This window comes from Sceloporus undulatus, chromosome 2, assembly GCF_019175285.1.
Source record: "Sceloporus undulatus isolate JIND9_A2432 ecotype Alabama chromosome 2, SceUnd_v1.1, whole genome shotgun sequence".
In the NCBI taxonomy this organism is placed as follows: domain Eukaryota; kingdom Metazoa; phylum Chordata; class Lepidosauria; order Squamata; family Phrynosomatidae; genus Sceloporus; species Sceloporus undulatus.
Window position 1 is genome coordinate 185040908 of NC_056523.1, and position 144179 is coordinate 185185086.

Below are 144179 nucleotides of genomic sequence, written 5' to 3' on the forward strand. Positions count from 1 at the left end.
TCCTTCATCTTGATTATAACTGAAAATCCTGGATTGAATCCCCCTCCTTCCCCATTAGATACTTAAAAACAAGGTGGGAATTGGGCAGCCCTACAGATGTTGGATTGCAAATCCCATCCTCCATCACAATTGGCAGTGCTGGCTAGGGCTGCTGGAAATTGAGCTCCAGCAATATGCAGAATGGCACACAATTAACACCTTGCTAGAGGAGGATGCCTAGGGGGCTGAAGCTGTACTTTCAGTCCTCCACACCTCTTGCACTCAGATTGTTGTTGTGTGCCTTCAGATTGTTTCCAACTTATGATAACTCTAATATGACCCTATGATGGAGTTTTCTTGGTGGGATTGGTTCAGAGGAGGTTTGCCATTACCTTTACCTGAGACTGAGACCATGTCACTTGCCCATGGTTACCCAGTGGGTTTCCATAGCCAAGCTGGGAATTGTAGTCGAATAGTCAAACCACTAAGCCACACTGGCTCACCATAACAAGGTTAGCACTATTACATTCTGCTTACATGTGGCTAGACTTTTTAGGAACTGTTCAGATATGCCCACATCAAAAGATGTAACTCTCAGAAGTGCTTTCTTTCTTTCCTTTAATGGAGAGCTGCATGGCACAGTGGTTTGAGCAATGGACTACAGCTCTGGAGACTATGGTTCGAATCCTTGCTCAACCATGGAAACCCACTGGGTGACCTTTGGCAGAGCACATTCTCTGAGCCTCAGGGGAAGGCAAAGGTAAACCCTCTATAAAGTACTCTTGCTAAAAAAAACCTGTGATAAGCTCACCTTAGGGTTGCCATAAGTCAATTTTTTTTTTGTTACTTGCTTTGTTGTATATGCATATGTATGCTGTAAACCGCTTTGATCATAGGAAAAGCGGTATACAAATAAAACATATTATTATTATTATTAAATGACTTGAAGGCACACAACAACACATAACTAACTCTCTCTTCCCACCTCAATCAAAATGTATTTAGGCCAGGCCTAGTGACTACTAACGTAAGCCAGAGCTCCCAGAGAGTCAAAGTGCCAGGAATTTGAAGTCACCTGCTACTCCTCCCCTTCCTTAGCCTTCTTTAGGTTTAGCTGAAATTGTCATAGTAGATAGGGGAAGTAGCAATGAATTTTCTACCAGCAACAAGGTAGAGCCATGAGCTATCCTTGTTGTAATTAGAGTTTCCATATCTTAGAGCTTGGGCACTCTTTCTCAGTCCTCCGAATGAGGGAGAGGGATCTCAGCCTTGAAAAGTGTGTCCATATATATTTTCCTCATTATTAGACCCAGTGACTGGTATTCTAGATGTGCTACGTAGTTGCCTAACTATCTTAGTTATGTAACTAAGAAGTGCCCAATCTACTGTGACTTAGCAGCAGCCGCCACTGTGAGCAATGGGCATCTGTTCTCTTGTTGACCATGAGGCAGCAGGCTGGCATTTCTACCACCATCCACCAGCAATTTCCAGTGAAACAATCCAAAGTAGGTTCCCTCTTGCAGTTTCTCATAGAGGAGATCATTAGTAGAAGAAAGATGGAAATGTCAGTCTGCTGTGTCCCAACCAACAGGAGAACCGTGTCATACTTAATGACATCATATGGGGCTGTCCTTTGTCACATCACCAGCATCCACCTACTGTGACATAACAAGGGGTCATTCCCTACGTCAGTGATGGCGAACCTTTTAGGGGCCAAGTGCCCAAACTGAAAGGCTTTCCGGCACTGGGTGTTACCTGGTGCTGTGGGCAAAATTTCTGGGGTGAGACTTCTTCCCCCCACCCTCCCAGACCTAAAGGCCCTGCGGGGGCAAGGAAAAATGAAAAGGAACAGGCACACAACTCTTCCTCCTCCTCCCCCCCCCCCATCAACCCTGGCCTTTAGTTGCCTCCAGAAAGGCAACTGGAAGCTGGGGAAGGTCAGGAAGGAGGAGGAACAAGCACATGCCCTCAGAGAGGCTCTCTGGCACACCAGCCATAAATTCATCATCACAGCCCTAGGTCATAGGTTTTGGCCCTCAAATCTCAAGGCCTGGGATAGTCCTGACCAGGCAACCCAGTTGTAATACAGTAATTATGAGGATATTGGTGATTTGGTTGTGAATGGGCGATTGAGACCCAAGTGCATGATAAAAGCCCTGTTGGCGGAGATGAAAACTTTTAGTTTTCAATACAGCTGCCTGCCTTTTTTACTTTCCATAGCAAACTGTCACTTGGGATGGTCATGATGAAAGCTGGCACATCAAAATGTATTATTGTTCCACTGTAGATGTCTTGAAGGTGGATTTTCCTCCTTTTGAACATAGGACTTCTAGAGAAGAGTACAATATCATGCTACACTTATACTAATCCTTGGTGATATCAAGCAGGGATGGGCAGCATGCAATACATAAACTGTGTGTGGGCTACTGGCTGTTTATTTCACATCCCCTTCCCCGTATCCCTACTGCTGCTGCCCAATTTACAGCTGTGATGATAGCCAAAGTGTCCAACATTTTCTACTACACCTCTGAGCACTGGCAGCATTGGTACAACTGTGACCAAAATCTCCTTTCAAACATGTTCCCATGCCTCATAACCAGGCATGTGCTTCTCCACAAGCAGCCTTGTGTACTATCTATGAACCAAGAATTCTCAGCACCTTTACTAGAGTCCAGTTCCCAGAATCTTTAGGGGAGGACAACCACAGCAGTTAAAGTGGCATGAAAAAGATTATAGATTTTTGGTGCAGCAGTATCTCTAAGACACCATTTCATCATAGGGTTGCAAGAGTGAAAATTGGAGAGGGATCCTGTACCATTAATGGTTATATAGAAGAAGGTATCACTTCTTGCCTACTGAAATTCCTTCTAATACACAACTATTAAAGGTATAGGGACTGTCTTGAGTCTTCAGTTTGACAATCTTATTTCATCAGATGACTTTATTCTTTGACATCTAATCTTTTTTCCACCTCTATGTTGATAATTCATGAAAAGGGAACTTCTAAGTTTTACCACTGTTAAAGGAAATTAATAAGGAAAAAACCAGATAGAGCGATGTCATGAAAAGCTGCACACGAGCCCCTGAAATCTTGCCCTTAGGAAAATCTAGAGCTCCCACCATCTTCTTCTGCCTATGAGTCAAGCTAGCCTTAATGCCCTACAGTTTAAACACAAAAACACACTTGTATAAGTATAGCTACACAATGAGAAATTGTCCATCAATTGAATGTTGGGTGAGGAGAAGAGAGAGGCAGTGTAGCCAGGTCCTCCAAGACTCTGTGGTCAATACCCAGGAGGTAGCACCCAAAAGCCTGTGAGACAGCCTCACATGCCTTATTGGCTTTGAAGGGTCCAGAGAGTTCTTCCAAACAGATAGATATTTAGGGTTTGCTCCTCTGTGCCATTTCCCCTTCTTCTAGCCCAGAGTGTGGCATATATCAGATGGGAGAGCCAAGAAATGTCCCCATGGTCAGGAGGTGAAATAGGAGCTCTGCATGGAGTAGAGCCGGTCAATGGGGTTTCCCACTCGGGTTTGCAGGAGGTTGGCTTCCGCCGCTGACAACAGGCAGTCGCCCAAGTGACCAATGGTCTCGCTGTCCATGTCGTGGAAGACACCTTCTGAATCTAAAGGAGGGAAAGAGGGAACGAAAGAGAATGACACACAAAGAGTGAAAGTTGCATTGAAGGACCAGAACATTTAAATCAAAAGAAGCCCCCCTCCCTCTAGGGATGAAGTGGAAATCCTGTGCACTCCAGATGTTCCTGGACTGCAACTCCCAGCATTCCTCACCATTGAGAATATTGACTTAAGCCGATGGGAGGTCCTGTCCACCAACATCAAGGGGTTTGAGGAAACATGATTTCCAACTGTTGCCAGCTCTTGGGCATTGCAATATCAGTGGGCCCTCTGACCGGGAAGCATTTATGAAGATTTATTCAGTAGCTACATTTTTTATCCTGCTTTTCAGATAAGGATTGTCTCCCAAAGCCATTCACACTAATAAAACAGAGCTTGACAGTTTTCACCCAGTTTCTGTAGACTGTCTGCAAAGAGGCAGTGTTTGTGGTAGAGGTGGAAGGAGAGCCTTGCTAATTTTCATGTTGCTTTTGGTAAGTACAGTTGCTCCTCTGTTTTTGAAGGGGATCTGTTCTAGACATACACACACCCCGGCACGAAAATGGAAATTTGCCTATATTCAAACTCCATTGGCTTGAATGATGGCCCACATCCTATTTTGTCCCTCTCTGTTTGCCACTCATGAACAGGCGAGAGATGCAGATCTGAAGTCCACGAAAACAGAGTGGCAACTGTATTGTCTTAAAGGCCTTCAAAACCATTTATCCTAGATGCTTCACTTTGTTTCAAGCACACATCATGGCAGATGTTTCTATATGACTTTTTGAAAGGGAGCAGCAGAGGTGCTGATGAAAGGTACAGGAGTAGCATACTCTACAGAATTTCACAGATGAAAAACAGGACGCATATTTGTAATCAAGATGTGAAAGTTATCAATGAGAAAGAACATACAAGCTACAAGAGCCTGCATCAGTTTGCTATTGCCTGAGAATAAAGGGAAGGACAAGACTCTGCCTCCTTCTCTCCTTCCCTACCCCCGAATTAATGCTTTGAAAACTATTTTACACTTTGAACTAAATTTTCTGCAACTGAAGTAAGGCAAGGACAAAAGGGTGTAGTAGGGGAGAGAAATCCAGATATTTCAAAAGCAGCTGAAAAATGGGATGATAGAGGATTAATTGGGACTGTACCTCCCAAATCAGGTCAGTATACAGAGGTTGAGTGGAGTAGTTTTGCTATTGCTCCACCACACAGTGGTATATTTAACAGGGGCATTCGCAGAAAAACAGGAGCAGGCCACATGCAGTGCACAGGTTATGGTATGTGCTCCACATTTTCATTGTTAACTGCCTTCGAGTCGATTATGACCCATGGTGACCCTGTGAATGAGATATTTCCAAGACTACCTCTCTTTCACTGCTCTGCTTGGTTCCTGCAGCATCATATCCCTGACTTCTTAATAGACCCCATCCATTTAGCATGCCACCTTCCTCTCTTTCTACTTCCCTCCACTTTCCCCAGCATTATTGCTTTTTCCAATGCGTCATGCCTTCTCATGATATATCTGAAGTATGACAGCTTTGGTTTTGTAATCTTGGCATCTAGGGAGATTTCTAGCTTGATCTGCTCTAGGACTCAATTGTTTGTCTTTTTGGCTGTCCACAGGATCCTCTGCACTCTTCTCTAGCACCATATCTCAAATAAATGGATTTTCTTCCTATCTTCTTTCTTCACTGTCAAGCTTTCGCATCCATACATGGTAATAGGGAATACAATGGCTTCTGTGGTTCTAACTTTTGTGCTCAGTTGTATATCTTTGCACTTTAGAATCTTTTCTGGTTCTTTCATAGCCACCTTTCCCATTCGTAATCTTCTTCTGATTTCCTGGCTGCAGTTCCCATTTCTATCAATGTTTGATCCCAGGTATGAGAAGTTTTTTACTACTTCTATTTATTCATTGTCTAGGTTGAATTTGTCTAGAATCTCCATCATCATTATTTTTGTTTTCTTTATGTTCAACAGTAATCCTGCCCTTTGCACTTTCTTCCTTGATCTCCCTTAGTAGTTGTTCCGTTTTCAGCTAATATTATGGTGTTGTTGATATTCCTTTCTCGTATTTTCACTCTTCCTTCTGAGTCCAAGCTTGCTTTCCTTACAGTATGTTCAGCACGTAAGTTGAACAGGTAGGGTAATAAGATGCAGCCTTGTCTGACCGCTTTGCCAATTGGAAACCATTCTATTTGTCTGTATTCTGTTCTGACAGTAGCCTCTTGCCCTAAGTACAGGTATCTCATCAGGACTATTATATGTGTTGGCACTCTCATGTCTTTAAGGGCATTCCATAGCCTTTCATGATCTATGCAGTCAAAGATTTTGCTACAATCTGCTGTTTTGCACATACTGTTTTGGAATTATCTGGTGCACTTCTTTAGCCCTTGTATGTTTGCAATGTGATCCCTAGTGCCTCTTCCTTTCTTTATAATAGATTATATAATATAATGAAATAAATTATATAATTGGAAGTAAAAGATGGTGAAGTTCCCTCCTAGTGGTCAAGACCACACCAGGCACCGACAGTGGCACAGGTCACAAATTACTCATATCAAAAATAAGAGTAAAACTCAAAAAGAAAACATAACCAAAATATGATCTAAACAACATACGTATCAATAGAATTCATAGACAACAGAAGGAACAGATTTGCACTACTAAGCATAATAGACCAAGAACCAGAAGAACTATGGACTGAAGCCAGGGACATAATAAAAAAAGAAAGAGAAAAAACCATGGATGACAAATAAAATGCTACAATACAGCAATACAGGAAAGAAGAAAAGAAAAGCAAAAGGGAGATTGGAACAAACTAAGAACTATGCTTTTTTAGGATAAACATTCCACATTTATCCTGCAAAAATATCACAATAGCGTATTTTAGTGCATATTTGGGAAGAGAAACAGAAGGGTAGAAGTGCTTATGTACAACAAGGTTTAGAGGATGCAAGCTCACCATAGGGATGAAGATGGTCTCCGGGCAACTGGGGTGGTGTGAGCCCTTGCCGGTACAAGTCTGTGCTATAGCTGTTTTGGTCCAGGGGAAGCAACTGCTGTTGAGCAATCCTGGAATATGGCACCATGAGCCCATCTATTCCGTGAACACTTGCACCATCTATTGAGCAATTGGTGAGGCAGAAACAAAGGAGAGTGTAAAACACACCTGAGATCAGTGTTTGAATCCCTGCTCATTCATGGAAACCCAGTGAGTGACCTTGGACAAGTCACAATCTCTTGGCCTCAGAGGAGGGCAAAGGCAAAACCCCTCTAAACAAATCTCTGCCAAGAAAACCCTGTGATAGGTTTGCTTTAGGGTTGCCTTATGTCAGAAATGACTTGAAGGCACACAGCCAGAGAAATGTATCTAACTATAGGTGTACTTTGGATTTAGACAATTTTTAAAAAGAGAAGAAAACTAGAGTCCAAGACAGACTGCCCAAAAATGGCGGTCTGCAGGCTCCCATTTTAACTCCAGAGGGATGCCACAGCCGCCAAACAGTGCAACATCCCTGAGGAGTAAAAAGAACCTGGCTCTTCCGGGTTCTTCTTGCAGCGCTTGGGTTACATCGCGAGTGCGCCACTGGAGCACTTGTGATGTAACTGACGTGCAGCAACGTGCATACACTGTGTGTCCCTTACATCAAGATGGTGGCGCCTGTGTGGACGGGATGCTGCCATCATACATATTAGGATTTGATTAAAATACATAGATCAAGTTGCATAAACCTGAGCAGAGGCTACAGTTTATAAAAACAGGGTGAACTTTCAATTTCTCTACCTGTTTAATGTGTACCATGTATATCCTCTTAAGAATGTGGATTATTGAGACCATCTGAAGTGGAGCTTCTGAAAGTTACTTTTTATTCAGAACTTGGAAAGATTAGCCTTTTTTAAAAAAATTAAAAAATAAAGTTTACAGGTATCCCAGCCAGCATGCCTAAATCTAGGTATAATAGTCCAAAATGCAAAAGGATTTTGAATAACAGAATCATAAACTCTGCAGCTGGAATGACTGCAAGGGCTAGTCCAACTCCCTGGCATGCAGGAATAACAACTAAAGGATCTGTGAGAGCTCCCCATCCATCCTCCGGTTAAAGACCTTCAAAGACAGCGTCCACTATCCTCTGAAGCAATCTATTCCACTATCTAACAATTCTTACAGTAAAAAACAGTTCCTAATGTTTACATGGATTTTTTTTGTTTGTTTGTTTTTGTAATTTGAATCCATTGGTTTGTGTTCTAGTATCTGGAGCAGCAGGAAACGAAATGGGTCTATCTTCTATATGAGAGCCCTTCAGATATTTAAAGGTGGCTATCATATGAACCCGCAGTCTTCTGTTCTCTAAGCCAAAGATATCCAGCTCCCTAGGTTGTTCCACTTAAGACTTGGTTTCCAGACCTTTGATCATCCTTCTCTGTAGACATTCCTGCTTGTCAATCTCCTCCTTGAACTGTGGTGCCCAAAACTGGACACAGTATTCCAGGTGAGGTCTGACCAAAGCAGGATAGAGTAGCACTAATATTTTCCTCAGTCAGGACACTATGATCCTATTGATACAGCCCAGAATTGCATTGTGTGTTGTTGTTGTTTTGTCTGTTGCATTATATCATTGACTGATATTTAGCTTGTAGCCCTCTAGAACCTTCAAACAGGTACTGTTTTAAAGCCAGGTGTTGCCCATCCTATGTTTGTGCACTTCATTTTTTTTTCCTGCTGAGATATAATATCTTACATTTATTTCTACTGAAATTAATTTTGTTAGTCTTGGCCCAGTTCTCCAATCAATCAAGTTCATATGGAATTCTGATCCTGTCCTCTGGATCATTAGCTGCCCATCCGAATTTAATATCATCTGCAAATTTAATAACTATGCCTTCTGTTTTATCATTAAATTAATCTATAAAGATATTAAACAACACCAGGCCCAGGACACAACCCAGGCCAAGAGGAGCATGCTCGCCCTTCTCCTTTGCCTCGTTGGCAACCTCCTCCTGAGAAAGAAGTTGCCACTGTTGCAAAGCTGGGCAGGGAACACTTGCCCCTTCTCACTCCATGGTGGGAGATCGGCCTAACCAGGTGTCACCCCTCTTCTGGGGTATCACCTAGTGTAGACCACACCTCTCTAGTTATGCCACTGGTATTTACACTGACCCATGGATATGCTGACCCAGATTTCTGGGTCGATTTTCTGACTAAACTTTCTAGACTTATATGTGAGTATGAGTAATATACCCCAGGAATATCATGTGCTGTGACAAACAGATATTTTTCACCTCTTGAGATGAAAGTGTCTAAAAGTGAACTGATTGCACTACCTTGACCCTCAGATACTCTTCAGTTGTTCCCAGTCCTACTTACCTTCGCTGTCCTCGTTGCTTTGCCTGCTACTGCGGCCGTTCCCCCTTCCTGTGCCTAGACGGGGGTTTCCTAGCTGTTCCTGCTCCTGCTGTTGCTGCTGCTGCTGTTGCTGCTGCCTGCGGGCAATCTTCTTCATCTGTAAGGAGGAGTATGGATGCTCCTGGGCAGGGGTGCAACAAAAGGGGGAAGGGAGGACAGAATCCTCCTCCTAAATTGGGGTGAGGAGAATTCCAATTCCCAAGGCAGGTGCCACTTGACTCTGCCTTGTAGACCCCAACCTTCCCCTACATAATCTTTCAATGTGCTCTACTGCTGCACTGACCAGGGTTGTTAACTGACCAGAAAAAAGACTGCAATAATGATAGTAAAGGAATTGAACATTGTCCCCCTGTTGTTTAAAGTAACAGCTCTAGGGCTAGTTTTAAAGTTGGACCCCTTCCCCTTATTCTCCTATTGAATCTATTTAAGACCTGTTTTGAAATGATAGGATGAATCTACATTGTGGAAATAATGCAGGTTGACACCAGCCATGCCTCCATCCTACAGGATCCTGGGATTCGTAGTTAGGTGAGGCACCAGCACTCTTTGGCAGAGAAGGCCAAAGACCTTGTAAAACCTCAGACCCCAGGATTCCATAGGATGGAGCTACATCATTTAAAATGTTATCAAGCTGCATTATTTCTACAGTATTGATGCATCCTGAGATTCTAAGCAAGGAATATCAGTTGTATTTGTGGACAGCTTCTGTGTCTTTAAAGCAGGGGATGGGCAAACCTAAGGGGGTTTGGGGCCCATTCCCTGTAAGTCATTGCAAGCTGCACCACTCCCATCTGATGAAACTTGGAAGAGTTGGGAGTTCATCTCTAGTAAAAAGAAATAAATTCCTTTTCGCTTTAAAAAGGCACTGCAGAGGGCATAATTGAAAGGTAAATCTCATATCCTGGAGGCTTCCAGGAGTGCATAGCTTGGTGTATTCCTGGACTGATCCTGAATGCCCAGGTTTCAGTTTTGGCCAGGAGTGCACTTGCACATTTAAAATTAGTGCTATTGCATCAGCTGCACTCATTCCTTGAAAAGTCATCTCTACATGGGGCTGTTTTTGGAAACTGTTTGGAAACTTGAGTAAGTGCAAAATGCTTGAGCTGGGCTGTTCATTGGGGCTGGTTACAGGGATCATATGTCTATTCTATTGAAAAAGCTTCTCTGGATACTGGACTGTTTCCAGGCAGAACTACTGTGCTGATTTTAGCACTTAAAGCCTGAAACAGCTTGGGTCCACTCCAGACTATCTGAGAGCCTGCCACCTGTTTTTGCTGCAGAAGGAGGCCATGGCAATCATATGGCGTGGTCTCCGGCGGCAGGAAAAGAACCCACCTCTGGGAGATCAAAATTCTGGCACCCAAAGATGGATCCAACTCTCAGCCCTGTTCACCAGAGGTGGGTTTTCATGCATAATATGCAAGAGCTCTGAGGTACTCACTCACCTTGGCCCTTTGGTTCTGGAACCAAACTTGTACAACCCGAACAGTCAAGCCAGTCTCAGCCGCTAACGTCTCCCTCACCTGCCCATTGTGGAGAAAAGGACAGGTTAATCTGAAGAAACTAACTTCAGCATAGGTGTTGCAGAGCCCTCATATCACACTACAACAATGTGCTCTGGAGGATCTAACAAATCCTTCCCCTTGATCCAGTCACACACATACATGCATAAATACACTACTGGTGGATTCAGATGAACCCCTGTACCAAATCTGGCAGACTCAGACAGAAGTGACAGACATGTAGATCATGGCAGGACTGCTCTGTACAGGACTGATCCAAATCTAAACACACCTAAATGTTTGTTGGGTTTGGAAGAAACCAGAAAAATAGACAATATGTCTGTAAACACTTGTATATTTCTTCTTGTGGCTCTGTATGTAAAGGTTATTGTCATAAAAGTGGGCAAGAGTAGGCTCTGTATGTAAGGAAAACAGAAAGGTTGGGAGAGAAAAAGAGTATGGTTTTGTGATGGACACCTTAAGATTCTCATCACAGTGAATAGTCCCCTGCTTTGGGGGAACGGATGTTGAAATAGTGCATCATTATGTTAGTGATCCAATGCACCGTCTTCTTTTCTAGTTCTTTCTCCCAGGAGCAAGGATGTGAAAAGGGAGTTTGAATATAGCAGTGGATGGCTGCTTGGAAAATGCTGCTCATTCTAGTCTCTTTGCTTCTGTCATTGTATGTTCTGTATTAATCATCCACCCAAGCCTGTCCTATTGCACTTTCTATGGCTATGCCAGTTACTCACCTGAAATTGTGCAGTTCCCCCCATCCCATAGGATTATTTAATGGCATATGCCATTTTTCATCCAAACATAAATAAACCATTATGGAGGAGGGTTAAGAAAAAGACTAATCACTTCCTATTTCCCAAATCTGAACACTGACTTTATACCAGGAACAGTGCATGGCTCCTTCTGAATTTTTGTTAGTTTAACAAGGGCTGGATCTGCACTGCAGCCATGACTCAATGCTATGGATTTCTGGGATTTGTAGTTTTGTGAGATATTTAGCCTTCTCTGTCAGAGAATTCTGGTGCGTCACCAAACTAAAAATCCCAGAATTCCATAGCATCAAGCCTTTGCAGTTAAAACAGCGTTACACTGCATTCATTCTGCAGTGTAGATGAAGCCTGAGTGTAGCTTACTCCCATGTTAGAGCACACAGGTCAGCCTGAAGGCAGGTTCTAATACTTCTGGGATAACTCCAATGACGTTGACAACAGCTGTTTTAATATTTTTTTAAAGCTCAGTCATTTAGTAAACTTCTGTTTGTTAATGACGGAGGAAACTCAACTACATAGGACACTTGGTGGTCCAATTTTGCCAGATCATTTCAGGAGGGGGTTTACACCTCCAGCTTAGTTGGAGGGATAACCTTCCCTGACCTCCACTCCATGTGCTTTAGGCCACAGAGCCAGCATACACATTTACTCCAAGCCTACATGGTAGCATGAAAACTGCACACGCAATTAATGAACGTAAATCATGTCAGGGATGATGGGAGTTGTAGCTCTTCACCTCTGGCTTGAACTCAACACCTGGTTGTGCACCGCGCTGACCAGTTTTGGCCAGTGGTTATAGCTTAGCAAGAGTTACAGAGAACAGGCTGAAGACCCCGACAAACTCTCCAAGCCTTCTCACTCTTGCTTCCACAGAAGTCTTCACCCTTCTTCAGGATCCAGCTGGCTCTTGTAGCTTCACCCAAGACACCAGACAACTCAGTAGTCTTATATAAAAGATCTACTTTATTCTACTATATACAGCTCCAAAACTATCCAACACAACAATACTCAACTACCCACTCTACAACCCACACAATACATTGGGATGCATAGTCATTATTATAGTCAATGCAAGGTACCACCCACTGTTGTCTGTTTCCACCCAGTAGGCGTATACATCATTCTCATTGGTTCTCTTGGTTCATCCTACAATTAATGATTTTATCATCTCAGCCTTGACCACTTAACAATTGTCCGGTGTGTTCAATTATCCACTTTACATTTCTTGTCCTTGGCATTGAGGACTTGTTAATTGTATTACCATTTACACCTGTGTGGTTCTCAATTGGCTTCTGCTGAGTCACCCTGACTCTCACATACATGTTTTATTTCATTTACTGTATAACCCATGTTGCTTTTTCCTTAACAAATCAAAGACCTTCCTTGCTATTTGACCACCTTCCTTGCTTATAAACTTTACTGTAAGCAGCTCCTCTGACTGACCACCACCATGGGTAGTTTACCACCTTCTCTTCCCCACTTTTCTGACAACAAGCTTTATTGGAAATGGCTTTCCTGGTGGTGATTGCTTTCCTCGGGAGTCTGGCTATCCTCAAGGCTGGAGGTTTTCCCGCAAACTTTCTATGGCTTTGTATTGTAAGGCTGAGTGTCACATAATCTTTACCCTTTTTTTCCCTCCCCAATGCTTAGTTTTTGTCTTAAATTTAAATTGTAAGCCTGATGGCAGAGACTGTTATCTTGTACGCTGCTCTGGGTGCCTCTTTTCTTTTATTTTGTAAGGGGCATAATAGATGTTCCAACTAACTACATAAGTAAATAAATAGCAGTGTTAGGTTGGGTTGGGTGTTCCCTATGAGAATGAGAGAGAGTAGCAAGTGATACTCAACCTTCCGGCAGGGCTTGGAAGAGACTTCAAAGGAGGCCTTGAAAGCTCGCCGCTGTTGTGTGGTAAGGATGGTTCGTGGGCGCTTGGAGCGCTTGTGGTCCTTTCCTTCCTCACCTCCCTTGCTGTGTGGGTGGCTCCCATCCTCATCTTCACTCTTCACTATGAAAGAAAACCATGTTACTAAAGAAGCTGGTACCCAACAGGAGATGATACCAAGAGAGATGGACTTTCCAGAGGTATTTGCCCTTTTTCAAAATTTCAGGTTCACTTCCTCAGTGAATGTTCAAAATCAAAATTTCTTGTGTCAGGAGCAGAAATCATGCAAATGTCCAGGAGCTGCTAGACTTCAGCTCTCAGCAGTCCTAGCCAACATACCCAAAGCTGAAGAAAGATGGGAGTTGATGTCCAACAACACCTAGAGGGCCACATCATTCTTACTGTATCTTGCATGACAGATCCTGTTACAACAGGGAAGATCAACTGTGACCATTCTAAAGGTTTTGGATTACCAATTGTTAGCATCCTTTAACCGTGGTTATGATGACTAGGGCTGATAAAAGCTGTAGTCCCACAACATCTGGAGAGCCACATTTGCCCAACTGCTGCTACAAGATTGTATAAATTTCCTTTATTATAACCAACTGTTAATTTTAATCAACAGTTTTATGCTCAGGAATTAAAGTGATGCCTGTCTTCCTGCACAAAGATTAGTGACAGGGGCAGAAGAACAGGGTAAGGAAAGCTTCACCAATTGCATTGCTTTACAGGCTGGCATCAAGTACCCACCTGCCGAAACCAAAACTCTTGCAAAGTATTGGTTTGGTGTGTAAAGCTAGCAGCTTGGAATCAGCATCAAAGACCTTTCTCAGAAAAGAGAAAGTATCTATTTAAAAAGCAACATACCTGCTAGAGAAGGATGGGATCAACTGGTTTCTGCTATATGACTCATGCTGCACCTACACTGTAGAATTAATGCAGTTTCATATTGCTTTAACTGGCATGGCTGAATGCTATGGAATTCAGGAATTTGTAGTTTTGTGAGATATTTAGCCTTTTCTGTCATAGAGCTCAGGTGCCACAACACACTACAAATAAAATGGAGCCATGGCAGTTAAAGTGGTGTCAAACTGCATTAATTCTACAGTGTGGCAGGAGTCTAAGACAAAGACAGCAGAAGAGGAGGAGTGATAGAAAGTGAAGTTAGATATGAGAATATCACTTCAAAGGCAAGGAGGAAATAGATCAAGCAAAACAAAGAGGGGGACACCAGAGAATACTAATCATTTGCCCCTACCTCTACTGTCCCCTGTAAGAGCACAGCTGTTTGTGTAAGTGTAGTTGAATATTTTCTCTACTTCCACAACAGCAAATGGGACAGTGACCAATGGCTGGACCCCCTGCCCCTTCTTCCTCTCTCGCTGTCACTGTCTGTGTTCATGGACAAGCAGTGACAATATCCAGGGGATTGGGTAACACCCTTCACTAGCCATGGGTCTTTTTTGTTCTGTTCACCTGCATGGATTGTAGTTGTAGTTTTTTTATCAGAACTTCAAAGCAGGCATTCAAAGTGCTGAATCTTGTGCATGTGTGTGCTGGGTTATGGGCCAACAGCTTGGCCATCTCCTTTAAAGGTCAAGAAATGCATCCAGCCACTGTTAAAATCAGTGAAGGGCAAGTCATATTGTGCAAAAGTTTGTTTTCTACTGTCTAATGTTAAGAAATATGTATTTTTAGAATATCTACATTTCTTGTCAATGCTTTTCAGTTGCACAATGCAAAGATTCTGTGCAAAACCACTCGATATCTGATGGTCCATGGGAAATGTTTTGAATGCTATAATGCTACAATGAATTATTTGTCCTGTTTTAATAATGTGTAATAACAAATTATGGGAGCCAGTGCGATGTTGTGGTGTGAGTGCTGGACTAGGAAGGACTCTGGCAACCAGGGTTCAAATCCCGACACAGCCATGAAACCCACTGGGTGACCTTGGACAAGTCACACTCTTGGCCTCAAAGGATTGCAATGGCAAAACTCCTGTGAAGAAACTTTCCCAAGAAAACCCCATTATAGGTTTGTTTTGGGGGTCACCGTAAGTTGGAAATGACTTAGAGGCACACAGCAAATTGCTAAAATACAATAAACTTACTTGTTGTTGTGGGTGGACTATTCCATGATTGCAACTGTCTAAGAGGGGGTCTCCATGCAGCACTTTTTCTCTCACCTGACTCAGTGGGAGCTGGGCTGATAGCACTCAGCATCTCCCTCTCCTTCTCATAGTCACTGCGACATAGCAGCTGCCCTTCCTTCAGCACAAACTCATCACCACGCTGCAGCCGTCGTTCGCATTCGCAGCAGGAGAAGCAGTGGACGTGGTAGACGTTCTCCAGCACTCGCATGATGAACTCAGAAGGAGCCACTGCCTTGAGGCAACCGCTGCATTTGGTCTGGAAGAGCCTGAAGAAATAAAAGGGGGTGGATGGTGAAACTTATGTAACATAACTTAAGTTTGAATTAATTTTCTACTGACTTACCTATCAACAAACCCCGTTGGAATGTTGTGGAAGTTATTTGCAAGCAAAGTATTATTCTTATACAACAATTATGGGAAATTTTCCTAAGATTTCATTACTTGGAAAGGCATTGCTGTTATATCATCATGTCATAAGGATTGGAAACATGATTGTTTTCCCTGCCGCAAAACAGAAAAGCAAGTGGAGACTCTCAAGAGTGGTACAGGTTGAGTCTGCCTTATCGGAAATGCTTGAGACCAGAAGTATTTGGGATTTTGGATTTTTTCAGGATTTTGGAATATTTGCATATACATAATGAGATATTTTGGAGATGGGACACAAGTCTAAACATTAAATTTGTTTATGTAGCACATATACTTTATACATATAGCCTGAAGGTTACACACAATATTTTATAAAATTTTGTACATGAAACAAAGTTTGTGTAAACTGAACCACCAGAGAACAAAGGTGTCAGAAATTTGGACTGGGAATATTCAGATTTTGGAATTCCAGATAAGGGAGACTCAAACTGTATATGAGAGAAAATATGCCTCAGAAGGGAAGGCCAGTGAGTACAAAAACATCTAAACTCTTATTAAAATATGGCCTAAATTCCTTTAGTGCTTACTAGGGTATGTACATTTATTCCCTTAGATTTATCTATGTGTTGACTCACCATTCAACAATTGATTGAATGGGTCTAGTTTAGCTGCAGTTAACCATGAGGATGCCAGACCTATATATCCTAACAGAAATAAATGACTTTTCCAGTGAGACTGTTCCTCTCACTGTTTTGACAGCATACTTGCTATTGCTCCTTTTCCATGGTTCCTTACATCGGCCTCCTCCTCCTCCTTAAATTAAAGGTCTACTGTTAAATTTTCCCATCTTCATTTTATTGCTCCCTTTCTTCTCCTCTTCTCCTCTCACCTTGTACCCTCCCCTCCTTGCCTTGCTCATTACTCTGGTTCTGAAGATTGCATCTTCTGTAACCCATTTGCTCATCTTTCTCTCTGCTGCTCCTTACTGGGGGATTGTTTTGCCTTCTGATACCCATCAAGCATCTTCTATTGGCAAATGTCAGAGGAAACATAGCCTTGCCATGTGCTTTCTCTGTGTGATCGTCTCTTTCTTGCCCTCTTTGTCTTTCGTGTGTCTCACTTCAGGAACAGAGTGACACCCTTTAGTGCATTGGACTGCATAAGACTTCATGGGTAGAACAGAGGGAGAATTGGTTTTATAAAATCAACAAAAAGAAACTGTCAAGGAAAATGAAGAAGACTCTGTCAGTGAAGAAGCACCCTGGAGGACAGTCACTGTCAGGAGCAAACCATACACAAGGGATATCCAGAACCCCTCCAACTACATCTTTCTAAACATAACGGACATCAGACAGGACATCAGCAATAAAAGACATTGCAAACCAAAGAAGGAGTTTACTTAAACCCTAACTAAGAGCCCTGGTGGCACAGTGGTTAAACGCCAGTACTTCAGCCACTCACTCACATACCACAAAGTTGTGAATTCAATCCCAGCCAGGGGCTCAGGGTCGACTCAGCCTTGCATCCTTCCAAGTTCGCTAAAATGTGTACCCAGCGTGTTGGGGGCAATTAGCTTACAGTTAGAGACTGCTTAGGGTGGTATGGAGCAGTATATAAATGAAGCTGCTATTGCTACTGCTATTGCTATCTGCAGCAAGAGAATAAAGGTTCTGGTGGTTTGGGTACTCATGCATGTAGAGGCACCTATGTGCCAGCCTGACAAGATGAATTGGGAAGTGTGCTGTCTCACAGGTGCACCCTTTCAGGATGTCACTAAGAACTTGCAGAAGCTAATCAAGAACACAGATCAGTATCCCTATCTCCTTATTTATGTGGGTACCAAGGACACTGAGAAGAATACCTTTGGCCCCATTACCTCAGACTATGAAGCCCTTGGAAGGAGGTGAATGGTTTGGGGGCACAGGTGGTATTCTTGTCAGTTCTACAAGTGAAAGATAGTGGTGCACATAGAAGCAGGAAGATACTGGAAGTGAACACCTGGCTACGCAGACGGTTTGGTTCTGGGACCATGGGTTTTACTTTTAGATGAAGGACTACTGGCTACAGATGGGCTGTACCTCACAAAGATGTGAAGGAATGGTTTTGGCAAACTTTTTTATTTTATTTTAATTTATTTTATTCTTTTGTATCTCACCTTTTCCCAAGTAATGGGACTCAAGGCAACTAACAACATTTAAACAATATAGGCTAAAAACACTACAAAAAGGTATATGAAAGTATAATATACGTAATTAAACAATCATATATTTTAAAACAAAAATACTAAAATATCTTAAAACAATAGAAATAGAAACTACATACAGATCCTTAAAAAGCTTTAAAACCACACCACACAGCATAAAGAGCCCATAAAGAACATGGTGAAACTGATCAAGAGGGCTTTAAACTAAATCCTTGAACGTTTGGAGATGGTAGCTCAATCATCAGTCCAAAATCTAGCTCTAAATACAAGAACATGGATTTCTAGAGGAGAAGCTGAGGGAGAGGATGACAGCCACGTAAAACTCACAGTAAAATAAAAGATGTGAGCAAACAAGGCTTTAGATGTCCATACACCAATGCACAGAGTTTGGGAAACAAACAAGATGAGCTTGAAGCCTAGTGCAGAAAGGTAAATATGACTTTATAGGCATAACGGAGACTTTATAGGTAGGATGTTTATAGGATGAGTCCCATGATTGGAATATAATAATTGAAGGATATAATCAGTTCAGTAAGAATAGATATGGTAGTAAAGGAAGGGGAGCAACATTATATCTCAAAGACAAATTAACTTGTACAGAAATCCACAGAAGTGATCTCACTGCACCAGTTGAGAGCATTTGAGTAAAGGTAAATGGAGAAATAAATAAAAACAACACTGTGGTGGGAGTTTACTTCAGGCAACCAAATCAAGAGGAGGTGGTGGATGACACTTTTCAGAAACATATCTCAGAAATCTCTAATAAGCAAAGACTGGTAGTTATAGGAACTTTAGTAATCCTGATCTCTGCTGGAAGACTACTTTTGCTAAGCTTAGGCTCTACCACAAATTTCTGATGGGCCTTGTTGCAAGTAATTTCTTCTTTCAAAAAGTAGAGGATCAAACAAGGCAAACAGCAATCTTGAACCTGATCCTAATCAATAGGGAAGAGTTGATCACTGAAGTCAAAGTAATGTTTGATTTTAATCATGGAGATTATCAGATGGGGGAAATAGGGGAAGAAAAAGGCATACTCCTGGAATAATTGTGCAATCATGCTGAAAACTACGTCACACTTATCCATGGCTTATCTTGGGAAGAACTGGGAATGCTCCAGCAACAAACCATTTCTGGGACTTCCCTGTGAATGGTTTGTTGCTGGAGCATTCCTGGATCTTCATGGGGGAAGTCCTGGATAAGTGCAATGTGTCTGATAATCTTAAGTGCAATCACGCAACTTTGCCAGGAGTACTGTATGCTTTTTACTCCCGGCTTTTTTCCAGGTCTGAAAATTTCCTTAGATAACAGGGTGAAGGGAATCCTTATCAGCTTTGGAGATCATACAAAACTGCAGGAAGAGATTCAACAGCTGAATGGGCTGTCCCAATTTAAAAGAGCATTAAAGACCAGTCTCTTTGTCAGGTTTATCCAGATGATTTTTAAACTGTGGATTTTAACTGCAGAATTTTAAATATGGGCCTATGTAAACTAGTAAACTGGGCAGAAAGATTTCATGGTAAGTCTCCCGTCGTTGTGTTGTTCTTTATTTATTTGTATCCCATCTTTCTCCCAGATTGGGACTCAAAGCAGTTAACAACAATTGAAAACACTGTTAAAAATCCACAAAATACAAACATTAAAAAAACAATTAAACCATCAGTGCACATTTGTACAAAAATGGAATTTCTGTGCAGGAGAAAACACTTATGTGCGGAAAATGCTGTTTTTTTACACACAAAAAACTATGTGCATTTTCTACGCAGAATCAGTTGTGAAGATTCACATCTGTCAAGGAGTCTTCTGCTTGCGGTTTCCCGACACTTGAGAAATCTGCTTTGCTACCATTTTCCAATTTTTTTTTAAATTTTTTCACCCCTAGTTATATATTGTGCTCGCTTATAACTTACCCTTCATGTACCCACACTTTGTCTGGGGCTTCATCTGCACTGCAGAAATAACCCAGTTTGATACCACCTTAACTGCCATGGCCCAATGCTATCGAATTCTGGGAATTGTAGCTTGTTATGGCGCTAGAGCTCTCTGACAGAGAAGGCTAAATGCCTGACAAAACCACAGTTCTCCACATTCCTCAGCACTGAGTCATGGCACTTAAAGTGGTGTCATACTGGTTTATTTCTGAGTGTGGATGAAATTCAGATGGGCCAGATAGAGACCCTGTATCTAGCACAGATGCCCTACCTGTCCAAGTCCTGTGTTGCCTTACAATACAAAGCCTCTGATGAATCCTACTATAGTGCTAGATATGGCTCCTGGGAGCTGAGCCATGCCTGTATGTTGGTTTACATCAGCTTCTTGCTTACATAGCTCTGGAACCACTGTTCATCACTTCACTAAATTATTTATTAAAAGTATTTCCTCATCACTTTTCTTCTCAGCAGGGCTCCTAAAAAGCAATGCTGAATAGCAAGAACAAAAAGTTAAACAAAACTTTTAAACAGATAATCAAAAGCAATTTCAAAAGCCAGCAAAACTAGGGGCATCACTAGAGGAGTGCAGGGAGTTTAGGCCACACCAGGTGAAACCCTAAGAGGGATGACACCATTGATCCCCAAACATCTGCCTCTGGCCAGAAATGGACTGTGACAATTGCCTATGTCTCTTTAAAACGGTGGAGCTCAGCAGAAGAGATGGTGTGAGTGGCGCAAGGCTCAGTGGGAGGAAAAAGGAGAGACCTTAGGGGTTTTTTAAAATTAAAAATTGTACATTTTACATTTTTAAGTTTACATTTAAAAAATAAATAAAATCTTTACTTTAAAATTTTCCTTACACTTTACCAAATTTTCACTTTAATCACATGAAACTGTGTACATGCAGATCCATTTAGGCTGTGCATATATGCTATGCTTTAAAGTCACAATTTTAATTTTGCTATTATTATATTTATTTATATCACACTTTTTTTTCTCCAAAGGGGGAACTCAAAGAGGCTTACAATTTAAAAAAAACAACAATTAAAAACATACAAAAGTGAACATTAAAATAGAATTCAACTGATATAATGTTAAAACACATTATTCATTAAAAGAATAAAATGTAGTTAAAAAGATAAAAGGGCTTAAAAACAATACAAGTAGAACAGTATAAAATCCCCAGCCAGTTCTTTAAAGACTTTCTGTTTTAAAAGCCTATCTGAATAAAAGTGTCTTAGGCCCCCATACAGACAGGCCAAAATAAAGCTGCTTTGGGTCACTTTGGAGGTATGATGTTTAAATGATGCATGCATCCTAAGAGTCCACAAGCCACACTCCAGTTGTCATTACATTCAGTAAAATGAAGGAATTACAATTTATGAGTAACGTTAGTACAAAAAACATTACTAAAGATTCTGAATGGTGTAGTAGGGGAGGGGGTGACACCATGAGTTACTGCACCTGGTGACACCAACCCCAATGACACCACTGTTTAAAACCAAGTTCAGTGACCAAAGACCAAACAAAGTATAGTTCTGGACATCCATGGGAAGCTCAGTAGGGATGGGGCCAGACTGATTTCCCTTGAGAGGGAGTTCCAAAACTGAGGTGCCACCTCAAACAAAGTCCTCTCCCATCTGCTCACTATCCTAGGAGCTCAGGGCAGCTGATTATGCAACAGGTCTTCTACTGAGGCTCTCGAATTGCAGGAAGGCTCATGTGAGAGAAGGTGGACTTTCGGATTTGACCCCAAACTAAGGAAAGATTGGCTTTGCCTGACAAGCTTGCAAAAAGCACTTTCTTAATTTCCCCAAATATGTATTGGAACTATAATGAGATGCTTGCACAGAAACGGGAATGAAAAGGTAAATATGTAAATTTCCAGATACCTTTTAGTTTACCATTCATGTGGCACCTTAATAATCAGTTTGAAAAGTGACACAATTATAGACCTCACCAACTGTGTTTTTGTGTGAAATGTGTATCCTGCTTTTCTACAAAGGTGCTCAAGGTGTGTACGTGGTTCAGCTTGTCGTTTTTATTTGTAAGACAGGTTGTGATACCAGATCTCTCTGTCAGAGAAGGCTAAATGTCTCACAAAATTACAATTCCCAGAATTCCGCAGCATTGAACCATGGCAGTTAAAGTGGTGTCAAAGTGAATTACTTCCAAAATGTGGATGCAGACTGAGAGACAGTGGCTGTTCCAATATCAGTTCTAGACTAAATGCAAGTTCCTGCTGGCAGAATGTTTCAGCTTTTCTTCCCATTCTTCACCTTCTGGTTGATTTTCAAATCCCCCACAACCAATTTTGGAGATAGGGGGAAGCTGCAAGAGAAGCACAGATTGTCTCCTTCTGGTTCCTCTGGATTCCACACTGGACGTTTATTGTCCAGTATATATTACTGGATCTTACCTCTTGTAAACTTTGTGGCTGAGGTACTGAATTGAACCCAGGACTCCTCAGTCTAACAACTACATACCAAATTTCAACGTATTAGTTCAATAGGTGTATTTATGTAAGTGATACAATGGAAGCCTTTCCCCCCCTGTATGACTTGTTTAACTAATGGTTGCTCTGAGGACTATTTATTTATTTATTTATTTATTTATTAAATAAAACTTCCAAACACTGAGAAATAGAAGAAGATGGGGAAAGTGTATAATCCGTAAACTAACTTTGCTAAGGAAGAGTGATTATGGCTTTCCACAAAGAGAATTTAATGTGGTTTTGGTTTTAATTTGGGTTTATAAGCAGTAATATTTATCTTCTTTGTTGCTTTTTAATCTTGGTTTTATATTCTGCTGTCTCTACTCATTGGTTTATTGCTCTATTTTATATTTTCCATATACTATGTACCACAGAAAAAATTTGCTTGGTGAGAATTTTAGAAGTGCAGTAAATACATTTGTTTTTTCACTACATTTTAAAGAGTCCTTTCTTTGTGGAGATGGGAGAAATGAACCAAAAAAAGCTTTCTCCATAGATTGCTATAGAACTTTAGCAGAAATAGGCTATGCAAACAGATAATCCCTTTTATACAGTAGATAGGAAGGATGAGCAAAGAATCAAATGAACAGTGCAGAAATCAAGCAGATGGGTTACATTTCCTGCTGCAGAAATAAAGTGACTTTCTGTTTATTGATAATGTGTAACCAACTCCTGTTTAAAAAACAAAACAGCTCACAGATTTAAAGCAGCAAAATTATGGGTGTAAGTAAATGGCTCCTCAAAAATGTCAACTGTATTTATGGCGAAGAATGAAGGGGTTGGAGGCAATTTCACCAAATTTCCCCGCAGGAGAGGAAATTCTTCAAAAATCTCTTCAAGGTAAGACTCACCACTAACAATGGCTGGCTGTAGGGCTCCTGTACCTTTAATGGTTGCACAGGAAAGGGAATTTCAGCAGGTGTTATCACATAACCAGGTAACAAGCATTACCTGTTAAAATGTCCTTTTCTGCCCAACTGTTAAAGATCAGGAGTCGTCTCCAGTTTTCACTTTGGAAAACCTAGTTTTCATTCTTGTGCTGCCATCATTAAGAATCATACCTTTTTTAAAAAGTGGCTTATCTTTCATTTCTTTTTTTCTTTTGCAAAACTGAGAAGCAGTGGCACGTTGCCTTGAGAAGAAACAAAACGGAGCAGGAGCTATCATTTCAAACAACTTCCCAGATAAAGTAGGCATCACCCACTGTGGGCCTAAGCGTTTGTTTTTCCCCATCCTCAAAACCTGAGACTTTGTGTTTTGCTTCCTGAGTTGGATCATCAAGGAAATCCTTTTATTTTGGCAAGATCCAAGTCCAGCTAGAGGCTGTATCTGCATGGCAGAAATAATCCAATTCGACACCACTTTAATTTCCATGGCTCCGTGTTATAGAATTCTGGGGACAGTAGTTTTGTGAGACATTTAGCCTTCTGTGTCAGAGAGCTCTGGTGTCCTAACAAACAACAAATCCATGCATTCCATAGCAGTGAGCCATGGCAGTTAAAGTGGTGTCAAACTGGATTATTTCTGCAGTGTGGATGCAGTCAGACGTCTCTCCAAACTCTTGGCTGGCTGGCTTCACCTGTAGCTGCATCGCCAACCAATCTGAGAAGCATTCTTTCCACTGCCACTGAATAATAATGCTTAAACACACACACACACCAACAATTCTTGGATCCATGACCCTAAAGCTGCCTTTTAGAGTCTTCTGCCCCTTGTCTCCCCAGCAGACAGACAAGAGAAGAGTCTGAATAGAGAAATAAAGGGCCTCGGCCAAGAAGCTTGCAGCAGATGGTTCTGATGAAGTAATTTGGGAGCTAAACAAACGTGAGTGGGGTGGCTCACCGGGCTGACAGCTTCTCTTTAGCCACTTGACAAGAGAAAGTAATAAAATGAGGATTAATTAGGCTGTTGTTTAAACACATAGGATCCTCCCAGCCAGCGGGGAAACTCATAAACTGGGATTGAGAACAAGACGTGGGTTAATCCTCCTAGCAAACTCTTGCCGAGCAAGGAATGGAGGGGGATTTTACTGGGGAAGGGCTGGCACATCCTTTCCCTAATACCACCCTGCCTAGATTTTGCACTTTGGCTTGAATAGGCTGGGACTGTTTTGATTGGGTGGGCTGGGCCAGATTCCTGCCCATTTCTCCTTTTCTTTCTTGGATTTATTGCATATGAGAAAGAGAAGCATGTAAAGGTAGGGCAGATGAAGAGAGAGAATATAAAGAATGAGGCCTAGAAAGCCAGCGTGAGAGTTTAGGATCAAAGACAGTCACACGTATGGTTTTTTTTTTTTTTTTTTTTTTTTTTTTTGCATGGAGAGATTCACATCTGTGAATCGATTCAAAATTGATTCACCATTCTCACTAAGTTTTAAGGCAGTGAATCTCTCCATGGCGTTTAAATCCAGTCTAAAGTTCCCATTCACCACCATTCTGGATAAAAACGGAGGCACCTCCATTTACTGAATAGTGGCTGTATGATCCAAATTGATCTGATAGCTTACTCACACTATCGGAGATGCAGATTGTTGCAGTTCTAAAAAATAAAAAAGAACCACTAAGGGATCCAGTGCCAAATGCACCGGATTAAATGGTCTTAGAATTGGCGCAAGTCTGAATTACAAGGAAATAACCCAGTTTCCAAACCAGGTTATTTCGTAGTATGAATGGGGCCTTCAACTATAATTTCTAGAATTGCCCTTAGCATGAACATTGAGCATGCTGGTTGGGGGATTCTGTGTTTCTCAAACTCTGATTTGAGGAGTAAGATGAAGGAATTCTGCTGTCAAATCTCCACTCATTAAATGGTTTAAGAACAGTAATCATATTTCAGCCAGCCTTATCTTGAAAGGCTCCTGTTGGGGAACACACAATTTTCTTTCATTTAAAGTATTTCTGTATTGCCTCCCAGCCTATGAAGAGCCAGCATGGTTTTGAGTTTTGAGTGTTGGACTACAACTCTGGAGACCATGAAACCAAATGGGTGCCCTTGGACAAGTCACATGCTCTCAGCCTCAGGGGAAGGCAATGGCAAACCTCCTCTGAACCAATCCCACCAAGAAAACTCCACTCTAGGATTTCCATAAGTTCAAAATGCCTTGAAGGCACACAACACTCCCAGCCTACAAAGGTTCCATAGGCGATGAACAAATAAAAACCAATGGAAACAAGGCAAGAGATAAAAACATTTTAAAAACACATCAAAATACTCTTTCAAAAACCTCCCAAGTGGTCTAAAAATTCCTAGAATCCAGCTTTAAAACAGTTAAAGCAGCAATTTCAAACATTGAATGCTATGTGGAAGAGCACCATTTGGGCTGCCTGCTGGAAGCTTTGAAAAGATGGGGCTAGCCTAACTTCCTTTCTGGCAGTGGATAGAGAACTTTGTGCATTGCCTTGACCTCTTTGGGGGAAAGATGGGATGTGAATAAATATGGAGAAATAGGCACACACCATTCCTATAATTGCATACATGTAAATGGAAAGCAAGAATATAAAGATGGCAAGGTATTCTTAGCAAAATAAAAAGCAGGAGGAAAAGTGGAAGACCACATTCCAGATAGATGGACTCAATCAATGAAGCTACTGCCTTGAGTCTGCAAGACATTCTCAAGATGGCTGATGAGAGGGGACTTGGAGGTCTCTCATTCATAAGGTTTCCATAAGTTAAAGTCAACTTCACAGCAGTTAACAACAACAACAATGCACTCAGTTCAGGTACTGATCTCATCATTGGCTTTCAAAATGTGATATTTGGCATGCCACTGATATTCCATTGTTTGGCTGGGTTCAAAGAAGCTGAATGTAAAAGTTTGCCAGTGCTACGGCACATATTGCCCAATGTTGACTGCTGCATCTTCAGAACTGGTTGACACCTTATAGAAATTAGATACTGACTTCCTACATGTCCAAACCATGACTTGCTACATTTCAGATGCTGACAAACACTGTTTGCTACTGCATGTCAAATTTGATGCTGTCAGAGAATGATATGGTGGTGCTTTGATATGCTGCCGAATACCATATGCTATTGCATGTCATCTCTCAGATGTTATCAAATGTTGACTGCACATTCTGAATTCTTGAGTGAATGTTTACCAACAATATGCGCAAATGAAAATTGTGTGTGTGTGTGTGTGAAATTAATTTTAGCTCTGAAAAAGAGAGAATACTGTACAGGGTGAATGGAGTGTCATACTCCAAGGCAAGCTGGATCATAGAGGCACTAACTTGGTAGTGAATTTGATTGCTTATTTATTTTATTTATATGCCACCTTTATCCTAAATCCTGCGAGATTATTGCACAGCCAAAAAGGCTGTGCTGAGCCCAGGATGAGTGCAGGCTAAAATTTTGGAAAATTTCCTTAGATCAGGTGTTAATGCACACCTCCGTCCTCAGACAGGAGGCATTGTGACTCAGTCTTAGCCAGATCCGTCCTTTCCCCGTCCTTCGCAAAGAATGGGAGTTACGATAATCTTTCTGGTCTTACAAGTAGCTTAAAAAGAGGCAGAAATAAAAAACACAAAGTTATAATGTTAAAATACAACTTTGACTATTATTGTTAGCTGGCTTGAAGTCAACCTCAACCCATGGCAACCCTATGGATGAGGCACCTCCAAGTCACCCTGTCCTCAACAGCCTTGCTGAGGTCTTGCTGTGGCTTCCTTGATTGAGTCTATTCATCTGTAGTGTGTTCTTCCTTCCTTCCTTTCTGCTTTTTACCTTACCAAGCATTATTTTAATTTCTAATGAATCATGCCCTCTAATTACTGAAATCAAAAAGCACTTTTAAATATATAGCTAAATAAAAAGACATAGCATCACACATTCAAATCTCTTTAAATTGCCCAAAGCCTACTGGAGTAAAGAGGTTTTTCCTTGCTGGCACAAGGTCAACAAGGATCCAAAACACACTGCAGAAATAATCCAATTTGAGACTGCTTTAACTGTCCTGGCTCAGTGCTAGGGAATCCTGGGAATTGTAATTTATTGTGGCATCAGAGGTCTCTGACATAGAAGGCTAACTGTCTCATAAAACCACAGTTCCCAGATTTCCCTAGCATTGAGCCAGGGCAGTTAAAGCAGTCTCAAACTGGATTATTTCTGCAGTGTGTTTTGGACCAAGAAGGGGAGCAGTAATACCTTCCCTTAGAACTGAAGGGAGTTCCTTGACCTGGGAGCAGCAACCAAGAAGTTCCTTTTTGGAGTGAAATTTTGAGTGAATAACGCCTCAATGTATAGTAGGCTCTCCATATCCATGGATTCTTTATCTACAGATTCAAACATCCATGGTTTAAAAATACTGGAAAAATATATAAATTCCAAAAAAATAAAAATAAAATAAAAACAAACCGTGATTACAATGCCATTGCATTTAAGGGGACTTGAGCATCCATGGATTTTGGTATCCATGTGGGATCCTAGAACCAGTGAATACTAAAGGTCCACTGTATTTTTCATAATCACTTACATAGCAAAGGAGTGCTATCTAACTCCAGAATCAACATCAGTTATTTCTTTCTGTGCCTGAAAATGCATCTACACTGTAGAAATAATGCAGTTTGACACCACTTTAAGTGTGTAGCTCCATCCTATGGAATCCTGGGATTTGTAGTTTCACAAGGTCTTTAGCCTTCTCTGCCAAAGGGTGCTGGTGTCTCACAAAACTACAAATCCCAGGATTCTGTAGGATGGAGCCATGGCATTTAAAGTGGTGTCAAACTGCATTATTTCTACAGCACAGTACAGGGACCTTCCTTTTTGGTTCACAACTGCAGTCCAGTATCACTTGCCTTTTATGTCCTCTTCTCTTAGCAGCAGTAGCCAACAGTTGGATGTGAATTACTTCCGTTAGGCAGTAAGCATGAAGCCAAACCTGATAAGTACCAGGCTGCCAAGGCTGCTGCCTTATGAAACCTCTGCCAGCTTTCTAATATGAAAACTTTTAAAGAAGATTTCAACTTATGACATGATTTTTGATGCATGATTTGCACTCCAGCCACAGCCCACATAGCTTTTCCAAGCTGGGTGGCATATAAAGTGGAAAGCTCTGTGAATCCCTTTCCTGAATGGGGTGGTGACTGACAGGTCATCCTTTGGAAGTGGAGGATTACTGCAAAGATTATTTATTTATGGCCTGGAAGGGAACAACAGACACTCAGGGACTATGGTAATCCATAGGCAGAAGCACTGCATGCTTGAAGTCCAGTCAGTTAAGACTACAAGGCAGACTACTTTTGTCAGGCTATTGCTTTCCTTATTCAAGACACCATGTCCAAAATATGTTTCCAGGGGCCATCTCCCTCTTCTGCAATCTCGTATTTTGTGCAACGGTGGTGTTAGCCATGTAGCCTTCCGGATGTTGTTGGATTGCAAGTCCCAGCAGCTCTAGTTAGCATAGTCAATGGCAAGGAATGTTGGGAGCTGCAACCCAGTGACATCTGGAATGCTGCATTTCTCCTCCCATTTAGGCAAGGCAAGGAAAGGCAAAACAAAAAACAACCTGCCACTAGGCCAAACATACAGAACAAGATGACAGAATGGACCAGGCCACTTCAAGCTGAAATGGAGGAATATGGATTGATGTAACTCCCTGCAAAAGGTATTTGCCTGCTGTCAAAAGGTAAGGAGGAAGGGGGCAGCCTCGCTTCTGGTTTACATGGAGAAGTATTTCAAAGTAGATTCTGTCAGCACCTGCAACGGAGAGTGGTGTAAATTCTTACCGCCACCTTTTTATCTCATCTCCTTGACTAGTCTTAGGATGTGATAGTAGTCCCTCTGTAACAATAAATCTAGATCTGCTTCAGTCATGTAAAACAATGCTTAGACTACCCCTGCCCCCAGCACTGTTTCATGCTTCTCTTATATACATCCCCATACAATGTGTATGTAATGTCCTACTGGGCAACTCACAGCCCTTCAGATGTTCTTGGACTGCAGCTCCCATCAGCTTCAAACAGAAACAACAATGACTGCAACCCAACAACAAGAACTGCAGCCCAAGAACATTGGAATGGCTGTATTTTTTCCACCCTACACCTTTCTGGGCCCTTGTTTCCTGGGAAGGACTCTTTACACAGCCTTAAGCACTTCCCTATGGGCAAAGCCTGCATCCTTTCAAATCTGGCTTTTTGAAGCACTCCCTGCTTATTGGTGAGTCTAGCCATGCTATCTGGAAGATTCTAGTTGTAGTCCCAAAAAGTAACATTTCACTAGAGGATATCACACGACTGAAATTGGAAGTATAATCCAGTGTCATCCTGAACGCAATCATACGTATTCACATTATTGCGCGAAAGGTTAACACATGTGATCGCTGGCAGTCCAAACGCACTCCGAACACAATCACGCGTCAATCCACAGTTAAGTAAATTCAGTGAACTAGCAAAGTCACAAACCCTATTCCTAGGCAACTTCACACTCAGTGCGCTGTTGTTTGGTGTGATGTGCATGTTTCCTTTGGTCCTGCCCCCCCAATTTGTAAGGGGGGTTTCCCATGAAGCCACGCTGCAATTCTGCTTCAATTTTGCTTCCGCTTGTCCTTCAGCATTGCTGGGGGGGGGGGCTTCTGCCTGCTAATTAAGAGGTATGGACTGGGAGCTATTGGATAACCATTATATTCACATTTTAACGTGACAAGAGTGAATATATGCTCATTTTAACGTAAATAGAGCATGTTCTTTCAACCATTCTTCCTGCCCCCCCCCCAACCTCTTTTGTAAATTGTGGGGTTCCTTGGTTCCTCTCTCTCACTTGTCTAAATATGCTATGCACCAGTCATCTGGAGTCTCACTGAGCATGCGCAAGGGTGCCAATTTGCAATTAAGAACCCACCAATGTGATGGCTTACTTTGCACTGAATCTGGGTTGAGTTCGGGGAGGCCATTACAGTGAATTTAAGGTGTGATAAGTAATCACTTAATTGCATGAATTTTTGAACTGACCTTGCTATCTTCTCTTTAGAAATCGAGAGACTCCCGTCCCGTTTAATAAACTGTCTGTCTGTCTGTTACACAAAACCTATGGGGCTGCTTTCCACCACCCCCCACCCCCCACCCCCATGCCACTTCCACTAGATGGACTAAGTTCACTAGGGCCATTTTCCTCTGTGAGAGACAGTCCTGGGCAGTGGTGTACTAGGGGTTGGTGTCACCTGTTGTGTGTGTGGGAAAGCAGTCCGCTTCAGCCCTCTGGGGGTCCATTTGGGCTTTGGGCATGGGTGCAACCATGGCAAGGCCCAAACGGAATTGACTAATGTGGCTGCTGGCCAAGCGAGAAAGGGATGCCTAAGAGGGGGTGATACCACTGCTCCTCAAACATCTGCCTTCTGGCAGAAACAGGCTGTGACATTCACCTGTGTCCCATTAAAATACTGAAGAATGGTGTGAGTGGGGTGAGACGTAGTGGGAGGAGAAAAGAAAGGCCCCAGGTTTGTTTGTTTTAAAAAATCAAATTTCAAAAATATATTTTTTTAATTTAAAAATAGTTTTAATATATATATTTTAAAAAAATTAAAAAGCACATGAGACTATGTATATGTAAATACATTTATGCTGGACATATGATATTGTAATTGAAAAGTACAATTTTAATTGTGTTATTGTTTATGTCACAACGATTGCCATTATTATCCAGTGATATAGGGGAATTATGATTTATGAGTAACATTAGTCCAAAATACATGACTAAGAATTCTGTATGGTGTGGTACAAAAGGACATCAGTGGGGTGTGTGTGTGTGTGTGTGTGATGACACCATGAGTAACCGCACCAGGTGACACCAATCCTAGTGACACCACTGCACCCAGCAGCTGTGCAGGGTGTCACCCCCCTCCGGGATGTCACTTGGTGTGGTCCACACCCCTTACACCCCCTAGTGACACCACTGCCTCTGGGTCCAATTGGCCTAAGTCCCTGGTGCAGACAGAGACTACTAACTGGGAGAGGTTTGGGAGAAATGTGCAGTTTGTATCCTTGAGAATCAATCTACAGTGAGAGGGACAAAGGAAAATTTTCTTGTTGTTTTTCGTCGGTTGTGTGTATTGCCTCTCCACAAGAGAGTTGGTAGTACCCAGCTATGAATTTTGCCCCCTCCCCTTTACATCTCATTCGATGAGCATGGCTATCTTTGATATTTTTTCCGCTCCTATTGTTGTTGCCTTATCTTTTATGAGGTTACATCAAGTCTCTGTAGATGTTTACACAGAACTGCCAGCCTATTGCTTATCCACCCTTATTGGGATGAGGTAGTTAGCTCCATGGGTCTTTAAAAAACCACGGTATTTACCAGAAATCTCCCCTGAATTTACATCTTGTGGGATTGATGGTGGTGGCAGAGTGACCTGTTCTTCTCCTTATTCCGTAACTCAATAACTCAATAACGCCTCCCCCCTTAAGCCTCGAAAACAAATCTACACCTCTTTGCACTAATTGAAGAAAACAGGCAGCGAGTGCCTCATAAACACGGTGTCAGCTCGCATTACGCAAAATTAAAATTCTCAGCACCAGGAATTCCTAAAGAGGCTGCTTTTTTAATATCGTCCGAATCCGTTTAAGCCTGGGTAATATTGTTTAGGTTACCATGGGAACTGAAGGCAGCTCTGTTAGCCACTGGTGGATTGAAAACTGGTTTATTATTGGTGCCAGATTGACAGACAAGGTAACTGGGGGGAGTCTGTGCATTACCTGGAAGATGGGACAACCGCCATTTTGGGTAGCGCAGCAGAGGTTGCTTTCAAGCTAGAACTCTGCAGTGCTACCAAGACATTGTTTTCTGTGATCAGCTGAAAGTGGAATTAAGACAGAAGTTCCAGACATGTGTTTAATATAGTACTGAATTATCTGGCAATTCCCTTTTTCCATGGCCAAGATCCTTTGGCAAGATTTCCATGGCCAAGATGCTTACTAACAAATGAGTTCCATTCACTAAAGATCCCCAGCAATGTTACTCAAAAGGTTCCTTCTTATATGTGAAGATCATTTTAGTGCTGTCTGATCAGTATCGGCATGAGACTAAATAGCCTATTAATTGACCTTTGAATTCCCCCACTGTCAGTTTACATTCCAACAAGGGAAGAGGCTTTTATTACTGATTTCCTATGATTTTCTCTTGAGTAGTGAGACAGTGCTATTTTACTATAAAAATTAAAATCAGAAAGGATGGTTAGAAAAAAAACAGTAGCTGAAACCATCTCTCCTTCTAGGAACAGAAACTGACATGAGGCAGTTAAGAAGGGCTATTCTGGGAGTCATTAATTCCCATTTTGGGAGATTACCACACAAGGCTCTGGAAACGGCATTGAAGTGGAATTACAACTTCTCCCACCTCTTGCTGCACAACGTTGTTGCTGATCTGTTGTTAACCAGATGCTCTATCATTATTACAGTGCAACTTCGCATTCATGAGAGAAACCCGTGAATGACCACCAATCTTGCTTTACTCATGCAATTATGCATGTGCAGATCTCTTTAGCACTACAGTGTTGAGACTGTGTTTCTCACATTATGTGACAGTAGGCATGACTTCAACTGTTCTCCCCACTTCAGTTACGTCATGCCATTTCCCTTCTTTGCTCTCTGTCTTGGAGGAAGAGTGCGTATCCTGCAATTGGTGAGATTTTGATTTTCCCTCTATAATTAATATGTTATTTTACATTTGTATTTTGAAAATTTGAGGGAGCTTTATGTTTTCTTTCCCTAGAGGATTGGTGGAGTGCAGAGCATGCAAGAAACAGATCACAAACATATTCATCAAAAAACCAAGATAATCCCAGAATTAACAGGTAATCCAGAAAGAACTGTTTCTATAATGTTACTGAAAATATCATAATCACGTGAAAAGATTTGCGTGAATGCAATGCAAAACCGTGTTTGTGTGGTACTCTCCTTGGACTCATCAGGAAAAAAGCAACAAACTTGGAAACAGGACAAGTCTAATTAAATGTACAGGATCCTTGAAAGCCTTAGATACATTTTTGCTGCCTGCTAGCTGGGACAGCAATTGCTTTTCATTGGAAAAACAGTACTATGGTTCAATTTTGAAAAGAAAAGAGAGCACAATGGGTTACACTGGACCCAGATAGCTCTGATAAGATTGTCATCTAAGTGCTCCATAAAAAGTAAGCAAAGACGAAATGGCAGTACCAGGGAATGAAGCAAATAAAACAACCAAAGACTGAATTAGGTTTCACCTGACTTTTACTTCTTCTTTAAAGGTGGGTGGTCTGTGTTTAAGTCAGAGTGTTTACAAACTAAGATGAGAAACGAGGAAAGCATGTTTTGGGGCTTATTTATTAATTAAAATATTTATATTCCACCCTACATCAAAAGACAGCTTACAAAGAGCATTGAAACAAGTGACACAGTTTAAAACAATAATATAGTTCAGCAAACTAAAAACATATTAAACTGCAGTAATACATTAAAAGAGAGCCAGTGTGGTGTAGTGATTTGACCACAGAGCCAGGACTCTGGCCCTGCTCAGCCATGGAAACTTGCGGGGCTGACCTTAGGTGATGCACACACTCTTAGCCCTAGAAAACCCTATGATAGGTTGCCTTATGGTCGCCATAAGTTGGAAATGACTTGAAGGCACACAAGAAGAAGAAGATAAAAACATATTCAAAAATTTTAAATTAAAACACAACTATGTACATTGTATTTGGAGTGAGTTAATGAGATCCAAAGACTTGATAAGCAGCAGTCAGGCTTCCAGGGAGAGGGCATTCCACAATTGGGGTGCCATGGCTGAGACAGTTAAGAATAAGGATTACAGTCCCCCAGAAGCCTCAGCCAGTGGCCATTATGGCTGAAAGGACTCTAGTATCTGTCCAAAATAACATATTGAAGATCTCAGATCAGTGATGGTCTGTGGCTTCCATGTCAGAAGGGCAGTGAATGCATTCCAGGTTTTGACTAGCTTTAGAAGTGCTATCCAAGGCGCTAATTGGGAGTATGGTTCAGCATCTTGGAGAGTTCCTTTAATACTTGGGCTCACTGTTCCACTGACATGGGAGCCACCTGTCATCACTGCATCAGGTGTAAGCATTCTCGAGTCCCATATCTTTTGTAAATCCACTAGAATGCAAAACACAGAAGCCTGAATCTTGTTTGTAGACCTAAGGTGGCTAGACACATTGGCTCACTGGGATTTGCATAAATGACATGATAGTTATGCTTAAATATTTGATGGGATATCATATTCAGGATGGAGCAAGCTGCTGCTCCTGAGACTGGGACATGGATTTCCAATGGATTCAATGGATTCAAGCTACAGGAAAAGAGACTCCACCTAAACATCAAGAAGAATTTCCTGAAGAGTAATTGTTGTTTGACAGTGACACACGTTGCCTCAGAGGGCGGTGGAGTTTCCTTCTTTGGAGATTTTTAAACACAGGCTGGATGGCCATCTATTGAGAGTGCTTTGATTGTGAGTTCCTGCATGGCAGGGGGTTGGACTGGATGGCCTTTGTTGTCTCTTCCAAATCTGTGATTTTATGATTCTGTGAAATGTTGAATTGCTATTAAATATTTGATTCAGCGGGTTCCTTCTTGCTGAAACCAACAGTAGGATTCATATCATAATGATCTTTGGCAGAGTTCAACATTTCTACTAAGTTTAAGGACTTTCACATGGATTCTCTGTATGATTCAGGTTACAATGTGACTTCAATACCAAATCCCTTCTTCCTTGCACTCTTGCTCACCAGTTGCTTTACCCGCCACCTCATCCCTCTGACTCAGCCACTTGACAAAGAATTCTGGAGAATAGGAGAGCTTATTCACTCTTTTTGGTTGACTGTAACAGAAACACCATCTGGTTGTGCATTTCCCCTTTTTTCTTTTGGACCAACATGACTTCCTTATTGGACTGCGAGAGTGAAAAGTGGAAAGGGTGCAGTAGAAGACAAGGGAGTCTTGGAGATATCTAATCCAGAGGGTCACCATATGGTTGATTCAAGGGCAGCTAACAACAAGAAATAGAAGAGGGAATTTCAGCAGGAGTTGTTTCTTACCTGGTTGTGTGACAAGCAACATTTACTGAAATTCCCTTTTCTGTACAATAGAAACCCTCTCCTATTTTGCCTTTTAAGACACTTGCTATATAATCAGGGAGAACAAATGAGGTATCATATTAAATCTCAGAACATGAGAAGGGGAAAAAAGTAGTTGTGCCACTTGAACTTACACAACAATGAAATACAAAACAGGGGGAATTGAGATCAACCAGGCTTTGAACCTTGGAGCCATTGGCTCAAACTGAAATTACGACTTTCCATCAGACCAGCTGTTTGCTCAACTGCTGAAGTGTTGGGGAATGTTCAAGAACATTCCAGCTATTCAGAACTAATTTTTTAAAAATTAGTCTAAAAATTAGTGAGGCCGTATGATTTTGATGGAAAGTTTGCAAAAAAGAAAGCAATTGGCAGTAAATGGTGGGACCTACTGTGAAGCTGAGTGAGGCAGCTACTTCAGGTGATAGAGCAAGTAGGTGGAGAGTAGTATCAAGGTGTTGAAGCACAGAGCTGTATGTGTACTGTAGAGTCTCTGCCCCTGAAGCCTCCAGGTGTGGTAGAGGCATCTAGCATGGACGTAAATTCAACTACCAGTATGGAATGGGTGTACATGCCATCTTGTCTTTCACTTCAGACACTGATTAACTTGGGCTTGCTCTGAAGCAGTTCTACTGTGATGATTCTTAGTGTCCCCTTCCCTTTCTGAATGCTGTGATCATACACGATTATACTACTTTATACAATTAGTATAAATGGCTGCCAAATGAATGTCAGTGTTTCAAAACAGGGCAGTGTGTGAGAAAGGAAAAGGAGAATGGATGCAAATGAAATATACACCATATATACAATGCTGCAAATTTATGTAAGTCCCCATTTGTAAAAAGAAGTTTTTCACAATTATACCACACAACTGCAACAGAGGTGGACATCTTCATACAACAGCAACCATATCCATGCCAGTAAGTTGAATAAAGTATGCTGATAAAGAAGATGGATGGAAAGCTTGTGATGAGACAGTGAAGCAGCAGGTTTTCAGTTTGGCTAGTATGCAAATATGTTTAGGTGAATGGATGCAGTGATGTAAATCCACCTGAGTATAGTTTTTGATTTGGCTAGTATCATAAGAAGGCATGATTCATTAGAAAAGATAATAATGCTTTGTAAGATGGAAGGCAGTTTGAAAAGAGGAAGACTGCATTACAGGGGGAAAGGTTCACTCAAGGGAGCAACAGCCCTGAGTTTGAACAGAGTGACTTGGAGGTCTCCCATTTATAAGATCACTATAAGTTGGCTCTCAGTAATTAACAAGATCAGACATTGAAGTCAACGCCACAGCAAATAACAGCAGCAACAACAACATAGGCAAAGTCACTTAAGTGACAAAAATGAGCATCTAGAATGAATGCAATTATGTAGATCTGCCTAATAGCACAAGAAGAGTATCATGGCAATGACTGATAGCTGCACCCGAAAAGCTACACCAAAGTGGGGTCAGTGTGTACTTTGAGGCAGATTTCTGAAACATTAATAACAGTATCTTTGGATTTAACTGTCTCATCCTAAATATATTTTCTCTGAAAGTAGGCAATTCTGATTTTTACCTTCAAGTAAATATATTTAAGGACTACTGCAACCTTTAAAAAAATTCCACCTGAGGGACTAGAAAAGCTACTTAAGGGGACTACAACCTCAAGAAATTCTTAGCTATGATGAGGATTTCTGGGTGTTCAGAAAAGAGTAACATCCCCAAGCTCTATCCTTAGTGTTCTGAATGAAAACTTGGTCCAAAGCAGCAGAGACTAAACGGAGAAACTCCACTTCTCAAGTGGCTGGAAGGAACAGCGGGAGCTATTGTGAAGTCCTTTGTCCCCGTTGTTGTAACAGCATGGAGGGCCCTGACCTGAGCCTGGGAAGGGTAATTTAGAGAATATAAAATTGTACCAGTGGGATTAAAAGGTGTTAATGAAGCAGGACTTGAAGTCACCTCAAAGCCTACTTGGGTCCCTGCTTCATGAAGGCACCTTGTTTATTTAGGATTTAGTCAAAATGAAGCAGTCCCCAGCTTAAGAGAGGGTCTGTTTATTCAGCACTGAGCTCCAAAATCCACCCTTCGCTGCCTGAAATATTGAAGTGGGAAGGTTGAAAGCTGCTCACCAGATTGCTGGCTGGGACCAGGGGGAACAAGGGATGCTGGGAGCCTGGAAATACAACAATATGCTTTTCTTTCTTTCCAGGAGTTTTGACTGGAGTACCTCTTGACCATGATACAGTACAATGATGTGAGGTTTCAAATAATTAACTCTCCTCTCTCTCTCTCTCATATCATCCCTGGCCTTGGCCTGATACAGACAGGCCAAAATAAAGCTGCTTCGAGTCACTTTGGAAGTATGGTGTTTCAATGATACATGTGTCCTAAGAGTCCAGAACCCACACCAAAGCCATGCTCCAGTCTTAAGGACTGGAGTGCAGCTTTGGTGCGGCTTCCGGACTCTTAGAACGCATGCATCATTAAAACACCATACCTCCAAAGTGACCTGAAGCAGCTTTATTTTGGCCTGTCTGTATAGGGCCCTTATTTCTTTAGTTCCACAGTGGAGCAACACAGATAAAGGCTGTGTCTGTCTAACCAGTGGTTCCCAAACTTTGTGGTCCTCCAGGTGTTTTGGACTTCAACTCCCAGAAGCCCCAGCCAGCTTGGCCAATGGCCAGGAATACTGAGAGATGAAGTCCAAAATAATAATAATAATAATAATAATAATAATAATAATAATAATAATAGGATTTATTTATATGCCGCCCAATCACTGGGAATCTGGGCAGCTTACAACAGAGGGGATAATAGATGGTTCCCTGCCCTCAGGCTTACAATCTAAAAAGACACGACACAAAAGGAGAAGGTAATGGTGGTGGGGAGGGGATCAGGTCCAGCATTCTTCTCTCCCTGTGAGGCCTGGACCAAGGCAGATGGACTGGAGGGAGGGCTCTTTGTCTTCAGGCTTTGAGATTTATGTTCCACCAGCACACTTTTGGATCTGTGCCCATGTGTGATACCCCCTTGGTGGTCAGAGACTTGCCCTCACTAGGATGTGGCTCAGCAAACCTTGGTTCGTACGTCAGAGAAGTTTTGGCCAACTGACCAGCATCAAACATCTAATAGGGACTGTACTTCAACTAAGCCTTTCTTCACTTTTCCTTTCTGGGTACCTCTAACTCTCATTAGACCCTAGACCAGTGTTCTCAAATGTTAGTCCTCCAGATATTTTGGACCACAGCCTCCCAGAATCCATCATCACTGACCATGGTAGCTGAAGGCCCAAACATCTGGAGGACTAATGGCTGGAGACCATTGTCACAGACCGTTCTTCTGACTATCTGCACTACATAGAGATATATATTCTGGATTAGACTAAAATTTTGGGTGAGTCTGGCAAGCCAGTCAGGTTTACTACAATGCATACTTTCCTGAACTGTAGTCCTAGACTAATTATCCTCTTCCCTTGCCCACTCCTTCCCCTGTTTCTCATGTGACAAAGCCCCAGGAATGGGCTAAACAATTTCCAAGTAGGAACAGAGATTATGTATCAGTAAGCAATGAGACTGGGATATCAAGGTGATCCTCTCAAATAACAATAGCTTTTAGCTGGCTATAGAATGCTGGTTAGATTCAGAAACTTGCAGGACCAGGGACAGCTCCTAAGCAGACCCAAAACTGTCCAATAGGAACTCAGGAGGCCACCAACTATTCAGTTGGACCCTTGATCCAGTGTTGCCAGTTCTGACTGGCAAGTTGCTCTCTGTGGTTTCAGGCAGAATTCTTCCCAGCCCTACTTTGAGATCTTGTGGAATCCCATCCATGTAATCACTAGAGCTAGCTGTACTAGGCTTCAGAAATCAGATGAGGTTGGGTGAGTATAGTGCGTTATGATGCTACAAATGTAGTTCAATGCTAGGCTGAGCTCTTACATTCCACCAAGTAAGGCTTGATTTCTATTCTTCAAGAAATTTGAAGGTTCTGCTCACAGGGAAACTGTGATTTTGGATTGCACCCAGGGATTATTCACCAATGACTTTTAAGGAAACTATTCTTTAGGCAGGTGGCTGAAATGATCCTCTTTCCCTATGGTGTGAGTGATCAGTGCCATGCTCTGATTTTAGACAGTTCTCCTGTTTTATTGTATGCCTTTTGACTTTATTTTTTAAATGTATTTTGGAACTTTATCTGTTTATGATTTTCCCTCCCCCCTTTTTTTGAGGGGGGTAGATAACCTCAATAATAATAATAATAATAATTTTATTTGTATACCGCCCTCTGGCAAACCAATCCGGGCGGTTAACAACAATAAAATATAATATGACAATTAAAAACACTTTATCCCTCCCCTCCTTAAGACAGTATTAAACAGTATAACATATTAAAACAATATCAATACATAAAACAACAATTAAAAACTAAAAACCCTGATATCCCTCTGTTGATCCTCAACCATCACTAAGATGGGGCCACGGGAGGAATGAGGGAATCAGGGAACCTGGGAACCTGGGCCGGGATGGTTAATCTGGAAAGGCCTGCCGGAAGAGATCCGTCTTGACCGCTTTTTTAAAACTGTCTAATGATGTTATCTGACGGATCTCATCCGGCAGGTCGTTCCAGAGTTTGGGGGCGACAGCAGAGAATGCCCTCTGGGAGGTTGCCGCAAGCCTAGATTTTAGAGGCTGTAGTAAATTCCTCCCGGAGGACCGGAGAGCACAGGGAGGATTGTACAGGAGGAGACGGTCTCTAAGATAGCTTGGACCCAAGCCATTTAGGGCTTTAAAGGTGATAACCAACACCTTGTACTGGGCCCAGAAGCTGATGATAGGCAGCCAGTGGAGGGACCTCAAAACCGGAGTAATGTGGTCCCTCCTAGATGTACCTGACACAAGCCTGGCTGCCATGTTTTGAACCAGCTGTAATTTCCGAGTCAAGCACAGGGGTAGCCCCATGTAGAGTGCATTACAGAATTCAAGGCGTGAGGTTACCAGTGCGTGCACAACCGTCTCGAGATCCCTTACTTCCAGAAAAGGGCGCAGCTGGCGTATCAGCCGAAGCTGATAACAGGCACTCCTGACCGTCGCATTTACCTGATTTGTCATCAGGAGCGATGAGTCAAGGAGCACCCCCAGACTGCGAACACAGTCGCTGGAGGAGAGTGTGACCCCATCCAGGACTGGAGGTTGCAACCCAATTCTTGGTTTCGGGGCCGCTACCATGAGCACCTCCGTCTTGTCTGGATTCAGTTTCAATCTGTTTTTCCTCATCCAGACCATTACCGCCTGAAGACATTCATTGAGAGAAGAGATGCCATCGGAATTCGAGGCCGACAAACGAGATACGGAGAAATAGATTTGGGTGTCATCAGCGTACTGATAACACCCAGCACCATAACTCCGTATTATCTCACCCAGCGGCTTCATATAGATGTTAAATAACATCGGGGACAAAATAGCCCCCTGAGGAACCCCACAAGTGAGGTACCTCTTACTGGAGCTACAGTCCCCGAGTAGCACCCTCTGAGACCTGCCCGAGAGAAAAGACCGGAACCACTGCAAAGCAGTGCCTCAAGCAGTCATGATTGGACAGATGAGTCAAAAGTATGTTGAACAAGCTAACTAAGACATAAATTATTGTTAATATGTTATATTCTGCATTTTTCTCAAAGAGAACCAAGGGTCTTATGGCAAAGGACCAGGCAATCATCCATCAGAGAAGGCTTTGCAAAACTAAAAGTCCCAGGACTCCATAGGATAGAGCTACAGCACTTAATGTGGCGTCAAACTGCATTATTTCTACACTGTAGATGCACCTTGAGAGGGAGCAGCACAAAGTCCAGTCAAATCCACAGAAATTATCCCTGAACTCCAATATGTCAAAACCGGTCATGTGACACATCATAACCTGGATAAAAGCTTCTGGGTGAAGACACTTAGTAGATCTGGAGCTATGCATTATCCCTATTTTTTCTCCAGCCTCTCTCTTTAGATTGAGCCACCAATAAAAGAAGAAACCAGCTTTGTTAAGAGCCTGATAAAGAATTATGAGGCTAAATTTTCAGCCAGTGGTCTGCTCAACCTATTACAGTCTGCTCAACCTCTTGTTAGGTTGCATAGAACCAGAGAGTTGCAAGAGGCCTCATGGGCAGTGTGACCCGATGTCCTTCTTTTCCAAGACATATTCTACATTTCAGCCTTCTGTGCAGGAGGAATTATGACATGTCCTCCATTCTGAGCATGCTTAAGAAGCATGAATTTATATTTATACTCATGTTTTAAGCTTTTATTTTGCAATGTCCTACATTTTTCTTGAATGTCCTATATTTTGCGGTGCCTTGTCCTCTTTTGTGGTTATGACATCCGCTTAGCCTGCTCATGGGCCATTGAATCCAATCCCCAGCTCAATGCAGAATCTCCAGCTAAAGCATCCCCAGCAAGTAGCTGTGCAGCCTCCAGAGAAGAAGACCTTGCAACCTCGCTAAGCAATTGGTTCTATTGCCAAACCACTATTGCTGTAAAATAAGCTCCTTCTGTTGTTCAATTGAAATCTATTCTTCTGCAACTTCAAACCATTAGACTTGGCCCTACTCTTGGGGACATCATAAAACAAGATTCCCCCTTCCTCTCTGGGACAGCCTGAGGAATTTAAAGAGTTTCCAAAGGATCTGTTTTGTATTTTGGATGCTGGTAGAAAATAATCACTGATGGCTGTTGTGGGTAGGTGACCGCAGAGTCACTGAATACAAGTTAGAACTTAGAGCTTTGGGAATTCTTCACATGATCCATGTGAGGAAAGCAACCAAGAGTCTGTGTTTTCAAGTTGATATCCTTGAATAGTGCCTCTGAACATCTGTAAAGTGCTATTCACTCCCCAGCAAAGTGACTGTAACCAGCCGCCTAGGGAGGTGGTAAATATGGTGGAAGAAGTCCCCATGTCAGGAGGGGGACTTTCTTTCAGCCTGATTTTTATCCTACCTTTCTTAATCCCTCACAAAATCAGGGGGGAGTTCATTTAAATTCCACTAGTGAGCACCTGGGATGTGAGTCCTTCCACCATCTCAGACATAAAATTGGCACTTCTTGAAATTGGGTGTGGGGGGACACATAGACACCCCAGCACACAAACAAACTGCCGGTCTTGTGTTCCCAAAGCTGCAGAGATTCATAAATATTAAAGCTCCACAAGCTTGACGCCGGCAAAAGATTTAATACGGTGCCGCCGTGCTACCCCTCAAGGGGTTAAAGCCCCCCTGCTGCGTGGATATTATTGCCGGTGCGGTGGCACGAAGCCATTGCTGTATAATCTGATGAACTCTTTTATTAAATTTCACAGGCCTGTCTTCTTTATTAAAATCTCCCAGAATGCATAGGGTTCCTGTCATATCAAACACAGAAAGTACTGGGGTGGGGAATGGTGTGAGTATTTCCTCCTATCTCTCTCAGCAACACGATCCATCTGAGGAGAAGCTGCCCAGAATGTGGGACAAGCAAGGCAGCCAAATACCAAAATTGCAGTGAGTGGGTGCGTCATCATTCAAATTTTGGGGGGGTTGGGGTTTTTTGAAAAACAAACAAAAAAAGAGGATAGTGTCACCACATTCCAAGACAGCTTCCTCATCATTGCATGATGCTATTCTCTCATTTTACTCTACATTCCGAATATCACCCCACTGAAGCTATTCCATCCAATGTGCTGGTAAAGTTCAGTTTTCTTTGAACTCTTCCGATTTGGCAAGCACAGTCCCAATTAATCCTCTATTGTTCCACATTTTCAGCTGCTTTTAAAATGTCCCAGTTTCTGTCTCCTCCACACCAATTTTCTTCTCACTCCTCAGCTGCTGCAAACTCAAGTCAAAGTGCAAAAGTAGTTTGCACCTAGTTAACTCAGAAGGGGGAAAAGAAGAGGAGAGGGCAGAATCTTGCACTTCCCAATGGGCTCAGGTGAAAATAAACTGATGCAGCTTCTTATCTGTTCTTTTCATTAATGACTTTTGCCACTTGACCACATTCTGTTTTTGTTTGGTCACACATGTTCCAGTTTTTATTTGTGAAGCACTGGAGAATATGACAGAGTTGTCTCTATGCTATCCCAGACTTGGAACAAAAAAAACCTTGAATTCTGGAGAAATCATACTAGCCTGAGATGTTTTCACTCTTCAAGTCAAGGTGGGCAAAGTACAACCATGGGGTGACATGTGGTCCCCTAGGACTGGTTACTATCTCACCAGAGACACCTGGACCACCCTTTTTCTGGAAAAAGAGAGAGTATGAATTGCCTCTCATGGAAGCCTTTAAGAGTAGGCTCTCGCCCACTGTGCACTGTTCAACATTTTTAAAATTCCTAATCAAACTGGTAGTGGACTTCTAACTTTCATTTTTTCCTGGCTTTTTTTTTTTTTTGGGACAATCTGTGCAGCCTCAAGAAGGTCATAGGGAGCCCAGACATGCCAATACGGCTCACCCATCCTTTCAATAAAAGGTCAGAATGATGCTCCAATATTTTCGACTGGGTTGATTACTCTCCCTCTCCTCTCTGTCTTTTTAATATAAGAAGAATATAAGAAGAAACGAGCCTTGTTTTATATATTTTTTAAAAAATGTGGCACTTTCAAGACTAACAGATTTATTTTAGCATGAAGTTTTATAGATTACTAACCACTTCCTCCATGTCGTCCTAAAGTAAACCTACTGGTATTAAATTGTCAAATGGTGTCTCCTCCCCAGATTGCTGAAACAATCTGACATGGATGTCTCCTTGCCCTTAAAATACAATTTTTAATGATTTTTTTCTTGGATTTCATTGGGTCTCTGTGTTCAGGAAACTTTGAATATCAAAGACATAACACTGTGCTTTAATTCACCTGTTATTATAGATTATGCAGCGTGCCCGCTCCATACACGGGCATGCCATATGCGGCTTCCACTTTATGTGGAAGTCGTGCTGTTGTTCATTGACTGGCCGTGCACATGCCACGCCGCCACAAGCACAAGCCCCATTCTATTGAATGGGGCTTGAGCTTACGCGGTATTTGCCTTACATGGGGGGGGGGATACAAAACAGATCCCTGTGTAAGGCAAGGCTCCATTGTACAGTATAGATATTATTGTTAGTATAGCAAATTAGGTATCTTGGCCTAAATCAAGCTTTTAGTATCAGTTAGAATAGACCGACTGAATCAACAGGAATTTGGTAAGAGCCCTAGTGCTGCAGAGGTTAAATGCCTGTACTGCCGCCACTCACCCACAAACCATATGTTGGTGAGTTCAATACCAGTCAGGGGCTCCAGGTCGACTCAGGCTTGCATCCTTCTGAGGTTGCTAAAATGAGTACCCAGCTTGTTGGGGGAAATTAGTTTACAGTTATAAATGGCTTAGAGACTGCTTAGGTGATATGAAGCAGTATATAAATGAAGCTGCTATTGCTATTGCCAACTGCTGGTAAATCAATCCATATGTAAGTTCAGTTGATTCAGTGGGTCTACTCTAGTTGGAAGAAACCATTGAATTTAGGCCCTTCTCTGTGACATTCAGATAGACTCATTATGCTGCTTCTCTCTAGTTCTTAGAAAGCCCAATACTGGCAAGTGTATTTTAAAGGTCAGTATGAGAAACAAGAAAGAATGCAGAGAAATGGTGAAAAAAGTATATGTCATCGCTCATCTGACCTCCTCTTTGGCAGGACGAGCCCAAAATATTTAGCTGCCCAAGAACAAGATGATGAGCCTTCCTTTTCCACACACAAGAGCTGACTGGACAGGCAGTTGGAGCCTTCTGCACTCAATTGATCGAACAGTGTTTTCAGCTCCACCTGAATTCAGCAGCCTGCCTTAGTGGGTTCAGGGTAGGGTATGTGTGACACCCACCTCTCATCCATGCTGCCACCTACCAGCATCTGCTACCTGAATGCCTACTTCAGTGCTTTATTCTACCTAATGACAGGGCTGGTCCTGCTCTTCAGAATAGTCAGTACGATGGCTGATGGGGTGACAAAAACCCATCTTGTTGAGAATAGGGTTGATGCAAAGACACTGAAATCATGCTAATATTGAACTCTATGGCTTAATTATGATGACTGTGTGTAGATGGGTGAGCCAGTGTAGTGTAGTGGTTTGAGTGTTGGACTATGACTCTGGAGATCAGTCAGCTCTTCGAATCCCTGCTCAGCCATGAAAACCCACTGGTGATCTTTGGCAAGTCAGACTCCCTCAGCCTCAGAGGATGGCAATGGCAAATCCCTTCTGAAAAAAACTTGTAAAGAAAACCCCAACAGGTTTGCCTTAGAGTTGCCATAGGTTGGAAACAACTTGAAATCACACAACAAGTGTAGCCTAAACAACAGGCCTACTGATAAACAAAAGGGAGGTATCAGTAGTTCAAGGGAATTCTGAGATTTGCAGGAGAGAAACAAAATAAAAAAAAGATCCCACCCTCTGCTGAATGAGGACTGAACATGTTCAGTAGAAGAATGGAATGGAATGGAGTGCCACTGATGAGGGCACAGCTGCTAGCTGGGCAGAAACACTCCATTCTGCAACATTTTGCAGGACTTTTGATGATGACAGCTTGGTGCAAAATTATTCAAATAATGTAAGGTTACCAAGAATGATGACAACAATGATAGTAACAATAATAACAACAACAACATTGTCAGATTTGTATACAAGTTAAATAAGTTAGGACAGTGGTTCCCAAACTGGGGCAAGACCCCCAGCGGGTGGCACAAGACTTGCCAAACCTAATCCCTCCTCTGCTTCCCAAACATTTTTCCCTCCTGAATAGGAAGAAAAAGAAAAAGAGGATGCTTGGAGTCTCTTCCTGCAGAAGTAGTAGTAGGAGGAGGAGGAGGAAAACTATTTCCTTATAAAATGTTAAAATATGAATATACATGAATGTGTGAACCAAAATATGCACAAAACAAACAAACAAAATGCTACACTGAATAGGGGTTTGTGATGTCACAAGATAAAAAGTCTGAGAACCCCTGGCTTAGGATCTTAAATTATGATCCTAAATTTAATTCAAACCCAAAGAATTATCCTCACCATACCTTTAGAATAATATGATGCCAGCTGGTGGCTTCCGTGACCATGGGATGGTGAATTCACTTTGGGTTGTAATCTGAATCCTAAGGAAGCCATACAAGTTACTGAATCCTATCCTTAAAACAGGACTAGCACTCTGAATAGTTCTTTAAAGATTATATTAAACCCTGGGGAAGATTATCTGCCCCATGGACACTGGCCTTCACTGTAGTAAGGAAAGACTGGATTATGGAATACCAAGTGCAGGGACCCAGCCCATTGTGATGTCTTGTCTCCACTGGTAACAGGCTTCTTGGCTGTTTCTGAACACAAAGTGCTGACACTCACTCAGAATCCAGTGATTTTGCCTGAGGGAGGATACTGGTCTCCTGGAAAGCAACTGACTGCCAAGGAGAAGGGACAGGGAAAAAGCAGACCACCTGAGCATATCATGGAAAAAGCAGTATGGAGGCTGGACTGGCGGTCAGGGATGCAAAGCTTTCCTTATCCTCCTGTCCCCCACCATCCAACACCAAGTGTCCCTCTGGGCCATTCTGACCTGACCTTTCAGATACCGACACTGCGTAGGAGAATGACACAGCTGGTGAGTGAAAAGGCGGAAATAGCCTCTAGCTAGAGAAGAATGCAGGAAGATTCTTCCAGTCAAGGTAGTTTGAAGGCAAATTCACTCACAGCATTTCTGAGAAGTGGGCTGCCAGTCTGTTTACATAAAATGGAACCTTGTAATGCAAGAAGCATGGTATTGGACCTCTTTTTAAATATGTGGCTTTTGTAAGCCAACTTGAGTTATGGTGGCTTTTGGGGGGGAGGGAGAAGGGTAGTGGTATAAATAAGGATTGCTATGGCAGCAAGAACCCCAGAAAAAGCTTGGAACCAGGTGCCTTGAGAGTTTGGATGTGTATATTGAACTCAGGTACATGAACATCTGATTGTCACCGCTCCCTCCTCTACTGGCAAGGAAGGCCACCATTGTTCCCATTTAACAGATGAAGTGGGAAGATAGTTACTTGCTCAAAGCCACAGACATCAGTCCTTTTTGGACATATTCCATCAAACTCCACACAGGGCAAACCCATCATGTCATCTGACCCTAACACCTATTTGGTAGACATAGATTTGTTAGCTTGCAAATGTCACAGTCCCTCTTTACATTTTTAGATGTACCCCAATAATGGAATATTAGTGGGGGAGCATGTAAACTCAGGTCAGTCTCCACTCTTGTCAAAATCTCAGACCAAACTAGAGACTTTGAACAGCTCTTGCCTTCCACCAACATGTCTGTCTATGCAAATATGGGCAAGAGAGCTCTGTGAACAGTTGTGGGTCCATAATGCTGATGCCACCAAAGTTACAGAGCCACTTTCTTCCTACCCAAAGAGAGCACAGTTTTGCTTTAGGACATGGTGCGGGGAGGGACAAAGTGTAACCCTGGGGCCACTTTTTAGCCTCGAAACTGTTATTTCTACTCCTGCTCTACTTCTATTAGAAGCCTCTAAATGTGGCCATTTATCTTTTTAAGGGGTTGCAACTTGCAGGAGCCAACATGGTATAATTGTTTGAGTGCTGGACTAGGGAGTTTATCACACGGGAGGAATTTCTCTTAATTTTGAATGAAAAGAAAGTGGGGCCAGAACACATTCACATGAATTCGCTAGTTCAGCAAATTTACATGAATTCGAATTGCATTCAATCTGACTTCTCATTGCGTGAAAATAGCTTGCCATTGCCCGACATTGTGTGTGGTCGTCTATCACGCAATAATTTGAAACCCCATGATTGAGTTCGGACTGACTTCCCATTGCCCAAAATTGCGTGTGGTAGTCTATCACACAATAACGTTAAACACCATGATTGTGTTTGGATTGCCACTGGATTATACTTCCAGTTTCCCTTGTCTGATAAACTCACTCCTAGGACTTTGGAGACCAAGGTTTGAATCCTAGCTCGGCCATGGAAACCCACAAAGTGACCTTGGGCAAGTCACACAACCTCAGCTTCAGAGGATGGCAATGACAAACCGTCTCTGAAGAATTTTGCCAAGAAAATCCCATTATAGGGTCACCATAAGTCAGAAAACGACTTGAAGTCACACAACACATACACACAGAGAGAGAGAGACAAAGGGTTGCAGTACTGCCCTGCAAAATAAACATTTTTTCAAAATCAAAAGAGGACTTCTGGCCATTTCTCAAATTTTTGTTTTTGTTGTTGTTGTTGTTGGTTCATATTATGGGAGAAAACTGGCCCAAAGACCCACCACAATTGCCCTGTCCTGGTTTAAGAGCAACCCATTCTTGCAAACATTTGTTCAGAAGCCAAAGCTGTCCTGAAGATTCCCTTCTCCACTCAATGGATGGTGGAAAAATTGATCTCACAACCAAGCAAGATCATTCTGAGGCCCGCTTTCCAGCCATTCCCCTGACCCCCCAAACACAGGCCTCACAACAAACTCTTAGCTATGGGGTCACCAGGAAGCCAGGCTAGGATCGGCCTCCAAGATATGAGAATTTCTGTGCGAGCTAATCAATTCCTATTGATTTCTTTGCCGCTTCGTGCCAAGCCGTGGTGGGCTATATTAATATTCTCGGCATGGGGAAAGGCTCCCTCTCCACCCACCTCCTAGTAGCTAGGGGTGATATTACTGATCCAGATAGTATTCAAACTCAATATCCTGTTTCTCCCTTTCTCATTTCCTGTTTGCGGGCCTGAATGCCAGCCGTTGTCAAAGAGAGAAGAGAGAGGGAGAGAGGGAGAAAGAAAGAGGGGACAAGAGAGAGGGGGAGATTATAGAAAGAAAGGGGTGGCGAGACACTGTCTGTGGCTGCTGCTGCTGCTGCTCCTTTTTTATATTACAGATTTAATAATGACAAAAGAACATCATTAAACATTCATTAGAATTATTTAATTAAATTTTGCTTGGGAAGGGGAAAAAAGCAAGGAGGGGTGAAAATGAGAGAGAGAGAGATTAGATATGATGCATGCCATATTGATTGAGAAAAGAACAAGCAGGAGAGCGCAGGGTTTAAATTAAACTGGGTGCTCCTTTCTGTCTTAATTTTTGATGGTAGTGGTGTGATGATGATGATGATGATGATGATGATGATGATGATGATGATGATTTTTTATATATATAAAGAAAGAGTAAATACACATGCTGAAACTGTCACAAGGTAGCCACAGAAAGGATGGCTTCCTGTAAAGGAGTATGTTCAGGCTTGCTGCTGATATTAGAAATGTGTTTTTGTGTGTATGTGGGAGGGGGAGATCAAAGGAATAGATATTCTGCTTGGTCTACAGACAAGGTGGTGAAGCCATAGTTGTGGTTCAGTGTTCCCATGAGAACATTTCAAAAAGGTACCCATTCTTATGCGTTTCAATAAAAAGAAAGAAATAGAGGAAAGAAACAAATATAACCAAGAAGTCCTGTGTGTTGTGTGCCTTCAAGCCATTTCTGCCTAATGGCAACCCTAAGGCTCAGGATTTTCTAGACAAGATTCTTCAGAGGGGAGATTTGCCATTGCCATCCTCTGAGGCTGAGAGACTGTGACTTGTCCAAGGTCACCCAGTGAGTTTTCATGGCTGAGCGGGGATTTGAGCTCTGGTCTTCAGAGTCATAGTCCAAGACTCAAACCACAACATCACACTGGCTCCTGAGAAGTCCTACAGCACCATTAAAATGAACCGATTTATAACCAATGTGACAATGGTCTTTTTCTGTAGCCCCTTTCACTCCAATCAAATTCAGGAAAAACTATACAAGGTACCAAATATAATATTAAAAATAAACAACAACAAAAAACCAATGTATAGTTTTGGGTACAGTTTTCTTTCCTTAGGTACAGTTTCCTTGGTGCAGAATCACTTGTGTTTCTTTTGTGATTGTATGTATATGTACACACCAGCGGCTTGAAAACTGTATTCCACTGATGCAATGAAGGGTAACCTCAATGATCAAAATTCTGGAAACCATGCCTTGTGAGGAACAACAAAAGGGCTGGGTATGTTCAATTTGGAGAAGGCTGGGGCATCATCTGCACTGCAGAAGTAATGCAGTTTGACACCACTTTAACTGCCATGGCTCAATGCTATGAAATTCTGGAATTTGTAGTCTGTAGTAGCACCACAGCTCTCTGATAGAGAGCTCTAAATAGCTCATAAAACCACAGGTCCCAGCATTCCTAGCATTAAGCCTTGGAAATTAAAGTCAAAACTCCCATTATTTCTGCAGTGCAAATGCAGCCTGACAGATGACATGATACATATAAATATCTGAAGGGATGCCATATAGAAGATGGAGCAAGCTTCTTTTCTGCTGCTCCAGAGACTAGGACATAGAGCAATGGATTCAAACTACAGTACATAAAAAGATATTCTACCTAAATATTAGGAAGAACTTCCGGATGGTAAGAACTGTTCAATAGTAGAATGAACTGCCTCAGATGATGGTGGACCCCTTTCTTTGAAGATCTTCAAATGGAGATTGGTTGTGCCTTAGGTTCTTTCGGGAGTGTCTTAGGTTCAAAACACACTACAGAAACAATCCAGTTTGAGACTTGGCTCAGTGCTAGAGAATCCTGGAAATTGTGTTTATTGTGGCACCAGAGCTATCTGACAGAGAAGGTTAAATGTCTCACAAAACTAGCGTTTCCAGAATTCCCTAGCATTGAGCCAGGGCAGTTAAAATGGTCTCAAACTGGATTATTTCTACAGTGTGGATTATGTATCCCTGCATGGCAAGGGTTTGGCCCTTGTAGTCCCTCCCAATTTAAAGATCCTGTGATGCTATGAAGTGTACTGAAATTAATAAAAACTCCTTCTAAGTCATATTTTTTCAGTTGCCAGCAGGTAAAAACAAAGGCATGATTCCAAATTTTAGTCCTTACTAGAATAGACTCACAGAAGCAATGGAACTAACGTTGGTGTTGTCTTGAACAAGTTGTTATTGGTCCAATAGGTCTGCACTTAAACCCCTACATGCTGGCTCTCTAAGATATAGATTATATGGATAGTTAAATGTATTGGAAAAACATGCACCAAAAATGCATAGGAATTTTCATGAGATTTTAAAAATGGGTTCTTGAAGTCTGAGACAGGCTTCACATAAAATGGAAAAATGGGAAATAGAGAGGAACAAAGTTGTCAGAGTTGTCCATCACTAGTGAGAGCACATCCTTGCCTTGCACAAAGCCCCAGACTGATTCCTTCAGTGGTATGCCTTCCCACTACAATAACTTGCATGGCACTCAGAGACTTATCACCATGCTGGTAGTGGGATATCTGGAACTACACAAGGGACATGCAAGACAGTTATTTGGCTGCCACACAAGTTATAGGCTGGTGGCAAAATGGATGTTGGTAGCCTATAACTTCTCTAAGACAAAATATATCCCTTAAAATGAAATATTCTGAAAACCTTAATGTCAGAAAAGGCAAGATGAATGTGAACATTTCACAGGGGCTGCTTCAGCCTGCACATGGCAACTAGTTTTGATTTTTACCTTGGCATTCATTTCACAGAAAACCTCCCCTGAGAGCCCCATATAGCAGCTACCAGAGCAGTGGCTCTGAGATCTATTGGAGCAATCCTTAGATTTTATGACACTGCAGCAGGTCATCTGGTTGTTCCAGCCCTGAAAACATCCCAGAGTAAAGTCGTTGCCCAGATTCTCTATGGTGCTGCTGTTTGGGGATGGGATGACTCTCAGATGTCTAAACTGGAGTCCCTCCACATTATGTTTCTTAAGAAATTGTTAATACTTTCTCTGGGTATCTCTGCAGCTCCAGTTTTGGCCATCACAAGGCTGTCTTTGGCCACCAAAGGGCTGGGTTTCGAAAACTCAGGCAAGCTTTTACAGCCCTTCCCTTTCAAACCATGCCTAAGTTGTGACTGATGGCAGATATTCGCACACCCCTTTGGTCCTCCACCTGTGTATTTGTGGGCCCCCAGAAATTGAGGATGTACCTCATTATTTGTTTTCCTGTTCATTATATTCTGAACCTAGAGCCAAATTTCTGGGATCTATTCTGCCTTATTTAGATTCTAATATTGTTTCATACTGTCTGATACTGATTCTATGGTAACTCTCAAGGTTTCTCTGTTTGCCCAGGCAGCACTGAGAATTCGAGTAAGATATATTGCTGATATTGCTGTTGATTGCTTTGGGGACGCCTTCATTTAATTACAGTATTATTGTTTGTATTTTATGTGTTTAATTGAATTGAATGTTAAATTCTTTAGATGCAAGATTGTTATGCTATGTATTTTAACTCTTGGTATGTGAATGGCCTTTTCACATGGCCTAAGCATTAATAAATACATGAGTTGGGATTTGGATTTTGTAATGCTGGTATTTCCTTGGGTATGTGCACATTTGAGAGCCAGCATGGTGCAGTGGTTTGAGTGCTGAACTATGACTCTGGAGACCAGGGTTCAAATTCCGGCTTGGCTATGGAAACCCACTGGGTGACCTTGGATAAGTAAGTATGTAGAGAGCTCTTGCGGCACCTTTGAGACTAACTGAAATAAAGAAGTTGGCAGCATGAGGTTTCGCAGAATTTAGTCTATTCCTCAGATGCATATAGAAGTAACAGCCCCAGAGGATGGCAATGGCAACCCCCCTTTGAAGAAACATGCCAAGAAAATTCCATGATAGGGTCATCATAAATTGGAAATGACATGAACAACAACAACAACAACAATAACAACAATGTGCACTTATAAAACAACTCCTGCACTTGTTGCTGCTATTCCCTTTAATTATACTCCACCTTAAGGCAGCTTATGTGTTAACGCAAGTACAATATAGTTACAAAATAGAATATATCATCATTAAAATGGAATTAAACTATGGGCAGCACTAAAAACAATTTAAAATATATAATTAAAAAGTTTTTTAAAAAGCAGTTTGTAAAACAGTACAATTAATTATGGGTTGTGTATATATCTGTGTTGGTATGAATACTGTTCCTTTTTGTTTGTTGTAACAAGAATGAAAAAAAAACCCTTTTATTAGATTCTCTGGATTTTGAGGCAGAACTCATTCACGTTTCCCTGATGCTTTCTCAGCTCATTCATCTTTTCTTCCTGCAGCAGCATCTCTGGAAGGTTGTTTTGATCATGCTGGCCGTCTTTACTGAATGGCAATTTGAATCTATCCATAGACCTAATGGCCAATGGATATAAGCAAAGAAGAGAAATTTATTTTTGTAGGAGTTGTGTGTTTGCCTTCATAGTGTCTGGGTGCTGGAAGCTGGACCATTTTGGAGTGCAACTCACACTTCAACATTTAATAGCACCATCAATACCAGAAATAAAAATAAAATAACAACAACAAGAGCAATGGCAACAACTGTTCTATCACCTAAACCTTGATGTGCCATTATAGGGAAATTCAGGTTGAATGTCACACATATCTGGGGAAAGTGCTAAGCAAAGTGATCAATGCTCTTAAATTTCCCAAGAGACGTCTGAATGATGAAAAATCCTATTAGTTTCTCCTGAGCATCACCACAACTTTGGACACATTTCCTGTTTGTGCTGGGAGATGCCAGCTTAAATCTTTATTTCTCATGAAGTTGATATGGAGCTGCTTTTAATGCTGTGCTGAGCTGTTTTATTGGGTTTTACGTAGTCTTTTAGAAAATATTAATGATATTAACTTTACAGAATATTTTATTCTTTTCAAAATAATTTTTATATTTATTACTGGTGATTTTCTATATATATTAGGCTCTTCTTATCCATGGCCTTGCCATCCGCAAATCTGAGGATCCCTTGCGGATAAGAAGGAATGACTGTAGTTTTAAATCAATACAGTGGTCCCTTGGTACCAGGATCCCTTGTGGATACCAAAATCTGTGGATACTCAATATCTTATTATATACAATGGCATAGTAAAATGGTGTCCCTAATATAAAATGGCAAAATTAAGGTTTGCTTTTTGGGGGAGAGGGGGCAATATTTTCAAGCTGTGAATGACTGAATCTTTGGGTACAGAATCCGTGGATACAGAGGCCAACTATACTGTTTTTAATAAGTTGCACACCATATTGAGTCCCATTTCCTGTATTGCTATGTATTTTATATGTATTATCCTATTATTTCTTAGATTGTACGCCATAGGCAGGTTTACTCTTTTATATTTATTGTTTTTATGTACAGCACTGTGCAAACCTACAGCGCTATATAAATAATAATAATAATAATAATAATAATAAGTGGGATGTGAATGAATAACATAAATAATTAACTAGTATAATCTCTAGTTTCAATCCAACATTTTACATTAATTTTCACAAAGTTTAAGCAAGCTAACAAACCCTATCAAACAGCTGCCATGTTCCAGTAGGTCAGAATAATGACAGTGGTAGAGAAGTTCTAAAGAAGTTGGACATGCTTTGAGGAGGAGACAGTCACAAGTACTTAACCCCAAGTAACTTGTAGTGATCCCTGAAAGCTGTCCTGATCAGTCAGTATATTACTGTGCAAGGTTCCTGGGAAGATAGGCCTTAAACAGCAGGGCTGAGCAGGGACACACAAGCAAGACAGCTGTAGACCTTTTAGGACCTAGGAGAGCTCCCAGGGAAGGCAGATTATCAAATTTCCTCCTCTAGATCAGAATGGAGACTGTAGTCAAGAAATAAGAAGACTAGGAATGGAAATGCAGCTATGAAAGCACTAGACAAGATCCTAAAGTGTAAAGATTTATAACTGAGCACTAAAGTTAGAATCATCCTGTTGAGGACAGGGCATCTTGGAGATGTTTCATCCACAGGGTCACCAAGAGTCGAGGCTGACTTGAGAGCAATTAACACTGACAACCACAACAACAACAACAAGTGATGTATAAATCCTCATGTCATTGTAAATGCATTTATAGAAAGAGGTCAGTGAGAAGATAGAGCACTTAACAACAAGAAGACTGGTCCTTCTCATTCTTGATGTTTTGGGTGGGACATGGATTTTGATAGACTTTGAATGTTCACGGTCTTCGTCTTTGCTGTTACTCTTTGATTTTTTTTTAACTGAATGCTTTCCTTCCTTTGTTTAATATATATGCATCTGTACTTAGCATTATTGTACAGTAGCCTTGTTTGATATCACCCCAATAATTGATAGACAGAAGGTGTGTTTCATAAATGTTAAACAATATATAATTAAATAAAGTTGGCTTAAAACTCGACTATGCTTAGCATAGATGCAACGGCAATCAATGGGACAAGTTAGCCATGATGACTTGATGTGTTATGAAGTCCTGATCCTTAGGACAGAGAGTGAGAGAAAGAGGAAGAGCTCTGACGTAGACTGATTCATGCGTATCACAGTCACTCGGCTGTCTCCTGATATATCCTCTCATCCAGGAACCTACAGATGAATGATAAACTTTGGCCAGTTAGTGAGAGTTCAGGGCAGCAGATTCAGAGTTCTTCACAGAAGGAGTCTGATGTATGGGACCAAAAAAATCTACATGAAGCATCAAGCCCTCTTCTTCAGGGTCATTTTCCCTTGGACTGGGGCTTTGTACAGATTTTGGCATAGTAAAATCATCAAAGCAAACTACCACTGTCCTAGCATGTCTAGTTGTGACTCCTTCCCCTTTGAGTCACTACTCCAGGGGTCCCTAAGGACATCAAGATACTCAGACACTAAGAGTTTGTACATCTCACCTTTTTCATAGAAGCCCCCAGACCTTTCATCCAGTACAATTTAATTCAAACAAAGAAATCTGCATTTTTTGTCCAAGGGACGTTACTTTTCTGTTGCTAACAGAGTTGAAATTACATTACCTGTCTTTTATTTCCATTTGTCCCTAGCCCCCACATTATCAAAAGGAGAGTGGCCTCTGCCCACACTGAAAGCCCTATAGGCCTTAACTGACAACAGAAGATCATCTGAGACAAAAAGTTGGCCTGTGACTCTGCCATCATCACTTTTCTTCTCCTGTTTGATTTTTAGCATCTTTGCTTGATGAAGAACCAGTGAAGCTTCAAAATGATGTATTTTGTGTATTTTGGTTGGCCAATGAAGATATCGCTCCCTTGTGTATTTTTGTACTTAGTGCATGATGACACAGGATACTTTGGTGTGTGATAATGAGACACATCTCTTATGTTTCTTCATAATTATTTTGCAGCTACCCTTGCCTCCATTTGGTGAAAGCATAACTTCCCCTGCCCCAGTTTCCTTGATCTGCCTACCAAACACCTTTCCAACTCCTAAATTTAATTCCAGCCTCCCATTCTCCTTTGCAAAAAGTTTGTATTAAAGTCTTGATCTGCTGAGTGGGAGCCCCAAGACAACCCACAGTCTAGGGAAAGGGCTAATGAAAAGTGACGGCTGCACAGCAAAGAGCAGAATGAGCAAATGAGATCAAGAACAGCTCCAACAAGGCAATGATGTATAGGAAGTGCTCTCAACCTTGTTCAAAGCAGAACAGGAGTACAAGCAGCATGGCAGAAGGTGGCAGCAGAAAAATAAGCACTACATTTGAGGGAAAACACTTGACTCTTGAGCCCCACAGGAAATATAGGTCCTGTCTCTGAGGAGCAACTATTTGGGTGGTGGAAATGAAAATCCTTGCTAGACTCTATACTAGTGCTGGTTACGTTTATGATGGATGCCTTGTGATTGAGAGTTTAGCAACAGAACCCTATGCATGTGTGGTAAAGTGGTTAGAGCATCATCTCTCAACCTTTTTATCCTAGAGGAACCCTTGCAATCATTTTCATATCTCAGGGACATCATGAAATTGTTGGCCAGTATTCTACATCTGGAATACATCCAGAATACCTTTTGCTGAGGAGCCAGAGTAAATGTGCCAAACATCTACTGGTCAGCAGCAGTAGTGGAGGGTAACATTAATGGAGGCTCTCTCAGAGACAACAGCAGTGCCACCATAGCTAACACTTGTTAGTTACACAGAGAGGCCCCATGAACCTCCTTTGGAGAGATTTTGTCACAAAACTCCCATGATGAAACAATTTAAAAAAATGAAACAAGAGATAGAGCCAGAAGATGAGACTCCCAGATTGGATGGCACTCAATGAGCTACTGTAGTAGAGCAGAGAACAACTGTGAGTAGCACTGTGGCAACTGGGCTCAAACCAAAAGGCTGTTCTGCTGTTCATATGCTCAGAGACAAAAACGAGATAAATCAGGGGGAACTAGTCTTTGTAAAACAAGAAATGGAGCAAATAAGCATTGCAATACTTGGGATGAGTGAGCTAAAGTGGACAAGCATGAGACATTTTGAGTCAGATAATTACACAGTGCTTTACCCAGGAAATGAAAATCTAAGAAAAAATAGGATGGCATTTATAGTGAGGAACTACTAATATCTAAATTTAGAGTAAAGCTAAAGAAGAACATTAAACTAATCATTGTGATGAAATACCACTTGAAGAACATCCCCGTAGAATTTAAAGACAATGTGCCTAATTGACCATCAGCCAGAAGAACTTTAAATTGAAGCCAGGGACATTGTCAGGGAGGAATGCAAAAAGACTCTATTGTAGCTAAAAATAAAAAAGATGCCTGAGTGGATGACAGATGAGACTCTTCCAGCAGTTAAGGACAGGCAAGAAGGAAAAGTAAAATACACAGAAACAGAGTCAGAATACTATAATAATCAAGACAGAGAAATAGAAGATGACAACAAAAAAAGAAGAACAATAGGTCTGTTCTAGAAGAGTTTCTTCCTGACGTTTCGCCAGCATCTGTCAGGAAGAAACTCTTCTAGTACATGGCCACATAGCCCAAAAAACACAGAAAAAACTATGGATGCCGGCCATGAAAGCCTTCGATTTAACAATAGATCTCTTCCAGAAGATCCAAGAAATCAAAGGGAAATTTAAACCAAGAGTGGGGATGCTGTATGGCCATCAGGGGAAAACATTCCATGGGTGTGTCTGTGCCTTCAAATCACATGTTGACTTATGGCTGTACTTCTCAAATAGTGGGGGGCGCCCCCCGGGGGGGGCGAGGCTCTGTAAAGGGGGGCTCGTTTGACCAATTTTATAGACAAATGATACTATTTACAGTCGCGCTGGGGGCGCGAAATGTTTTCTTCTTCCGGGGGAGGGGGCATGACAGAAAATAATTGAGAAGCACTGACTTATGGTGACCCAATGAATTTCTTAGGGTTTTCTTAGGCAAGGATGACTCAGGTGGTTTGCCAATTTCTTCCTCTGAAATATAGACTACCATTAAAATACTAACCAGGGCTGACTTTGCTTAGCTTCCAAGATCAGACAGGATATTTAGGATATTTAAGCCACATATTACATGACTAAGAAGAAATAAAAAGACAATGGAAACAATGCACAGAAGAACTATATAAAAGAGATGAAAGGGTGTCAGTTTCATTTGAAAAGAATCATTGGTGGAAGCCTTGCTGTAGTGCACTTGCTCTATGGGGCATGCTGACTGTGCAGATTTCAGATCAAGACTAAACAGACTGAGCTGGTGTGTATGTGTGTATGTGTAGTTGGCTGCTCTGTGAATCTGTCACTGATATGAGCCAGGTCCAGGTATACCTGCTAAGCAGTGGACTCGGGTGTGTGTATGATATTATACTGAAAAGGATGTATATGTGACTTTGAAGCAGGAACAGAGAGCCTCTGAGCCATTGGATGGATGCAGCCTGCAGTGTTCCTTCAACCAGGTCCCATATTTCTTCTGTCCTTGAGTGCATCTAAAAGGAGCCCTGGTGGCACAGTGGTCAAATGCCTGTACTGCAGCCACTTGCTCACAAAAATCATAAGGTTGTGAGTTCAATACATCCAGGGACTCAGGGTTGACTCAGCCTAGCATTCTTTCAAGGTTGCTAAAATGAGTACCCAGCTTGGGGGCAATTAGTTTACACATTGAAACCGCTTAGGGAGTGCTTAAGTGCACTGAAAAGCAGTATAGAAATGTATTTGCTATTGCTATCTACACTGTAGAAATAATGCAATTTGATACCACTTTGGATGCTGTAGCTCCATCCTATGGAATCCTGGGATTTGTAATTTTACAAGATCTTTAGCCTTCTTCAAGATTCTGTAGGATGGAGCCACGGCAGTTAAAGTGGTGTCAAATTGCATTATTTCTACAGTGCAGATGCACCCCCAGTCTCTGATGATTGATCAAAGCCGAGTTTATTTAAACTCATGAAACTTAGAAATGAACCTACATTGCAGCCTGAGTAGGTTTTGTATGACACTGAGCTCCTTGAGTTGCATGGAATGGCACTCTGATTTGCAGTCTGGGAAAAATTTTGCACGGAACTGAATGGCCGTTTGCAGAGATTGAGTCTTAAATGCTGCCATTTCTGTTGCTGCTTTTAACTTTAACAAGGGACCCATTGAGCAAGCAAATTTGCTTTTCTTGCCAACTCCTGTATCAGATAGTAATAATAATAATCCAGATTCTTCCCTCATGCTTCAGATTATCTTCCTTCCACTTAGACACAAGAGGACGGAAAGACATCTCACCCCCTACATTATCAAGCTTATGATTAATGATGTTAATTACATGCAATTTTATCCTTCTCTTTGTTCACACCATTCCCAAACTGACAGAGCCCAGAACATAAACGCACAAACTTCATAATCATGGCAGCTCTATAAATAAAACACACATTCAGATGAACCAGAGATAGATTCATAATCATGTTGTTGCTGTGAAATGCCTTCCCTATCTACAGTATCTGGGCTGAGCAAAATAGTGAGCTTTTACACTTTTACCCTTAAGATAAAATGTCCATGCTCCCTGTCCCCCTCTTCCACCTAGCAGAAGGAAGGTCGAAGGCTAGGTTTTTTTCCAAGGGTCAAATGATGTGTTGGTAATGGAGGTGTATAGATCGCAGTTCACCAACACAAAGTTAAGCACACTTTAAGTACATTGATTTTTAAAGGGCTTAAGTGTGTTTAACTTTGTATTGGACTGTGCATGAGGCATGGTATTTTGTTTTGTTTTTTGGTCGTTGCTGTTTGTTTACAAATACACAGGTTGAGTAGGTGGTAAGCAAAGAGCTTACCCAAAGAGAGAGTAACAGTGTAGAAATTGTGTCAGTCTCCAAAAGCAACAGGAGCAGCCTATCTCTGCTTTCGTCACCACCCCAAGTCAGGCTTCATTTTTCTTCCTCTGGAAGTCAAACTGACCCTTTTCTTATCCTGCTCCCATCAGGCACCAGAGCTTACTAAAATGGTCTTTTTACCCCTGTATGCCTTTCAAGCCCTGGTACACTGAGGCCAAACTAAATGTGATGTACTGACATTTGTGTTTTGAAGCAGGAAGAGAAAAGTGAGGTTGATCTGATGCAAAACGTTTTGCACTGTAGAGGCTTAGGGCACATCTACACTGAAAGGAAAATCCAGTTCACCTTCAGGTTACCCCAATCTGCAGTGACCATGGGCTTGTCTACACATGCCAAAGTGAGTTTCATAGCACTCTCCAGACATCGTTCTCCTTTTCAAACTCCCTCTAGTCTGATAAATCATAGTATGTGCAGCCATACAGCTGTGGCTCCATGCATGCACATGTATGTATTTCTGAACTCCTCTCCCAAGCCTCTCACCAATGCCTCTATGGACCACAGTCCACCAGCATACATGAATATTCAGATTTTCTGCTCAAAACTGGTATAAATTCCCATCCACCCCTTGATTAAGGCCCTGAGGGGATGGAAAGGCTTGGATTCAGCCCTAGTCATCCCATACATTGTTTAGACTGCTGGAGTGAACACTAGATGAGACTGTTTTATTTGGCTTGTGTAGACACATCCTTAGAAATAAGAGATGATACTGCTGAGTCTGCATAGTGTCTTATTTTTGAAAAAGAAGAAGTTCTTTACAAAACTAGAAGCCTCCTGAATATGTGTGCATGTCATGTGCCTTCAAGATACTTCCGACTTATGACAACCCCAAGATGAACCTGTCGTGGGGTTTTTGGGGCAAGATTTGTTCAGAAGAAATTTGCCATTGCCTTTTTGAGGCTGAGAAATGCAGCCTTGCCAAATGTCACCGAGTGGGTTTCATGACCAAGCTGGGAATTGAACCCTGGTCTCCAGAGTTGTAGTCCAACCCTCAAACCACTATGCCATGCTGGTTCCTCAGTATAAGGTGCCACTAATATGATTTAAATGAAGGATGGGAATTGTCTGGTCCCCTCATGTTGGACTGCAGTTCCCAGCAGACAGCCGAGTTAATGGGGAGCAAACCAGGGAATTGCTGTCCTGCATTATTTGGAGGGTCGCACGAGCAATGCTCCTGATTTAAAGGGCTGCATTTGTATAAACCAATGGATCTGAATTCTTTAGTGCTTTTCCTTCTTAGGAGTCCTCAGTGCTGTACTCCTCCTCCCCACCAGCTTCCTTGCACTGCTCCAGTATCAGCCAGGATGAACCAGGTTCGAGTCAAGTTCACCCTGGATGAGGAAATCATCTCCACATGGGACAGCCCTGGGGGAGGGAGGGGAAGGGGAAGGGGAGGCCTCTGGCACTGGAGGGCTGCCCATTCAGGTCCTTCCTGACGGCTCCTCGCCATCCCCCGCCTTCGCCTGCCATTCTATAAAAACAGACTTCAAAGCCAAGGAAGGGTGTCGAGGATGGAGGAGCTGCATCCACTTTATCATGGGGCCAGGCAGGCATGTTTCCTCCCCTGATGAATCAGGATTTATAAGGCAGGTGCCCAGAGGTAGTGGCCAGGATTGCTGTGCAGTGGGGGTGCAGTGGAGAGCAAACAGGGGGACTGAAAGGCAGGATGGGCTGGAACAGAGGGAGGGAGGAGAGAGCAGGTTGCACCCCAAGCCTTGGAAGCTGCCAGACTGGAGCACAACATCCATCTTCCTTTTGAACATCTCATCTCTCTGCAGCCAAGGGATTCTCCTCCTTCCCCCGCAACCAGCTGCAGCTGTCTGCTTATCTTTCCCCACTTTAAACATTTCCTTTCCCGTTCAAAGAGCGCACTTTAGAAAGAGAAGGTATGGTTTATGGAAATACACTGGTTTTATATGGAAAAGGGGTAGTTAGGGAAGGAGCAGAGTTTTAAAGAGTCACTTTTGGGGTTCTGGGAATTGTAAGCCACAAAACCCCAAAACACTTTCCAAGCTCTGTAACAGGGGCCTCCTCCCACTACCTTTTAAACCGGATTGCAAATTGGTTTGAACTAGTTCAAATGACCCTGGTGCCCACTTAATCCAAATTGCTAAAGCAATTCTGGGAGGGGTATCGTGCTCCAGACCCATTTAACCCACATCTTTTTGATGCAGATTTTTTCCATTTCTTTTTCAATAAATCAATTCCGCGTAAGTGTGAGCCACAAGCGGATTGGAATCGATTCAAATTTCCCCTTCGGCTGGCTGGAACCAAATCATTTTGAATCGATTCATTCATGAATGGGAATCACAAGTAGGTTATTTTGATGCCAGAAAATGACAGAAAATGAGATTGGGGCAAGTGTAGTGTAAACCACGATCCTGTGTAGAAATGATCCATCGATTTGGATCGCACACTGAGTTATCTGTAAGTGGAAATGAAGCCAGGAATGCTACTCAGTATCAGAGCACAGGTTTTTGAATGCAAAAGTCTGTCCTAGGCCTTCCTAGGTTGAACCAGGTTTGAAATCCTGGAAAACCACAGCTTGTGAGTATGAACCAGCCTTCCCCAATCAGTATAGACCAGCCTTCCCCATCCATTTCTCAGGAGGATGGGAGTTACAGTCTAATGTGTCTGAAGTACCAGTTAAAGAAGGCTGAGGCAGACAACCCTAGGCTAAATGAACCAGGCACCTGACACAGAATAAGGCAGTATACTTTAGAGACACAGAAGGATAAAGTGCCCATGCACTTAAGTTCAAGCACTCACAAATTTATTTTTACTTTAACACAGCAAATTGTCATCTGTGAAACATCCCCTCTGCCATGCAGTTAAGGAAGTCTAGTACTGTAGTATCTTAAATGCAGACACACTTATTAAGGCTCTCTCCAGCTTCCTGTATCAGAGCAATTTCAAAGGGAGCCTCCACTAGGAAATAGTTGAATTAGGACTGACAAAGTGTGATTCTATTGATCTGGACTCAAATAAAAGCAGTGGTTTTCTGTTGTACACTAAAGGCATTAATTTACTTAGCAGAGCTAAGGGGATTGTATTTTATCACTGGATACTGCTGTTATGTATTGTCACTCTCTGCCTGCTTTACATACTTTTAAGCTTTAGCTGAACTGTCACTGGCTGTGCTCTTCTTCTTCTTTCTTTTCTTTCTTGCCATTTTTTAATCTCACTATATTTCTGCCTTCTCTCCATACATCTCTCCATGCATCTGATAAACTGGAGTCTAGTTAATAAATCTTTACACCTAAAGTTTGTTAAACTGTAGTATCCTGCAAACCTGTTTGTTGTGGTTTGGAGGGGTTTTTTGCTGCACAATTTGTGGCCTTTTGACTGTAAGCTAATTAGGGCAGGGAAACTGTCCTCATACTCAAGATGCATCTACACTGATGATGCTGCAGTAAGAAGCAACAGCAGTGAGGCCAGATCAAACAGAATGTCTCTCATACCAAAGCAATGCAATAATAACATGGTTAAATAAGGCCTAAATTCCTAAAGGCACGAGATCCTGTCTGATCTTGGAAGCTAAGCAGGGTTATGCCTGGTTGGCACTGGAATGGGAGACTGCCAAGGAATTCCAGGTGCCGTAAGCTATTTTTCAGAGGAAGGAACTTGCAAAACTAGTTCTGAATATTCCTCGCCTAAGAAAACCCTGTGAAATTCATGGGGTCACCATAAGTCGACCAGTGACTTGAAGGCACATACAATTTGCAAAATGGCAAGGCAGTAGGATTTTCCCCATGGTTACGTTTTTGTGTTTTTCCTGGGAGCATTAAACATCTCTCGCCATTCAGTTAGCAACATGTAAGCCATTTACAATGGAAACAATCCCAAATATCTTCTAAAACATCCTACCCATCAGGATGATATAGGGATGTAGCTACAGGGAGGTGGGCAAAATAAGGACATTGCTCCCCCATAAAAATTCTTTGTCCTTCCCTATGAAATTTTTCTTTTGGTCCCTAATTTTTTTTTAATTTATTTATTTGCATTGCAGTACCTTAAAGCTTCAGTAAGTGTTTAGAAATACAGCTTAGGTATCTAAAGAATATGGGCATGCAAAGTGACCAAGGGAATGTGAACGCAGTGAGTAGATTAGTCCTTGCTTTAAACGGTTTCCAATATATCAGTTCCCTGATCAGAATTTGGGGACTGAAGGAAAATTTCACTGAAGGGGCAGAGTTCTTATAGGGGGGGACCATGTGCTCATTTTGTCCTCCCCATCCCAGCTATAACCACGGTAGGGTATCTAAACACAGATTGCATTAACAGGGAGTAGATTTCGGCCGATGATAGAAATGATTCCCCCCTCCACAGAATCCAAGCACATGGCTGACACTCCCAGGGACTCCCCAGCAGTATAACCCTAGTCAGATAATTGGCATCAATACCAAGAATCTGCTCCAGAGGCAGAAAGAGACAGCAGGTGGCCCAAATCCCCCCTCCATTCCCTCTAAACCAATGATCAGCATAAGATTTTAGAAAAATAGGAAAGTAATGGGTTGCATCTACACTCCAGAATGAATGTAGTTTGACATCATTTTAACTGCCATGGCTCAATGCTATGGAATTCTGGGATTTGTAGTTTTGTGAGATATTTAACCTTCCCTGCCACAACAAACTGCAAATCCCAGGGGCTTGAATATAGGCGAAACTCCATTTTCGCCAGGGAATCCGGAACGGATCCCCTGTGAAAAAGGAGAGGCGACTATATTTGTAAATGCATTGTGGTAAGATACTATTATTTAAAGGTATAATTTTAATTTTGCTAGTTGTTTATGTCACAACTATTACCATTAGATTCAGTGATATATAGGAATGATGCTTTATGAGTAACATTACTACAGAAAATCTTCACTGTGAAGTATAGCTACAGTCAGGGAGACATGTTCTCTCTATAATCTCTGTATCTCTCTCATATATCAGTGTGTTTATATGTATGACCAGCACTTGAAGAAGTTACCTTTTTGGATTATAGTTCCTGCATTCCTTCAGTTACTGTGAAATGGCAAGGTAGCACTTAAAAATAGAATCTTCACCTATTATGTTACTATTTTCTATAAGAGATCATGGTGGCTGTATTCATTTTCTCACTCCCCCCTTTTTTCCTTTCTTTTTCCCTTTTTTTCTTTTTTGCAATGTTATCACAAAATCTGCAGCCCTCTACCCATTTACCCATTTACGCTGGGAGTAAAACCTTCTGAACTCAGTGGGTCAGTGTAACTCTCTTTTTTTTTTAAGGGGAGAAGTAGATTTTCCTATTTTATTTAACAGCATATTTAAACACTATGATCCTTTTTTAGGCAGCATTAAGAAGCATATTTGCTGAGGAAAAGATCATGAGGGCATTACATTGATGATGATGATGTGAAGTCGAAGGCTTCATGGCCGGCATCTATAGTTTTTTGTGGGTTTTTTTGGCTATGAGGCTGTGTTCTGGAAGAGTTTATTCCTGATGTTTCACCAGCATAGGAATAAACTCCTCCAGAACATGGCCACTTAGCCTGAAAAAAACACAAAAAGCTAATAAATACCCTCTTTACATACAGAGTCTACTCTTAATGCACACACCATCACAACAAATTTGCAAGAATAATGGACACTGCATGTGACCAGAAAGGACTCCCTCCCCATCTGTTCTGAATTTTTAAAGCAGGGGTGGGAAGCTGTTCCCCTTACAGATGTTTTGGACAGCAGTTCCCATTATCCCTTACCACTGGCCACACTGGCCGGGCTTCTAGGAGTTCATGTCCAAAACATCTGAAGAGCCAATTTTCCCCCACTCCTGTTTAAACATAAAATGCATCACATGGAAGGTCATCATGGGAAAAGGCCCAATGGCATCCTCTGCTCCCATTTTGTAACATTTTCATTGGCTTCAGCATTATTGTGTCCACAGGTCTAATAGATTTACGCTAGGGAATGCAGGGGAAACCTGTCAGTATCCAAACCAAATGAATGAACCAAATGTAGCAAGCCAAATGTGGTAACCTAAGGAGCACAGCAAACTACAGTCCAAAAATAACCTTAAAGTTGATTCAAAAACCATGGCCAAGATCCTGTAGTTAAGTCTGATGATGCTATCCCCACAAAATTTATTTTCTGTAGCCTGGCAGCACCTTAACTGAAAGGTTACTGAAGTGCTGGAAATGGGGTGCTTGTGGATGACATCTGCAATGTTCTCTCAGTTGTGTGGTGCATCCAGAATAGACATTTAAAGAGACCTCTGAGAGTCCTGCCACAGGAGAGTTTTGAGACCAGGAGAGTTTTGTAAATGCCATTTCTAAGCACCCTGCACCCCAGACTTCAGCGCTTCAGAAACACTTCTGTTGGTGCATTGTCAGGCTGCAAAGGTAGGTTTTTTGGGGGTCGGGGTCATATTCCACAGCTCACAACCATAAACCTGAATGCCCTGCAGTTATGAGACAGTAAATCTAGTTTACCATCTTGTAACTACTGAACAGAATGCCAGCCCAATTTTTTACAATGGAGCATTCAACACAGTTGGGCTTTTACTGTTTTTCAGAGTAAGTAACTTTGGTTTAACTAACACAACAAACTGTATATAAACTACATCATTGTTTAATGCATCTTTCAAAGTTGTTTATTAAAAGAATTCAATGAGCTAGATAACAGTGAGGATCTCGTATCCCTCCAGATGTTGCTGGACTGCAGTTCCCAGCACTTCTTGCCACTGGCTGTGCTGGTTAAGATTTCTGCAAAATCATGGGACTTCCACCCCTATGCCCTTGTGGCACAGTGGTTAAATGCCTGCCCTGCAGCCACTCACTCATAAACCACAAGATTATGAGTTCAATACCAGCCAGTGGCTCAGGGTCAACCGAGCCTGGCATCCTTCCGAGGTCACTAAAATGAGTACCCAGCTTGTTGGAGGCAGTTGGCTTACACATGGTTAACTGCTTAGGGAGTGCTTAAGTGCACTGATAAGCAGTATAGAAATGTATTTGATATTGATATTGCTATATCACTAAGTGCAGCTTTAACAAAGCCACTAAGTGCAGCTTTAACAAAGACCCCTCGAGAAAGCTATCACTGCTTTATTTTCATGCAGTTAGAAAGGTTTCTTGTATGTATTACTCTGTGTGCACGCACATGGCAGAGAGTTAATTTCTAGGTGGGTGGGTGGAAATTACATATCATGGTAAATTACAATATTTCAGAGGAAGAAACAGGCAAAACCACCTCTGAATATTCCCTGCCTGAGAAAATCCCATGAAATTCTTATGGTCACCAAATGTTGTCTTGAAGGCACTTACACACACCTACTATAGGTATCTATGAAATCAAGAGGGATCAACAGTGTCAGTTCAGTGTTGTAAGACTTGTGTAAAAGTAGGCCTTAGTTTCCTTCAAAATTCTGTCTCTAGAAGCCTCAACCTTGTTATCACCTTCACTGAAGATGTCCAGGGAAGAAGGCCCCATCACCTTTCGAGACCATTGGTTCTATTGCCAAACTGCTTTTACCACTGAGAAGTTCCTTCTATTGTTCAACTGAAATCTATGTTTAAAAAAGGTCTGTAGTGGGCAGTGCTTGTCTCCATTACTAAGCTGAAGAGCCAGCATTTCAAAGACAACCATGATCATGGGGTCAGCATGTCTGCACAGAATGCTGTTACCTTCCCACCTATTTATCTACTTGCACTTTCACAGGTTTTCAAACTGATAGGTTGGCAGAAGTCAGGACTAGTGCTGGGAGCTCAGTCCGTCAGGTAGCACTTGGGCCTCTAACTGCCAACCTGCTCATCTTGCGATCGTCAAGGCCAACATCTTACCCAGTGAGCCACCAGGGTCAATTGAAATCTACCCTCCTGTAAACTAACCATTAGATCTAGTTCTACTCTCTGAGACAGCAAAGAATAAACCTGCATGCTTCTTTTTGTGGAAGCCCTTAAAGTACTAAAAGAGTGCATGTCAGCCCTCAGTCTTCTCCTCATCAAGCTGAACATGCCATTTCTTTCAATCTTTCCTCGTATGTTTTGTTCCTCATATGTCTTATCATCCTTGTTGCCCTTTTCTGAACCTGCTCCAACTTGTTTTAAAAAGATGCACAGAACTAAACACAGAACTGGACACAGTACTCCAGACGCTTCTATTAATGGAGGCCAAGATAGCATTTTTGCCTCCTCAGTGTATGTACATCTTTCTTCAAGTACTGAGACCAGGACACCAGTTCAGATTTTGAATGAAACAGTTCCACAACATCCCCTGCATGTTCTTTCATCAGCATTGCAGACTTGCCTTGAATTTATGACCCATTTACGACTCCCAACTCCTTTTCTGCAAAAGCTACTTTAAAGTGAAGCAGCCAAGGCCCTGTGTGTTTCTTGCTTGTGTATCTCTCCCTTTCTTTCTTATGACCTCTGGCTATGCATCACTAAGAAATGGGCAAATGCTGGTATTTTTATTACCCCCGTCCAGTTCTGCTGCCAAAGCTTTGCGTCAGTGACTGAGCATAGTGTAGTGGAGGAGGCTGCGCTCTCTCTTCTGAAGAGAGAGATAAGGCAGGACAGTTAAAAGAAAACTTTCAAGGAGACTGCCAAGATTCAGAGAGCTCTCCTGAGTAATGCACAAACTCTTCCCGAAATCTTCTCAAAAGTCTTGTCTGCTGTCTCTGCATTTCCTTTCCTGTCAGGGCTGTCTGCCAAAGGAGGACTGCAGCTCTCCCTTTTCAAAACAACACGGTTGTCATCCCTCCGCCTCACAACACAAAGGCTGCTTAATAAGTTACAGCAGCGTTTCTCGACTCAGTACATCCCAGATGTGCTGAACCACAAATACTATCATCCCCAAACAGCACACACATTACCACCACCAATTAGGGTACCATTAAAATGAGTTTGGACTACAATGCCCATCATTCCAAAACAACATAACCACTACCAATCAAAACATCCAGATGTGTTGAGTTACAATTTCCATCATGTTTACAGTTGCTTTCAAGTGAACGCTGATTTTAAGGTGGCCCTATCACTAGTTTTTATTGGCAAGATTGATTCAGAGGAGGTTTGCAATAACTTTCCTTTGAGGCTGAGAGAGAGTGATTTACCCAAGGTCACCCACTGGTTTCCATGGCTGTTTGGGGATTTAAATCCTGGTCTCCCAGAGTTCTGGTCCAGCATTCAACCACACTGGCTCTCTTTTGACACTAAGGGAGACAAAAGTAGCAGAAGAATATCCTGTAATCCAGCTGCATGTACATAAACTCTATTACTGTATCCTGGGATTTGTAGTTTTGTGAGGCACCAACACTCTTTGGAAGAGAAAGCCAAAGACCCTGTAAAACTATCAATCCCATTATTCCATATGATTCCATAGGAGCTGCTGCAGTTAGAGTGGTGTTAAACTGCATTATTTCTACAGTGTAGATGCACAGTATAGACCCATACTTCTGCCAGGAGGGAGGGAGGGAAGACAGCAAAAATTGTGAGCTGTCATTCCTAGATGGCACCCGCTGCATTTTGTTGTTGTTGTGTGCCTTCAAGTTATTTCCGACTTATGGGAACCTAAGGTGAGCCTATTGCTTTCTTGGCAAGAATTGTTGAGAAGGGGGGTTCCCTTTTCTTCTAAGGATGAGAGTGGGTGATTTGCCCAAGGTTACCCACTGGGTTTTAATAGCCAAGCAGGGATTCAAACCCTGATCTCCAGAGTCATAGTCCATTGCTCAGACCACTACACCATGCTGGCTCTGCACTGTTTTACACTGCTGACACCCTTTAAAACCAAAAGTGGATGTCTGCTCACCCTTTCCCCTCCTTCCCTCTCTCCATTACTCACTTCCTTTTCATTTTGGAGGCATGGGGGGGGTAGTCTACGCATGTCTGCAGAGCAACCTAGGGGTAGATGTTTAGCCCCATTAGACCTGATCAAGTTTCCCATCCCTGGTTGAAAACAACAACCTAGAATACATTTCACAAGAATGGGGATGGCAGACTGTCACCAGCTGAGCTGTGTGCCTCCCTCTTCAGTTTCCTGTCCAAGTACTAGCTCTTGATGGCCAACTTCAGGGGCCTTTCCTGTCCTCCATGCTTATGATTATTGGGCTGTACACTGGCCTTAGATTATCACTGCCTTCAAACAGGCCAGGGGTGAGGAAACTTTGGCCTCCCTCCAGATTTTTTTGACCTCATTTCCCAGAAGCCTCAGTCACCAGGGCCATAAAAAGGATTGTGGCAGTGGTTGTCCACAAACACCTTCAGAACCCAAATGCCTCCACCCCTGGGGTGTCTTCAGATAGAGGACTGCTCTCTGTTAAATAGGACACAGGTTCACCCTCCCAAAAGGCTTATTCTGGTGAGAGTTCCCAGTAGGCCTCCCTGAGCAAGCTTTAGTGGTGTTGCTGAGGCCTTGAAGCATAAAACCCAAAGTATGTAACCTTCTTTTGCAGGTGACGGGAGTGTGAAACTTAGTGGAACAAGGAGACACATTCCCCCTTGGTTTCTGCTGCCACGATCAAAGCTCTGGGTGTCAGGAGACGTAGAAACCTCCCACCTCTTCTCCTGCAGTTTTGTACATTCAGGTCCCATACTTGGCCTGGCAGCAGAATGGAATGGGTTTGGAGTGCTGGTTAATCATTCTAAGACATGTTAAGGGTGAGCAATCCTTACAGCCTTTCTTGCAGCTTATCACTACGCCTCCAAGTTTTGAAGGAAACACGGTCAAGGCAGTGGATTATCTTGGCTTCCCTTACTATCTGAAAGCCCTTCTATTAGGAATCCATAATAACTTAACCCAGGCAGCTGGAAGAAGGATTGCAAGGCCACCTGGGACAGACTTCAACCTGGTGCCCTCTGGATGCAAAGGACTACAAACTGAGCAAACCCCAGACAGTGCAGTTGAGAGGGTTTCGGCTGCATCTGCACTGCAGAAATAATGCAGTTTGGCACCGCTTTAACTGCCATGGCTGCATGCTATGGAATCCTGGGATTTGTAGTTTTTGTGGTGCCAGAGCGCTCTGACAGAGAAAGCTAAATATCTCACAAAACTACAGATCCTAGAATTCTATTGCATGGGGCCATGAGAGTTAATGGCATCAAACTGTATTTTTTCTGCATTGCAGATGTAGCCAAAGTCTAGCACATGCACATCTGGAGAGTGATAAGTTGGTGAGGGCTGAAATTTTCTTGAAGGGAATAAGAAGAGGGAAGAATTAATAGTTATCAAGGTAATAGAGTGTTTTATGGATCATGTAAGCAAAAGAGGTGGGTTAGGGGAGGTCCTTGCCCCAAGGAACATCCAGTCTAAACTGAATCTGGACAGTGATGATAATGGGAAATAGCCGAAGGAAGAGGGAGGCAGGTGTTTAAAAGGGATGGAAGTGGATAAGTGAAATTGCACATATTTTTGGAGTTAATGTGGTTGCTGGGTGCCATCACAGGAGAGCTTTGGGCCAGATGCCCAGGATTCCTCTCAGCAGAATACAAGAGGGCCTCCAGCTGTGGATAGCTTGGCTTACTACATTTTGGGCACAACCTCTCCCAAATCAGCCAGAAAATGCTGTTTCCAAAATTCCCGAAGTCTGCTATGTTTGCTCCTTAGTTTGATTTAAGTACACTGCACACATCCGGGAGCAGTGTTTCTCAACACCATGGCAACAAATACCTTCTAGTCAAGGGCTAATTTTTTAACCCTTTCAAATTAAACCACTTCATTTGGATGCAATCCTCCACTTGAGGTCTGTAGTCTGAGAAGCTCTGACAGTCTTTCCTAACCTGGCTCCCTCCAGATGGCTGGACTGCAATGCTCATTGCTCACAACCTCCATAAGGATGTTGGGAGTTGTAGTCTACTACATCAGGAGGACCCCCTGTTTTGATGTGGCTGGGATTCATACGCTTCCACCATGGTAGATAATATGTGAGATGAAATAGCCTTGATACATTGGTGCAACTTGTTATTGGCAGAGCCACTGTACCTTGAAGGAAAGCTTGGGGGAATGGATAAAACAGGGCAGAGTCATGGGCAGGGCATGGATGGATTAGGAAATAAACACAGTGACATCATAACCTGTAACCTGTCAATCCATATTTGTTTGTTTATTTACTACATATTTATTAAAATATTTATATACCAATCAATATCCAAAGATCTCCAGGCAGCTTACAATATACAGTGGTCCTTTAATATTCTCTAGTGTTTGGTTCTAGAACTCACTGTGGATACCAAAATCTGTGGATGTTCAAGTCCCACTAAATACAATGGCATAGTAAAATGGTGTCCCATATATAAAAAGGTAATTTCAAGGTATCCATGGATACAGAAGCCTGACTGTAATCAATTTCACATATGATCACAATAATTTCAAAAAATATTTAAAATATATTGAACAGCTCGTCAATTAAAAACCAGACAATTTAAAACAGTTTTAAAGGATACAACCATAAGATATGTGCAGCCTGGATAAAATCAGTTAGAGCCATAGGCTTTAATAAGAAGCACATGTTTTGATTTGGCTCTAGAATGATGCCAACATCAGCACCAATGAGGCCTACAGGAAGAGGGAATTCCACAACTAGGATGCCACCACAGAGAAGGACCTCTCCCACATCCTTCCATAGTATATTTCCACTAGTGGCAGAACGCAGAAGAAGGACCCTCCAACAGATCTCAATTCTCAGTCAGTGCTCACATTGCTGTGCTGTTGCCGCTTTACATCCCCCTCAGTCTTGATGCCAAAAATTTCCCTCACGCTGATGTCAGTGGAAGGGTGGAATGTAAAAAATGGCCATCCCTGTGTCAGTGAAAACCATGGGTATTTCACTATGACATAAGATGCTAGTATCATGTTTCTATTGTCTTGAGTCCACTGGCTGCCTCTGTGTATTTAGGCAGAGCTGGTAAATCATTGCCAGTGAAGTACCCAGTTTGTGGGTGCTGATGGCATTTCCAGGGCACTGAGGGAGTGTCTGTCATTGCCACACCATTTTTTGTATTTCTTAGGACAGGTGTAGGCAACCTTTTTGAGCCGGGGGCCGGGTTGCTGTCCCTCAGACAACTGGGGGGCCGAAGCCAAAAAATAAAAAATTAAATATTTTTTTTAAAAATTAAATATATAAATAAACCAGGACAAATGTAGGACAAAATTTTCAAATGGAAGACACTTTTTTTAAAAAAAATGGAGGACACGCGAAAACATTTGCTCATTTTTTTAAAAATGTTAATATAAATGCATGTTTCTGAGGCTTCTATAGACAATTGCCCCCCAAAGGCCCCGGCGGCAATCGGCAGCAGGACCGGGCTGGGGCCGGTCCCAAGGCCTCGCCGGGCCGCATCCGGCCCGTGGGCCATAGGTTGCCTACCCCTGTCTTAGGACATTACTACACAAGGCTTTTAAACCATGATTACACCAGGAAAGAAGCGGCTTTGGCGATACATATCACACAATGACGCATCGGACCCATAGCTGCTCTCTCCCTGACCTGTCCCTTTTCATTGATAGGCAAAACTCATCAATGACCTGGCAAGAGTACACGTCCGTGGGTGCAAAATGACACTTTCAGGCAAGTTGCACAATTTCCAGTTATGTGATGTCAGTGTCCCTTCGTCCCCCTGTTGCACCACCTTCTTGCTATTCCCAGTCACCCTGATTTTCTTTCTTTCTTTCTTTCTTTCTTTTTTACTTCAGTCATGGTAGCAGAGTGCTGGAATTGCACAAAAAAGTGTAAATAAATAAATACAAGCATACTGTGGAGGGTGCAAGGTAGGGACAGGTTTAAGGGATAGCCAAGAAGAGAGTGCAATAAGGGAAGCAGTCCTGGCCCTGCAATTGAGAGGAGGCACAGTGATGGATTCTCTACAGGTGGTATGTTCCCATTTTATTTTTACTAGTGTGCCTGCTACAAGAATGGGGTATGTATAGTAAAGTACTTAGTTGGGTATTTTTGCTTCCCTAACAGCTAAAACATACACTGGATATAGCGACTGTTCTACTGGTCTAGCAGTGGCATCTCTGGTGAGAAGCTGGGCAAACACAAACCTGATTATTTGTGTGTTGCTTGCCTACAAGTCATTTCTGACTTCTGGTGACTGTCACAAGGTTTCCATGGCAAGTTTCTTCAGAGGGAGGTTGCCATTGCCTTCCCCTGAGGCTGAGAGAGTGTCACTTGCCCAAGGTTACCCAATGGGTTTCCATGGCCAAGTGGGGATTCGAACCCTGGTCTCCAGAATCTCAGCTCAACACTCAAACCACCACTACACCATGCTGCATCCTACAGTGCCAGCCAGTTACAACCTTCAAAATGCTGAGAGGGGAGGGTTGTCTTATGGGGCAAAAAATATAAAATAGTCTGAAAAAAGAGTGCATTAGGGCAGTCAGAGACAGAGTTAAGGGCAGTTAGGGAGAGGGGACTTAATAAAAGCTGAACAGGTTCTTGGGAGCTGGGAATGTAGAAAGAGTTCAGAGAGTTCACATTTAACTTTTTTTTTGCCATACAATAAATCTTTACCAGTTTTATTTCCTACACCTGTGTTTTGACTGTTTTCATCTAAGAACTGAGAGGGAGAACTGGTCATGCTTTCCCACACTGAATCCACTAAACAGCAACAGCCACAGTATAGTGGTCACCTTGAAGCCCAAGTACCAGACTCAGGGAGGAATCCTAAGGGTAAAAGGGCAAGGTGAGTGATAGGCACGCAAGGATTGGAACTATGGGGTCAACCTAGATGGTGTTTCCATTACAAACTTTCTCAAACTGTGGAATAGTGTGAATATAAGACTGCTCTGCCCAGCTCTTTCAGTTCTATGATGCTATCTCATGGTGTTACTTCTGAAGATCAATTCAGCGTGTCTAGATTAGTTCCATTCTAAGTCAGAACAGAAGTCTACAAAAGCCATGCAGCGATGTGACTTGAGCAAAACCATGTACACATTTTAAAAAATACCAGTACATTAACATTTTCAAATGCTCAACACAATATGAATGAAATTGTGGGTCTTGTGCAATCATATTGGGGGACCTATATTAAAGTGAAGTACTGAAAAATCAGTAAGCAATAGGAATGCACATAAAAGAAGATGAATATCAAATAATCTTTCCCCTACCTCTCAATGGAAATTGGTTGCTTTGGGTGTGTGTGTGTGTGTGTGATGCCATGGAGATTGCTTATCTCATGTGCTGGGAGATGGGGCAAGTGAAACTGTTGCATGAGCAACATCTGCCTTCATACCAGCTGCAGTGACATCACTCTTCTGACCTTTGTTGTTGTTTCTGGCTTATGGAGACCCTAAGGCAAACCTATCATGAGGTTTTCTGGGGCTGAGAGTGTGTTACTTGCCCAAGTTCCCCCAGTGGGTTTCTAAGGCTGAGCAAAGATTCAAACCTTGGGCTCCAAGCATAGCATAACAGTCAAACCATTACACCACACTGTCTCTTGTGCCCTGCATTATGTCCTGTCAATATCTCATGCTCTCTAGACAGTGATGCTGATTAGCTGATCAATATCACTCATGATGTACACATTTGTTGAACCCATGCTTTTGCTGTACAAACATAAGAGTCTGCTGTCTGACATGGAATTCTGCTTATTTTATTATTTTAATTTTTATTAATAAAAAGGATGTCTTTAGGCCTTTTAGGAATGAAATAAAACTAGCTAGGGGATGTCTCCATGCTTCCCCTTACCCCATTCCTGTTATTCTCTGGTTTGCCAAATAGTTCTTTGAAAACCAAACTCAAGGCAGGAAATTAAATTATGCCAGAAGCATGCCGACAGCATTCTGCAGTATTATTTCCTGTTCATAATCTTTTGTCTCAAATTAAAATTGTTTTTGCTGTTTGAAGAATATTTATATTTATTGTGCTGCTAAATACACACACTGTTCATTAACCCACCTCAAAATTGAATTCAACAGCCTGTTAATGATCTATCCACATGCCAGTAAATTCATACTCTGGGATTCTCCTTCTCTTTGTGGATTACTTTTCTTACACAAGCAACGATTCTGCTCTCCTTTCCACCAGCAAGCCCACATGTGATAAAATCTGCAACCACACCAAAAATAAAATCTTCCCCCAAACACTCCAAAACCTGGTTAATGGAATTTAACAAAATATCGGCACTAACAATGAACCATTCTATGGGATGTCTATAATTGAGCAAAAAGATGCTACTTGACTGGAGGAGCAAATGCTAAGCTCTCCAGTTCCCAATTAGTTGCTTAGCCCTAAAAAATTACACCCAAATTTTCATATCACAGCAGTTAAGCACATGGCAACCACAACCCTACCAAGTTTTGCAGTGACTTCAGATAACATCAGACACTTGCTCACAGATACCACTTACAAACTGCAGGCTGTGGGCATAACCAACTGGGTGAAAAATAAAAGCACCACACCATGGGTAATAAGATTCTTCAAATCAGCCTCTACCTATGTTGATAATTCTCCAGCCATAGACTTCACACCAGACTCAGCTCATGCAACTCCAAACCAAGACAAATCCCTTGGCCAAACAGGAGGAAATCCAAAAGCAGATGCAACTTACTTTTCATAGTCATGCTTGCAGTATAGCTGCCTGTTGCGACAGTAGCATGTGCCTGAGAGAGGCTGGAGGCACGCGGTACACTTCACACAGCCTTCATGCCAGGAACGTTCATTCACCCGCAGTAGGAAGCGGTCAGAGATCGGGGTGTTGCACCCGGCACAGACCTCTCGCATTTTGGACTCTGAGCCTAGGTGGCAGGGAGGAAGGACAAAAGACAAAAATAAATAAGTAAAATGCATTGCATACTTACAAAGGAGCAAGGAAGCCAGCTGGGGTAGAGCTTGGGAATTATACCTTTTTTGACTACAACTTCCAGAATCCCCAACCAGCATGCCCACTCACCAAGCTGACAGGGGAATTATGGGATTAGTAGTCCCCAAAAACAATTTCTCAGTTCTCTGATTAGGATGAAGGCCTGGAACACAATTTGTCAGAATGTTCTGCATGTGCAATTTTTTTATTTGTCTATTCAGAAGTAAGTTCCATTGCATCCAAAGGGGCTTATTCCTGGGTAAATGTGTGTGTATCTATAAGAAACTGTTGCAGCAGAACTTCCTGGTGGATCCTGCCCCAGAAATTGTTAGAAGTAGTATATTCTCTTTGTGTTATTGTACAAAACCTACAGTTGTATTTTTATTTGCACACTATGTTTGGAATCCTTTTGAGGCTTCCAAGTTTATCAGAAAAGGGGAATTGGAAGTATAATCTGATGGCAATCTGAACGCAATCATGGGGTTTAACGTTATTGCGTGATAGACTGCCACACGCAAATTCGGGCAATGGGAAGTCAGTCCGAACGCAATCATGTGGTTTCACGTTATTGCGTGATATAATGCCACACGCAAATTCAGGCAATGCATGCTATTTTCGGGCAATGGGAAGACAGTTCGAATGCAATGTGTATTCACGTAATTGTGCTAAACTAGCAACTTTAAGTGAATGCGTTGTGGCCCCACTTTCTTTTCATTCGAATTTAAGAGAAATTCCTCCCGTTTGATAAACTCCCCAATGATAGCATAACTGAGGGTGATGCTTCTCATGACCTTGGATAAGTATCTCCTCAGATAAATATCTCCTTGGATACAAAAGGTTTGCTTGGCAGTCCAATGGGGCTTATTGGGGCAGCACTTAGAGAGAGGTTCACCCCATGATTCATGGCAATATTCTGGAAAAGTTTCTTTATGCCATTCCCTGGACCTGTCATCTCTCTTCTCCTTCTCTGTCTACCTAGACTCCACCTGACTATGCTCAAGGAACTTTACACATCATTGTCTTCCATTTTTAACTGTTTTTCCTCACTACTACTTCCTTCTTTTTCTTTTTCCCCACAATAATAACATTGAAATAGTAGTAATTAAAAAAAATTAAGAAAGAAAAGCTGAAATAGTTTCACAGTGGCTTTTGGCTCCTAGCATTGGGATCCCTTCACCTGGAATCACCCATAGTTTCATCTTCTTACTAGTGGCTCCAATGTTGGTAGGATGTTTGGGGTTTTAAGCCAAATGGTAAAGATGTTACTGAAGGTGCTGGATCTATTTGAGGAGTCAGCACCTTGGTTAAATCCCTTAATGGTCCAATTAGAACCTGGAGTGGAATTACTGCCCTGCTGACCTCAGAGCCACAGGATGCCACTGTTGCCCCATGCATTTCCATTTCCAGTCCTTAGTGGGTGAGTTGAGCCAGTGGGGCGTAGTGCTTTGATTGTTGGACTTGAAACCCATTGGGTGACCTTGGGAAAGTCACACACTCTCGGCCTCAGGGGGAGGCAGTGGCAAATCCCCTCTGAAAAAATCTTGCCAAGAAAAACCCATGATATCAGGTTTGACCATGATAGGGGCGCCACATGTCAGAAATTACTTGAAGGCACACAGAACAACATGGATCTAGCACTGATAACACATCTATTCCTCATTTCAGGGCTGGCCCTCCCAATAGGCAGAACGAGGCAACTGTCCCAGGAAGCAGTCGCTGGCGGGACACAGCAGCAGAGGCAGCCTCCTGTCTCTTTCTCTTGATTCCCCACCCAGCCTTTACCTTTTGTGAGAGTGACATGTGTCACTTGGCCTGTTTTGCACTTGAATCCAGATCTATGATTTCTTTTTCCTTAACAATGCTGTGTGTAGCTGGTGAGGCAGGCTTAACTGCTCTTCCATTTCTTCTGTTTTGCTGTTCATGCACCCTCAGTAAAGAATCTTGGGGCGGGTGGAGGGGTATTTTCAAGTCATCTGCAGATTTATGGCAATCACATGAATGTAATGGGGTTTTCTTAGGCAAGGAATACTCAGGAGGTGCTTTTGCCAGTTCTTTCCTCTGAAATATAGCCCGCAGTAGTCTCTCACCCAAGTACTAACCAGGACTGGCCCCACTTAGCTTCCAGAATCAAATGGGATCTGGCACCTCTGACCTAAACTAGCTTCTTGTTAAATCAAATTCAGCTTCCAGTGCGATTGGTTCCTTTAAGTCAGTGGCACCATCCACTTGTTTGCTTTGGGCAGCAGAACCCCTCAGGGCAGCCCCTGACTGGTTAACTTTTACTCAGTCAAGAGATAGCAGTTTCCAAACTCTGTGTGTGTGTGTGTGTGTGTGTGTGTGAGAGAGAGAGAGAGAGAGAGAGAGAGAGAGAGAGAGAGAGAGAGATGAAACCAGTCAGGATTATCAGTACATCCATCTATGGCAGCTCTTCAAAGGCCCCTGTAGCAGAGAATGTGAAAGATAAGAGCAGGTGGGTAATAAAGAACATCCCAGCCGGTGTGGAAAGTTTCCCTTAGAACCAAAGTGAATATTAGGGAGTGTTGGCATCTGCCTAGTGGCTTCCATTCCTCCTTCCACCACAGGACCCTTCTCTGCTAAGGCTGCTGGGTTTCCTTAGGCACTCTTCATTTCCTTTTGGAAATGTTTTTGTTTTTAATTGGGGCTCAATGTATTATGATCCCCTCCAACCCAGGGCTAAGACAAATGTTGTATCACTTCAGTGTTGTTATCCTTGTCATCAACAAAGAGGACAGAACAGAGCAGAAAGTCAAGGCAGATGCATGAACGTATGAGTGCATCACTACACTCACTTCATGCTGCCTCCGTTAACATATAACAAAGGAAGATGGTGGTACTTCCTTCTAAGGGAATGTGTGCTTTCTGGTTACATGTGGTGCTTTGAGGAAAACACCTGAAAATTAATTGCATCTTAATTAATAGCATAACTTTAAGTAAATTAATTGATTAAACTGTTGGTCAGATTTGCATACATTTCCATACAGATAAAAAAAACCATGTTATTTGCATCCTCTCCTTTGCTTCCCCAACACAAATAATTTTAATTGAATGCATTTAGAGGACAGAAAAGCAAAATGAACTGAAAAGAAAACAATGGAGCTATATAAACTAAAGCAATCACCTCCAGTTTCGGGTCACTTTGGAGGTATGCTGTTTAAGTGGTGCATGCGTCTTAAGAGTCTGGAAGTTGCACCAAAACCATGCTTCAGTCCTAAGGACTGGATCATGGCTTTGGAGTGGCTTCTGGCCTCTTAGGACGCATGCATCATTTAAACAGCATACCTCCAAAGTGACCCGAAGCAGCTTTATTTTGGCCTGTATGTATGGGCCCTAAGAATAGGTTCAGCACCTTGGACAATGCCTTTCAAGATGGGCTAAATCCTGGAGAGGATTTGTCACCCCACTGACATGGCTATCACTGGTTTTGAAGCAAGAAGCATGTGTCCTTGGTTCTTTGATGCATGCTTTATAACAAGTGTTATTTTAAAAAGGAACATTTATTTCACTTTAACAGGGTGGGGTGGGTTATAAGAACCTCTATTTGATTTTTTTTAAAAAACTGAATCATGAAAAACTTTCTTGAAGGTGCCTCTGCTTGATTTTTAGTGATTTCATCCCTTCCTTTTCAAACTTCAGTCTACTTCATTCTTCAGGATCCTTGAATCTCTCATAAAGCATTTGTGGTGATGCCGTACAGTATGGGGAAAGCATTGAAGGAGCTGCTATCAAGTGAATGGGATGGAGAAACCAATTTCAGCCATCCTGGGTGAATTTGCTTAAATCTGAATGCAACCCTTAAGCTAAAACTGTGTTGGCTGTTCTTAAAATAGGCCACCTGATTAAATAAATCAAGGGCACCTTATTCATTCCTTCATTAAATAAACCATCTTTTGACTGCATAAATGTCTTCCAAGGTAATATCAAGCACTACAATTTATTTAAACCATATCTAAAATTAGCATCGGCGTGCCAGTCCCACTCAGCTACAAAATGCACTGGACGGTCTTGGGCTAGTCTCTCAAGAGGTGTGTCTACACTGCAGAAATAATGCAGTTTGATACCCCTTCAACTACCATGCCTCAGTGCTATGGAATGGTGAGATTTGTAGTTTGTGAGATATTTAGCCTTCCCTTTCAGAGAACTCTGGTGCAACAACAAACTATAAATCCCAGGATGCCACAGGATGGAGTCAAGACAGTTAAAGTGGTGTCAAACTGCATTAATTTGGCAGTGTAGATGCACCTTCCCCCATCTCTCAGCCTGAGCTACCTCACATGGTTGTTGTGAAGATGAAGTGGGAAGAAGAGGGTCATATATGCTGCCTTGAGCTCACTGGAGGAAAAACAGAATATAAATGTCTTTAAAGACTAAATAATTGCGGTCTATGTTTCTGTCACTTCAGCTACTAGGAAATTTTATGGCCTCCCATAATGCTGCAAAAAAAATAAAGTAAAAATAAAAGTGCACCCCAATACACATCATGTGGTTGTGTGTGTGTGTGCATGTGTGATAAATGCAGGCAGACACTCATGTACATCCCCTTTTGAACCTTTCTATTAAAGCCATGCTGACCTAGCTCATTGCTTGGATAGTGACGCTTCTCTAAAAGGCAAGCATGTGAACCATGAAGGATAAACAAAGTCAGCCGAGGGAGTATCGTACACAAAAAAGAACACTCAGAAAACACCCATTGTGATAGAATGATGTCAAATAGTTGAACTGCACAAAACCCAGCTATACAAACATTCTAGTATGGACCCACAGTTTAACTTTGTGTTCCCTTGGTGTTATCCTTCCCAAACTATTATGATTTTTATTTTTGAATTTTTAACTTTGAGCTCAATAATGCAGTTTGTTTTTGATTTAAAAAAAAAAACAAAAAACTTTTTGCTCTTGTGGTGTTAGCCTTCACAGACTATAATGCTGTTTGGATTCTTCAAATGTTTTGTGGTGTTTTTGTTGCTTCTAATTTGTACTGTAGGCAACCATAAAATATAGCTTTTTTTAAATATGTGGAAAGGTGGAGTGTTTCTCCAGCAAACCAAATGTGGGTGTAAAGGTGTGCAAAGAAACAGCTTCGCCTATGTGTGTGTGCACCTTCAAGTTGCCTGTTGACTTATAGCAACCCCATGCATTTCCAAGGGTCTCTTAGGCAAGGAAATCTCAGAGGTGGTTTTGCCAGTTCCGTCCTCTGAAATATTCCAGTTTAGTGGGTGATGTTCCATCCAAGTACTAACCAGGGCTGACCCTGCTTAGCTTAGCTTCCAGGATGAGACAAGATTTGGTGTCTTTGGGGTGTTTAGGCCCTTAGGTTCACATATACCATCACTTTGAAAAAGACATCTCAGAAGAAAAGTTCATATTCTTGGGACACTGTCCAGTACAAAGCACTGTACAACACCATTGTTTCCCTTCATCCAGATAAAACCAGTGATCTCAGCCATCTTTAGAATGGACTGAATAAACAAACAAACAAACAAATAAACCACACACACCACGACTCTCCTCTTTGCTCCTAGGGGATCACTGAGCCAAATCACTGCATCTGGCCAGTATTAGATAGAAGCAGGGGGAAATAGCTTGCAGTAAAGTTTATTTTCTTGATAGCTGCCCTAGGAAATATAGCAATTGTAGTCTCTCTTCATCACACCACGTGTTGTCATGGCCAGCCAAGATCAGCTCTCGGAGGATGAGGAGGAGGATGAGCCTCCTCCAGAGCAAGGGCTGATTGAGGCAACGCCAGGTGTTAGTTCTGCTCTGCCAGGCCCCAGCTGTGCTTCCCCAACCCCAGAGCAGGAGGTCCAACCAGGTCCTAGTGCTGAGGAAAGGCCATCTATGGTGCCACAGCCTAGTGGTGATTCAGGAGATGAGGCATGCCTGCAAGTACCTTCTTATCAAGAGAGAAGGGCCGAGAGTGCTTGCAGGCGCAGATCCAGGAGGATTGCAGAAAGACAGTTAGCAAACCAGCCTCAGGTGGCTCGAGGGAGAGCTTCCCTGATTTAAGTGGAAGAGAGGCTTGAGTTTGTTGCTAGAGTTTATTGCATGAGCCCTTGGTGTGATTGCTGTCGCTCTAGCTCCAGACATCTTGTTACCTTGCTTCCTTGCTACCTTGACCTCGGACCGGACCTTTGTTATCTCTTGGCTATTGTGACCTCGGACTGTTTTGACCACGCTGCTTTCTGGCTTCCTGACTTCGGCTCGTCTTTCGGCACGCTTGACTTTCTGCAACCCCGACACCGGCTTGTTTCCTCGGCTTGCTCTTTGACTGCTTCTCCACAAGGTTTGTTTTGCCTATACGTGTTGGCTGCAGGCTTGGTTATCAGCATAAGTAAGAGATTGCTGGCAGCAATCCCGGACACGTGTCTAGGTTACACATCCATATCCACACGCCTTTAGGTGTGTCAGTCAAAATTCAGTAGCTGTATTACATACAAATGAAGACCAGTGTAGTGATTCATAACACAGCTGCTCCCTATGTAATTTACAATATAGATTGTTAAAAACCCATGTTGGATTAGATTAAAATTTACGTTTAAACCTCAAACAGAGTAATCCTACTGAATCAGTGAAACTTACATATGCATTACCATACCAAGTTACTATTGATTTAGTAGGTCTACTCTAACCAGGGATAACATTTGGACATAGGTCTATGTTATATTTAGAATGAAAATCAATGTCTGGTCTCCAGGTGATGGGCAACTTCAATGCCTCTGCAGTTCTTCCTTCTTATGGTTCTTTATCTTTAAACAGGAGTTTAAATATATATAACATGGCTACAAATAGAGGTACCCTCTAAAATGTAAGACAAATGGCTACTGTCTCTCTCATGAAGAAGAACTGACTCTCTTTTCCTTGCAGAATGAAGGATGTTAGGCATCGCTCCTGTCATTGGTAGGGTTGCCAGAATGAAAACTATCAAGGGCTCCTCTACCTTTAATGGTTGCGTAGGTGAGGGAATTTCAGTGGGTGTTGTTTGTTACCTGGCTGCATGACAAGCAGCACCTGCTCAAATTCTGCCTTCTGCACAACCATTAAAGGTAGAGGAGACTTCTCCAGTTTTCAGTCTGGCATGCCTAGATTGATGCATTGTGCTACTTGGGCCAACATACTCATGGTGTGATATAATCTTTTTTAAAGAAAGAATCACAGGGCCTATTCAGGGGGGAAAAAAGAAAAGAAAACTTGCGAGTTTAATTTGATTGAAACTGAATCATTCAAGTTTCTCCTTCCGAGCTTAAGCGGCCTTTAAATTATATGATGAAGTAACTAAGCGATCCGGTTGCCAAGGTTTATGGTATGTGACCAAGGCCTGCCATGTCAATAATATACTGCTCTTTACTCAGAAGCAAGCTCATGAACTGTGTAACAGCACAAGGCATAAATTATTAGGCTACAAGTCACACCTCAAAGATTGTTGGACAGCAGGCCTGATGGCCCCGAAGTAGCTTAATTTTTATTTTTAAAGGAAGGTAATCGAAGGAAAGATGAAAGAACGGGGAGGTTTATTTCCTTTCACACTTGCTTCATTCCTCCTGTAGTCTACCAAAAAAGGGACTTCGGTTTCATAATGGTGTTCAACAAACATGAAAGGAGTTGAGCGTTTGAGCCCACTGCTTAAAAAGCAAACAAAATGTATTGATGGATTGATTCTTTCACTTATTAGTTCTTATAAGTCTAACACACAAGAAACCCATGCAACATTTCAAACACTGAAAAGATGGAGAAAATGCCATCCTTTTACTAACTGGGGTATAAAAGGTTGGTTAACATAAAAGATCCTAGCATGTGTTGGTTGAAAAGAAGCCATGCAATAGGGATGGAAAAAATATTCAAACGTTTTTGGAAAATGGTTTTTAAAAAACCATGTTTCTCAACTGCTGAGAAACCCTGTTGAGACCAATCTTGGGCTGATGAGAATTTTTGCTATTTGGGACGTATTCTGCACAAATTCACACACGGTTGTTTTGCATAGAAAGCAGCATTTGCTGCACAGAAAACAATTCAGGGCAAAAATAGTATTTGCTGCACAGAAAATGCTGAGGAGGAGTTGCACAGGAAAAAAAATGTGAATTTTGCACACAATAAATAGCGATTTGTAAATAATCTTTGAAAACTGCAGTTTTTGAAGACTTTCTTAGAGCAGGAAGAAAATTGCTAAAATTCCTCATTGCTTCCTTTGGAAAGAAAATTACTGAAGAATTATATCACTGTCATAGAATCAGGTTGGAACTGGGAATCAAGAGATTCAGAGACATGGTGGAAAGACAAATGACGGACACCTTCTATTTCCTCTGTACTCAAATTATTAAAAGAATGAGAGGTGCAGTTATGGAATGAATCCCAGCTCCTCTCAGTTTTGTCCAAACCCCCATGCTCCCACCTCCATAGCTAAGAGGTCCTTTCTGAAGGTTATGGGTCCAGGCTGTCTCCTCTTGCAATTCCAGCACTGCATTCCATCATTCAAATTGAGAACAGTCTGAAATTCATGAATAATCTCTGTTTTGATATGATAAGGCAATATTCAAGTGGAAACTCCTTTCTTTGATTAAAGGCAGGACTAAGAGGTTAATGTCACTTGTAGGAAGAGACGTCTTCACTCCTATGTACTGTTTTTGTTTTTTCCTCCAGTGGCATCTGGTTGCCTCCATCTCAATGGCTGTGCTGAATCTGCTTTGGGTTTCAATCTGATTTTTAAAGGAACTGTTCAAGGTGTTGGGCCTATTTGGGGGACAGGATCTAGCACCTTGGCTGCATCTGAACAGCAGAAATAATCCAGGTTGACACCACTATAACTGCCATAGCTCAAAGTTATGGAATCCTGGGAATTGTAGATGTTGTGGCACCAGAGCTTTCTGACAGACAAGACTAACTGTCTCACAAAAGTACAAATCCCAGAATTCCATAACAATGGGCAATGGTAGTTAAAGTGGTGTTAGACTGGATTATTTCTGCAGTGTGGATACAGTGCTTGAAGAGTTCAGATTAAAGCCCAGAATGTACTCACAATGATGCCGCTGACATGGGAGCTACCAACCATCATTGGCCTTTGCTGGTGTAATCAAAGTTCCTAGTCTCATCAGTATCCAAAGCAAAAGGTGGCAACAAGAATATCTGGGTTGGGTAAATTCAGCCATTTCAGTCCACAGTGTGCTTTCTCTTTTCATTCTCTTAGGCACTTCATGGTGGCCATAACTGCATTTATTGTCTCCTAGGGCCAGTTTACAGTACCTATAGGTCCTGTGGTTCTGCTTCAAGTGCCATGGCTGCATCCTATAGAATCCTGGGTTGGAGAAGTTTGGTGAGAAACGTAAGATCCTAAAATTCTATTAGAATGGGCACTTGGCCATTAACGCAGAATCATAGTGCTATAACTGTGTAGTGTGAAAGGTATTGGAGGCACCATGGTGAATACCAATTGCTGGGTAACATGAATTGGAGGTTGTTATTCTGCCCACATTCTGCATGTGGGCTTCCTATTGGTGCATCTGGTTTGGTGCTGTGAGAAATTCAGGTGTTGGACTAGACAAACATTTCGTGTAATCCACCACTGGTTATTTTCTGTGCTCCTGCTAGTAAAACCAGACTCTCTCTGCTTCTCCACTGCAGAAATAATCCAGATTGATACCACTTCAACTGCCATGGCTCAATGCTATGGATTTCTGGGAACTGTAGGTGGCTGTGGCACCAGAGCTCTCTTGTACAGAAGGCTAAATGTCTCACAAAACTACAGTTCCCAGAATTCCATAGCATTGAGCCATGACAGTTAAAGTGGTGTCAAGTGGGTTATTTCTGGAGTGCGAATGCAGCCTCTATCTCTTTAGATACTGTGCCTGTGAAATTTCAAACCAAGCCAGTACTTTTCTGAAGAAAAGTGTAACAAAGATAAACAAAAACAGAACGGCAGAATGGTTCTCCAAGGAATACCAATCAGAAGTCCTCATTGAAATTTGTTTTAGCTCACTACTATTTTATAGTGGCCTGTTTGTAGCAATTTATGCTGCCATAGTGCTATTTGTGACATGACCTATATGCAGTTACTGATAGCTCCCCTTGGTCAAACACTTTCCAGCTAGCCCATGAAATGTTACAAGCTTTACTTTAAGCTAGTGAAAAAAATATAGCTCATGTGCTAATATATTGAACACTGTCTCCAGGAGGCATAATTACACAAATGGTTCCTATGACTGATGAAAATTTAAGCCATATACAATTGGACATAAACCATGCAATCTAGATTTCAGTGGTAAATCTGGTTTTCCAGTCAAATTTCAGGTTTTCTGAGATTCAATATCTTTGGAGTCCCCCCCCCCCCACAAAAAAATCTGAATATAAAATCCAAAAACTGTCTTGAAATTCAATACATTTGAAAGGTGTATTCAACACATTCAAGAGGCTAACACCTTTTAAAGGAAAGTGATCTTTTATTAAATTTCTAGAATGATAAATATGCACATTTGTAACATTTTAATATGATTTTTAATAAGTGGTTAAATACCAAATGACGATCTATCATCTCAATGTGCTATACAATTACATTGCTTTTCATTTTAAGGTGAAAAACAATCTCCCTATTATTATTATTATTTTTAAAAAACAAGCATTAAAAGAAAGAGATTTTCAAATCGAAGGGAACAGCTCACATATTTCCTTTAGAGACTCAACAATGCTCAACAATGCGAGCCTGTATGTGCAATTATAATTAAGTGCCATTGAGTTCACTATAATTCATTTACAGGTAAATGTGTTTGTGATTGCAATCTATGATGGTACAGGATTGCAGCCCTAACCATCCCCTGGGCCTTTTGTTTCAATCTTTATGAATAATTACCTTGCAATATTTTCTAATAGCAAACTCATTATTTGAATGCAGACCTTTATATAGGCAAATTGGCAACATCCATGCACAAAAAGGAGCTCTCAGTTGACAGGGGAGTGGGAAAATCCCTAAGTGTGCAAAAGTCCAAAAAAATCTTTGGAAGGGAGATCCCAAAGACGTGGTGAACCACGAAACAGTCTGCTGAGGAGAGAGTATGCACAGTGGGCATTGAATAAATAAATGGAAACCTGATGAGGGGGAGATGGAGTGGAATAGAATAGAATATCCTAGAAAGCAGTATGTTTGGCTATCAGGGAGTGTGGAATGATTTAGACTGGAACATTTTGTTGCCACTCCGATTGGTTTTTGATAGCATTTATACCAGAAGGGATAATAAAATAGCACAATGCATATAACTGGTATTGCATATCTCCCAAATTAAAACGTATGTGGAAGTATATCCATGAAGGGAGTCTAATGACAGCCTTCAATAGTATTTAGCAATGTGTGAAACTGGGAAGGAGAATTTTGCTTTAAATTTGTTCTTCCTGAGTCCAGCGGAAGTCCATTAGCTTCTTTTACTTTCAGCAAGATTTATTTATTTATTTAAAAGGTGGTGATCTGTCTATTTCTTCAGTCGTTGACACTTGTTTCAATCAAGGGTCTTGGATGTTTCCGTGCATTTATTTTACAAATCCATAGATTCATGGGGTGTGGGACGGGGGTCTTGTATTCTCAAGGTTGTATAAAATATTTGTGCCTTCATACATTGTGGTATGGTAAGATCATGAAATATGCTTTGGGGTTAACATATTACTAGAAAACACATGGTTTCTGCTGGTGTTGGGTACAGGGATCAAAAGAATTACAGTCCAAATTTTGATATTAGGAAACAGATTTGATATTAGGGTTTCCATTTTTTGAAAAACAGAGAAAAATCTCAAGTTGTAATAGTGGAAATTCACCTTTTAGGGGGAGGAAACAGCACACAAATTTTGATGGCGGGGTAGGTAGTATTATGGGTCAGATGAAATAATATTTCTTTTAAACATTCGGTACCTTTCTCCCCCCTTCTACACAGATTTTAATTAGGAGAAGGGAATGATCTTCTTTGCATCAAAACAATCCACCCCCAAGCATTTCCTACTAATTTCTTCAAACATACAGGAGAGAGCTTGGGAATACTACTTTGGGGACTCAAACCCCCCGTAGTTGTATGACAGTTGAAGTCCTAAAATAACCTTTTCAAGATTTGTATACACAGGGAATTGGAGGGGGGGGGGACTGATTTCTTGGCTGAACAAATCCAGGCTTAAGTGAATGAAAGCACTGAGATTCCAGCATAACTAAATAAAAAGGTTGCATCGCTCAAAAAACTAGCCTTTGCAATTCCTCAGAGCCACATTTTAGCATCCCCTGCTATATATTTCTTTACCTTTGATTGGCAGATATAACACACACACACACCCCTACGTGCAAATGGTGATTGTGATATTTGTGAGCAAGACCTTTTATTCCATTTGCGATATGCTTTTCCGCCCAGCCCTTCCGCTTGTGTGTGCCCATAATTATGCTGAAATTAAAAGTCATAAAGAAATGGAGATGGTTTGGGCTCCATGAAAGCAGTCCTCTCTGGTGCTGCATTATTCCAGTTTATTTAACTGCAGAATGCCGAGGTTTGCTGCGTTAGTAGAAATTCTCTGGCATAATTGTCCCACAGATGCCATTTCAAAGGTCTCTGTACTCGCCTCCCTGTATTAGTTGCTTCCCGTTTGTTTATTTGAAAGTTACTAAGAGGGATATATTTTCCCCTTAGAGCTTGGCACTGCTTACACAGGCAAGCAAAGCTTACTATTTGGGCTCTGATTCTATGACCAGTTACTCAACAAAGTAAGCCCTACTGAACACTGAGAGTCTTGTTCCAGAGTAAAGATGCAGGGACACCGGCTGGATGCACACAGTCTGCTTCCCCATAAATGCATACACACATACACAAACACAGTAAAATAACTGCATGCCAAGAATAGACATCCTGTATTTTCAGAGTTGTTCAAAAGAATAGTCAGCTTATGATGGGAGCATAAGAAAGGATGCTGAAATTTCATCTTCCTCCACAATCTTTTTTAAAAAAGAGCAACCTTACCTTCATTGAGGGATGGAATTTTAGTTTGTATACGTTATCTACTGTCTAGGTATTTTATTTATTTGCTTATGTAAATCATTTATGTATTTTGTGTATTTTTATATAATTTTGTAAACCACCTTGATCTTTTGGAAAGGTGTTATATGAATTAAAAAATTATTATTATTATTATTATTATTATTATTATTATTATTATTATTCATTCTTTCTTTTAGTTTTCCTAGGATTGCCAGAGTGAAAACTGGAAAGGGCTCATATATTTTTAATGGATGCACAGAAGACGAAATTTCAGCAGGTGCTATTTGACATGTAACCAGGATCAGAAGCAACACCTGCTGAAATTCCTGCTTCTACACAACTACTGGAGATACAGGAGACCTTTCCATTTTTCATTCTCGCAACCCTAGAGAGAAAAGTCCATAGGATTTGTTGGTTTGTTTATGGCATTTATATCCTGCCTTTCTCCCAAAATGAGATTCAAGGCAACATGGGAACTTGCCGCCTTTTATGTTGAACGACTCCTACTCCAGAAAGGCTAGGGCTAATGGAAACCCAAGTTCAACAACATCAAGGCAGCTGTGGGTCCTCTAGCCATAGCAAACAGAATGGGAGAAACATGCAGTGGAAGATCACTTTCCTTTAGCATGAAATGTCAATGAAAACACACTGAGCAATATATTCCATTGCTATTATCAACAAAGATAAAAATTGTCCCTTTACATTTTTCACAGTGAACTACTCCATTTTAAGAGGCTACAGCTATGGTTTTGAATATTTTATCCCCAGTAATTGATTGTTTGCTTTCAGACTTCTGGGCCTGATGTTTATTAGGAAAATGCACTGGAAAATATGGGTTGTGTGTGGAGAAGCTGAAAAACCAGACTGGGGCTAAGGCATTAGAAACCAGAAAACCAACTTCTTGCTCTTGAAAAATCTGGGTTTAAATGAACTAGAATATTAATGGGTTGATTGCATCATGATGCTGAACTGTTTGTGTTAGTTTGTAAGAGAACAGATTATAAACACAGTTTCTTCAGCTGTCAGTATTTCATTCCCCATAAAATTGCAGTGTTAACGTTCACAAATCTTTTCTTTGTGTAACTATTTCTGCAACGGTTACAGGCATTCTGGTTTTATTTTTGTAAATTTTGTATAGGACTTTAGAAGCCACTTTATTTATTTACTAATGTAAAATGAATCCCTGTTTCTGCTGTCTGAAAACTACTATCAAGTCATTGCAAAAACAATTGAAAAACACAACAAAACACAATAAAATCACCACCACAATCAAAGACATAAAAGAGAAAGAACAACAGCTAACTAGCAGCAAACTAACAACTACTATACTATATTAGTCAACACAAAACCATTCACCAGTAATCTAAAGGCTATTGCTAGTTCCTACATGAGCAGAACCATTGCATTAGCGGTAGTATAGTAAGTCAACATTTATGAAAGTAAAATTGGTTCATTCAAGCTGCCTATAACATGGTCTTCCTCTTCTCCTACAGCTTTCCACTTTACCAAGCAGTATCTTATTTCCTAATGAGTCACATCATCTCATGATATGCTGAAAGTATGACATTCTTCGTTCAGTCACATCTTCACCCAAGAGCAATAGACAAGTTTAGGTTTCTATGAGTTGGCTACAAGTAGGGCGCCATGTCCAGTCTGTGAACTGAATTCATTTTCAGTGACGCTCTTGGGAGCTATGGTGGTGGGACCAAAATGATGGCGCTTTACAGAGCACCCAGAAAGGGCACTCTGCTGGTGCCTGTGTTTGCTGGGCCAGGGAATTGCAGCAGACAAACCGCGTGATTCCCTGGCGCAGCAAAAAGAACCCACAAAAAGCGGGTTCTTTTTGCAGCACAGTTATGACGCTGCAAGGTGCCAATGCTGCACTTGCAACATCATAACCATCCCGTGATATGTGGATGCAAAGCATCCATGACGTCAAAATGGAGGCACCCATTTGTATAGGGTGCCACCATTTGATGTACCCAGTACGTCCTAGGGGTGAGGCCTGATTGGATACTGCATCCTCGGCCAACCCCTAGTACGTACTGGGGGCGGAGCAAAGGCCCATGTAGAACGGGCCACTGTCAGCATTGTCTAGCTTAAAGCTTTTACTGCTTTCACGGTGCTCTGGGGAAGGAGGCATTGCTGCTCTCATGGACCCCACCAGGACCAGAATATGACCCTGTGAGTGCACAATCTGTCCAGGGCCTGAGGTTCCCTACTCTTTCACTTCTACAGGGCTAGGGAAACTTTGCCTTCAAGCCTCCTCCTATCTCACTGATGGTTTATTGTGATGCCTTCCTGATGAAACCAGTGTTGCAATGCAGCAGCTGCTCTTCAACCTGTATGAATGCATGCATCATTATACATACAATATTTGTAAAACTGTATAAGTCACATGGCCTCAGCTTCAGGGGAAGACAATGGCAAATCTGCTCTGCTCCAAACAACAACAACAACAACAACAACCAAGTTTTCAAGTTGTCTGACTTCAAGGCACACAACAACAGCAAACATGGCCTCAACTGCTTGTTGTTCAGGAGCCTTTTCCAACACTGCCATATGTGAAATATTAGGAGACGGCAAATAAGGAGCCAACTCAAGCTGGCAACAAGCAAGTGTTGTTGCTGGTACTAGCTGAGAATGTTGGAATGGCCCGGTTGCGGGTGGGTAAAAAGTGATGGCTAGGTTGAGTGTCATTTGCCATCCGCAGCATCCATTACTCAGAGGTGGCTGCCTTACTCCAGCCCATGAGAGAATCAGCTCAGCAGAGGTCTCCACTACATTGAACTGAGTGGCCAGAGTGGTATGGAAGGGGAATGATCCATTAGGTCAGAGCTAGGATGCAGTATATTAACAGTAGTGCTTTCAGACATTATTTTTAGTCATTACTTTATGTTACCTAGAAGTAATATAACATTATGGCACCAATGGTGCAGTTTTGGGGGGAATAAAGAGTAACATGCAGTCAACATATGAGTAGCTGCACCTGGTGGCTCCAATATCAGTGGGGTGGTGAATCTACTCCAAGTTTCCCTCTGAATTTTAAGGGGGCTTTCTAGGTGTTGGACCTATTTTGGAGATGGGGTTCGGGACCTTGGATTACTCCATTAAACTTCAGAGTAAAATCTACAGTTGATTCACCACTCCACTGGCATGAAAACTATCCATTACCACTCTCTACACTTCCTGCAACCTCTTCTCATTGTTCATTCTAGATGGAGCTGCTGAGAGGAGTAGTCTAAAACCTTGTGAGAGCCAAATGTTCTCTTTGCCTGGTATAGAGAGTGACTAGTTTCCAAAAATGTACACAAAACTGAGACCAGCTGGCACATACTCAGAGATGGGATATCAAAGCTTTTGACAAAGTCCATTGGATTGTGAGGGTTTTTACCCTGCTGGAATCTGACAGCCCAGCAAACTCCACCCCACCGTCTGTGGTGCTCCAGCTATGCACAGAGCTCAGAAACTCACCATAGCCCAGGACTGGTGTGGCCTGCTGCAGACAAGAAGGGGCCTCTTCAGTCTTCATTGTCCAGGCCTGGCAGCAGAAGATGGGCCTGCCAAGGAGGAGAAAAGACATGGCTAGTCATAAAAGCAGGAAAGATAAGGACAAGGGAGTCTGGCAGACAGTGCTGCACTCCACCAGAATGAAGGAGGGGAATGAGAAATGGTTACGTTCTCCACAAATCCATCTTCTCCCTCCTCAAGATCTTGCCAACAAGGAAACTCCCAAAGTGGTGCTCAGCATGCTGTCAGTACAGTTTATTGGTGACTGTTTTTAGAATTGGGGAGTAGAGTTGTTATTGCCGTCTTTGGTTATTTAGCAGAACTTCTATGGCTCTGATAACTCCATGACAGAGAACTCCATCTGATCCTCCAGAATAAGGGATCACCTTCCACACTTTGCTGGTCTACAACCACCCCAGGACATTGCTATTGCTGGGTAAGGCTGAAAGGAATTGTAGTCCAAAAATATCTGGATGATCCTGAGTTTCTCACCTTCAAACTAGAGTGTTCATAACACTCCATTCACATCTCAACATAGGTCTGAAAACTGTTTTGCCCCTGTACTGCTACTAGCAACAGACTGAGCAATTAATAGGGGTGAACAACTACGGTACCTAGACATTGTAAAACTGCAGAGAAAACTGCCTCCTGTGTCTTCATCAGCACCTTGAACTTGGACCAGAAGTGCAATTTTTCCATTGGTGAGAAAGAAGTCTTCTCAAGCAGATCTCAGGAAGGTGTATGCAGGAAGAGATACTATCAAAGTCTCAAGCTGTTTAGGGTTTTGCATGACATCACTCATGCATTAAAACTGGTTCAGAAGTGTATTGGCAGCCAGTAGAATCCCTTTTGAACCACTCGTGTGGTTCCTAACAATCCAGCTGTTGCATATTGCACCAGCTGCAGCCTCTGCATCATCTTCGTGAGCAGCCCCATGTACACTTGGACCAGAGGTGTATTGGCAGTCAGTGCAATCCCTTTTGAACCTCTCATGTGTCCAATTTGTCCCAGTGCAGGAAAGGCTATAGCTTGTAGAGTAGTCAGCCATTCTGAACCATGAAGTCTGAACCCTAGGCATTTTGAACCATAGAGTCTACATAGGCCTCCAGCAGCAAGGGTGAAAAATCATGGAGTACTCTTAAACTATGCACTTGCTCCTTCAAAAGAAAATGAACCCCGATCTAGGCCAAGTCACTTTATGCAATCCTTGACTTGGGAACCATCATTCCAAATAGCCTCTATCTTGTCAGGATTCAGCACCAAAAGATCCACATCCAGCCCATTATAGCATCCAGACATTGATTCATCATCTTCACAGTCTCACTGACTCTGGGTGTATACTGATGACACCCAACTCATAAACTCCCAGCAACTTCAAAACACCCAGCAGCTTCATATAATTGTTAAACAGCATAGGCAATGGAATAGACCTCTGTGGTGACAAACAAATTAAAGGTCATGGGGCTGAACAGATACCGCTCTTTGTGACTCTCAGTAACCAGTCCTGTAAGCAAGAATGGAATCAATGTAAAGCTGGTCCTCCTAATCACCCTCTCTCTGAGGTGGTCCTCAAAAATGCCATGATCTATGGTACCAAATGCTGGTGAGAGATCCAGGAGGACTCCCCAACTTTCCTTTGGAGCAAGTCATGAATCGGGGCAACCAAGACTGTTTTGGTACTGAAAGTTGGCCTGCAACTAGTCAGAAATGGATCCAGATAATCTGTCTCCCCTGCCAAATATCTGAAGCTGCCCAGCCAACATACATTTGAGCACCTTCCTCCAAAGGGGACTTGCAGTCCAACACATATGGAGGAAAATGAGTTGCCTACCCCTATTAATGCGCAGAAGCCAGAGACAATGTTGGTCTCCATGCTGTGAGAACCCTCACCTTAAAATCACAACAGAAAGTGAGCATTTCTTTTTCTTCTTCTTTTTTGGAGGGGGTGTTCAACACTATCTCAGCTGACTTTGTAAGTATCCTGCAAAATAGATCCTAATTGCTATTTTCCATTGTGTAGCTTGCTGAATCCATGGTCAAGGTGGGAGTTGAGACATGGACTTTTCCATGTTACTTACCACATAAATCCTGCTCTGTAACAGACAAGATGCCCACCTCCCTCTCAGTTATCCCCAAACACATCTCCACAAAAATTTACCAGAAAGATTACTGTCATCATTTCTTAGCAGACCTGAGACCTGCATATAATTTTATGGGGGTGGTGGATCATGCCTAGAAACGTTTGCCGCCAATGCCAGACGTATGAGCATTGTCTGTGATTATTCATGGAAGAGACAAAGGCATTCTGGACCTGAACAGATACATTTCTTTCTTTAGAGTAAAATTCCAAGTCTGTGTCCTAGGTTTCAACTGAGAGTGATAATCACTGTCTCACTGGTCTGACCTTACTGTTATTTCAGTTGAGACTAGAAGCACTGGTTAGGTTACACATGATGGTGGCATCAGATGCACTTGAGGGAAGAGGAAACAGCTTAATGGTTGTAGCCTGTCTTGGCCTGGTATTTGTGCAAATGCCCTTCCTGCTGAATCCACAGCCATTATAAGTTAGAGGGAGTGATGACAAATACAGTAGGTGCTTCTCCAAAAACTTAGATATTGTTTAGCCCTGCGTCATGAGAAAAGTCCAGTCTGTAAAACTAATATTCAGATCTAGGGACTGTCAAATGGCCAGAAAAAGCCAATGCAACATGCTCCTGTGCCTTTGACAGCAGGATGATTGGCAGAAGTCCACCAATGGGAGTTTTCATGACCGCAGAATAAGCCCTTGTTAAAGACATGGGAGCAAGTAGAAGTAAAATAGTTGGCAACCTTATTGAGACCACCACCAATTTTAAACTTTCTAAACTTTTTTTTAATCATAGCCTTTTTAGTAATGGTACATTGTGCACTACACAGAGTTTGATATGACTCATAATTTGGCAAAACAAAGCTTTTGGGGGAGCTGATATATCTAATACATAGTTTGAAATTAGGAATGATGAAGTATTTCTCATCTCAATAGATTTCAATAGATGGACAATATCTAACCTCAGTCTCCACTTCTATCTCTGTAACTTGAGGTCACCAGGCATTAACCAATAATAGTCTTTACTGTGGATTGTGGATTGTGAAGTCACCTTATCCTCAGCAGCCCTGCTCAGGTCTTGCAGACTCAGGGCCCTGGCTTAACTGAGTCTATTCATCTGCATAATGGTTTTCCTCTTTTCCTACTGCCCTCTACCTTGCCTAGCATTATTGTTTTTCCTAGTGATGTGTGTCTTTTTATATGTCCAAAGTGTGAGAGTCACACAGTTTACTCGTTTGGATTCCAGGGGGAGTTCAGGCTTCCTTTGCTTCCATAGAACTCTTCTCAGGCACCACATTTCAAATGAGTTGATTTTTTTCCTCTCCACTTTCTTCACTGTCCAGTTTTAACAACCATAGATAGAAATGGGAAATATGATGGCATGGACCATCCTAACTTTAATATTTACAGTAATTATATATCTTTACACTTCAGGATCTTGTCTAGTTCCTTCATAGCTGCCCTTCCAAGTGATAGTGTAGGCTTATTGACCCATATCAGTTCTCTGGTTCACACACAGGATGACTAGAAGGATGGAAAGATGGCCTGAGAAGTCAGCATGGTGTAGTGGTTAAATGTTGGACTAGAACTCTAGGATACCGAGTTTGAGTCCCCACTCAGCCATGAAAACCCACTGTGCAAGTCACACTCCCCCAGACAAAAAGGAAAGCAACGGTAAGCCTTCTTTAATAAATCTTGCCAAGAAAAAAAAAACCCTCCATGCTAGGGTCACCATAAATTGGAGTCAACTTGAAGGCACACAGCTACAATAAAAAAAGATGGGGTGGCCCTACCATATAGCAGTCATAAAGTAGTTGCTTCAGACAGCTGATGATGGATGATGAGACAGGAACAGGGGTAGCAACTTGACCCGACTGTCCTCTTTGGTTGGAGGACTGAATTGTGGACTTCTAAGCAATCTGCCCTACAGTTCCTGAGCTAGTCTGCTGTCTTCATTATCACCAGTGTTGAATTTAGATTCTACTGCCAATTTGGTTAGCTTTTGTAGGTGGGATGGTGGTGGTGAGGGTGAATCTGTCCTTTGCCTCAGGCAGCAACAGATCTTGGGCCAGTCCTGAGGCAAGGCCAGAACAGAGCCTCTCATGTGGATGGAGACCCTTGAGGTCATGGGAAATTGTCCTTATTTATTAAGCCATTGTGTGCCTTCAAATTGTTTCTGACTTATGGCAGTCCTAAAGCAAACCTATCACAGAGTTTTCTGGGGCTGAGAATATGTAACTTACCCAGGGCCACCCAGTGTGTTTTTATGGCTGAATGGGAATTTCAGCCCTGGTCTCCAGAGTTGTAGTCCAGTGCTCAGACCAGTACTCCATGCTATTTGCGCATCATCTCAACAGTATGAAATACAGACCAGATGAGCTCTAATATTAGTTAGTTTTAAGGCCCAAACCTGGAGGAATGTGAGAGACAGAAAATTCCTGTGTGGCACTGACCAGCATGGGAGCCTTTAACTCTTTGTTGTGTTAAACCTCTATTTGTTTTCATGGGATTAGGCCCTACTGAGCTCAGCAGAGCTTCAAGAAGAGGTGTCTGGTGGCTTCAGGTCGATGGGTGGCAAAATAACTCTGGGATTCACTTTGAACTTTGAGGAACTGTCCAAGGCTCTGGACCTATTTGGGCCCCCAATAGTCAGCACCACGGATAGCTCCTTTCATGTTTGCTTCAGTCTATTGTGGCTTCACTGCCCTCCTGAAATGGATGCTCTGCAGTGGTTTGAGTGTTGGACTATGACCCTGGAGACCAGGGTTTCGATTCCTAAATAAGCCATGAAAACCACTGGGTGAACTTGGGCAAGTCACACTCTCTCAGCTCAGGGGAAGGCAATGGCTAACCTCCCCTGAACAAATCTTGCCACAAAAACCCCATGGTAGGGTGGCCTCAGGGTCGCCATAAGTCAGAAAGGACTTGAAGGCACACAATAACAACAACTGAATTCAGAAGGGCTCACTTCAGAATAGTCATAGGTTTAGAAGATATGGGTAATGGATGCAGGGTCAACATGGGCAGGAATTGCTGAGCAGCAGATAGGACCCTCTATTGGTACCCAAAGGAGCCCTTCATTGACCACCTTGACTCTCTTTTGTCTGCCTGTCCTAATCTGGATTTCTTTCTTTCCCCGCTAGAGATAAACACTAAATAATTAGAAAGAAAGAAAGGGGGGAGAGAGAGAGAAGGAAAGAAAGAGAGGGAGGGAGGGAGGGAGAAGGAAAGAGGAAGAAAGAGAGAGAAAGAAAGAGGAAGAAAGAGAAGGAAAGAGAGAGAGGGGGGGTGGGAGGGAGGGAGGTAGAAGGAAAGAGGAAGAAAGAGAGAGAAGGAAAGAAAGAAAGAAAAGGGCCGAGGTCCCATTTAATTCCTCAGGGTCCCATTTCCCTCTCCTCTTGGGCTGCATCCACACTGCAAAATAACCAGGCTCGACACCACTTTAACAGCCCTGCCTCAATGATATAGAATTTTAGGAATTCTCTGGGCTCATGGCAAACTCCAACTCCCAGAATTCCATAGTCTTGAGCCAGGGCAGTTAAAGCGGTGCCAAACCGGGTTATCTCTCCGGTGTGGATGCAGCCCCAGAACTGCATCGCTTTGAGCTGCCATGGCAGCTAAAGAGATTTCAAGCTGGATTATTCCTTCAATGCGGATGGAGCCTAAGAGCCGGCTGGGACCGTCAGCGAGGGAGTCCTTCCTTGGTGCGAAGGAAAGAAGAACGTAGGGGGAAGGGAAAGGAACGTAGAGACAAAGTCGCCTTCCGATGGAACGTGGCGCATCAAAAGTAACGAACCCGGTTCGTTCCTTTAACGTCGCAAGTTTTTCAGCCCAAGGGCTCCGCGCTCCTCTTTTCTGTTGGACTAAAAATCTCTCCCCACCGATGTGTCTCCTTAAGGTCTTTTCTTTCGAAACCCCCCTTTTTTGTGGGAGGTAAAGGTTGTCTATATACAGGAAGAACCACAATAGCAATAAAGCAACAACAACTTCCACAAAGTTGGCGTTGTTGCGTGCCTCGCAGTCGTTGCCGATTTATAGCGGCCCTAGGGCTGATCTATCCCGGAGTTTTCTTTTTCCAAAAGGTTTGCCATTGCCTTGCAGCAATTTTATATATGTATATATGAGTCTATCGATGCAATTCGAATAATATTTATAGTAAAACGCTAAATAAAAATAAAATAAACGGATTGTGTTTTCTTTAAATAGCTGCCGCGTTTTTTAAAAGCTGAGGATTTTGTTCAATCTCAGGTTCCTAAGGATTTTTAAAAATATAATTTTATCCAAAGAATAAAAATTCTGGCTTTTTAGTACGGTTAGGAAAGTGTTAACAGAGAGACTTATTTGAATTTTAGGTTCTCCCCCCAAGCCTCGCTATTATATATTCATATATATGATATGTCTTCATCTAATAATAATGAATTATTATGATATTATATAATAATTAATATATAATATTATTATAATATATAACGATGGATTATTATATAGTCAAAATTGCAACCGTTTCTTTAAAAAGCAAATAAAAATAAAGCGGTATTTTTTTCTTTCAGACGTGTGAATGGTTGTTTTGACATTATTTTATATTGAATTTTATCATTTATCATTTTATTATTTTGTTTGAAATTGCGATTGTTTCGAAATGTTTTTTTTTTTGTTTTGTTGCCCCCCCCCCCCCCCCCAATAAAGTAATATACAATAAAAATCAAGGCAAATGGTCCTGATGAGCGTTCCGTAATTTCATTGTACATAAAGCCTAACGTGAAAATATCCTGCGACGTTTTGGATCTGTCACCTTAAAAACATTTACAAGAGAGAAAAAGCCACCGAACATGATAGGCTTTGTTATGTATGGGATTTATATACCTGTTATTGTAAAAAATGTATTTTAACCACTAAGGAGTTGTGTTACCTAGGAAGATTTCCTTAGTTGCGAGATGGGGGTTAAAACATATTTCACAGAACTGCCTTTCCGCAAAGATGGAAGCAATTGAAAAGTAATTAAAATGAAAAAGAAAATCAAACACCAAGTTATAAACAAAACAAAACAAAAAAAGTGCAGAAATAATCCAGTTCGAGACCTGGCTCAGTGCTAGGGAATCCTGGGAATTGTAGTTCATTGTGGCATACAAAGCTATAATAGTTTCGGGAATTCCCTAGCATTGAGCCAGGGCAGTTCAAGCGGTCTCAAACTGGATTGTTTCTACAGTGTGTTTTGGACCGTGGTGCCAGTGGAACGCAAGACCAGGGAGGTCGCGGGTTCAAATCCTCCCTCTGCCACCAAATCTCCCGGTGACTTTAGGCCATCATGGCTGTCAGACTAACCTACCTCACAGGGTTGTGAGGAGGAGGAAAATGGAAACTTTGAATTCTTTGGCGAAAAGGATGGATGGCTATAAACGTAGCTGCTCAAGGGACCAAGAAATCTTATTGTCCTAAAAGTGGAGACGGTCTTCCAAGAAAAAGATGGTGGGGAACCAGTGGAAACCAAAGGAACCAGCAATTGTCGGGAGAAATGCGTTTACGGGGCTTCAAAAATCCCGATGTGACATCCAAAGTCGCCCAGATCTATTTCCTCCGTTTTATAAGAGCCCTGGGACGCTTGGTTTCTAAATACAGTACAACACATGCTGCATCCGCACTGCAGGAATAATCCCAGTTTGACACCATTTTAACTGCCACAGCTCAACGCTGTGGGATTCAGGGATTTGTAGTTGTGTGAGACGCTTTAGCCTTCTTTCTCAGCAGGTTCTGGTGCCGTAATAAACGACAATTCCCCGAATTGCACAGCTTTGAGCCGTGAGAGTTAAAGCGGTTTCGTACGGGATTATTATTTTTTGCAGTGCGGATGCAGCCTCAATCCAATCTTGGACGCAAGGCAGTGGATCCTCTACACAGACATTGCTGAGTTGTGAGTTTAGGGCTGCATTCGCACTGCAGAAATAACCCGGTTTGACACCATTTGAACTGCCATAACAACAACAACAACAACAACAATAACAACAATAATAATATCCCGCCCTTCTTTGCAATTTGAAGGAACATTTCATGGAGAGAAGGTGCTGGGTCCTTCTTCTTTAGTACCTATTGTGTACCTCTTTGCTTAGGGGTGTGTGTGTGAGTATAAATGGGTGTTACAGATTTGCTGAGGTGTCTATAAATGGGTGAGATTTTCGCTTGGATTCCAGACCCCATATATTATTATTAATAATAATAATAATAATAATAATAATAATAATAATAATGTACATATGAGCAAATTTTGCCAAGAAAAGCCCAGGACAGGGTCGCCTTAGAAAGTCTCCATAAATGGGAAACGACTTGAAGAGGCACACAACAACAACAGCAGCAACTTCCCCTGTCTTCAGAAAGGCATACTTCAGAACAGTCATCTATTTAGGGCATACAGAAATTTCGTAACCTGATCATTTCGTATCCCGAGGCACCACTATATCTAGAACAGATATTGCTGAGGGATTGCGTTTTCACTTCCCAGGTTCATAGGCTCCCTTCCCTGCTGGGGCTCCCGATCCCTTTGGAAACACTAGTCATCCCAGATCCAGCGTTTTAGGCTACAGTCCTTTGTTCTGAGTCTTGTTCTTCTTCTTGATGTGTGCCTTCAAATCATTTCTGACTTATGGCAACTCTATCACACAGGGTTTTCTTGGCAAGATTTGTTCCGGGGTGGTTTGTCACGGCCTTCCCCTGAGGCTGAGAGAGTGTGACTTGGCAGTGGTTTTCCATGGCCAAGAAAAGACTTCTTCTCCCGGAATCCTAGTCCAACACTCAAACCACAACACTACCTTGGTTCCTAAAGTATGTATGTATCTATCTATATCTCTGTCTGTCTGTCTGTCTGTCTGTCTATCTATCCACTTAATGAGATTTAGCAGGCCACCTTCCCCCGTTATAGAGGATCTCATAACTTTTAAGAGCCAGTGTAGTGTAGTGGTTTCTAGAGCTGAACTCTTCTGGAAATCAGGGTTCAAATCCCAGCTTGGCCATGTAAATCCACTGGGTGACCTTGCTCAACTCACACTCTCTCAGCCTCAGAGGAAGGCAAGGGCAAACCCCTCTGAACAAATTTTGCCAAAGAAAAAAAACCAAGCCCCTCCTAATAGGGTAGCCTTAGGGTAGCCATAAATCGGAACACAGTAACGTTCACAGCGTTATCCTTCAGACCCTCGTTACATCGTTGGAATTAGAAGCATAGCTATCTAGACTCTGAACAGAACTGAATACCTGTAGATCCACTCCTCAGGGAGCCTTTTGTCTCCTTTTTGGATAAAAACCGGCCCTGACTAAGGCAGACTTTATACTTAATCTGAACCAGGGTGACCTGGGGTCCTCACCGCAAAGGAGGACAAATGGAGGACATTCAAGGACAATGTAGGGCATGGCTAAATAAAAGCGCTCTTTCTCTCTCTCATATATATATATACACACACACACATACATATATGTGTTCCATATATGGATTGACGATGAATCCATGTTTCTTGGTCATGCTCCAAATGGAGGATCTTTTGGAGCTCCTCCCGGACAGAAGGCTGAAATGAAGGGCATGCCCTGGAAAAGGAGGACGCCTGGTCCCCCTGAATCTAAGCGTTCAGTCCCTTTGAGTGGTGTCGCATTTCCTGATGGATAGGAAGGCTTGGCTAGCAAGTCTCGGGGCAAACGTTTGCCTAAAAATTTCCTTCTAATAATAATAATAATAATTCATCAATCGAGGAATACCAACTTCAGCGAAGTATTCCTTCAAGGGCCTGGAATCTATGATGAAACATACGGTCTGCTCCTTATTCGTACTTCTTCCGAAATAAGGGACTGACTTCTCGGTAAATGCGCACAAGACTGAAAGCTTTAAAAAATGGACATAACTCGGCCCTGGATGTTGTTTGTTCTGCATTTCAGAACAAAGAACCAAACGGGTAACAGACCAAATAGATTTGGGATTGTGCACAACCTCTTTGCGATCCTCCTGATTTTGCCAACATAGCGATGAATTATAGCGACATAAGTCTCATCTGCGCTGCAAAAGTAACGAAGCTCCGTGCGATGACATTCTGGGATTCGTACTTCTGGAGCCGTTTAGACTTCTCTGTCGGAGACCAGTGGTGGTGCCCCGCCACAAACTACAAATCCCAGGATTCCATAGTGGACGGAGCCATGACAGTTCAAGCGGTGCCAAACGGCATTTATTTCTGCGGTGCAGATTAAACCCCCGTGGTTGTTGTTGCGGTGTGTCTCCTCCAGTTTATGGCGACTCTAAGGCGACCCTATTACAGGGCTTTCTTGGCGAGATTTGTTCAGGGGCGGGTTTGCCCTTGCCTTGGTCTGAGGCTGAGAGAGTGTGACTCAGTGCTAGGGAATCCTGGGAATTGTAGTTTATTGTGGCAGCAGAGCTCTCTGAAAGAGAAGGCTCACAAAACTACAATTGCTAGGATTCCCTAGCATTGAGCCAAGGCAGTTAAAGTGGTCTCAAACTGGATTATTTCTGCAGTGTGTTTTGGACCCAAGGCTCCCAATGTCGCAACCCAACATTCAAAAGGAAACACCAGGTTTCCTTTTATTTACTTCATTTCTATTATTATTATTATTATTATTATTATTGGCGCCCGTGGCGTTTTCTACCAAGCCTCGGATCGGCCCTGCTTCCCGTCGGTTTTTCAGACACGTTTCTTTCAAATAAGGCTGCGTCCGCACTGCAGAAATAATGCACTTTGACACCGCTTTAACTGCCATGGTTCCATCCTTTAGGATTCTGATATTTGCAGTTTGCTGCTCTCTGACAGAGATGTCACAAAACTAGAAATCCCAGAATGCCAGAGCATTGAGCCGGGGCAGCTAAAGCGGGGTCAAACCGCGTTATATGTGAAGAAAATAGTAATTTTCTATAGCTCTGACCATAGCGAACTTCTAGCAAGGATTGCCGGCCCACTTTCTTGACATCGGAAAAAGCCTGGAGGAAACGTTTTGAGAGGATCTCTCTGGATTTTTTAAGAGATCGAAGCAGGACTTGAGAGAAAAGTCTGGCGGCGGCGTGGATCGTGGCCTTAAACACTTTGTGTCGCCTCTCTCAAAGTGGTTTGAAGGTTGGACTACAACTCTAGAGACCGGACTCTTCCGATCCCTCTCGGCCATGAAACCCTATGGGCAAAAGTCACACTCTCCCAGCCTCAGAGGATGGACACGGCAGAACCAATCACGCCAGGAAAACCCCATAAGTTGGAAATGACTTCTCTAAAAACCCGGGACAAAGCCGCCTGTGCGGCTCTGAGTGCAAATCTTCACCTTCCTGGAGAAATATTTGGCAGCTTCTTGGCTATGGTCATCGGAACAGAAAAGGCCCCCAACCCCCCAAGTACTATGGCACTCCGATGCATGAAGGTCTGATTGCAGCGGTGGAATATAATATAATATAATATATATTGGGAAATCCTTAGATATTGAAGTTGATCACTTGTTAAGACCCACGGGGGAAAATTGTCCAAGGGTCCCTCTCTGTCTGCGACTAGACATCTGTATTTTTACAAAGCAAAGGTTCTCTCTCTCTCTCTCTCTCTCGTTAAAAATTGTAACTTAATGATACGGGGAGGTCCTTTCCTGTGACCCTTCGGGCTTCTCTCTCTCTCTCTCGATCCCACAGAGGAAGGAAATGTTTAAATGAAAAGATATGGCAGAAGAGTTTTAGTTTCCTAAAAATGTTAGCTCACATAGTGGTTGCATCCACAGTTTGGCATCACTTTGGTGCCACAACAAACTACAACTCCCTGAGTCCCATAGCATGGATGGAGCCAGGGGCTTAAAGCTCTGTCAAACTGGATTATTCCTGCAGTGCAGATCTAGCCCGAGTTTTAGGTTTGGAGTCCAGAGATTTCCGCTTATTTCCAAGAAAGAGGGGTAGAGTTTCCCCTTCAAATCACTTACGCAAAGAGGTACTTATCTTCTTCTACACGGCTCTTTTTAGGGCTGAGCTATCACATCCAGTGCGAGGCTTGTTGCTGTTGTGTGCTGTGTGACTTCAAGTCGTTTATGACTTATGGCAGACCTCTCATGGGGCTTTCTTGGCAAGTTTCTTCAGAGGGGTTTTGCCATTGCCTTCCTCTGAGGCTGAGAGAGTGTGACTTCTGGCCCAAACTCACCCAGTGGGTTTCCATGTAGGGCTTACTTCCCAAGAAGAGAGAGTCGCCCTAAAGACCTACAAAGGGAGGGTATGGAATACTATGGATTTGTAGGAGAGGCAGCGTGGTGTAGTGGTTACAGCTTTGGACAGAGGTCCAAAACACACTCCAGAAACAATCCGGTTCGGCACTGCTTTAACTGCCCTCGCTCAAGGCTAGGGAATCCTGGGAACTGTAGCTTTGTGAGATAGCTCTGGTGCCACGATACACTACAGCTCCCAGGATTCCCTAGCCTTGAGCCAGGGCAGTTAAAGCGCTCTCAAACTGGATTATTTTTGCAGTGTGTCTTCTTGGACCAAGGGGAGAAAATAAATAACCTAGTTTGAGGCTGCGGTCCTAAACATGGGGCAGAAATAATCCAATTTGAGACCGCTTTAACCACTCAATGCTAGGGGATTCTGAGAACTGTAGTTTTGTGAGACATTTTGCCTTCTCTGTCAGAGAGCTCTGTTGCCACAATAAACTACAATTCCCAGGATTCCCTAGCACTGAGCCAGGGCAGTTAAAGCGATCTCAAACTGGATCGTATCTGAAGTGTGTTTTGGAACCACTCCAGAGAAGAGGGTTCGAATCCCTGCTCGGCCATAGAGAGCAAGAAGTCACACTCTCTCAGCCTCCTCAGGGGAAGACGGCAAAAGGAAACATCCTCTGAACAAACCTTGGCAAAAAGAAACCCAATATAGGGTCGCCTTAGGGTCGGAAATGCCTGGAAGGCACACAGCAAGAAGGAGAGAGCCCTGCCAGCCCAAAGCAACGAGGCCACTGGGGTCCGGCAACCTGTTTTCCCCTCATAGTGGCCAACCAGGTGCCTCTTCTGAGAAACCCACCATCAACTGGGACAGGATTAGAAGGCGAGACACCCCTCTGTCGCTCTCCAGAACTTGGCATTCAGGTACATTGCTTCGGCCGCTGGAGGTTCATAGAATCATAGCAGCGTAGAGTTGGAAGAGACCTCAAGGGTCCTGATCCAGCCCAACCCCCTTCTGCCATGCAGGAACTCCCAATCAGAGCATCCCCATTGACAGATGGCCATCCAGCCTCTGCTTAAAGACCTCCAGGGAAGGAGACTCCAAAGCAGCAAAGTCCACTGTCGAACAGTCCTTACTCTCAAGAAGTTCCTCCTAATGTTGAGCTGGAATCTCTTTCCCTGCAGAAGGTTCTCTAGAAGCGTAATGACGAACAGCCTTAAGTTCCTCTGCTCTCTCTGTGCCCCCCTTTCTTGCCACTCCTACCCTCCACTGTTTTGGATGAACCCCCAGATTTAGCTGCAGAAACTTGCCAAGAAAACCCTATGACTGGTTCGCTTTAGGGTCGCCCTAAGTCGGAAGCGACTGGAAGAAACAGAACAAGGATTTAGCTGTAGGGGGTGGTTCTGGAGACCAGAGGTCCTCCTTTCCCAGGACCTGCCCTCCATCTCAGCCTTCTGTCCAGGAGGGGATTCCAAAAGGACCTCCATCTTGAGCAGGACTAAGACGCACGAGTCTACATTGAGATTAGGGGCTTTCGCTTTTATTTGGTCCTGTCCTCTGTGTTTTATCGAACGTCCTCCATTCCGCGGTGCCTTGTCCTCCTTTGTGGGGGGGACCTCTGGTCATCTTGGTTTTGTGTGTGTGTCTCTGTGTGACCAGTTTTATTCACAGGTCGCGTCTCAAAAGGCTGAAGAAAGGATGAGAAAGACCCCGCTCCAGGAGTCTGCAATCCACACGCTCCCCTCGCATTGATGATGATGATGATGATGATGATGATATCAGTGGGAGATGCTGGGATGGGGAAAGGAGTCTTGAACCGAAACGCAGGTTAACAAGAAATGGGAATTCAGCGCTCCTCCTTGACCGAGGGCCAGCGTTTCGCAGCGCTTCTTTGAGCGCTGTTGGTGAGAGTCCCGAGTTCGAGTCCCACCCGCTTGAGCCTTACAACCCACTTGGGGGGGGGGGGGGAACAAGTCCCACTCTTTCTCAGCCTCAGGCAGGGATGCCAATGGCAAACCTGGCTGAAGAAAATTTGCCAAGAAAAAAACCAAGGAATCCAAAACGACTCGGAGGCACACCACAAGAAAAACCTGACCTTACAATAGATAGATAGAAAGGTTGGTAAGGGGTCAGCTCTTTAGCTCCCTCCCTCTTTCCCCTGTCGCCTTCCAAGACCGGGGAAGAAGTAGCCAGGGACGGGATTCTAACCCAGAGCCCTGGGAAGGAAGGAAGCGGCCTCCTTTTTTCTCTCTCAGCCCCAATGGAGAGATTCCCAGGGAAGGGGAATCAGGAGCGCACCAGCAAAAAACAACAACCCCGAAGCGATTCTGAGACAAGAAACCTCCAGCTCTATGTTCTCTGCATAGAACGAAACCGGGATGAAACCGATTTAGAACCCCCCCCCCCAATGCCAGCCCACTCCGAGCGGCGACCTACCGAGCTCAGCGGCTGGCTTTGCCTCTCCGCGAGAGTCCAGTCTGCCTTCAGCGGAGGAAGAAAGAGCGGAGGAGGAGAGGAGGAGTAGGAAGGAGGAGAGGGAGAAGATGCTGGGGGAGTCCTCCTCTCTCCCCTGCTGCTGCTCCTCTGCTATTGTCTAAAGCTTGCCTCTGAGCGGAGAGGGGAGTTTGCCAAGTGGAAACACTCCCCCAGACACCGCAAGGCGTGTGTGTGTGTGTGTGTGTGGGTCTTCGTGGGCTCCTGTCTAGGCTCTGCTTTTCCTCCCCCCTCCCCAAAGCAGACCCCTACCTGTCAATCCAGGGACCCAGGAGAGAGGTAGGGAGCCATCAGTTCACGCCGCAGCCTTTGCAACCGGAGTAAGCCCCAGGATCTATGCCACTCCTGCCACTCAGATCGGTGCCCAGTTGGGGCTGAGGGATGAGTGGGGGTGCCCTTCCCAAGCGGGGTCCTTTCAGTCCAACGAAGTCAAGGAGGAGGAGAAATATTGTAGCCCTGCCGCTGGTCTTGCACCTCTTATAGTAGTTGTTGGTCTTTAACTGCCTTCCAGTCGATCCCACTCATGGCAACCTTGTGGATGAGACACCTCCAAGACCCCTGTCCTCCACTGCTCTGCTCAGGTCCTGCAAAGTCATACCCCTGGCCTCCTTAATGGAGCCCATCCATCTGGCATGTGGCCTTCCTCTCTTTCTGCTTCCCTCCACCTTTCCTAGCATTATTGTTTTTACCAATGAGTCCTCTCTTCTCACGATGTGGCCAAAGGATGACAGCCTCAATTTAGTCATCTCTTGGCTTCCAGGGAGATTTCAGGCTTGATCTGTTCCGGGACCCATTTCTTGGTCTTCTCAGCCATCTACAGTATCTTCAGCCTTTGTAAACTTCATACAGTTCTTGCATCACTTGAATAGCTCTTTCTGAGCACTGGTTACTTCTTGGTGTTTCTGTAACGGATGGCTGCTGTTTCCAGTGTTTGCAGAGCTTTGTTGTAAGGTGTCAGTACTGCAGGCAAGTTTTCAAAACCACTTTCATGATACATTTGATCTGTGAACCAATAATCTGCCCACTCATATGAAAAAAAGAATCTGCAAACTTTCTGCAAAGTAGGTCTTGTTGATGGTATTAAAATAAACGCCAGGATAGCAAGAATTGCTCTTGAATTCCACCTAGGTCTTCCATAAATATATAAATTGTAAAATTATGAATAATTGAATATAATTGCATATGTTGTATACTTGTATAGCCAGTTATGCAACATATACTAGACGACATAATATACCTCATATGCACCCTAGAGAACTGGAAAGAATTGAAACAGCTCCCATTCCTTGGCTCAAATATTGATCACAAGTGAGACAGCAGCCAAGAAATCAGGTGAAGACTAGGACTAGGAAGGGCAAGCTAAGATCCTAAAGAGTAAAGATCTCAATCTGAACACCAAAGTGTATGGATGGGAGAGTGGGTTAGTGTAAAAAGCAGAATGAAGGAAAATCAACTCATTTGTGGTGCTGGAGAAAAGTGCTGAGGATGCCATGGGCAGCCAAAAAAGACAGACAAATGGGTTCTAGAAGAAACCAAGCCCGAACTCTCCCTGGAAGCCAGGATGACTAAAGTGAAGCTGTTATACTTTGGACACATCATGAGAAGGCATGGAACATCAGAAAAGACAATGATGCTGGGAAAGGTTTTGTTGCTGTGTGCCTAGGTGACCCTAGCCTGCCGTTTTCTCAGCAAGGATTGTTTGGAGGAGGTTTGCCCGTGCCTCCCCCTGCGGCTGAGAGAGTATGACTTCTTGCCCAGGGTCTTCCAATGGGTTTCATCATGACTTAGCTCGGAATTGAACCCTAGTCTCCAGAGTCATAAGGCAGAGGGCAGCAGAAAGAGAGGAAGACCACATGCCAGATGGTTGGACTCACTCAGAGATGCCATAGGCTTGAGCCTGCAGGACCTGAGCAGAGCAGCGGAGGACAGGGATCTTGTAGAGGCATCATCCACACGGTCATCAAGAGCCAAGGTTGACTCGAGAGTAGTTAATAACAACAATATACATACATACATATTTTTATGTACACACACACTGTCCCTTGCACAGAATCTAATGAGGGATGACTTTGCTTTTCATTGCTATGGATGCCATCATAATTTTTTATTACTACTGGCCCCTATGGATGTGCATCTGAACGTATGCAGAGTTCCACTAGCACATCCTGCACCTTCTCACCCCCACCCACCACTGTCAATCTATTTATAAGGGATAGATCTCACTGTGACCAGGGGTGACAAAAAGAGGACATTAATAAGAACCCCCCACATACCCTCTGAAAATTTCCTCCAGTCTTCAAGTTTCTAGTGCTGCTGAAAGTTAAAACTTCAGCTGAGTATCTAGGAACACAGTCTAGGCATCCAAAGGAAAGGGCCAAGCCAAATGACCCAAGGGATGCAAACATGGGAGATTCGGGTACACCTCAGTCAATGATGCCAATGTGTTGTTGTTTAACTGAAAATCTGGTTCCAGGGGCAGATATAACATGGAAAGAAGAGCAGGTTGACATCAGAACACTCTTTTACAATCCAAAACGAATAATATGCATAGGTGAAATGCAACCAAGTCAGGTACGTTTTGCATAAATGAAGCACAAAAGAAACATTTTGAACATTTCTAGAGACTGTTTGAAAGCTTCTCTCAAAATGCACTCACTAGGGATAGTTTTTTGTTCTTTCTTTCACCAGCTTCCACCTTCCTTATGGTTTACATCTTGGTGACCATGCTTCTAGATCTAGGTTTGTTTGTTTTTCTAACATGCTGCGTGTAGCTGGTGAGGCAAGCTTCTCTGCTCTTCCCTTTTCTATCTTTTTGACTGTTCATGTTCACTCAGGAAAGATTCTTGGTAGGAGGGCGTGCACATATCTTCAAGTTGCATGTCAACTTATGGTGACTCCAGTTTTCTTAGGCAAGGAATGCTCAGAGGCAGTTTTGCCAGTTCCTTCCTCTGAAATACAGCCTGCAATGCCTGGTATTCGTTGGTAGTCTCCCATCCATGTACTAATTCAGGGGTAGGCAACCTTTTTGAGCCGGGGGCCAGGTTGCTGTCCCTCAGACAACTGGGGGGCCGAAGCCAAAAAATAAATAATTAAATAATTTTTTAAAAAATTAAATAAATAAATAAACCAGGACAAATGTAGGACAAAATTTTCAAATGGTGGACACTTTTTTTAAAAACGTGGAGGACACGTGAAAATATTTGCTGATTTTTTAAAAAATGTTAATATAAATGCATGTTTCTGAGGCATCTATAGACAATTGCCCCTGCGCGCGAGAGGCCAAAGGCCCCGGCGGCAATCGGTGGCAGGACCGGGCTGGGGCCGGTGCCAAGGCCTCGCCGGGCCGCATCCGGCCCGCGGGCCGCAGGTTGCCTACCCCTGTACTAATTAAAGCTGATCCTGCTTAGCTTCCAAGATTGGAGTGACTCTAGGCCCAAGACATAGGCCTAGTCTTGGAGGTAGCTGCTGTTTGTCTTCCCTGTTGTAGGCAGATACACAACCACTGCAGGATCCGCTGGAGGAGAAATCTGCTGTTTCCCAGCCCAAGCATTATTGCAGCAGTCATGTTTTTGTATATCCCTCATTTTAATGGCAATAGTTGTGACAATAACAGCTAGCAAAATTAAAATTGTAGCTTTGAATGATAATATCATACACACAGTCTAAATGTATTTACATGTGCATTGTTTTATACAGTCAAAGGGAAAATTTGGTAAGATGTGATATTTTTTATAGAAAACTGAAAAGGAATAAAAGATTTAAGAAATTAATTTTATTAATTTTTTAAATTAAAAAAATTAAATTTATTTAAAACAACAACCACAACCATGAGGCCTCTCTGCCCACTGAGCCTCACCCCACTCGCATAATCTCTTCAGTGTCTTAAAGGGATGCAGGTGAACATCACACAGCCCACTTCTATCACAAGGCAGATGTTTGGGGAGCAGTGGAGTCACCCCCCTTAGGATGTCACCTGGTGTGGCCCACACACCCTGTGCCCCCTCTTGTGACACCTCTGCCTTCAAGCCATTTCCAACTTATGGCAACCCTAAGGCAACCCTATCACAGGGTTTCCAAGGCCATCCAGTGGTTCTCCATGACTGAGTGGAGAATTCAACCCTAGTTTCCAGGGTTGCAGTCCAACACTCCAACTACTTCTGCACACTGGCTCTCTGAGTATAGTGTATCAGCTGGTTTATGCCGAATGCATTTGCTGAATGGAATCTGTATGCTCTGATGGAGTATGGCATCCAGTCTTTGTTGAGCTACAGACAGGAACAACAGATGCTATGCTGAGTAGGGGAAGCTCTGGCTGCATTCTAGGCTTGTTGGTGGGTCTGCCCAGTGGCTGGGAGGCTGATCAATGAAGAGGAATTGAGAGATATGTGGCGGGGGAGAGATTGGTATCATTTTCATCCTGCAAAACATTGTCAGCCAGCATACACGTGTTGCATTTGTTCTTTGTAAGACAAACAATCCTTGTTTGTGATACATGTTTATGAACAATAACTCAAGCAGGCAGACTTTCTGAGGTTGCAATATGAGTTTTGGTTTTGAGCTTTGAGCTCACCAACAAAATTCAAGATGAGAAGAGTGATTGGGAGAAGAGTGGGGTAAGAGGATGCAAGATACCAGGGTTCAAACACAGGCCAAAGCCAATGGTTAGTTACTCATCCCATGCAATATACCCTGGAATGACCTGTAGATCATAAATCATCCTAATCTGCTCCTTGGTTATATCAGAGTGGGGATTTGTAGGACACAGGACCTCAAAAACAGGGTACAGACCCACCAGCTAGCCTAGAATGCAGCCAGAGCCTCTCCTACTCAGCATAGCATCTGTTGATCCTGTCTGTAGCCCAACAAGGACTGCATGCCAAGGTGTGCAGTGCAGGGCTCTGATGAAAGCAACCAGTTCACACTCATATCAGACACACTTTATATTTACTTATTTACAATTATTTGCAGGTTGTCATTAGGGTGCTGCTGTTCACTAATGTACATCAGAATGAATCCTGTGGCAAACTATACCTGGAGATCAACCAGTGTATGTGCTTTGAATCCCCACCAAACCTTGGAAAACTCACTTTTTTAAAGACTGGAACTCGCAACATTCTCTAATCAGCATGGTTTTTCCAAGTGGTAGATCTCATCTCTACCACAATTCCATCAAGTCTTGCATGGCTTATTATCAGAATCCCCATGGCGCACCATTCTGTTTTTCAATAAAGCATGCAGGCCTGTTCATAATCTCTTTATTGTTGAGGTAAAACTAATCTGGGTGAATTGCCTGAGCAGGTATTCTTGCTTAAGAAGGTAAGAAGAGCCAACTCTACTTAGCATTTTTATAAGAATCCAGCCAACAGTAGCTACCAATTGCCAAGTGGCCCATAAAAAAGGTTTACTGTTGGACCCTGCAGTGCCTTCTCCCTCATGTAGGCACTATGATGCCTGTAACGTCATGTATGCTAACAACAAGAACACTTACATGTTGTTTTTGTTGTGCGTCATGTCTTTTCCGACTTATGGTGACTATAAGGCAACCAAACCACAGGGTTTTCTTGGGCAACTTTCTTCGGGGTGATGGTGGTTTGCCATTACCATCCTCTGAGACTGAAAAAGCGTGACTCTCCCAGGGTTATCCAGTGGGTTTCATGGCCGAGTGGGGATTCAAACCCTGTTCTCCAGAGTCATAGCCCAATGCTATTAGGCGTTGGTCCCATTTATTACTATACCTCCATTGCTGAGAGGTGTGTTCTTGCATTTCTGTAATCTTTAGATGCATTGCCTTCTCGATTGTTACTCCCCCCCCCATGGTATCTCAATCTTGGTGTGCTAGCCCAGCTGCATTTCTGCCCATGTCATGCTTCTGAGGAGGCATCTCATGGCATAACATAGTTGGTTTCTTTGTAGGGTGGTGCATCAATTTTCTTTTCTCCTGCTGTGTATCTCTCACAGTGTTAATATAAGAAGGGGGCAGAGATGGATGCAGAAACATTTGCAGAAATATCAAGGAATAGAAAATGACACCTTCAACTTTCATCTACCTCATAACTCTTCTTGCAACATGACCCAATCCCTGAAACTTGAAATTTCCTCCCATCCTTCGGTGGATTATCTCCCCAAACTGAAGACTGAGGTAGCTAACAAGCAGGTAAAAGCAGTGGGCAAAAATCTTTATTCCACCCACTAAATCTCCACTGCAAACAGTGATGTAACTTTGAGGAGGGGGCAATGAGGGTATTGTCCTAATAAACAAGAGTTCTGCTTCTCCAAATGAAATTTTCCATCAATCCCCAAATTTCTAGCATTGCAGTACCTTGAAACGTTAGTCAAACATTTAGAAACACAGCTTGGACATCCAAAGAAAAGGTGCAGGCAAATTTCCCAAAGGAATGCAAATACAACAAACAGAAGAAGTCTCTGTGTGACTGATTTTCAATGCCCAATGAAATGCTAGAAGTTTGAGGACTGAAAAAAATTTCTTGGGGAGATAGAATTTCTGTGTGGCAGGTGATGCCCTCATTTTGTTCCCCCTTTAGTTACTATGCCTATGAACTCTCCCTCTGCCCCTGGATTTAAACGTTGAGTTTTGCTTGTTGAGCATGAATTATGGTAATTCACGGAAATCTCTCTTAGAGAAATCTATCAAAAGATCTCCCTCTAGCTTCTTTCCATCTCTGCCCTATAAGGTAGAATTGGGTAGAATCTGTTCATTTCAGATTATATACTGTTAACCCAGGATGAAGCCCTCAGTCACCCCTCTTTGACCCTTGATATCAAATTAATATCAAAAAGGGATGTTTAGGCAGGTAGCCAAAAGCAGGCTCTACAGCACAGGGAACCAGCCATACCATATGAGGAAATCCAGTTGGCTCTGCATGGGAGAAGCCAGCACACTTAGCCGAGATGAGATTGCTCAAATCAGAACCATCATAATCACTTCACTATGGAGTGTCAGGATGAGAGCTGAACCTGGAAATTGCTTGCATACTACAGACAAAGGGAGTTTGCTTCTGAGAATGAAACTCTTTTTGTTTGAGGACATTCACGCTAACTGCATGATCCTTCCTCCATACCTCATTCTACTCTTCTCCCCTGGGAAAGTCATTTAACTCTTGGAAAAACCATTTAACACCTGAAACACTGCCACAGGATCCCTTTCTTGCTGTAAATACATGTGCCTGAGCAATAGCAATTTGGTCCAGTTGCAACCAGGCAGGAACTCTTATCAAATGTAAGACCTCTCAGTACTGCTGTCGGTACCAAACAGCCAGCATACTGGGTCACATTCGACTCCCAGATGGGAGCATGGCTTCGGGGACTGGCAAGCATTGCTCATTGCAACACTTTAATTTGCTACCCACTACAGTCGGTCCTTCTTATACACGGATTTTTTATACACGGATTTAAGCATACACGGTTTGAAAATGTCCCAAAAAAGTATAAAATTTACCTTGATTTTCCATTTTTTATTAGGGACACTATTTTACTATGTCATTATACTTAATGAGACTTGAGCATACACGGATTTTGTTATACACGGGGGATCTTGGAACCAAACCCCAGCGTATAACAAGGATCCACTGTACCACCTTTTTATATACCTTAGTTAATTTAGTTCATGTGCTTACTGTGCTGTGTGTGTGTGTGTGTGTGTGTGTGTGTGTGTGTGAGAGAGAGAGAGCTTGGTGTGTGTGTTGATTCCACCTTTGATAAATAAACTGAACTAATTTGGAACCTGCATCTGAAGTCCTCTGGGTTCAGAACTGATATACAGAGGCTTAAGATCTTGGCTTTATGTTACCAAAGCCCTCTCGCTGCTTCCCATTGAGCTAAATCAGTTTCCCCATTGAACACAAATTGTGGGTGCCCTCTCAGAACCCATTGCAGTTTAGGTAACAATATTAATGAAGTAACTAGTTGAGAGGGAATTAAGAGTTCATGAACTCTGGTTTTAGAAGGGAAAGGTTATTACTTTGTAATTAATTCATGTTTTTAAGTATAAGGGTTAAACATAAAAGTCGCTCCTTTAGCTCCATAGTAAAGGCCTACATTGTGCAGACCAGCTTGAGAGGGTTAGGATGAATATCTTAACTGAAGAGAATACCAAGGAGTTTGACAGGTTAGGCTCTGTCAGCTTATGGCAACTGTATGAATTTCCCAGGGCTTCCTTAGGCAAGAAATACTCAGAGGTCATTTTGCCAGTTCCTTCCTCTGAAATATAGGGGCTATACAGATGGGCAGGAAGCCCTGGATCGGTGCTGCAGCAAACGCACACCGCAAAACCAATCTGACCTCTGCAGAGCACAAAAAGGAGCCAGGTTTTTTTTGGGGGGGGGGGTGGCTTCTTCTTTTTGTGTCCATGAAGGGGCACCATAGCCGCTGCTGTGCGGCTTGATAACTTCCCTTTGGAACAGTGCCATTTGGGTGCTGCACCAAAGATGCAACATCACGGCATAAACCATCTGAATGGGCATGTGCCAAGATAGCACCCGGGCAGCACAGGCATGACAGGACATATCTGGACAGCTGGAAGATGTGTTTGTTTGTTTGTTTATTTATTTATTTCAAAGATTTATATTCTGCCTTTTTCTCACAATGGGATTCAAGGAGGCTTACAGGGATAGTAGAGTCTATAGATTACCAAGAAAATGAATTTTTTGTTGTTGTGGGGTTTTTGGGCTCTGTGGTCAAGTTCTAGAAGAGTTGATTCCTGGTGTTCCTCCAGCATCTGTGGCTGGTATCTCCAGAGAAGAAGATGCCAGCCACAGATGCTGGTGAAATATTGGGAATAAGCACTTCTAGAACATGGCTACATAGCCCAAAATACATTTTGTTTAAATGTTTTCAGTTGAAGATAGCTATGCTTTTAAGTCAGTGGTGAGTGTATCCCTCAAGGTGTTGCTGGACTTCAGTTCCCATAATCTCTTTCCGTTGGCTATGCTGGCTGAGTTGCAGTCTGTCCAAAATATCTGGCGGTGTATAGTTGCTCATCCTTGTTGTTAGTAAATGAGTTCTGCCCTGAAGCATGGCTGAATCTGTCTCTGTCTCTCTCTTCCAGTTTAAGGAAAGGAATTTTGAAACTGCTATGATAGTTGAAATAATCATAGAATTGGAAGAGACCGCAAAGGCCAACCAGTCCAACCACCTGCCATGCAGGAAATCTAAATCAAAGCATCCCCATTGACAGATGGCCATCCAGCCTCTGTTTAAAGACCTCCAAGGAAGGAGACTCCACTACACTCCAAGGAAGGAGTGTGTTCCACTGTTGATCAGCCCTTACTGTCAGGAAGTTCCTCCTAATGTTGAGCTGGAATCTCTTTTCCTGCAGCTTGCATCCATTGCTCTGGGTCCTAGTCTCTGGAGCAGCAGAAAACAAGCTTGCTCCATCCTCAATATGACATCCCTTCAAGTATTTAAATAGGGCTATATCACCTCTTAACCTTCTCTTCTCCAGACTAAACATCCCCAGCTCCCTGAGTTGTTCCTCATTTCCAGACCTTTCACCATTTTAGTTGCCCTCCTTTGGACACGCTCCAGTTTCTCAACATCCTTTTTTAATTGTGGTGCCCAGAACTGGACATAATATTCCAGGTAGGGCCAGACCAAAGCAGAATATAGTGGCACTATTACTTCCCTTGATCTAGACACTATACTTCTATTGATGCAGCCTAAAGTCTCATTGGCCTTGTTAGCTGTCTCATCACACTGTTGACTCATGTTCATCTTGTGATCTACTTGGACTCCCAGATCCCTTTCACATGTAGTTTCATTCAGCCAGGTGTCCCCCATCCTATATCTGTGCATTTCATTTTTCACAGACTCTCTGTTTAATCTTTCCTGGTATTGATGTCAGACTAACTGGACGATAATTGTTGGGATCCTCTTTTTTCCCCTTTTTGAAGTTGGGGATAACGTTTGCCCTCCTCCAGTCTGCTGGGATTTCTCCTGTTTTCCGGGACTTCTCAAAGATTATTGCCAATGGCTCTGATATTACATTTGCCAGTTCTTTTAATACCCTTGGATGGAGTTCATCTGGTCCTAGAGACTTAAATTCATTTAAATTAACAAGGTGTTCCTCTACTATCTCTTTACTTGTTCTGTGCTGAAATTCCTCTTTTCTGTCCTCTGCTCCATTATCCTCAGGTTGAGTTCCCTTTGCCTTTTCTGAGAAGACTGAGGCAAAGAAGGTGTTGAGTAGTTCTGCCTTTTCTCTGTCCTCTGTTAGCATTTTGCCATCTTCTCCACGTAGTGGCCCTACCATTTCCTTTTTCTTCCTTTTGCTGCGGACATATCCAAAAAAGCCTTTTTTGTTGTTCTTAACCTCTCTAGCAAGCCTGAGTTCATTCTGTGCTTTGGCTTTTCTGACTTTACCTCTACACAGTCTAGCTATTTGTTTGAATTCCTCTTTGGTGATTTCCCCATTTTTCCATTTCTTATACATGTTCTGTTTAAAACTTAGCTCAGTTGAAAGTTCCTTAGTCATCCATCCTGGTTTCTTGAAACACCTCCCATTTTTCTTTCTCAATGGAACTGTTTGAAATTGTGCCTTCAGTATCTCCCTTTTGAGAAACTCCCATCTGTCCTGAACTCCCTTCTCTTTTAGTATTTCTGACCACAGGATCACCCTCAATACTTCTCTAAGTTTACTGAAATCCGCTCTCCTAAAGTCTAGAATGTGTGTCTGACTATGCCTGGTTTCTCCTTTCCAGTGTATAACAAACTCCAGGAGAACATGCTCACTTCCACCTAATAATCCCACCACTTGCACCCCATTAACCAAGTCATCCTTGTTGGTTAGGATCAGATCTAAAATAGCTGACCCCCTTGTTGCCTCTCCTACATACATAATATTACATACATGGTTATGTATACATATATATAATTTAATACACACACACACACAATTATATATACAAAGTTATAATTTTATATGTATGTGTTTGTGTGTGTGTGTGTATATGTATGTATGTATACACACAAACATACATAATATTCACACAGTTATGTATAGATACATTATATATATATATACACACCCCCACACCCACACCTATAATTATATATACAAAGTTATAAATATATATACAATTATATATATAGAAACACACATATATACATTTATAATTATATATGTGTGTGTGCGTATACACACACACACACATACATAATTTTATTGGTGACATAAATGTCAGTATTAGGGGTCTTGGAGGACACTTCCCATCATCCTCATAAGGCATAGCATGTAGGAGGAGGGGGTTGGAGGGCCCTTCCTATCATCTCCAGGCCATATAGAGGTTGGGGGAGGTCTCCCTCTAGCCCTGGGCTCCCTCAAGCTCCTTTCTGGAAATCCCCAGAATCCTTGAGCCCTCCAGGGCAATGGCCATGTGCTTGGCATGAGACCCTTAGAGCCAGAGGGCAAGCAGCAGCAACGCCCCCTCTCTGCCACCAGAGGGCGCGCCAGGATAGGGAAGAATGGGGTTTGCACCGAAAGCTCCAGGGGACAAAGTGAACCCTTTCAGCGAGAGAGCCAGAAAGGAGATTCTACAACCCAAATGCGATCCTGTCCACCGCAAATGCGGTCTCCAGCGCAAAGATGGTCAATCGCAATTCCGATATAGATTGCAAAAAGTCAAACGCATTTGCGATCTCCACTGCAAAAGATGATCACATTTGCGATAGAGACCGCAAAAGATCAATCTTATTTGCGATCTCCATCGAAAGAACCTCTAAAAGGCCGCCTGGACCAAACCCCTTCTGTCATGGGGGATACATAGCACCCCAGTATCATTAAGTACCTGTGAATTAGTAAAGTATATAAAATAATAAAATAAAATAATTAATTAAAATTTTTAAATAATGAAAGTCCCTGATTTCTAAGCATCAAAAGGCACAGCGCGGGCTCGATCTGGCCCATCAGTTGCTCGGCCGGTCAGCACTGGACGCCCCGAATCCCCGACGGATGGAGGTTCTCCAGATACACTTGTCTTCTCAGGCATCTGTGATGTCACTGGGAAAAAGCGCCTCATTTCTTGCTCTCGAGCGCCCTCCTGTGTTTCACCTGACGCATGACAACAGGAAGGTTATTATTATTATTATTATTATTATTATTAAGCTTTATTTATATAGCGCTGTAAATTTACACACAGCACTGTAAAGGCACCCTTTTCAAGGCAAGGCTGCAAGGAAGGCGGGAAGGAAGGAATACCTGTGCCTTTTCTTTTGGGGGGTGATGGGAATTGTAGTCCAAAGCTAAGAAGTCCCTGCCTTCGTTAAGTGTGCCACAGCAACCCCATTCTTCCTCCCTCGTGTCATGGAGCGCCCTCTAGCGGCAGCAGGAAGGGCGAGTGGTTCTTCTCCCTCCCAGGGTTCCCTTCCTGGCTCTCTCTCTCGGGCGCCCTCCTGTGGCTGAAAGGGCGCACTCTGGCCTCTTGACTAGGCTTTACGTCAAATCCCATCCTTCCTCCCTGTTCTGGAGCGCCCTCTGGTGGCGGAAAGGCAGCGTTGCGGGAAGGAACCAATTTGCGATCGACTTTTTGCGGCGGAGTTCGCGTTTACGATGAAGCTCTTCCGCCGCGATCTACCTTTTGCCATCTATGCCGCAAATGCGATTATATATACATATATATACACACACACAAACACACATATATACATATATAATTATGTCTATATGTGTGTGTGTATATATATATATATATAACTGTATATTATATGTGTGTGTGTTTATATGTGTCTCTGTGTGTGTGTATGTATAACCTCATGTGTACTATTTATGTGTGTGTTTTACTATCTATACACACAAATATATATATTATATTATCTGTGTATCTATATGTGTGTTTGTGTGTGTTGTTGTGTATTATTATAATATATTATATATATATAATTATATACAGTATTTATACTTTGTATATATAATTGTGTGTGTTTGTGTGTATGTACATAACCTGTGTGTTATATTATGTATGTTTGTGTGTGTGTGTATATATATATATATATGTAATTATATCACACACACATATATAAAATTATTAATTGTATATAATTATATATGTGTCTTTGATCCCAACTGCAGCAGTTGCAGGTACAAACAAAACTCGATATGCACCCACCAAGAAGCAGAGAGAAAGAAGAAAAGAAGAAAGCAGAAATAGTATGGTCCATGAGGTAGACGGTACGAGCCTTTTCTGGGGGGGGGGATATCATGTCACATGCTCCAGTAGCACTCTTTATTCAGTGATACTAATGAAACAGTGCCTATACCCAAAGTAACATAGAACACATCACGCTTCTAATAGTAATGTTCTATTGATGTTCTCAAGTGAGGCCGATTCTTAGTCGCCCACAACAGCATTACCAGAAACAAGATGAGTTGTAATAGCAGGCTCAATGCTAAGGTATGCAGAAGGGAAGGGGCTAATGGGATCAAAAATGCCAGACCAGAACTGCCCAACAAACACTAAGCTGTCAATAGGGTCTATTTTACAAGAGAAAAGGTGGGAAGCGGGAGAGGAAAGAAGAAGAGAGAGCGAGAGAGGGAGGTAAGTATCCGGAAAGAGGCCTGGCTGGCTAGGACACTGAGCAGGACCTTGGTCTGGGTGGGTGCTTGTGTGTGCTTTCACAAAGGTTCCAGACTAAGCCTGCCTCTACAACTGCAGGATTAACACAGGTTGTTACTGCTTCAGTTGCTATGTTTTTGTGCTGTGGGATTCTGGGATTTGTAGTTTTGGAAAAATATTAGCCTCCTCTGTCACGAGAGCTATGGTGCCACAACAAACTACAAAGTCCCGGGTTCCATAGGAGGCCACCATGACAGTTAAAGCCCCGTCAAACTCGCATTAATTCTGCAGTGTGGCTGCAGCCAGAGATAGTTGCAAACCACCATAAGATTTTTTCCAAGACATCTGAATATTACGTGATCAAACTGCTTCACAAGGCAAGTGGACAGGAATGTAAAAGTAACTCTAGACTGGGGATGTTTAGCCTGGAGAAGAGAAGGTTAAGGAGTGATATGACCAGCCCTGTTAAATACTGAGGGATGCATCTGTGACTAATATTCCGCAAAGAGAAGCTGACCAAGGTAGTATGAATAAAGGCAACCTGAAGAAACTACTGTAAAGTTTCCGTTAGGTTTGCAACTAAGGATGGTTTTGCTGATCTTAATATAACCATCAGGACCTCAATTTGTGCATCACAGATATCATCATGATATATCCTTCTAAGCCATTCAAGAAACCATACTCCTGTACCCAGGACAGACACAAAATCAACTGTGGATGCAAACGTGAATGTGTGAATATATGATACACCTAGGATGATCCCATTTGTATCCCAAACGCACCACAAACTAGAAGATATGAATTATGATAGCAAAATATGCTGCTATTCATTACATCTCAAAATATCCCAGTATTTATGTCCTTTACCTTTCCCTAATCAATACCTCCAAACTTGTAGGGACTACAACCCTCATCATTCCCTCAAAACAGCATGATATGAAGCATCTAAAAAAGGCTGCTTTGCTATACTTAACTATGCTGCCTCTTTCTTCTGCTTTCCTTTCCTCCCTTGGCTTATCTTGCATTTCCCTCCTTTCCCAACTCTGTGATCTCATTGCTCTTCATCTTGGTTGGAATATGAACTCCTAAAGCATGGCTGAGATGAGTGTGTTGTGTATGTAAAGTGAGATACACATTGGTGGCCTTCCATAATTCATAACTATCATCATGATGAAGGGAGAAGATGCAGGAATCTTTAGGTGACGCATAACATAAAGGGAGAACTCCTGGTAAGTCATCCGCATCAGGAAACCTGCCTTCTTGCATGTGTGCTTCTTAGATGGAATCACTATCACCATTTCTTTTTTTAAAAGTCCACATTATGATGTCAGCCATGATGTCCATATGTGCAGAGAGATTGTGATTTTTCTTTGAGATTTGGTCACTTGTGTTTCCTGCTGGAAGTAATTAGCTTCTGAGTTGTGAAGGAGGAGCTGCAATGAATGGTAGGAAATGCTCTGTGATGATTCCTTGCCTCATGAACACAAGTTTCTTTATTGCTTAAGCAGGGTTGTGACCTGGTGCCCTTAACATGTGGCTGGACTCCAGTTCCCATCATCTCTAAGCATCTGCTGGACTAACCAAGACAGATGGGAGTTGAGTCCAACAACATTTAGGGGGCCATACTGGTTTTCCATCCCAAGCTAATTTTGATAGCTGAATCACAGGTAAGGTACACTGGAGAGAGTGCAGATAGCCTCAGTCATGTCTGAGGAATAGTGTGCCTTGTGGCTGTTATAATAGATGCCCATGTGGTTTGCCATTCAGAAAGGTTCCCCAACTGGAAAGTCGGTGATTTTGATATGATAAAACCAGTACTCTAATTTTTTTCTTATTCTCTTTGCTAGAAGTTGTTAGTTTGCTGAGAGAGACTTAAATTTCTTAGTTTCTGTTACCTTATGTCCTTACACAACATGTTTGTTGTGGTGCTGTAATCTGTCCAAAGTGGGGGCAAAACCAATTCTCTTTCTTGTTGTCAAGCATTTGCACCATAATTTTCAGACAGCTTTCCACTAGACTCACTGCCTATATTTTCCTGTTGGATTTTCCAGAATAACTGTTCTGAGGACATGTTGGAAGGGGAAAGAGTGGAAGAGCATTCACAAAAGTGATTAGCAAAAAGTGAAAATTTGAATAGTTTCAGTACAGGGTTCTGGCTTCAGACCCTTTCCTCCTGTAAAATGCTTTCTAATTCTGTGGGATATGGATCTGCACAACTGAGGCCCGAGACAGGTGGGCCGAAAGGGGCATGTGGCAGCATACTGGGTTCTGGACTGCACAGCAACCGCACGGTCCAACACTCTGTATGTAATGACAGCAGCCTGATGGGGGTGTCCTGTCTGCACAGCTGCTGCCATTTCTACATAATGGACACATGCGTCTGCATGTCACGGTGTGTCCATTACATCACTCGTGACGTAACCTGGGCACCGTAAAAGAACCCGGGGGAAAACTGGCTTCTTTTAACTCTGGGGGACGTTGCACGGTCTATGGCTATGGCATCCCTCCGAGTTAAATGGGCACCTGCAGACCACCATTTCAGTGGTTCTTTTGCACCTGAGCGAAAGGGGCCCTAGTTATCTAACTTTTCAGGGGGCCACTCTTATTTAGCCCCAAGGTTTGTTTTAGATATTTACACAGGGATACAAAATGTGTGGCCCTGCAAAATTTACTGGAACTGGGCTCTCATGATTCATCACCATCAGCTGTGTTGAATGTGGACGATGGGAGTCAGGTCACACATTCACATTCCCCCGCCCAGTTGTAAACATGGTTGAGGGACCTCCTTCTATGATAATGATTACATTAGAAAGTTTCAATTTGCTAGCATAAAAAGACACAGAGTGGAACTCTACCCTGATGACTCAAAGCATCATGCCATCAAATTACTTTTTTCACATGAAAAGAGAATAGGAAAAGATTACATATAAAATGTGTATTGCCAATGTCTCAGCCAATCAAAGATCTCACAGACATATTGATGGGTCGCCCATGCCTGGATAGCACTGGCTAAATCCAAGAACACAGATATCTCCAGTATGGAGAACATCATGTTGTATCTGGTTGACATGCAGGCATGAAGGACAAAGAGACTGTCTGGAAAGCAGCAGAGCCAATCTTAATTCAGCACTGATATAGCAGAAAGGATTCAAAGCCAGACTTTTTAGTGCGCTCTCAAAAGTGTGGGCTTGTTTTGATCTTACATTCATTATGAATGCCCCTTTCTTTTCTCTAACTCAGTGATTCTCAAACTCTGGTTCTCCAGATGTTTGGTTTGGGATTTCAACTGCCAGAATTCCTGAGCATTGGTCTTACTGGATGAGGCTTTAGGAACTGAAGTCCTGAACAGCTGGGGACCCAAATTTGGGGAAAAAATCTATTCTAAATTAAGAAGTTTCACATTTTGGAATAATCTTACACAAACGCTGCTGCCCCTGACCAAACCAATTAACTTCTCTCTTAGAGTCTATTATCTGTTTGAGATGAGAACATGAGTACAGAGAGACCTCTATGGTTAAAATATTACACTACATTTAACCCTTCAGCTACTCAGGTGCAACCACCCACTTCGAATGTTTTGCTTCTTCATCTGTGACATCCAAAATGATCCATGGTGAGAGTTTGAAACTGAATCTGTGTGGCATCTGCTCCATACACTGAGCTGTCTGGAGGGAGAGTGGAGTTCCTGACCAAGCTGTGGTCTGGTTTGATACAAGTATCACTGGAAACAGCCTTTGATATTGCTCACAAAGGGGTCACTTGCGGAAATATTGCAATGGTTCACAGCAATGAAGATTCCTCCATTTTGGAGGGGGCTGGATTCCTCCATGTAGAAAATGAGGTAAGAAAACGGCTAAACCTAGCCTTCTTCCAAAGCTTTCTTTTGTTCTGGCTATGTTGGTAACTACAGTAGTTGTGTGTAATGGACAAGTCTGTCTTGCACTACTTTTTGTTGTCTGCCATGGGCTTTTGCTATTACACATTCCTGGCTGCATTCTGCTCTTATGGAGACAGAGGAGGAGAAAACAAGCGAGTGTACTGCCCCTCTGTAATGTTGTGGTGCAGCTAGTGAGGAGCACAAGAGAAGAATTCACATTGACAATGGCTACACTAAGTCTCCAATTACTGGTTTTATTTATTACAGAGTAGCCTGCCTTGTCTGCCTTCCTACATTCAACCCAAAGAGAGAGTCAGTGTGTGAGTGCATAGGTGTAGAACGCACTGCCTTCACAGACCAACTGCCGCATCAGACTGGCTGCTTTTAAAGAGGGGTACAGGGTGTGCCTTGGACTGCTGGGTTGTGTGAACTTTGAGAGGAGTTTAGAGGAAGGGTGTTTTCTATGGACTGTAGTTTCTCTATTAATTTTTGGGAACTTATTGTTTGTGGAGGAAGGATGGGGAAGAAGAGAGGACTGGTGTATGACAATTCTAAGTACGTACTCACCGCCAAAGTTTCTGTATGTTGCGCATTGGGCAGCCACATAATCTGGTACACTATCCCTGTGTGGATGAGTGTTGGTGGGAAAGCCCATTTACGGAAAATCATTCGGATTAAGATGAACAGAGGGAGGAGGGGAAACAGAGCATTTTATAAACCTTTTTAATATCCCAATATACACTTTCGCCTATATTAATAACATGCATATGTCTTTATGCACTATAGTTTGAACACAATAAAAATGTTTGCTTTACCTTTCATTTGCGTTAGTCAATATTATCCTATTATCATAATAAAATTTTAAAAAATATATTTATCCATTTTCATCTGAGATTTTATAAACCTTCATCCTAGTTTATCTATTAATCCTATGCAATTTAATATCCTATGTTCTTTCACCTTATTTCTCTTTTCTCCTCTCTCTTCCCTCTTTTTTCCATAATGGATCTTATTTTCCAACATTTGTCTAGTCTTATAGCCACGGCTAATTATATCTAATTGTAGCTATTTTACCCCATTCTTTATCTAAACCAGATTATTTCTGCAGTGCGGATACAGCCTAAATCACTCTGGAAATGTGGTCATCCAAGCTGTGTTTAAAAACTTCCCAAGTTGGACAATCTACCACCATCCAAAGCTATCTAGTCCACTGATAAATAAGTTCTTCCTAATGTTTAAATCAGCACTTCTTAACCTGGGGGTCGAACAACCCTTTCACAGGAGTTGCCTAAGACCATCAGAAAACATATATTTCCAATGGTCTTCTCCTCTATCCAGGGATCACAACAACATGAGGAACTATATTAAAGGGTTGCAGCCTTAGGAAGGTTGAGAAACACTGGTTTAAATGCAGTTTCTTTTCTTGTAATTTGAATCCTTTGGTTCCTTTCCCTAAAGTTCCCCTTCTGTAGATACACACCACCAATAATCTTCCCACACTGTCCAACATGATAAAATAGAGTCAAGACATCTTTCAGGAAAATATCACAACTTTATTTACGTTCTCTCAACTGTGCCGCAAGGCAAGGACATCTCATCTTCTTGCCATAAAATAGTAGCCATCTTAATTTGTTTCAGGTACCTGGGATGTATAAAGGAGATGCCAGAAATATACCCCACAAGGTAACTACTCAGCAAAGCAACAACTTCCAATAAGAAATAATCCAAAGTCAGTACTGAATTATAGCAGCCACATACCTTCAGAATCGAGTTACTCACAGTCTGGTATGCTATTATCCTTCGGAAGTTGTCCATTCTGATATATCTTCACATGGCTACACATGACTCACCAAGTTTTTCTAGTCTGATCTTCATGTAGACACTGTGATAGGCAAGGCCCTTCCAGCCTCCACTTTCATGCAATATCACCATAGTCTCATTGGATTTCACCTTTTTGATTACTAAAGTAAATGGTATGAAAGCAGTATTATGCCAGGATACACAAAGGCTGGCAAAAGCTTTGGTCTTGGGGGGTATCTCCACCTCTTTCCGGCGCTTCTCATAAATATATCTTGACAGAGAGACGGACTTGTCATTGTTCGCAGTGTACCTCAAAGTAGGAGTCACACCCGCAACCGTGAACCTACATGAAAAGGGAGAACCAAGTCCCCACAGCTGATCCCAGAAAATTTTGTCAGTGCAATGTGTCTCCCATTTCATGCTGAAAGTGTGTTGTTCTGGTACCTCGCTCCGGTTGACATAAGTCTGTTTCTCCAAGACATGGTGGTGGCATCTTACCTTTGAATCATCTATCTCCATTCTCAGTATCTCAAAGGTCGGGGGAAGAAGGTCTCCAATCAAAGGTCGAAAATAGCATGCATCATCAGGAAGATACTTAGCTGCTTCTATGGTGTAAAACCCTCTGTACATTCTGGACAAGAAGAGACCATTATAGGCCCGGAAAGCTACCCTGTTCTCTCTATAAAAGACATCAAATTGGAGAGAAGCGTCTTCTGAGTATTGGACCGGTAGGACTGGGAAGGTGTTTGGGTCTGTACCCACATCCATTGCAGCAAGATACATGCCTATCCAGTCTCTCAGCATAATTTTTCCTGAGGACAAGCGAGTGATCAAGAATTTGCCTGACTCCATCTTCTCAAATAAGCCTTGAATGGCCCAGTCATAGCCTCTGCCCAATGAGTCCCAGAACAAGTTGTTGTCCATTTGGAAAGCTACCCCTTCCTCTGCATCAATGTACGCTTCAAGCTGGCCCAGGCCTTTGGAGACATTTTGGAAGAGGTACTGAAAGGGTAATAGAGGAGATCTTATTTTACAGTGCAAGAAATGTTGATATTGAGAAACAAATCTTTCATTTAACATAACTTCAACCAGAACAACAATTATTATTTAAGCTAGTGGCCATAATATCTGAACTGCATTTGCTACTTAATTTTTCTAATTTAGTCCTTAACTAGAGTAGTTCTATATTGTGGTGGAAATTCCTTGTTGAAATATAAAAACTATAGAAAGATGGAGTCACTTTTGTCAGCCAGAGAGATGGTTTTTGAAATAAAGGCTTGGAGTTACTAGAGCAAAGGAATAGTGAGTGCATCTTGACCTAGATGGAAGCTGGCACCAGTAGAAAGACATAACATAAACTACTGAGATAAGGACATCCAGAAACAAGGTTAGAAGGAAAGCTACTGAATTCCTACAGGAGGGGGTAAGGAGTGATGATGCAGTTTTAATGTATGCATGTATTTCTGTTCTGATTGTAAGAATTCTATATGTTTAAATTGTAATTAGCCAATCAGGTGTATTGAAGAAGCTTCTTTGTCTTGCATAATATAAAAAGAGCCATTTTGTCTTGTTCGGGGTTCTCAGCTTTTGGAACTTGAATTCCACTGAGTTCAATGTTTTCCTTTGTCGACAAATGGAAATAAACTTATGGATTTTCAATTATTAGGTCCTCTTGTGAATTCCTTGCTCTGCAAAAACCTAGAAATCTAAGTTTCCTGAAATTTCTGTTACAATATGTTAATGCAAACAAAAACAAACAGACCCCCAAACCCTGGTTTAAGCCAAAACATAATTTTTTGGTTTGTTTGTTTTTGAAAAACTGATTTTTCCCTCCCCAGCTATGGCATGTATATATGTTGGTTTGCTACCAGCCTACCAACTTTATCTAGATTAATGAGGGGAGCAAGGTGGCAACTGAGAAAACAGGCAGTAAAAGTTTCCTTACACCAACTCCCTGCAAACACCAGTTACCACTGCTCCAAGCCACCAACTATGCATCTTTCAGTGTACAAATTTGATGCGAGAAAACAACAGGCCTGGAATGGTTTAAGTACCCCCTCATCAGCCTCAAGGTTCTCATTCACTCCTTGGGAAACAACAAGCAGTGTGCTGTTTGGCCACATAGGCCCTTATCACACGTGAAAATGGGAACTCCAATCCAAAGCCATTCCGAAGGGAAGGGGGAGTAGATTCAATTCAAATCCAAGCCAATTCACGTGATTAATTATCACATGTGAAGAGTGAAATTGTGGTCATTCCTGAGGCAAAGCAAAGCAAGTGTAAAATAAATTATCACACTAGTACATACCATGCGGATATCACCAATTTGAATTGGCACCCTTGTGCATGCTCAGTGGAGCTCTGAACACATATTGAACCTTTGCACTTCTGAGGTGAAGAAGGGGGCCACTTCCTAGTTTCAGTTTCACGTGAATGCTAGCCTCACATGAATGATTGCTTCACGTTTCTTCTTCCCTTCTATTTATTCTATTTTTTACTCTATTTACTCTGTTTCAACAATTTAGCAATGCCCGCAACATCCGCCATGTGTGGTCTCAAGTATACATACAGCCACATCCCAGTGTGTCCTCTGTTACAGCTATCCCTCCCAGCCGCATCCTAATGTATCCTCCATTCTTGAAGGAGTATCGGAAGCAAATGGAGCAAAACTGCAGTGCCTCATCATGGGAAATGTGGCACCTTGGAGGTTGGGGGGGGGCATACCAGAACCGAAGCAAAGTTGCATTCCACACCAAGACCAATTTGAATTGGATTTGAATTGCCCTTGGAAAAAGATTTGTGAATTCGCTAGTTCACCAAATTCACTTACATCAGGAGTGACTTTGGATTGACTTACAATTGGGCTCGAAATGACTCCCCATAGAAAGCGATCATGTGTGATAATCTATCACGTAATAACGTGAATTCTCATGGTTGCTCCGTGTGATAAGCTCCATAGACCCACTGACCTAGCCCCTCCATCTCTATCAGAGCCCAACCATTCAGCACTTACCATGTTAAATGCTTTTCTAGGCCTCACAGCCAGGCACCTGCAAGCTGGAAGAGGAAGGTATGTTTATCAGGTTACTACATCACATTGCTCACAACCCATAGAAACCAGTAGAAAATGAGAGCTCCCATGCAGTGGTCCTGCCAAGAGCTGAATTTGCTGGGATGCTAAATGCTTCCTCCTGTCACTTACTGCTATGTTTTGCAAACCACCTTCTGGATAATAGCAGGCAGGCCAGGTTCAATCCCTAAATAAATGAGAAGGAATAATTCCCTCATTTTACCTTGATCTGGAAACAGCTTCTTTAGCTAAGATTTCTGCCTTAATTTCCAAACAGGAAAATATATTTGGGGGGGGGGGATAGTTGGGTATACAGTCAGCCCTCCATATCCACAGATTCTTCATCTATGGATTCAAGTATTCATGGGTTGAAAATATTTTTAAAATTTACAAATTCAAAAAGCAAACATTAATTTTCCATTGTATATAAAGAACACCATTTTACTATGTCATTCTATTTTAATAGGATTTGAGCATCCACTGATTTTTGTATTTACTGGGGTCCTGGAACCAAACCTCAGCCAATACCAAGGGCTCACTATATGTGTGGCTGTTTAAATGACAAGCTATGAACAACTGCAATTGATTTTTGTTGTTGTGTGTCTTCAAGTTGTTTTCTATATAAGGCAACCCTAAGGCTGAGGTTTTCTTGACAAGTTTATTCATGATGGGGGTGGGTGGGTTAGCCATTGCCTTCTCCTGAGGCTGAGAGAGTGTGACTTGACCAGTGGATTTATATGGTCCAACTTGGATTTGAACCCTGGTCTCCAAAGTCATAGTACAGTGATCAAACCACTACACCACACTAACACTTAATGGCATCACCAAGGGCCATCCCTAGGTCTCAGAGTTTGTCCTGAAAAACTCAGGGCCTGTGATAATTCTGGCAACCCTATGACTAACACATCTGCATGTTCCAACGGGTCTCTTCAGTATACCAGAACTGGTGTCAAGTCTACTAAACTCTTTATTCAGAAATCTAAGCTTCATCAGTAAAACTTGGGGGTCATTCCCACTAAGAAATACAGTGAATTGCCGATCGAATTATATGATCCTCGTTGCCATTTGAAACCAGTTCTGATCCTGGTGCAATTGATTGCAATCGCAATGAAGTGTTGGCAAATGCAAATGCAAAAACAACAACAACAACAACAACAACAAAAAACCCTGGTTTTTTCAGAGAGTAGTTTCAAAGTGATTCTTTTGAAAAGAATCAATTCCGCAGAGTGTTCAACAAGTGGGAATGACTGATTCGAGTCGCATCATTTTGGAGCAGCTTAAATGACACAGGCAGTGATTCAGTGGCAATTTATGTGTTATAGGGACTGGCTGCCTTCCGAATTGGCACTGAATTCGGGAAAGGTAAGCTGCTCTTTTAACCCCATGCAATAGGGTCCTTACAAGTATCTGCACCAGAATTTTCCATAACAATATCAACAATTGCAGTGAGGAATCAGAGACTTCCCAGCACATAGAGCAATGACTTGGACAAAAACATTTGGGAGTTACATCATCATTACTTGCATGCTGGGAAAAATGATTTAACCCCTAAATCAGAGGGGGAAATAATGTTCCTCTTGGAATGGTAACACTTCAAAATGCTCATATGAACACTCCCTTTACTTAAGAATACTCTCACTACCTAGCTTCACTGCAATTTTATGAGAGTTTCCACCTGACATGAAGACTATAGTCCAAAGGAAGTGGTAGGTCTTCCTGCTGTGTACACTAGAAGCCAGGCAATAGCACAAGACTTATGGAGCACATCATTATCATGAAGGGAAGTCAAGCTGAATGTATTCTGAGCAGATCTTCCTGTTCAAAGATATAGCCGGAAGATAGACCAGGAATCTTTTCAATATTGGGAGAACCTAAAGGAGGAGGAAATATTCTCATGATATCAATGTGGCAAGAACTACAAAAATGCTATTAATTAAAATACTCACCATCAAACAATACACCACAAGGATCAGCTCTGTGGCTAAGCACTCAACACCCTGCTAGCGAAACAAGGGAAATGGCCAAACTTGCTCCTGAAAGGCCTCTTAAGCTTTCATCTAGAGTTGAAGAGTTAATCAAAGGCAAGGGGGCAACAGCTGATTTCATTTGAAGGCAACTCATAGGGCCTGGGAAGGGAGAAGGAGATCCTAAATGGATCTGTATTATGTTATAGTAGATAAAGGATCAGGTGAGCTCTTCCCAGAAACAGGAGACTTACAATGTCATGGTCTCATCTTTGCTCTGAGATCTGACAAATGCCTTTGGTTTAGAGAATGGGGAATTTCTAGTCAGAACTTTGAATAAAGATGAGCCACACAAGTCTCCTTCCTACAAGGAATAAGTAGGTCACCTAGGCCTGTTACAGACAGCCAAAATAAAGCTGCTTCGAGTCAAAGTGGAGGTATTATAAAGCAGCCTTATTTTGGCTGTCTGTAACAGGCTCTAGTAATCTATCTCTTGATCTACTAACACCTGTTCAGTTGTTCCTTTCTAGCCTCCATCTATGGCATGGATTCCATATTTGTGGAGTTGAAGGCTTTCATGGCCAGCATCCATTGTTTTTGGTGGGGTTTGGGGGCTATGTGGCCATGTTCTAGAAGAGTTTTTTCCTGAAGTTTCACCAGCCACAGATGCTGGTGAAACGTCAGGAAGAAACTCTTCTAGAACATGGCCACATAGCCCAAAAAACCCACTAAAAACTATTCCATGTTTGGTGGTAGCTTCCTTTATAGCAACAGAAAGTACATTTCTATACAGCTTATCAGTGCACTTAAGCACTCCCTTAAGTGGCTTACAACATATAAGCTCGACAAGTCAGGGACTCATTTTAGTGACCTAAGGAAGGATGGAAAGCTGAATCAATCCTGAGCCCCTGGCTGGAGTTGAACTCACACCCTTGTGGTTTGTGAGTGAGTGGCTGTAGTACTGGCATTTAACCACTGCACCACCAAGGTTTTAGGTGAGCTCAGGGGCAGGGAATAGAAGCCAGCATATGAGGCATGGCTTAAGGAGCTAGGTATGTTTAACCTGGAGAAGAGAAGCAAGCTTGTTTTGTGCTGCTCCAGAGACTAGAACATAAAGCAATGGATTCAAGCTACAGGAAAAGAGGTTCCACCTTAATAGTAGGAAGAATGTCCTGACAGTAAGAGCTGTTCAACAGTCGAACACACTCCCTCAGAGTGTGGTGGAGTCTCCTTTGGAGGTTTTTAAACAGAGGCTGAATGGCCATCTGCCGGGAATGCTTATATTGTGTATTTCTGTATGCCAGGAGGCTGGACTTGATCACCCTTGAGGTCTCTTCCAATTCTGTGATTCTATGAATGTCCAATCTTCTGGACCAAGTATGGACTTCCAGGCCTCTCAGCCAAGATCTGACTCTCCTCAATCTGTGCTCCTTTGTTACTGATATTGCTTTCTTCTTTCTAATCAGAGCCCTGGATACATCCTGCCCAAGGAGAAAAACAGGATACATACCTCTCCTTCTCTTCTTGAGTACTGAACCCAGGTAAGAATCTTACCTTTAACACCCTTCACATGTACACAAACTTTATACTTTGGGCAGCCACATGTACTGCGGGAGTGTAAACTCCCATAAAGCTTTTGAAATAGGTAATCCAGAGTTTGAAAGGTTCCACAATTCTGATTTAGGTCACACCACACTGACATTTTTTCTGCCAATGTGATCAGCCAGAATACAGCCTATAAGCAGAGTTTCATTCCAGTCATTACTATTTTTAGGATTACCTCAAAGCTCATTTCCATGTAGTAACACCTGCAACAACTGAACCTGGGTGGTGCTGATACACAGAAGTGATGAATTCATCCAAATCACATATTTGAAAAGAACTTTATTTTATTGAAAGTAAAATAGGAGAAAGTGAAAGGAGATGATTTCCCTAATCTCTGTTCTCCATTAGTCCAGCTCTTTTCTGGTCTTGTTGCTAATAGAAAATTGAAGGATGTATTTTTTCCCCCAACATTGGCTTTATCATAATGCCTTCCCTGGATGTGCTTTCATCCTCATTTTCTAGCACATTCTATTCTCATTCTGTTTTATTTGCTAAGGCTGCTGTCACACTGCAGAAATAAAGCAGTCTGACACTGCTTTAACTGCCATGAATCAACACTATGGAATTTTGAAATCTGTAGTTTTGTGAGGCATTTAGTCTTCCCTGTCAAAAAGGTCTGTTGCCCCATCAAACTGTAAATTTGAGAATTCTACCACCTTGAGCCATGGAAGTTAAAGTGGCGTCAAGCTACTTTATTCCTGCAGTGTGACAGCAGCCTCTGGGTGCATTTACACTTTAGAGATAATGCAGTTTGACACCACCTTAAGTGCTGTGGCTCCATCTTACAGAATCCTGGGATTTGTAGTTTTGCATTGTCTTTAGTCTTCTGTGCCAAGGAGTGCTGCAAATCCCAGGATTCTGCAGGATGGGGCCATGACAGTTAAAGTGGTGTCAAACTATATTAATTCTCCAGTGTAGATGCACCCTCTGTCTCACTTGTGCATTTAGGCCTGCTCTGTCTTGCTTTCAGTATGGATGAGGGCACAACCAAGCAAGCTGGGAAATGCTGGACATTTCCCTCCCACTCACTCCAACCAGGAGAGGACTCTTCTAGAAAGTAACAGTGCCCAATAAAGGACCAGACCAGGATGGTGCAGATCCTCCTAACTGTGTTGTTTCCAGATATGCATTAAGTGCTATACACATTCCCTTGGAAGGCCACCATAGCATCTACAAAAGCCAAAAGTCAAGTCTTTGTAAACATGAACTCAGCTCACAAGTTTTCATAGGGAAGACCCACCCAAGCACCACCGGGGTGATGAAGATGAAATTCTCATCCATGCTTGTATTTTCAACAAGTGCTAGGAAACGCAGAGGGGCATGCTTTTGCTTATCAACATAAAATTAAGCTCGGGCTTTAGTCTTGGGAGGCACTACTACAGCCTTAGTTATATTGTGCAGAGATCTTCCTATCATTGTCCTCAGTGTACAAAACAGTGGGTTCTCCATCCAGAGCTATTAGGCTACACAGAAAAAGGATCTGTGGATGTGGAAGGCCGCCTCCATATTTCCATGGCCCAATGAGGGCGCCTTGCTCGAGAGGTATAGGTCCCTGGCACAGCATGTGTTTGACAACTAGAGGTCAATGTCTCTAATGGAAGAAATCTATTACCAGCCCTCAAACATTTCACAGATAGAACCTGGCATACATGTGGGCAAGCAACATGAGTGTATGGTCAAAATGGCAAAAGATATTAATGTAGATGGACAAACCAGAAGAAGCTACACCAGTTTGCTTTTGCTGAGCCTGTAAGGAAAGCCAAGACTTTACCTCTCCTCTTCTCTCATTGCTGAGTTAATTGAGAGCTACAGTAACTACTTTTACAGGTTTAACTCAGTTTGTAGCAACTGAAGTAAGTAGGAGGAGGACAGAGAAACTAGGACATTTTAAAAGCAGCTGAAAAAGAGGGACAGTAGCTGTTTAAATAGGACTCTCCCCATGTATTGAGGCAAGGAACAACAACAATTCAACAAAGAACAAGATCAATTAAAACACATTAATTTTAAAAATGCAACAATATAAAAGACCTAAGCATACTTTACAGCAGGGGTAGGCAACCTATGGCCCGGCAAGGCCTTGGGACCGGCCCCCGGCCTGGTCCTGCCACCGATTGCCACCGGGGCCTTTGGGGGGCAATTGTCTATAGAAGCCTCAGAAACATGAATTTATATTAACATTTTTTAAAAAATCAGTAATTTTTTTCACGTGTCCTCCATTTTTTTAAAAAAAGTGTCTTCCATTTGAAAATTTTGTCCTACATTTGTCCTGGTTTATTTATATATTTTATTTTTTAAAAAATTATTTAATTATTTATTTTTTGGCTTCGGCCCCCCAGTTGTCTGAGGGACAGCAACCCGGCCCCCGGCTCAAAAAGGTTGCCTACCCCTGCTTTACAGGGAGCAACCAGTCCCATTGAACTGTTAGAGTGAATATGCTCTTGGTTCAGGCCTACTTGAAATGTTATCGGTCAGATCAACAACCAAGGTGTAGTTGGAGGAAGGCACGCACAACCCAGGAAGGAACAAAGTAGAGCATCTCTCAAGATACATTACCTATAGAAACACCAGACATAGTTTGTAAAGACTCCGTCACTTCATGAAACCTCTCACTACCAGTAGGCTCAGGCAAAAATAAACTGCTCCAGACTCTCTTAGCATGTGTATTCTTCCTCATCAATAACCTCTGCCATCATGTGCCAGTCTTGCTTGGACACATCTCCTGCTTTTTATTTGTAAAATGTTGGAAGGTATGAAATAGGAATGGAAGGGTGATTCATAAAATTCACTGTTACTGTATGATCAATTAAATTGTGTACATGGTATTTTCCCACTCTGGAGAAGGCTTGCAATGTAATGTTACTGAATATGCTCCAATGGGGGGGGGGACATCTCATTCCTTTTATTAGAATCATCTCTTCCAGGGAGTGGGAATTGTTCAGCACTCTAGCTTTTGGTGTTTATCACATGGAGGTTTTTGCAGCTCAGATCCGACGTGACTGCGGGTCCAACGATGCGAACTCACACAAACACATGATGTCTTATCACATGTGATTCCTTTCTATGGGGGCTCCTTCCATGGTGCTTCCGCAGTGATTCCAAAGTGACCCCTCATTTTGGTAAAATCTGTAACAAGCAAATTCACAGACATCGCTTTCAAGCTCACTCCGATTTCACTCCAAAATGGTCTAGTGTGTAATGCAACTTTGCTTCTGCTCTGGTACACCACCGCAAACCCCCCCCCCGGGTTGCAAATTTCTCGTGATGCAGCGCTGCAGTTTTCCCCTATTTCCTTTCGGTGGTCCTTTCACTTTCAGGACAACTTATTTTTTGGGAATATATATATGTATGTATGTGCATGAATGTGAATATACAGACATGTCTGTCTATCTGTGTGTGTGTGTGTGCGCGCGCGTGTTGAAATTGCTGAAATGGAAGGGAAAATAAAAAAGGGGAACGAAGAAGACACAGAAATATTCACAAGGCAAATATTCACGCAATTACACGAAACAGGGAACAAGAAGTTGCGCCCCTTTTCACCTCAGAAATGTACAAGGTCATGATGCATTCAGAGCTCCACTGAGCATGTGCAAGGGTGCCGATTCAAATAGTTGAATCCCACTGGTGTGGTAATACAATTTGCACTCACTCTGATTTGTGTAAATCCGCATCACGTGACTTGCCTTGGATTCGATTCCCCCTCGATTCAGAAAGACAACCAGGTGTGATAAAACATTCACGTTATAATGAGAATTTGCATAGGTGAACCAAGAGTAACCCTGGATCTGAGTTGCAAAAACCTCCGTGTGATAAACACCAGTGTTAGACTACAAGTCAAAATGATTGTGGCCCAGTATGTAAGTGGGTTATTCCAACTGATGCTGGTTTTTGCACACCCGAATCAAGGGCAAACACACCCAAAACGGGACAAATCCCCCTTAGCGTGTGTTATCTGGGAACAGATTTTTTCCCCATTTCTTTTGCAAAAAAGGGGGGGTTCCCTGGGTGCTGCCAGTGTGAACTTGGGGTCAATTCGGGTCACTTTAAGGGAGGGATTAATGGGCCAACGGCTCCATACTATGTCATCCTGAGATGTGTTGTGTGTAGTGACACCAGAGCCCTCTGACATCTCACAAAACTACAAATCCCAGAATTCCATAGCATTAAGCCATGGGAGTTAAAGCGGTGTCAAACTATATTCAGTCTGCAGTGCAGATGCAGCCCCGCAGTCTGATTCTGTAGATGCATGGTTTTCAACTTTTCGCTTTCTAGCCATTTTTGATTTCAAATCCTAGAATCCCTGACAATTAGCAATGCTGTGTAAGGCTTCAGTAACTTCAGAGGGAGTTAGAGACGACCACAGGTTGACAATCACTGCTCTTTAGGACTGCACCAGTGCTTCTAAACCAACCCATGTTGTTTATAGTCTTGAATTGTTTAGCTGCTGGCTTAGACTGCTGAGATAATTTGCAATTAACTCAGGTTAATTCTGCCATTGGCCTTGAGCTAATCACTTGATTCCTTGTATATGTACAGATATTCCATCTGAAGGAGAGCACATTGAAGTGACCCTCATCCTTGTACCAGAATAAGGGCAGAAGATTTGACATCTTTACCAACTGCGAACACTAGTGCAGCGGGGAAAGGCTAGGACATGTTTGGACAGTGTTCCTTGATGGTCCAGTTTTGGGTTTTTGAGACATTTTAACCACAGCAAGATCTTCAAAAATGTGAGTACAATCACCTGCAATCTAAAGTGCTGCTCTCGCTACGAACCCCAACTTGTGCTTCTGTTACTCAGCCAGAGTTGCAGAGAGAAGTACTCAAGGTGTGAGAATTCTTATAATCATTTGTTGATAGTAATGTGTGCCTTCAAGTCATTTTCCAACTTATGGCGAACCTAAGGTAAACATGTCACAGGTTTTCTGAGGCTGAGGGTGTGTGACTATCCCAAGGTCACCAGTGGGTTTCCAAGGAATCAAAACCCGGGTTCCAGGGTCGTAACCCAGTGCTCAAACCACTATACTTCTCTCTCTCATATGAGAGAGAGAGCCAGGGTGGTGTAGTGATTTGAGTGCTGGACTACAATTCTGGAGAGCAGAATGGAAGCCCACTGAGTAACCTTGAGTGAGTTCTACACTCTCAGCCCCAGAAAACCCCATGATAAGATTTGCCCTTCAGGTTGCCATAGTCAGAAATGACTTGAAGGCACACAACAATAAATACACTCACACTGACAGATAAAAAAAAATACTGAGGAAAGAGCTTCCTGACATGACTGATAGCTTTGCAGTGGCAATAGATATTTCTTGAAACAGCCAGAAAAGTGTACAGAGAACAATGGAAAAGAAAATGTGCAATCACGAAAAGCAGTACTCTGTACTGCAACACTGATTTCCAGTGCTGAAAGAAAGGTATAACCTAAAGAAATGAGACATATTAGACATTACTTCTTGATTTTATCAAATTTTCAGATATAAGGGAGGCTGTAGTGGTTTGAACATTGGACTATAACTCTGGAAACCAGGCCTCGAATTGCGGCTCAGCCATATAAACTCACTGAGTGACCTTAGTTAAGTCACACTCTCTCAGTCTCAGAGGATGGCAATGGCAAACCCCCACTGAAAAACCTGTCAGGAAAACTCCATGATAGGTTTGCCTTAGGGTCACCATAAGTTGGAAACTACAGTACTTACAACAACAATGAATATTTAAATAAATATATAAATAAAACAATGAAGACTCTCAACTTTAGCCCTGTTCAGGCATTTGCCAATCCCCCAAAAAGGCTGAAACCAGGGGTGAGAATGTGCATTAAGCCCCATTACCAAGACCCCAGAGCAACTAGAACTAAACTTCACCATCAGGCCTTGGGCAAAGCGGTCTGAAAAGATGTCTGCAATAGCAGTCCAGATTCTTTAAACCTTGAGAGTGGGGAATAGTTAATCTTGAATCATCCAAAATCACGGGGCATTTGTTTCCCCTAAACAAACTAGACAGAATTCCTATTTCTGTCTCCCATAAACCCAACAAGGAAAAATAAAGTCAAACAGGGTCTTTTTTTCTATTTCAAGGGAAAAAATCTTCACAATTTTATTTACTTTCTCTCAACCGTGCTAAAATGTGATTAGGGATCTCCGTCTTGTCATTAAAAAAGGTAGCCATCATATCTGTGTCTTTGGGCAGCTGGGAAATGGTGAGGAAGTGCCAGAGTTTCTCCAGAAGGGACGCTTTGCCTGCCTTGATCACAAGGGAACTGTCCCAGAAAGCAACAAGATGCTTGCAGCCCCGTAGATACTCAAATTCCCATTACTTCAGGTATGTAACAGGTGGTGTAAAACTTCCCGTTGAAGGCCACTAGCTCTCATAGTGTCTGCAACTCTCCCAGACTCAGAGGTTTGTAAACTCAATCTCTGCTCGGAAGTTACTGTAGACAAGCCCCATCCAGGACCCACCTACAACATAGAAAGTGATATCCTCATCAGATCTTTTCTTTCGGACAAAGGCTATGAAACCCAGAGGGGCGTGATTTTCCTTATCAACACAGAACTGGGCTTTGGCTTTCATCTTGGGAGGTACCTCCACTTCCTTTGTCAGGTATTCAGAAATAATCCGCATCACAGTCACAACCTGGTCATTGTCTGCAGTGTACAAAATAACAGGTTTTGTATCCATAAACGTGAAAGTACATGCCGAATGCATACCAAGCCCCCACATTCGGGTCCATATGATGCGGTCAGTGCTGTGAGGCTCCCAGAGCATGGCAAAAGTGTGAATTACTGGTACCTTCTTCCGGTTGACAAAGGTCTGCTCCTCCAAAATACAGGGGGTGCAGTTCACTGCTGAAACATCACATGGCACCACAGACATGATTTCAATAGATGGAGGAGGATAGTCTCCAACCAGGGGACGGAAATAGCAAGTGATATCAGGATAGAACTTGGCTGCTACCAGCATGTCGTACACTCTGCATGTTCTGGATATGAAAAGTCCATTGTAGGCCTTGAAAGCTACATTATTGCCTTTCCAAAAGACCTCAAACTCCACATGTGGCTTGTCTGAGAATGAGACAGGTTGGATGGGAAAGTCTATTTCTGAAGGTATATCCATTGGAGCAAGGCACAGGCCTTTCCAGTTTCTCAAATTAACTTGTCCTGAGGGCAGGCAGGAGATGTGAAATTTGCATGACTCAGCCTTTTCACTTACACCTTTAATGTTTACTTCTTCTCCATGGCCCACGCAGCTCCAGTACATGCCATTGTCCATCTGGAAAGCTACCCCTTCCTCTACATTCAAGTAGGCTTCAAGCTGGCCCAGGCCCTTGCGCAGCCCTCGTTCACTGGCCTATATGGAGAAGAAATAATAATAATAATAATAAAATAATAAAATCTTTATTTATATCCCGCCCTTCCAGAAAGATCAGGGCGGCTTACAATATGCAACAAGTGCAACAAATACAGGTTAAAAACATAAAACATCCACAATACACAATCTAAAAACAATAACAAAGGCCCCGTTAGCCCATCCTCATGGCCACGGAAGAGGAGGGAGGCCCACAGGATATTTAATCGGGGAATGCCTGCTTGAATAGGAAGGTTTTGAGATCCTTCCTAAATTGGGCCAGGGTGGTGGATGAGCGGAGCTCAGTGGGCAGCGTGTTCCAAAGGGCTGGGGCAGCTGTGGAGAAGGCCCTTCTAGAGGTAGAAGCTAACCTAGCCCCAGGCACCTTCAGCAGTTGCTGCCCAGATGTTCTGAGGGTGCGAGGCGGATTGTACGGGGAGAGGCGGTCCTTTAGGAATCCTGGACCCAAGCCATTTAGGGCTTTATAGGTAATAACCAACGCCTTATATTGAGCTCGGAAGCGAATGGGCAGCCAGTGGAGATCTTTAAGCACAGGTGCTATGTGGCTGGTCCTGGACGCACCAGTGACCAGCCGGGCTGCCATATTTTGCACCATTTGCAGCTTCCGAGTTTGGTATAAGGGTTGCCCCATGTAGAGTACATTGCAGAAGTCCAATCTCGAAGTTACCAGAGCATGTACAACAGTTTCTAGGTCCCTCCGGTCCAGGTATGGGCGCAGCTGGCGAATCAGCCGAAGCTGGTAACAGGTGCTCTTGACCGTCGCATTCACCTGAGCAGTCAGGTGGAGCGACGAGTCAAGAAGCACCCCCAGACTGCGCACGGAGTCCTTCACGGGGAGCGTGACCCCGTTCAGGACAGGTGGAACCACCGCCATTCCTGGACCGGGGGAACCTATCACTAGTACCTCCGTTTTCTCTGGATTCAGTTTGAGTCGGTTTTTCCTCATCCAGCCCATTACTGACTCCAGACAGGCCACGAGAGGAGAGATGCCATCCCCAGTCACTGCTTCAGTCGGAGACATAGAGAAAATGATTTGGGTGTCATCAGCGTACTGATAACCCCGCGCTCCATGTCTCCGGATGATCTCTCCCAGCGGTTTCATGTAAATGTTAAATAGCATGGGAGACAGAATGGCTCCTTGAGGGACCCCAGTTTTAAGGGCCCGCTCGCTGGAGCGCACGTCTCCCAGCTGCACCATCTGGGACCTCCCGGAGAGGTAGGAACGGAACTACTGGAGCGCAGTGCCCCCAATTCCCACCTCAGCCAGGCGCCCCAGAAGGATACCATGGTCTATGGTATCAAAAGCCGCTGAGATGTCCAAGAGCACCAACAGGGACACGCTTCCCCTGTCGACGCTCAGACGGAGATCATCGACCAAGGCGACCATGGCCGTCTCAAACCCGTGAAAGCTGTTTCTGGAGAATAAGCTAAGTCCCTATCTAAGTCAGCACAACCCTCATACCCTGCACTGTATTTTGGGGTCCCCATGTTTCATGTCTCATATCTGGAGACGGCATGTTCTTGAGATGACCTCCCTATGCAACCTTGGCCCTGACATATGGAGATCACTACCAACCTTTATGTACCAGCCTCCAAGGAGATCAACGCACAGTCTTGGTCTCCAGTTGCTTATCCAAATTAGCACAACCCGCATACCCCGTGCTGTATTTTGGGGTCCCCATATTTCATCTTTCATATCTGGACATAGCATGTCCTTGAGAGAGCAATGACCTTTCAGGTACACTAGGTCAGCTTCCCAGGAGAAAAGGAGTGTGAACTGAGGCATGCGCACATCTAGATAATAAGTCAATAAAATCCATATGGGTGTACTAAGTGCTCCTTCCTTCCCCAAGTCATCTGCATTTCCTTTTGCAACTTGAGACAAAGGATCTCGTTGTACCCAAAGCAGTAAACCAATGTCTCTGCCTACCTCCTGTTGCGTTCCCAGTCAGACTTTCCTGTCCATCCATCCTGTGGATATCCTGATCCAATTGCTGTTTTTGTCAACTGAAACCAATCAACCAGTCCAGAATCTCAGAAACCTGGCCTCTTCATACACAGCTGGCATACACTTCAGTACTCTGTGTATGGTCTGAGCCACTCCAGCTGACAGGTAATTATTATGTGTGTGATTGCACTCTGCATTAAACCCTTTTAATTCACCCACACCTGGTGTCCTCTTTTGTTATTACTGGTATACACAGGTGCAAACAGTCCTAAAGGTTACCAAGCGTCTTTCAAAAGCTAATTTCCCCAGCAATTAAAATAATCCTGACATATTTGGTGGGGAACCTCCCAACCTCACACCTTTCTTTGGGTAACACAAGAGATTATGACTGCCACAAATTCATCCAGAGATGTCTGAATCTCCCAATTTTAATTCACTCTGACTAGTCTTGATGTAATGGTGCCCAAACCATAACTACTACCCTTGCTTGTTCTATCTGGTGTG

The 144179-nt window shown here is 42.5% G+C and overlaps 1 protein-coding gene across 1 annotated transcript; it reads right to left on the reverse strand.

Annotated features, from left to right (window-relative positions):
* Positions 1-890: 890 nt before the first annotated feature.
* Positions 891-77163, reverse strand: LOC121920251 (LIM homeobox transcription factor 1-alpha-like). The gene is made up of 7 exons (XM_042447354.1): positions 76999-77163; positions 15368-15600; positions 13145-13302; positions 10453-10530; positions 8969-9128; positions 6566-6724; positions 891-3605 (listed from the first exon to the last, which is right to left on the reverse strand). The coding sequence occupies exons 2-7, from the start codon at positions 15540-15542 to the stop codon at positions 3451-3453; spliced, it is 885 nt and encodes a 294-aa protein (XP_042303288.1). The 5' UTR covers positions 15543-15600; positions 76999-77163; the 3' UTR covers positions 891-3450.
* Between the last annotated feature and the right edge of the window lie 67016 nt (positions 77164-144179).

Coding starts and splice junctions, on each gene's coding strand:
- LOC121920251 (XM_042447354.1), bottom strand. CDS start 15,542: ATGCGAGTGCTGGAGAACGTCTACCACGTCCACTGCTTCTCCTGCTGC. Junction 13,303..15,367: donor CCCAGCTCCCACTGAGTCAG/GTGAGAGAAAAA, acceptor TTTCTTTCATAG/TGAAGAGTGAAGATGAGGAT. Junction 3,606..6,565: donor AGACCATCTTCATCCCTATG/GTGAGCTTGCAT, acceptor TCCCTCCTTTAG/ATTCAGAAGGTGTCTTCCAC.